The sequence below is a fragment of the Phascolarctos cinereus genome, unplaced genomic scaffold (assembly GCF_003287225.1).
Source record: "Phascolarctos cinereus isolate Bilbo 61053 unplaced genomic scaffold, phaCin_HiC Scaffold_9;HRSCAF=440, whole genome shotgun sequence".
Classification (NCBI taxonomy): Eukaryota; Metazoa; Chordata; class Mammalia; order Diprotodontia; family Phascolarctidae; genus Phascolarctos; species Phascolarctos cinereus.
In genome coordinates, this window is record NW_027556402.1 from 19,396,649 (window position 1) to 19,515,408 (window position 118,760).

Sequence of the window (118,760 nt, forward strand, 5' to 3'; positions counted from 1 at the left end):
CATCAAAAGAGCAATACTTGGTCAAATTGAGAATATAAATTATGAGAGGTAAGGATTCCTTTTCTGACCAGCAATGTGCAGAAAACAAGAAAGCAATTTGGTAGAAATTTGAATCAGTCCAGTTTCTGATATCATATATCAAAATAAACAGTGAGTGGATATGCAATGTAAATGTAAAATATCCCATCTTTACATTAAAAAATTTTTTTTGTTATTTTGATGTAATCACTATCCCAAAGCATGTAGAGTCCCATAAAAATGGGTTTTAGAGTAGGAGTTACACCGAGCTTGACAGACACCCAGAAACATAAACAAACCAGTATACAAAGGAAAGAAGACTGTATAGGAAATCGTGAATCTCTTTTACATATAGCTTGTTTTGGTAATGCATATAATAAGTCCAACTCATTAGTTCCAAAACTGTCCTGCTGGCTTGTGTCTCACTCTGATTGTCCGTCTATTCTCTTCTAATTATGTCTTTGTATGCTTCATATCACTAGCCACCTTCCCTTCCCCGTTGCTCTCCTCTTGCCAAAGAGAATAAATTAATTCATTAACCTTTTTTTTTTTGGGGGGGGGTAACAAACAAGCATAGTTAAGCAAAAACAAACTCAAATATTGCACTGACCACGTCTGAAAAATGGATGCCTCATTCTGTACTTTTAATCCATCACTTCTCTGTCAGGCATAAAGATCACATGTTTAAAAAAATTAGAGGAAATACTCCATTGGGAGGAGAAGGTGTGTGTGCATATATAAGAGTTAAAATGTTTACTAAGGAACTTCTGGGTCATGTAACCAATAAGATGAGGAACTAGACATATTCTATGATGGTCACAACCTAATGTTCTATTACTTACTCTTTCATTTCTCACTGACCATTGTAGGAAATGCTACAGAACAAGCAACTCTACAGCAGAGAGTGTAACTCTGATAGGTGGAGATCAGAAAAAATGATACAAGGACACTCTTAAGGTCTCTCTGAAGAGCTTTGGAATTGATTATGAGACATGGGAGACACTGGCACAGGACTACCCAGCATGGCATGCCCTCATTAAAGAAGGTGATGTACTCTGTAAGCAAAGCAGGATCACAGTAGCTCAAAAGAAATATGAAATACACACATTTAGAGACATCTCCACTCCAAACGTTCACGTGAATTACCCGTGCCTGACCTGTGGTAGAGCCTTCCAAGCTTGTACTGGTCTGAGCAATCACAGTCAGATACACCGTACCTTCAACATGTTGTGTCAGACTCCAGGATGGGGATGTCCTTTTGGTCTTCTTTGAGAACGAAGGACAGCAACCGACACAATAAACAAAGATTGTCACATGGAAGGCCTCCTCATCCTTGTGGGCTTTATTGATATGCAATGCACCTCCCTTTTAGACAATGATGGTGAAATCCTTTCTTGGAAACAGGAAGCACTTCCCAGTCACCTCCTGAAAGAAACTCCTAAACAAAAACACTAAATACACCAAAATATTTATAGTAGCACTTTTCATGGTGGTTAAGAATTGGAAACAGAGGAGATGCCCATCAATTGGAGAATGGCTAAACAAATTGCAGTATACGAATGTAATGGAATATTACTATGCTTACGAAATGGTGTGTGTAATAAATACAGAGATGTGTGGGAAGATCTACATGTTTGCAGAGTAAAGTAAGTAGAGCCAAGAAAACAACAACTTAATTCACAACAATGTAAATAGAAAGAACAACACATTAAGAAAAAGTAAATATAGCAAAATTAGAAAGATCAAGCAAGACTTACATGAAGAGATATGAAGAGATACCCCCAACCTACCCCTCCCTGGAGGTGGGAGGTCCACAGGTGTTACATATTGCAACTTTTTCAATGTATTGATCAGTTGTGCTGATTTCCTGCCCCATCTGCCATCTCTAAAAACCACTATATGTTATATGGGATGGCTCACTAGAAGGGGATAGAAGATATCTGGGATAGCTGTGATAATGTAAGAAACAGAAGCTATGAATGGAAACTTATATTAAATATATATATATATATATATATATATATATATATATATATGTATACATATGTATATAATACAACTGAGGCTTTAGTATTATGTGCTTCCTTATCTGAGGGACAATCCAGCCTTCTAATTTTACAGATGAGGAAACTGAAGCCAAGAAGATTAAATCATCTGTCTATGTCCCTAGAAGTAGTAAGTGTCTGAGGCAGGATTCGGAGCTCATCCCTCTCATTCCAGAGCTAGTTCTCTTTCTACTATACCAGTTCTCTTTCTACTATAATCAATTTTATAAATATATAATCTGATTCTCTAATACCTATTTATATTTTAATATTATTCATGTTATTAATACTTAGAAAACACATGATGTATTTTAATATTATTATTCTAATTCCTGTACTTTTATAAGATCATGTGTGTGCCCATGAAAGAAACATAATTCCATAGGAGTTGTCTATATGAAGCTCATGGGAGGCCTTGATAGATATCTCTGGAATCTTGCCTTCCTCTCTCCAAGGGAAACTGAAGTTTATGCCTTAACAGGAGCAGGAGAAGGGCCATAAGACTGAATGTTCTTTTTTCCTATTTGTGGGAAGGGTACAGCTAAGTCCTAATTAGCATGAACATTGTATCCCACGAAGCGGCTGCAGGTGCATTTAAATTCAAAATTAGCGCTATTGGAAGTTATAATTGTGCAAAATGTGGTAATTGGTTTTAGCCCAATGGAAATATGCAATGTGAATTTGAATGAAGTGGCTACTTCATGGGGAATCATTTTGCACACTAATTAGGGTCTATCTAACTATATCAAGCTAGAATTATATCTAACCCTCCAAATATTGCTGGTTTCGGGGGTGTGATTTTTGGGGTTCTAAACAAAAGCTACTCCCCTAGTTGCTAGCCTTTTGATTACACTCACCAACTTGACTCCTTCCTGCCAAATGCAGTTTACACAAAAGAACATTACGAATAGCGATGAATGAGTAAGCCCATTTATTCAAACAAATAACAACAACAACAAAAATGGACGTTATAAAGATTAGAATATACCAGGAAATAGACAAGTAAATGATTTCTTTGGATGGGAGTGAGATAAGATCTTAACTCAACTAAGAGAAAGGCCCTGATTTCACCTAAGGAGAAATTCTCTGAAGTTCCTGAGGAGGAAAGCGGGAAATCACAGACATATTCAAGAACTGGATTCCCCCATATGCCTGTACTTCCAAAGTATTTTTCTTTCTCTCCACATGTCTGAAGAGAATCTAACACCATGTGTGACTCTTGAAGAAAAGAATCTCTCTTCTCCAAACTTTTGCACCAACTTTATCCTTCCCCCAGCTTTATGTCAGCATTCTTTCCGTAAATCCAGAGTCACATCAAAGTGGTAGCACCTAAAACTCCCCAGGCTTGAATACCTGGGCCATACTTGGAAGGATTTCTTTTTTCCATTCTTTTATTCTAATATCTCAGTATGGCAAAAAAATACACTAACAAACAAACCCAAGATTTAATATAGCTTTAGAGCTATGCAATCTTTCCAAATTGCAGTCTTCAGTTTTGATTACTACTCTATAAAAGCCAGCAGTGTCATGTCTAAAATAAAAAATTACCCTGTTTGTTTTGGTTTCTAGTAAATAAAAGTAAAATGCCTAAATATAAGGAAATATGGTTCAAATTCTTGCTTCCTACTTGAGGACTCACTTTTCTGTGATTAATAGGATTATTCAGCAAGAGACTGACTCTTCAAAGCTGTCACTTTTTAAACAAGCAGATGAATATACCTAAGAGACAATTTGAAGAATATTGATAAATTGTAATGAAGAAAGAGACTAGGTCCTAGAATCTATATTCGAGTCCTAATGCCAATACTAGTTGTATAACCTTTAGCCAATCAGTTAAGCCATTTTGAGTCTCAGTTTTCTCATTGGTAAAATAAGGATAATATTTATACCATTAAATGGTGAATTATTATTATCATATAGCTGAGAGAAAATTGGAAACTTCAAAGTAAAACAAACAAAATAATAAAAAGGCCATAGGCTCAAAGCCAAAACATCAACTTGCTTATTAATCCAGTAAATGCAGTTCTGAAAAGTTGGGAGGAGTGGAACCAGGTTTCCAAAAGAAATTATATCTTACCACCAGATGGCATTGGCAAGCAAGCAAAGCTGAGCAGTCCATCATGCCCTGAGCTAGATGACCTGTCTGAAGATGCTTTCAAACTCATTTCCCCTGCCCACAGGAGGTGTGGCTTCCCTTTCAAACCCCTCAGGACAACATCACTGCCCCTGCCATTCTTGTTTCCATTTTTTTTAAATCAACTCAAATATAACTAGGATTGCATTGGTCTAAATTATTTAAAGTATTATTGGACCTCCCCACTTGGCCCTGACAGGTCTGACTCAGCTTCAAGCACCCAGATCAGCTTCACTTGACCAGATTGTTTCTTACCTCTGAATAAGGAATCATCTCTTTCTAGAGATGGGAATGTGTCTGTTCTTTTTCTTTCTTCATTTATACTAATATCTGAGTAATAAATAAACTAAGGTAAACAATACATATTTATGTTGGCCAATATTAGCAGTTTAGAAATATTAGAAATTAAAGCAAAATGTGAAAGAGGAATGGAGAGTAGAATCGGGGAAATTAAGTAGCAACAGGGAGATTTGCTCTCCCCAGAGGAGGAAAATGCAGACAGAGGAAGGAGATGGAAGTGAAAAGGCTTCACCATCTTCCTCCATGGTTGCTGGGGTCAGCAATAGATTGGTCTGTCACATTTCTTGGTCTTGATTCTCACCAAACAATCTGAATGCTAATCTATTATCTTCTCTAACCAAGAATGGTATCTCTTATGCTATCCAAAAGTAGCACTTTCCGACACTGTCTTTCTGTTTCCTTTACCTGTAAGTCCCATTACCAAAGGTTGGAAGAAGGAAGTGAAAATCTGAATACTGCCTGACCATCTGGTCAAGTCCCTCCTCCAAGTATGTCTGCCATCTTTGTGGGCATGGTGAAGTTAGGGCTATATTCTACCCTAGGGCCACACAATTTTGTAGTTCCTTGCAAAGTCAGTCACACTTTACTTGACATCTGTAAATACATATCAAAAGCAACAAAACAAATATCATCATTAAAAAGAACAATGATGGTTATACCAGCCCTAGGAAATAATCTCAAGGTTCCATTCACAGCAAATATACATTAACAGTACATGCAGTTATTTTTAGAGGAAGAAATCCGAATCAAAAGTCATTTGAAAAAACATTCTAAACCACTAATACTTAGAGGAATACAAATCAAAGCAACTCTGAGGTTGTGTCCCCAGCATATGGTTGACTGCTTCTCTTTTCAGTGTTCTAGGGGTAACTCTGAGAGACTGGGAGGGTTTCTAATACTATCATTCATGAGTCTACAACAATGTAATCATTATTAATTATCCCGTTAATATAAATTATTCAGCCAGAGTAATTAGCTTTTAGCTAGAAGTATTTGCTAAGATGGTATAAGAACAGTTAATTAAAAAATATCTCCCCCTCAAAAATCTGTGACATACGATCCCTTAAGTATATACAGAGTCATGGACAAAGTGGGCTTAAGCTTAGACAGTACATTTGGCAAAAGGGTAACTCATGACTTCTCCTGGAATTCCTTTTCTCTCCTTTGTGGGGTATTCATGAAGTTTGCCTGAGGTGTGTGTAACTTTCTGCTGGGCTCTGAGAGTTGGAGGCCCTTGTACATTCCTAAAGCTGCCATTAATGCTGTCCAGAAGAGGCTCTTCCTGAAGCTTCCTTTCCTTAGTGTATATAAGTCTGGCCTATCTCAGCTCCTAATTGGCTGCATCGTTTGTTACTGGACTAGTGTCTCTAGTGACACGATTAGTGGGTTTGGAGGAGGAAGACGGGACATGGAGTGTAACACTCCCTCCTGTGGGCTCCCTCCCTCCACTCCCTCTTCTTGCCCTCTGGTGGGCAAGATTGGATGGACTAGAGCCAAGGTTCTGGCTTTTCAAAGTGCTTCCAGAGCTTAACTCTTTTTTTTTTAATTTTTAGTATACATGTTGTTTATTTTTATTTTTTCTCAATTAAATGTAAACAAAAAATTTTAATATTTGGTTTTTTATTTTGATTTTCAAATTCTTTCCCTGTCTCTTCCCTTCCTCCTTGAGAAGATAAGCAATCTAATATAGATTATAAATGTGTAGTCATGTAAAACATTTTCACATTAACCACATTACAAAAGAAAACACAGACCAACCCTACACCAGCCCAAAACCAAGAATAATAAAGAAAGTAAAAACAAAAAAAGATTCTTCAATCTACATTCAGCCTGGAGATGGATAGCATTTTTCATCATAAGTCCTTCAGAGTTGTCTTGGATCATTGTATTTCTGAGAATAGCTAAGTCATTCACAGTTGATCATCTTTACAATATTGCTGTTACTGTCTACAATGTTCTCCTGGGTCTGCTTATTTCACTTTGCACCAGGTCATGTAAGTTTTTCTAGGTTTTTCTGAAATTATCCTGCTCATCATTTCCTACAGCACAATAGTATTCCATTACAATCATATACCACAACTTGTTCAGCCATTCCCCAATTGATGGGCATCCCTTCAATTTCCAATTCTTTGCCACCACAAAAAGAACTGTTATAAGTATTTTTGTACAAATAGGTTCTTTTCCCCTTTTTAAAAATTTCTTTGGGATACAAACCTAGTAGTGGTATTGCTCGATCAAAGAGTTATGCACAGTTTTATAGCCCTTTGGGCATAGTTCCAAATTGCTCTCCAGAATGGTTAGATCAGTTCACAATAGGAGGGTTCTTTTTTGAGAATAGTAGTTACCCCAAGAAAAAATACTTCGAGAAGAAGACAATATTTCATCTTTTATAGGAATAGCCAATATAGGAGGAATTTTATTTGCCTGGCCACAATGGGCTTCTTTTAATTATTTGGCAGAATGTAAGTGCCTAGCAAATTAAAAGCAAAGTCACCTAAAAGGAATCAGAATACATCATATAGCTGCAAGATCTTAGATAAGAAATAAATCACATGGTAAAAAGAGAAACTTTTTCAACCTGAAAGTTGTATCTCCGATCAAATGTTATGCAATGCATTTGTAAGAAAGTTGTACTCATTTGGAAAAGAGATATTCACTGGAGAAAAAGGAAACTAGATCTGAAAATACAATTGGAAACATAATTTGAAAGTAGAGAAATAGAAAGGTAAGGAAACAATAGTATTTTTAAAAGTGAAATACTGAATCAATATGAAAAGAAATTCAGTGTTGTGATTAGCAACAAATGTTCGAAGTTGATCAATTAGTAACTAAAAAAGGAACAAATCAGAAATATACATTTACGTGATACAGACTTGAAGCTCAAATATTTTTTTTATTAATTTATTTTGATTTATCAACAGTTACTTCCTTAAGTTTTTGAGTTTTAAATTTTTCTCCCCCTCCCCCACCTCCCTCTCCAAGATGGCGCACAATCTGATATGGAAATATTTCTTTCTTTATTTTTAACATTATTTTGTACAATTTTGAGTTCCAAATTCTCTCCCTCCCTGCAGCCTTTCCCCTACCCATCGAGAAGGCAAGAAATATGATATCAAGTATACATGTAAAGGGTCAGCTAAGTGGCACAGTGGATAAAAGGTAGGGCTTGGAACAGGAAAACATGAGTTCAATTTCAGCGTCACACACTAGCTGTGTGATCCTGGGCAACCCCGTTTGCTTCAATTGTCTCATCTATAAAAAAAAGAAGGAAATGGTAAACCACTACAGTATCTCTGCCAAGAAAACCCCAAATGGGGTCAAGAAGAGTTGGACACAACTGACATGATGGAACAACAACATATATGTAAAGTGATGCAAAACATATGTCCATGTTAGTCACGTTGCCAAACAAAACAAAAGCAAAGAAAAATAAAGATTGAAAAGAGCATGCTTCAGTCTTCACTCAGATTGGTCTGTTCTCTCTCTGGAAGTGGATAGCATTTTTCACCATAGTCCTTTGGAATTGTCTTGGATCATTGTCCTAATTAGGGGAGCGAAGTAGCAGTTGATCGTTGTTACAATATTGCTGCTGCTGTTCAGTCATTTCTCATTCCCAACTTTTCCTGACCTCATTTGGGGTTTTACCAGCAAAGATAACTGGAGTGACTTGCCATTTCCTTCTCCAGCTCATTTGACAGATGAGGAAATTGAGACAAACAGGGTTAAGTTACCTACCCAGGGTAACACAGCTAGTAAGTATCTGAGGCTGGATTTGAACTCACAAAGATCAGCCTTCTTGATTCGAAACCCAGTGCTTTATCCACTGTGCCACCTAGCTGCCCTATATTACTGTTACTGTGTACTGTGTTGTCCTGGTTCTGCTTGCTTTATTTTGCATTATCTCATACAAGTCTGAAGTTCAATTAAAGGACAATGAGAAATGTATAAAGATCCTATTGATAGTAGAAAATTTTTTAAAAATCAACTTGGTATACAGTAGTGTTATCTAGAACTCAAATCAGTGGCTTCCATTTCCAATTTCCCATCTGCAAGAAGAGAGATTTTGTGACTTTTTTTACTTAAACAAGGCTCAATACAAGTGTCTTACCTTTGCCCTTATCTTTACCAACTTGTTAGGATTTCCAGTAAAGACCAGTAAAGAAAGAGAAAAAGCCCCAGATGATAGAAAGCAGCAAAACAAATTTAAGAAAGGTGTTTTAGACTTCATTGAGAGTACCATACCTGCAAACCAGCAAACCACTTGAAGAAATGTTTTCTTCCTGAGGGAGTCAGGGTTACTTTTGAGATTTCTAATAATTTCCAAGCTTAATTTCACAGATACTAGCATTCTTGTGGATTTGGGAAAGTACTTGAAATCAGGTAACAACCTTTAGAAGTGAGCATTTGGATTTATTTGGGTTGGATCAATTAATTGGGCACAATTATTATCCATGTCATATTTGATCTATGTTCTAAATAGTAATTGTTGGTGCTGCATTTTTGTAGCTGTGAGATTAAAAGTGTCAACTATTCTAGACTGGCTTCTGAATGTGATTACCATAGAAATGCCAAAAATCCTACCTTCTACAGGAAATCTTTCCCAATCCCTCTTAATGTTTTCTAGTGTGTTCCCTCTGCTCATTATTTCCTGTTTCTCTTGTATATGGCTTGTTTCTATTTTTTGTTTGCATGTTGTCTTCCCCACTAGACTGAGCTCCTCAAGAGCAGGGAATGTCTTTTGCCTCTTTTTCTTTTTCCTGCTTTTAGTGAGGCAATTAGGGTTAATTGACTTGCCCAGGATCACATAGCTAGTAAATGTCATGTGTCTGAGGCTGGATTTGAACTCAGGTCTTCCTGACTCCAAGGCCTGACTGCACCACCTAGCTGCCTCCCTTTTTTTTTTTTTTGGTGAAGCAATGAATGGGGTAAAGTGACTTGCCCAGGGTCACACAGCTAGTAAGTGTCAAGTGTCTGAGGCCAGATTTCAACTCAGGTCTTCCTGAATCCAGGGCTGTGCCACCTAGCTGCCCCCTACCGGCCCCTTTGGCCTCTTTTTGTATTCTCAGCACTTAGTACTTAATGGTGCTTCATGAATTCTTATTGAGTGATTGAAAATTGAAAGATAAATGAATGGAAATTTTTCCATGATTTGGAGATGTAATAAACTAGATTTTTGTTATTAGAATTGTAATAAGCTTTGTTTTATGTTTGTGTTTTCAATTCATGAGATTGTTTTCACATTAGTGCTGTGTCTATATGTTCCTTACACTGACATTTTACAAAGTGTTATACGGTAGTGCTAGGTTGGGTTTGTTTTGTTTTGTTTTGTTTTTTGAGTTTTGGAATAATACCTAGATATGATGTTTCTATAACATTAGCAAGTTATATATTCTTTAGCCTGAGTCCTTTGATAGTTTTATGAATTAGAATTATTACACTATACAGACAATTGTCTGGAAGACACAGTCCTCTTCTGGTTAATTGTATTTGAAAGTACATACTCTGGGGGACAGCTAGGTGGCACAGTGAATAGAGCTCCAGCCTTGGAGTCAGGAGGACCTTAGTTCAAATGTGACCTCAGACACTTAACACTTACTAGCTGTGTGACCCTGGGCAAGTGACTTAATCCTGATTGTCTCACCTAAAAAAAAAAGAAAAAGAAAGCAAGCATATATTCTGGTTCTTCAATGAGTTGATTTGGGCGTGGCAAACAGTACTGCAAACATTGGGAAGCCAGAAATCTCATCAGAAAGCATAATTTGGAAACAGTTAAGTTCAAGAAGGAATAGAAGACTGTCCCTATGGTATTTAAATGATAACTTTGGTGATTGTTCCATAAAAATCTAAACCCTAAGGTGGTAGCCACTCTAAGTGACTCCATCTTTAAGGCTGTTCAATTTATAGCATTGAGTTTTGTAGTAGGGTCTAGTAAAACCCCTACACGATTGTCCACAGATTCCTCTGTGAGGTGAGCCAAGACGTCTATCCAAGTGAATAGGAGATGAATTTAGGAGAGAAAAAAAACTGAAATGAACAATTTAGGCCTTGAACAAACTTCACCATCTCTGTTTTTGTAAATTACAGAAAGCCTGTGAAGAGGAATGTTTCAGAAATACAATCCAAGGCCATCCTCCTCTAAGTCTCCAGGAAATTTAGAAACTGAAGGTTGAATCCATAACTAAGGCTATATAGCCTTTTCTCTTTCACCCCTCCCTCAAGCAAAACAATTATTACTTTATCTTATTTCTTCCTCAGCTTCTTATTAGTCATTCTAGAAGACCTTGCTTTTCTAAAAGTCCAGCTAGCTCATTTGTGCCTAAGGTCATTCTTAACTTGTTCCTGTGTTTGGCATAATAAACTCAAGCAAAGGGGGAAATTGGTGCTAATTAGTGCTACTACAATCCACAGCTTTTTTTTTTAATAGCCCAGCAATATTATTACACCAGCCTTATCTGTCTGGCACAATACTGGAAAATCAAACCAAGACCAAGAAAAGTAGCCTATATGATGGGTCTATTTCTTTTGTTAGAATACACATTGATTTTATTCAAACAACCAAATGCTATAATGCTATCCTTGTTATAGTATATATGCTTTTAGGATTAATTAAAGTTTGCCCTACTGTCAAAGTCAACTCCAAGGGAACCTCTGAAAGACTTTTGTAACCAGATTACTGTTATTCACCGAAATAGCTGCTTAAGCCAGGATCATCGATACTGAGTTCATGTATTCCACTGTAAAGAAATTTTTGCGCCTATGGAGTCTGATGCCAAAGGACAGGGTGACTGTCTTAATAACCTTTCCACTATCCAAAGAGCAGGAGGGGCTATTCTAGAGCAAAGAGTTTGTGTTTTGGGGCAGGATGTCTTCCATTCCCAAGATACATTATTACCTAAATATTGGAATGTTTAATTGTCCTTATTTCTCTGTATCTTTGCTTTCCACTTCCTACCTCAGTGACTATCAATGGATCCTCTAAGAAGTGTCAGACTCAGAAAATCAATGCCCAAAGAGCCACAGAGGTTATTCAACAACTGTTAACTCTGAAAATACCAAAGAACTCACTAAGATTATAAACCAACTCTTAAGCTCTGAAAAATAAAGTAAAACAAAACCAAATAGCTAACACTAGTTATAAGCAAAAAGCATTCTTTATTCCATTGGAGGAGGAAAATCAGAGTCAAATGCTGGGGTCGAAAAGCAGACCCCAAGGCAGTGAAACTAAGCCTTGCTACCATAGTTGTGGCTAGACACAGAGCAACTTAATGAGGTGTAGACATAGAAATGATGGGCTAAGAGCAACAATGAGACAAATTTGCTTAGTGGAAAAAAGTCTACTCATAGCAGGTCTTTGTAACCAGAACATGGTTCCTGCAGATTCTTGTCCAAGCTCAGGGTTTACCTGGGGCTAACGAATCAATTCTGTAATTTAGCTGCAGGGAGTTCAACCAGAGGGTGAGCCAAAGGACTGTTAGTACGCCAAGCTCAAGGCACAGTTTGCTTGCTGGGCCTTAGCTCTGGAAAACAGAGTATCTCCTAATAGTAAAAAGTGGTCTTGGCATGGAGATCCTGGCAGAAGGTGTTTGCTAAGAGCATATACTTATGCAATATCTATAATGTTGTTGTTAAGCTGTGTTTGACTCTGTGACCTCATTTGGGATTTTGTTGGCAGGTACTGGAGAGATTTATTATTTCCTTCTCCAGCTCATTCTACAGATGAGAGACTGAGGCAAATAGGGTTAAGTGACTTGCCCACGGTCACACAGCTAATAATTGCCTGAGGCTGGATTTGAACTCATGAAGATGAGTCTTCCTGATTCCAAGCTAATGCTCTATCTACTGCACCACCTAGCTGCCTTGTCTGTAGTGACTGAGGTATTAATCGATGACCATACTACTGTGTATACATTGATACTATGTCATTCTTTATAATTCTATCACTGCATTTTGTAAGGTAATAAAAATAGCCATTGGTTCTAGTACTGTTGATCTGAGTAAGGTGGGACCACTGGTGTGCTGGTAAACCTTTAACAACTGGCTCTCTGGAAAAATGTATTTATGGTACATTTTAAGTTTGATCTTCATTATGAATGTTTTCTCCATCACTTTCTTAAATCTAGACAATGAATAAAACAATAACTCAAATCCTGATTTGTGGTGTTTGCTGATTTCTGAGGTGTAAATACTCTGAAAACTTAATAATCAACTCCTTGGAGAGTCCACATGAACTGTTTCTAGCATACCCCTGGATGGGACTGTTATATCTATTTCTAAAATTGGGAGAGAAGGTAGTCTGTTATAAATGTTATGCCAGGGATTTTTTAATGACCCTTTTCTTTACAATTTTTTGCTTCCTAAGAGGATAGCTATCTGATTGACACAGGTTAGACTGGTACCTGAGTGTCCATTCTGCCTAGGAGAAGCAAGCCAAATTAAACCGGATACCTCTGTGATTGATGGAATAGGAGCTGCCTTGTACATGCCCAGATCTCCTAACATGGAGGAACCCTGCTTAACTGTGTTCCCCTACCAAGTGGACAGGGAGGAGACTTTTCGAATTGGTTTCATTGACTGCATCTTTAAAAACTGCCAGACTAGGACAATCTGTCCTCTTCCTGCTATACCCTAAGGGAGAGTAAATAACAGACAGTTCACCCACCATGGGGTCACCCCCATTGAACTGAGGGGGTGGTGGCAAAATGGCCTGAGGATATTTGTTTCTCTTCTGGGGTCGTTTGTCCTCAGCATTAGCTGCTGGTGCAATCCCACTGGACCCAGGAATTTGAGCCATGGATATTCTTGGCGTAGGGAGTGAGCCCCACATGTATAGTGAGGCTCCATGTCAGAATAGACCTCTCCAGCCTCTTCTTCCCTCACCCTCCTCCAAAGAAGAGTAATTTCTGCCAAGAGGAAGAGTAGGAAGCCACTCTATCTTCCTCAGAAAGAGTACTCCTACGCTAAAATTATATCTATCTGCTTCCTTAAATGTTGTTAGTCTGGAGGATATGATGAGGTTCATTCTAACCTCTGACCACTGTTTTTAATTATCAGGGTCCCCAGTTCTATGTCCAAGGCTTGACCCTTTTCCCACCTAATACCAGTTTCACAGTGAACACATAGTAAGTAGCAAAGAAACCCAATCTTAGCAAAACAGAAATCAGAGAAGGTGTACGTAGAAGAATATATACCAGATGACACAAAATGAAGGAGCTCTCCCATTGGGAGCAAGATGACAGCTCAACCAAGAGAAGGTCCTGGATCTCACCCAAGCGAAAACTCCCTGAAGTCTCTAGAATAGCAAACTGGGAACAGGGACATGATGGAGACTGCTGGGTCCTCTCTTTTCTTCCCAGAGACTTTTCCTTTAGCAACTTGAAGTGAGATTGGCCTCTTCCACCCATCCGTCTTAAAGCTGGAAGCCAGGAGTGCCCAAAGCAACTTTCTGCTTGACGAGTCCCAAAGGGGACTGGCCTTGAAGGGTCCAGAAGGGGGACTGGTGAAGGCTGGAGCTCTCTGGCTTCTCACCAACTCCACCCCATCCCTCACACAGCACAGGGCATTCATCTCAATCAATAATGAGAGAATCCCATAGAAGTGGGCTTTGGGACAGAGGTTACACAGGCAAGATGTTGCAACCAGTCAGCCCTGAGAAGCCAAAAACTGAGCCCAAAGAGAGTTTGGGATTTGGTACTTGGGCCTATATTCTATAGGAACTGAGCTAAGCTATCAACCTAATTCACAGAGACTGAGGTGGTAAGGGGGTGGGTGGAATTATACCTCCTACATGTTGGGGGAGTAAATTTGTGTATTTGTGATTAAAACTTTTTGAAGTAAATAACTCCTTTGCAAAAACTAATCCAACTGTTACAGGCTGAATGGAACTGAGATGCAGAGCATCATCCCCTACTCTTGGTAGGAAACCATTACTGGGGGTCAGGGAAGTCAGTGTTACATAAAGTCAGTACTGCAGTTTCAGTCTGGAATAGACATAAAGGTCAAGGAAAAGACTATTAGTCCATATAATTAGAAAAAATCACTGTCCTTAAGACTGGAGCCTAATTGAATCAGCTCCAAGTAGATTCTTCCAGAGGTAACCACAGACCTCTCCTCTCCTCTCCTCATTAAGGAGTGAGATTGTTTAACAGGCTGAGACATTCCAGTAGAGCAGAGGTCCAGAATTTCTGGAATTACCAGCTGTGAGCCATTCATGATGACTTCACGGATCAAAGCTAGTTTGGAAGTTCAAAGAGTCAAGAATTCTTTCTGACATATGGCCTGGAGGTTCTCGGGTTGGGAGTGTGGCTACTCAATGCACCTTCCACACCTATCTAATGGCCCTGTTAAGGGAATCCGCCCCCTGACTCAAGGTTCTTGAGTGAAATAGAGAAGACCATTCTGATGTGTGAGTGAGCCTAATCTATTCATATACAAGTGCTCCCGGAATAATGCAAAATATTTTGGTGTGGAATAGGGGATTAGTGGACTTCCTCACCTGAAAACCCATCCAGTTTCAGTGTGTACAAAAAAAAAATTAGAAATGAGGTCATAACTGAGGTTCATGATAAGATTTGTTGGGTCAGACAAAGAATAGGAAGTACACTTTGCAGATGAATGTCATGGCTATATTAGGATGATGAATACATAAGATTCAGAATATTTATTTTGTGGTTGCTATGGCTAAGGGGATCAGATCTACTTGGCCAGCAGAGCAGCAGAATGACATTGCTTTTAAATTCCCACTGCCTTTAAATTAGACTGCCTTGATCCCATTCAGCTCTGCTAAGCTGCAGAACTGTCTGGGTTCTGTTCAGGAGATTAAAGGGCTAGAGATTCAAGTATGTTTGAATGCTGAATTTTATCTCAACCTGCTTTATTGCTGCCTTCTGTACTTTAATTCAAGGCAATTCCCTCAACTCTATTATCTCATTTGGCATAATGCTATAGAACCTGTAATTTTTGTTGTTGTTAAGTTGTGTCCAACTCTCCATGACCCCATTTGAGGGTTTTCTTGGCAAAGATACTGGAGTGGTTGCCATTTCCTTCTCCAGCTCATTTTATAGATAAGGACACTGAGGCAAACAGAATTATTACATGACTTGCCCAGGATCACACAGCTAGTAAGTGTCTGAGGTCACATTTGAACTCAGGTCTTCCTGATTCCTTGCTCTGCCCACAATGCCACCTAGCAGCCTGAGCACCTATAATAGTCCTTGCCATTTCACTGTTTTGCTGCATCTCCTATATTAAATTAAAACACTAAGAGCCGTGTATTTTGGACCAACTACAATAATTAGATTGTGAGCTCCTTGAGGGCAGGGACAATCTTTTGCTTCTTTTTGCATCCCCAGTGCTTAGCCTAGTGCCTGACACATTGCAGATGCTTAATGAGTGTTTGTTGACTGACTAATGAGTCTAGCAGGTACAAAATGAGATCCTAGAAATTAACGAAAGTAGATTACTCTTACATTTGTGCTCAGTCCAAAAAATGGGAAGAATGGAAGGAGATGTAGCCATATGCTCTATGAACTATGGGCTCTCATTGGCCAATCCTCTCCTTAGATACTTGGATGACTTTATACAGAGTAAAAGAAGAATCAGAACAACTTACATAATGACAACAACATTGTGAAGAAAAACAACTTTAAAAGACAAGAACTCTTTCATCGCAATTATCAATCATCCTGAGGGTCTATTGTGTTACCTCCGCGCTTCACCGTGCTTATTTGTTACGACATTTTTTGTTTAGTTAAATGATTAATGACCAAGTAAGAGGCACATCGAAACTTGTAGTGTTTAACGCATGGAAGAGAACTGAGGGGAACACAAAAGGAAGTGGACAAGCAGGACAGCTTTGAAAGTGTCTTGTTGAATTTCTCACATACTTTATTTTTTAAAAAACAAGCTATGTGACATAGAGGTTTCATGTACAGTCCCTTTTCCTATTATGTTCTACTTTGCATATGGAAATGCTCATTTGGGGCATTTTCCGAATTAAAAAACAAAACCAAACCCAGCCTCTATGAAGCTGCTTCTCCCCTCTGCAGTACAGCGAGTGGGATGTTGCATGCGTCGTCCGGGTCTGTTGTTTGGTTTAGCTAAACTGCTTTTACTCTTTCCCCCCACCCCCATTCTTATAAAAGACAGTGCTACCCGGGTAGTGGATGGGACGGTAAAAACAAGCAAAAAGATGGGCAATTTAAGAAAAACAGCCCAGCACGTGTGCGGGAGTCACGACTTTCTCTAGGACTGGCGGGGGGGGGGGCAGTCAGGGGACTAGCATTTATGAAGCCCCTACTAGGAGCCAGGAGCTGTGCAGTCACCGGGGCTGCTTCATCTTGGTGCCTTCCCTCTTAGATGATCTCCAGTTCATTGTGCATGTTTTCTGGCTGTGCATCATCCTTCGCTTGTCTCTCCCAGAGTTTGTTTTGCCTTTCTCTGCATCCTCAGCCCTAGCGCAGTACCTGGCATCTAGCAGATGTCTAATTAGTGTTTGACTGACAGTGCCTGGCACATAGTAAGGTGCTTAATGAAAACTTGGAAAAAACAGTCACTACCCTTCGAAAGAAGGAGACAAACTGCAAACTGCTGCGTACGAATACGGTGTACACAGGAGGATAAAGTGGAAATCCCCGGCTAGGAAATTCAGGAATAGCTGGAAAGGCACCTCCGAGAGGGGGCGGAGTCAGGGGCGGGGCCTCCGGCGGAGAGGGGCGGGGCTCCGAGGGCAACGCGCGAGCTCGAGAGCCGTTGCCGGGCCCCTCCTCCCTCCCTCCCGGCCGCCACGTCAGGCCACGTCCCCGCGCATGCGCAGGCCGGCCCGCACGGCGGCGGTTTCCGGGCTGTGCGACTGCGGGCGGGCGGACGGAGTGGTTGGGGGCTGGGTCCGGAGTTCAAGGGCTAGGCCTGGGAGTTGGGGGGCAGGTCGGGGGTAGGGGTTCTGGGGAAGGCCTGGGAGGGACCTCGTCCTCCCGGAGCGAGCGGCAAGATGAATTTCTTTCGCGGGGTGATGGGGGGTCAGAGCACCGGACCCCAGCCCTCGGGGGCCGAGACGGTGAGAGAGAGAGAGAGGAGCAGCCGGGGAGGGGGACGGGCCGCGGGGGGAGGGAGGAAGGGGAGGGGATGCGGCCCCCAGCTGCGCCGGCGGCCCACGGCTGCGCCGACCGCCCCGCGGGCCCCAGGAGGAGGGCGGAAGGCAGGGGCAGGGGTGGGGGCGGGGCGGGGGTCGGAGCCCAGCTGTCCAGCCGAGCGCCCCGGGGGGGTCCGCTCTGGGGGGCGGGGAGGGTCGGTGCCTCGGGAGCCTGTCCCCTTGTGCCGGGTATCCCTCGGGCTGGCGCCGCCAGTCTCTGGTCCGGCCTCCCTGCCCTGCCTCTCCCCTCCCTCCCCCTGGGGTCTGGGGGCGCCCGGCGGCCCTTCTCTACCGTGTCTAAAATAGGTGTGCATGGAGATGTAGAAGTGTGATATTTATATACACGCGTTCATGTTATCCACTCTGAATCCTTTCAGAGTCATGTGAAGTGCAGAAAATACACCAGAAACCAAGTGTATGCTGTCTGTGCGCTTATGCCCGTGCAATCTATGACACATGTATGTGGTCACATATATACGTATGGTTTTATGTATGTGTGTACATATATAGCATGCATTTTATGTATTACATGTCTATACAGCTTATATGCAGTTAACACAATGTGTAACGGACCTATGTGCATAGATACCTATGTACATGCAGTTTATGTGATTTATATGTACTATCTAATATGTATTATCTATTCAGCCTATATGTAACACATATTTAACTTGCATACACACAATATGGGGTTTATAGCATAGGTTATATATAATGTGTATGTGTAATACATATAATATGTATTATGTATATGTGTGTATTATATATGTACATATATATGTATACACAAAGTTATCTCCTCCTTGTGTGACCCATTTGGGCAAGTCACTTAATCTCTGCTTCAGTTTTCTCATCTGTAAAGTGGGGATAATAGTATCAGTTATCTTTCAGTGGTGTTGTGAGGATCTCAATATAATATTTGTAAACTTTGCAAACCTTAAGCCACCCTCTATGTAGTAACTTATCAAAATATGACAAGTTCTGGGATTGGAGAGGGAGGCATGATGTGCACTCTTGGTTAAGAAATCCTGGTCTACAGGCTTGCTCTCTGTTTAATTTCAAGCCCTTCATATCCTGGCCCAATGTACTTCTCTTGCCTTGGCTTCCAAGAGTAGCATGGCAAACTCTACTGGCCTTCTTGCTTTCTTGTTTTGTTTTTTAATGAACTTGATGGAACATCTACAAATTATTCAGTAAGCATTTATTAATTGCCTACTATGTGTCAGTCACAGTGCTAAGTAATCATTGGGGATATAAAGGCAAAAGACAAGTCCCTCCTCTCCAAGTGCTTGCAGTTTCGTGGCACAGACACAAGACAAACGCATAGGAAAATTTTAGTATACGAAAGAAGATAATGTGGATTTTGATTCTGTATCACTTTTTTCTCTATTCTTTTTTTATAAAATTTTACTTTTTTCAGTTAATGAGCATTTAAAAATGTTTCTAATTGATGTTTTTGTTTTTTTAATCTCATCATAGTTTGGCCCATTATCTTTACCCCTCTCCTCATAGAACTATCCCGTATAACAGATGGTATTTTTTTGAAAACAGAAAAAGAAGAGGAAGAAATCTGTACAGTTTATCAATACTTTGAAAAAGTCCAAAAACATGCTCAGTGTATGATAACCTGTGGACACCCTTCCCCTCTCACACACCTCCACACAGGGGTGGGTTTGGAGGGTTCTCTCATTTCTTCTTTCGAGTCCTGCTTGATCTTCATTTTGAAATCTGCTAATCACTTTTTAGAGAAATAGGATTATATTTCTCTGTCTCTTTTTGAAATTCCTTCTGCTTTCCAATGTTTTAGAATGTTTCATTGCTGCTCTTTTTTTTTTTACTTTGCTATCCTGTCTTCTTTCATGACTTCACACACACACACACACCCCCCCTCCTCTCTTATAAAGATAAAAGCCTCCACTTTAGTAAGTATAATCAAGGGAAACAATTTCGTAATCTTATTCTTCAGCCCATCACCTCTCTGCTAAGAGGTGGGAAGCATGTTTTGCTCTTAAACTTGGGGAGTTGTGATTGGTTGGAGTTCTGAAGTCTTTCCAAGTTGTTTTTCTTCACCGTGTTGTCATTGTATAAATGGTTCTGGTGCTGTTCTGTTCTTTGCTGCACCCATTCACACAAGCCTTAGAGGTTTCCCTGAATCTGGCCCTTCTGTAATTTCTTAGAGTAAAATAATATTCCATTATATTAAAATAGTTTGTTCATCCGTTCCCCAGTTTATGAGCTTCCGCTTTGTTTCCATTTCTTTACTACAACAAAAGAGTGCTGGTGCTAATAAATTTGTGCAGAGAGGTGTCAGAATTTAAGGGAAAAAATGCTGCTATTAATATATTTGTATGTACGGATGGCAGAGTTTAAGAGTTGGGAGGACTTGAATGGGCATCTAGTCTAGGCCAACCACTACACCAAGGAATTCCCATCAGTCCCAACTCAGAGTCTTCTAGCTGTGTGTGACCCTGGGCAAGTCACTTTACTTGTCTGCCTCAGTTTTCTTAACTGTAAAATGGAGATCATAATGACACCTGTCTCACAGGGTTATCGTGAGGATCAAGTGAGATAATATTTGTCAGCCCTCAGTGCAGTGCCTGGAGCTTATAGCTGCTCATTCCCTTCCTTTCCCCTGTAAAATACAGGGGGCCATGCAGCCTCTGCTTCCATCCCTCCAAGGAGGCAGAGCTTACTGTGTCTCATGATCCACTTTTGGATCATGAACATTATTTTCTGACATCAAGCCTAATTTTGTCTTTTTGTAACTTACACCTAGTGGTCCCTTTTTTTCCCCTGGTGCCAGACACAGCAAATTTAATCCCTCTTCCCCGTGATAGCCCTTCAGATACTTGAAGACAGCTAGCCTCTGCACTGAGTCTTCTCCAAGATAAGGATGTGCTTTTCCATCCTCGTATGATAGAGACTCACGATCCTTCCCTGGTCACTCTCGTTTGTCAGTGTCCTTAAACTGGCACGCAGAAGTGACCACAGTCCTGCAGATGAGATCTGACGAGCACAGTATAGTGAGATTGTTACTTCCCTGTGCTGGGAAGCTCTGCCTCTCTTAATGCAGCCCAAGATCACATCATCCTTTTTGGCTACCACATCGTGTCATACACTCGTGTTGAGCTTGTAGTTCAGAAAACCCTCAACTTTTCCTGAACAGCTGCTTTCTATCCAGGCCTCCCCGATTTGTGATTGTGAAGTTGTTCTTTTGGTACCCGAGTGGGAGACTTTACATTTGTAAATCTCTGTTGAATTTCTTGTAATGAGAATGGGCTCTGTGTTCTAGCAAGGGTTGTCCATCCACAGCCTGAGGGCCAGCCCCTGTTTTTGCGCACCCTAAGATAGGTTAAATAAATTTCTATTGTATTTAAAAATGTAAAAAACATTCTCTCCAGGCTGCAACTGGAGGACAATTAGCTGATCCTTTTGGATCCTGACTCTTCATCTGGGTATTGGCTATTCCTCCCACTTTTTGTCACATAGACCTTTATCCAAGTCATTGATGAAAGGTCAGACAGAGCTAAATGGATCCCTGTGGTACTACACTGGAGACCTGGTATGTTGCTGTTTGAAACATTCGCAGACACTTTTTGAGTCTGGCCATCCAATCAGTTCTGAATCCATCTTGTATTATTTACTAACCCTAAGCCATGTCTGTACATATTTTCTAAAGAAAAATAGGAAATACTTCATTAAGACCTTTGTTTAAGCCTAGATAAGCTCTATTTACAGCATTCCTGTAATCTGTTAGTTTAGTAATCCTGTGAAAAACTGGAAATGAGGTTCACCTGGCATAACCTGTTCTTTTTTTTTTCTTTCTTTCTGATTATCCTTTTTATTTCCAGTTCTGGTTTTGCTGTGATTTCTTTTTAAAAAAAATATTTTTTCCGATTCCATGTAAAAACAATTTTTAACATTTTGAAAAAAATTCTGAGAAATTTTCTCTCTCCCCTTCCCCCTTATTGAGAAGACAAGCAGTTTTATATGTTATACATGTGTAATAATGCAAAACATTTCCGTATTAGTCATGTTGTGAAATAAAACAGACCAAAAAAATCCCAGGAAAAATAAAATTTAAAAAATCGTTCAGTCTGCAGTCAGAATTCATGAGTTCCTTCTCTGGAGGTGGATCACGAGTGCCCCTGGTTGTTGTAAATGATCGTGTTGCTGAGTAGCTCGCTTATCCCAGTTGATCATACAACATTGCTGTTGCTGTGCGCAGTGATCTCTTGGTTCTCACTTCACTTCACCTCGGTTCTGGCCGTATTTTTCTGAAACCCTTCCCCCTCATCATTATTTTAGCACGGTATTTTTCCATCACAGTCCTCTGCCACAGCTTCTTCAGCCAGTTGATGGGCCTCCCCTCGATTTCCAATTCTTTGCCACCACTGAGAGAGCTGCCATCAGCAGTTTTGTACATACAGGTTCTTTCCCTTTTTCTTTGATCTCTTTGGGATACAGACCTAGTAGTGGTATTGCTGGGTCAAAGGGTGTGGTGTAACCTGTTGTCGGTGAAGCCAGGCCTGGGTCTTTGTAATCCCTCCTCTTTCTAGATGTTAGCCAATCGTTTCTTTTTAATGATGAGTTCTAGAATTGAGCTAGGCATTGCAGTTAAACTCAGTCTTGTAGGGTTATTTTTTCTTTTTAAAAAAATTCTGTACTTAACCAGCACCAAATAAGATGAACATTTCCATATGTAAAGCAGAAAAGAAAAAGAGAATGAACAGTACCTGAAACTATGAACCTGTATTGTGAATGGCTTGCTTTTCTTTTTGCCACATGCCTTTCTCTAAGCATATCCAGCATATCTCCAAACGGGTTCAGTTTGTACTTCTCACTGACCCTCAGTTCCATTCTGAAATAAATGTTTTTAAATGCTTCAGGCCCTCTTTTACCAAGTGTTTTGGTGTTCTCATTGTTGCCCGCTGGGGCACCTTCCCCCTCCCCTAGCCCCCATCTGAAAGAAAGAAAAATAAAATCCTTGTGTCAGATATACGCGGTCAAGCAAAACCAATCTCCACTTTGGCCGTGTCTGAGAAGAGTCACCTTCTGTCAGTTGGTGCTCGGGGTTTCATCCCTGGGCCTTTGGAATCCCGGTAGATCATTCCATCGGCCAGAGGTTTTGCACCTTTCCAAGTTCTTGTTATTTACAGTATGTTACGGTGTCCGTTGTGCTTTGGTTTCTGCTCCCTTCATTTCCCTCCAGTTCGTACAAATCTTTCTAGGTTTCTCTGAAACGGTCCCTTTCCCCATTTCTTAGTTCTCAGCATTTCGTTACGTTTATATGCCATGATCTGATCAGCCATTCCCCAGGGTCTGGGCATCGCCTTTGTTTCCAGTTCTTTGCTGCTTCAGAAAGAACTGCTGTAAACATTTTTGTACATGTAAGTCCCTTTCCTCTTTCTTGAATCCTTTTGGAATGTAGGTCTAGCTGGTAGTGTATGTAAGGGTATGCCTTAGTGACTTAGGCTGTAGTCCTAAAGTCTACCAATTCATAGCTCTGATAACTGTGTATTAATGTGACTGTCTTTCTGTGTCCTCTCCAAAAACTGTTACTTTCCTTTTTTTTGTCATTTTTGGCAATCCAGTAGGTATGTGGTAGATTCTCAGAGTTGTAATTTGCAAGTGATTTGGAACATTTCTTCATATGACCATTTATAGCTTAAATCTTTTTGCGAACTATTTGTTCATATCTTAGCCTATAGTTTGTAAACCCTGTTTTCTTCCCTTTTTCAAAAATCAGGACGTGTGTCCATCTCCAGTCTTAACAGATCATCTGTTTTCTATGTTCTTTCAGAAATCACTGTTAGTAGCTCAGCAATTAAATGCACCAGTTCTTTCAGGACCCAAGAAGGGTTTTTGGGCCAGGTGGTTTGTATTAATCAAGGGCAGCTAGGAGCCCTTTTACTATCTCCTTACTTATCTCGTGTATCAACATCTGTTAGTAATTTTTGTCTGTCATTTTTAGTGTACAGGTCATTCTCTTTTCACAGAAAAACCTCAACAGTTTAGTAGCTCTGCCTTCTCCACTATAAGCAAGTTTTTTTCATCTTTGCTCCTTTTTCTCCCAATATAGCTTACCCCTGTTTTATTGTCTTTATTTCTGTCACAAACCTCCATTCATTCTGAGCTTTAGATTTCAGAACTCTTTTTGCAGGACTGTCACACTCATGTTCATCGTTTGTTATTTTGACATTGTGTCCTTCTGTACATTTCTTTTTAATATTGTAAGTTGCTTTATGAGTTCCTTGTGTATACATATCAGTCTCTTCAAACAAATTCTGTCCTTCCTCAGTGTTGAAATTGTTTATCTTTGTGTCATCATTTCCCATCCATCCATGAGCTTACTTCCTTTGAAGCATTTTAATTAGCACATGGAATCCTATCTGTATTTCTTCTGAAGCAAAAATATGCTTTCCTAGAATCTCTGGTACAAATCAAATTCTGCCTACTGTAGCTTCCTTTTCCTCTTGCTTTGATTACTTTGGGTGAACAGACATACCTAGTAGTGGAATTGCTAACTCAAAGGATCACAGTTTAGTGATGTTTTGGGGGTGGTTTCAGATTGCTTTTCAGAATGGTTGGATCACTTAACAGCTCCACCAGCAATGTATTAATGTGCTTCTCCTCTCACAACTCTTCAGCAATTGGCATTTTCCTTTTTATGTCATCTTTGCCGTTCTAATAGGGTGCAATGGAATTTTAGAGTTGTTTTACTCGGTTTCTCTTATTCATTGGTTATTCATAGCTTGATAGCTCTCTTTTGAGAACTTCCTGTTATCTTTTGACTTTTTAATCTTTTGTGAAAAAATGGTTCTTACGTATTATGTTAATTTCCTATGTGTTTTGGATAGCTGACCTTTATCAGAGAAATTTTGCTGCAAAGATTTTTCCAACCCAGTTAACTGTGAACCTTCTAATTTTATTTTACTGCATTGTATCTGTTTGTGCAAAGGGTTTTTAATTTTATGTGATCAGAGTTGTCCATTTTATCTTCTGTGATCCTCTGTCTTTTATTTGGTTAAGAACTCTTTTTCTAGATATTTATGAAAGGTATTTCTTTCCCTGCTCCTTTGATTATGATATTTATTGTGGTCTGTGGTGTGAGTTACTGGCCTAAAACTCTAAATCTAAATTTGCCCTGTTGCCATTTTCTCAGCAATTTCTAGTGAATCCTTAGGTCCCTATTTAGAGTCTTTGATTTTATCGAACACTACTTTAGTAATCTTTCTTCCAGGTCTAGGGTTCTGCTGATGAACTTTGCTTCTCTTTATCCAGTACCAAATAGTTTTGATCATTTCTGTCTTGTAGTATAACTTGAGATCTCTTGATACCATGTCCTTTTCCCATCTTTTCCCTTAGATTCTTAACGTTTTGTTACTTAAGAGTTTGATTAATATGGGATTTCATCCATACATTAATTTAGGTAACAGTGTCATTTTTATTATGTTGGTGTAACCCATTTCAGAGTAATTGATAAAAATCTAATTACTTAAGTCTTTTATTTCTCCAGCTGCTTTTATAGTTGATTTCATTTAATTTCTTTGTTGATGTTTATAAGGTAGGTTCCAAGTATTTTATACTTTCTGTAGTTATTTTGAATGGTATTTCTTTTGTCCCTTCCTTATATTGCTATGGTTAGCATTTCTAGGTCTGCATCAAATAATAGTGGTTACAGTGACTATTCTTTCTTTATCCCTCATCTTAGGGACAGATAAGGCTAGCACTGCTTTTTAGATAGATACTGTTTACCATGTTAAGAAAGTAATGGTGTAGGGAGCGGACCTGTGATTTCATTGCTCTGGGGAATCCTAGTTAAGTCGTCTCCCTCTACCAATGTAAGGCAGTTCCTTCTCTGTAATTTTTCATTTTAATTAGAGAATTGCCTAGAGTACTGAGAGGTTGTGACTTGCCCAGGCCTACAGTCAGGAATGCCCTTTCCCTAGGCTTCTGATAGGCTTTTCATGCAGTCCTGGACTGGATGTAAGAGTTTCTTTTTGTTTTTCTTCAGTTATTTTTTTGTTGTTGTATCTATTACCTTTTTTTGCATATTGGCTAGGACATATGTGGGCAAGCCTGGTTCTGCCATGTCTTTTCATATCACTGTCTTAGCTGGAAGCCCACTTTTTGTGTTCTTCACACAAACCGTTCCGTCCCTCATCTCTGTGCCTTTGCACAAGCATGGAATGAATGCACTTTCTGCTCTTCCTTTCCTCTCAAAATCTCTAATTATCTTCAAAACTTAGTTCAGACACCATGATTCCTTCCTCCCCTAACCTTGTGCTGGCTCCACATGCCAATTACCTTTCATTTACTCTTTAGTAGATATTTATTTCGTGCATACTTATCTCCTGTGTTAGAATGTAAGGTTCTTGAGGACAGGGTCTATTTGTATTTGTCACAGTGATATTCATGCAGTAAGTACGTAATCAATGTTTGGTTTCTTGATTTGAGAGGTCCCTATCTTCTGGTGTCTCCAGAATTTTGTATTGTGACTTTTTTTTTGTTTATCTGTGCCAAACTAGTGGCACAGATTCAGATCATACTAGCTGTGCAAACCTGGATCTGTTTCGTCACCTGTAAAATGACGGTGTGGAATTTGGTCTCCTCCAAAGAACCTTCCAGCTCTTAGTCTGTGATCCTGTGATGAAATTTCAGATAAAGGTCAGCTGATTCAAGTTGTTGCCACAGAATGTTAGCAACATATCAAAGACAAGAGTTCCTGGTCATATTGACACATATGAAATCCGAGGTCTAGACCAGAAAAATAAAAGGGCAAAGTAGCAGTACAATCCTTAGGCTTGGTTTTGTCACGAATCTAGATTTGGACCAGGCAGTTTTACACATCTCTTGATGCCTTAATTGATTTTATATGATTGTATTGACATTACATCTGAGAAGCAGACTTAAGTTTGTTGTTGTTGTTGTTGTTTTAATGTTTTGGCTTTAAAATAGATATCCCCATCACAGCTAGTGTAGATAGGATGGAGAGTGGTGAACTTTACCTCAGAGTTTGATTTTGTTCAGTCACATTAGGTAAGTCACTGAACCTCTCTCAGCCTCAGTTTCTTCATCTGTAAAATAGGGAAGATAATAGCACCGGCTTTATTATAAAGCTCTTGGTGTAAACCTTAAATGCTATGTAAATGCTATTAATAATAATTGTAAAAAAAATTGTGTGTGCCTTGTGTAGCTGTAGTGGATTCAGTTCACCCATTGTTATGTAAGCACCTGCTGTGCAGTAGGCCCTGTGCCAAAGCTCTAGGCAGCACTGTCCTAATGGAGCTTAAGGACCCAGGATGTAGAAAGCTGCACAGATTAGTTGTGTTCCAGGCGTTCTGTTCAGCACTGGCTTTTCATTGGAAGTGCTTGAAAGTCCAGTAGTTCACTAAAGGCCCTCTCGCAGGTTATAGTACGTTTTGCAGGATGAGTTCCTCATGATTGTAAGCCTGTGGTTTTTTGTTATTTGGAGTGTATTATCCCGAGATCTCTTATCTCTAGTGGCAGCCACCAGCTCTTGTAGGACCCCAAGGTTCTTGGTTCTTTAACTGGTTTCTGGACAGAGCTCAGTTTGGCCTGTGACCTTCCTGAGATACTTCCTTTTGGGATTCTTTCTGTCTTTGCCCTTTTATCTTAATAGATTTGAAAAGCTTTAATTTATTTCTTGAAGTGGGTGGATGGGTGTGTTTCTAATTATGTTTTTCAGGAAGTCCTATGATTTTTAAGTGACCTTTCCTTTTGACCTGTTTTCCAGGTCAGTTATTTTTGATATCAGATACCTTTACTTTTCCTACATTTCCAGGCTTTAGATTTTCTTTCATGTTATCTGCTGTCTCATGGAATCATTGGTTTCTGTTTGGTCTTCTAGTCTTCAGGGAGCCCATTTCTTGGGTAAGGTTCACTACTTTGTCTGCTAAGCAACATGCAGTTCTTTCTGCCAGAACTTTTATTTTTATCTCTTGCTTCATTTCTTCTAGGTGTTCATGCTGTCCTTGTGGAAAATCCCTTTTTCCCCCTTTGAGCCTCAGTAATTTTTGCTACTGGTCAGTGTTTGCTTTGATTTACTTGGCTTTGTGCCAGGGCCAGGCTCTGCCCCCTGCTGTGCTTTTGAAGGGGTGGTTGGCCCTGCTTTTGGTCTTGCCTTGGTTTGCCTCCTGGGTTCTTGCACTGACCTCCATCTCCTGGGGGGAGGGTGCCCCTGGATCTGAGGCTCAGAATGTCAGCACTTTAGGTTCCTTCCTGGCACATCAGGACCTTAGAACCCCTGGGCCTGGTTCTCCCAGTCTTAGCGTGATGGTCACTACTCCTGTTGCCCCCAGGGCTTCCAAGGGCCCCACCCTGGAGATTTACCCCTTTCCTACCATTGTGAGGATTTGGACTGACTTCTTCTGTAGTTCTGGGGTGGAAGAAGTCACAGGAATTTCTCATTGATTTCCTCATCAATTCTTCTGGTGTGAACTTTAGGGTTTGCTGGAGTATGTGTGAGGGGCCTAAGGCAGCCACCTCCCATTCTACCAGTTATTTTGTCTGGAAACTACCCTCAGCAGCAGCCCAATTTCTTCATTTCCCCATTGGTTTGCTAGCTTTTCTCAACCACACACTAGTTAGTGGGCCCACATTTAATAGACTGTCCACAACATGGCAGATGGGCTCACTTTCCCTTGCCTCATCCAGCAGCAGCCTCTTTATCTTTTGCCCAGTGGAGCCCCTGTGTTATTAGAAGGTAACTCCTGCTGTACACAGGAGGGATTTTATAAATAGTTGTTAAATGATTGAATAAATAATGCTCGTGGATCCCTGTCTGAAAGTGGCTGTAGAATGCAGGGCCAGTCTCCTCCTGTTGTGTCATTGATATAAAAAGGAGAGACAATAGTGAGATGTCTTCACGAAAAAAATAGGCTGTAGGAAGTAAAGAAGGAAATTGGGGAAGACAAAGAAGCTGAAGATCATGAAGTTATTATCCCTTCTCTCACACAGCTTACAGAGATCGGCAGGCACATGTGGGCTTGGCCAGAAATTGGGGGGCACTGAAATTCTGGAGCCAAAGAAGTTTCCTTTTGACTCTTTACCATGAGGGAGCCAAGGATAAGACAAGGGTTAACAATGTAAGATGCACATCTACCCCAGAAAGATTACATTAGGCTGGTAATGAATTCACTGGCTTTTTGCTTCATGAGAGGAAGAGGAGATGGAGAAGGGAAAGCTCTAGGAAAAAAAAATAAGGTGGGGGAAACCAAGTTGGTGTTTGATGCCTTATCAGTTCTTTCCCAGTGCCCCTTTCCTAAATTCCTTTGTTTCTTTATTTTGTTTAGTTGCCAAAGACTCCCAGGTGTTGGTCTCTAGGCCTGATATCTGCTGGACTGCTTTCTAGTTTTCATCAAATAGGGAGTTAACTTTTCTCATTTTATGTTTTCTGGTGTATTGGACACTGGGCTGCTGAATTCCATTGTTTCTGATTCTGCCTTGATAGACCTCTCTATTTTTGATCCTGTGTCTTGTAATGTTAAAGTAAAGTAAGTACTATGTTGTCCCTGGTCTGAATTGTTTTACTGGATCTGGAACTAGAAGTTTTTTCACCTTGAGTAAAAAGAATTGGAAAGGGACACGGGGGAGGGGCAGGGAAGGAGGAGAAAGACTCAGTGCTATCCTACCAGAAGAGGATTTATTCTGTCCCTGACCCTGCAGAGGTTACCAGTGAGATTTCCGAAAGTCTAGTCCTGAACTTTTCCATTTGCAGATTAAACAGTCATTTTTTTTTAAAATCATAATTTGTATCTGACCTTTTAACTAGTTTAATGCTGTGCCTTTTCCTTCATGACAGATACAGAAACTTTGTGACCGAGTAGCTTCGTCGACTCTTTTGGATGATCGAAGGGATGCTGTCCGTGCTCTCAAATCATTATCTAAGGTTTGTGACAGTTTGTTTTAAGGTATAACATTTAGGCTAATTATTCATTCTTTCTAATAATATCTTTATTTTATGGACAGAAATATCGTTTGGAAGTAGGCATCCAAGCTATGGAACATCTGATCCATGTTTTGCAGACAGACCGGTAAGTTTCTGTATCTTATAACTTTTACATTAATCAATAGAAATTGAAACATATACGTATATGTGTATGTGTAATTACAATTCCAGAAATTATTACTGTAAAATATCTACTTAATTTCTACTTTGTTAACAAATTAAAAGTTTAAAATTTTTTATAAGTTGTTAATGAAGTTGCATTTTAATGAACACAAAGTACTTCAATATAATTCTTCCAGTTTTCTTTTTATGTATTGCACTGGATACTCTTTGTAATAAAAATGTAAACTGTATTAGTGAAAAATAAGGTGTAAATTTGATTATCTCAGTAGTAGGGCAATGGGCTTATTTTCAATTTGTATAACCTAAACACAGGGTTTAATTATTTTTCTATACCTTTGATGTTGGAACATAGTAAGGTTTAGAACCTAAAACTTGTAAAAATTTCAATGTGATGTTTGCATTTTCTTATTTTCTTATGGACATTTATATAAAATTTTTCACTAAATCTGACATAGTTAATGAAGAAGAAAATTTAACATTTCAGTATGTGTAGAAAGCCTTTAGGAAAAGTAGTGTTTAACATAAGTTAATACTCTTATGTTCTGTGCACACCAAAACCTACAGAATCTTTGGTTTCAGCGAGGATCTTTTAGTAAGAAATAGTAGTTTACTCCTCACTTCTCAGTTTCAGATGTTGACAAATGTAAATCTCAAGAAATCTAAAGACATTATGGAATTAATCAAATCAAATTAGATATATGTAAAGTCTGTATTGAAAATAGATTTTATCTCATCAAAATTATCTGCATAAAATCCATAGAATGTTTATATAGTAAAACTTCATGAATTTATTTTTATTAACAAGATTCCTATAGGAACACACTAGATTTTTACTTAGATTAAAAGCTGAGCTGCTGCCTTATCTCAGTCTTTACTCAAGCTGGCCAATTTTAGGTACTGGACTGAGATAGAAGTAGGACTAAATTGGAAATGGAGCTGGTGAAGGGACTGTTGGCATCCTGGACTTTGGGGAAAGCAGAGCTGTAAACCCCAATGGTAGCTGCAGATAAGGGCCAGGTATTGAAAGGGTGGCAATAGAGTAACAAATATGTACATATACATACGTACCTACGTACGTGCATACATACATACATGCATACATACATACATATAAAATTTATGGTCTACATGAACACTTTCTTCACAGTAACCTTCTGAGATAGGTTTCTGCAATATTATGACCATTTTATAGACGTGGAAACTGAGCCTCAGATGCACGTGCCTACAGTCAGTCAGTCACACATGCCTGTTAAGGCTTAGAATCCCAGGACTGCACTTTAGGATTTGACTGCTAAGTGCAAGAGCTGTTTGAATTTTCATATATCTGAATTTACCCAGATTCAAAAAGGTACAGATTTTGCTAAATTAGTTAGAATTGTATTTAGCCTTTCCTCTGAAGAATTTGGAATTAAGAAGTTGAATGATACAGCAGTTTGGCCAGGAAAGCTGGTGTTTGCATTGTGTGTTCAGTGTCTGTGAGAAAATTTGTGTGTCAAGGATACTTTTCTTCTTAGTGTACATATTACAAATATATCAGGCCTTTCCTGGTTTCCTCAGTTGTTATTCCTCTAGCATCACACCTGTATCTTATATCCATCTTGTGTTTCTTCACCTGTGGACGTGTTGGGTCCGCCTTAGTAGTTCTTTGAGGGTGAGGATTGTCTTAACTTTTATATTAGTATCCTTGGCTTATAATAAGCATTAAAATAAATGCTATCTATTTGATGGGTGCATTTTGGGGGTATGAAAATAGTATTGTTTTCCTCTCTTTTGCTCCAAAATTGCCCTATTTTATCCCTGGGGTATTAGGACCACCATTGAGTCCAGAGTGTCCTGTTACCCAACTGGTTTGGAAGATAATGCTCTGTAGAAATTCTTAATTATTTGTAAGAGCTTTGGTCAAAACAAGTATTAGCCTTAAGCATTTAATAATTTTTTTTTTGCAGTTCAGATTCTGAAATAATAGGTTATGCTTTGGACACACTCTACAATATAATGTCTAATGATGTAGAAGAAGAAGAGCAAGGTAAGTTTCCAGTGATTTCTGTCTTATTAGGAGCAAGTTAATCATTTTAAAAGTTTGTTACAGATATACACAAGCATTTAAATTTGGGGGGGAGGTTCCCAACTACAAACTGCACAATGCATTTTAGCACAACTTTGGCCTGTAGGGTTAGTAAGTAGAGTTGTTCCAAAATGAGTTGTTAATGTTGATAGTGCAAATACTACTAGAGATTTTATTTGCTGACTTGTTTTTGGTAAAATTGTATTAAAGTTGTAATTTAATTTAGATTAATTTAATTTTGAAATGCCTGACTTTGTGGAAGAATTCAAGTGCACTGCACATTTTGTTATTTGCTTTTGTCTCTCTGACTGATGAAACTCAAATTTGCAGACAGAAAAGACAGTTGCCACTTGGAAACATATTTTGGAATCATATAAGTGTTACAGGCTTCAAGTATATGAGAAATTTGTTAGATTAGAACAAGATCAGTTTCTATATCAGTTCTTGGAGGGAAATGTGGAAAATGGTTACTGGGGGAAAGTGTTTGTCATGTTTATTATAAAATGGAATTGGATTATCATTCATTGGTTCTTTTGTCCTCTAAGAAAATATCTTTATCATTAGTGTATTTGGTTTTTAGAAGGTCAAGCTTAAATGAATATATAGCAAATTCTAAGTATGTAATCATTCTTTACTGCTGATTGAAAAACCAGAGTTTTGTGTCTCTGCAGTAACATCTAGGAATTGAAGTTCCTTTTAGGGAATCTTTACTTTCTCAATTATGTTATATCAAATTATTTTAAGAATATACACTATAAAGAAGTTGATATATAAAATAGTTTAGTTATAATTGAATACATTAATTTTGCTCTACCTAATATTCAATATCAGTCTTTGAATTCTCAGGTTTTGTCTTATATTATTTTTCCATCTAGGTAGCTGTCCACATTTTCAACTATTTTTGTTAATACCATAGTTATTAAGAGTAAAAAACTATCCTCTTTGAATTGAAAAAGCAAAGAGATGTATCTAACAAGGAATTCTAAACCTGTTAATGATTTCCAGAGTCAAATTTCATATCTTGAAGCTAGATCACATCTTAGTTTATCTTTTAAAAGTAGGTATTTATCTTATTTTAAAAAGACTACCCAGTTGCTTATATTAATAGGCTATCCAGTATGAATATATTATAAACTTGGATTTATTCAGTGAAATAAATTTGCATTTCCCATACTCCTATGATACTCTGCAATAAAAATTATTTGGTGCTTAGTGATTCTGAAGCACACTGCAACTCAGATATATTTTGGGGGGAGGAGAAGAGATATTCTTTAAATAGCTTTTCCTTTTTGATTCAGATTACTTAATGTTCTTAAGCCAAGGTTGTTTTCCTGTGATGGATTCCTTTTTACTTGGTGCAGTTCAGTAGGATTGATACTTTGTCCCCTTGTAGAGAGAGAAGCCTCTAAGAGTTCATTACTTTGTGTAGTTGAGTTCTAAGTATGCTATCTCTCCTCATTTCTTGATGGTGGGAGTGTATTTCTTAGAAGAGTTTGCATTGTTCTCAGAAAATTAGAAATATCTGTTAACTGCGTCTCATTGTTATTCGGGTTTTAGAATTAAGCAATTAGCAAAATGTCCAATCTTTTGTAATACAAAATAGGGAAATCTTGACAGAAGGTAGATGTATTTTGACAATGTATAATATTAATTTAAAAACAACAAAAAGTGGTATTATTGCGGTGTAAAAGGTTGAGAGGTTGTTACCCCTCAAAGACTGGAGTACAAGACGGGTCGTCTGGAATGAATTCACAGACTCAAGCATTCTTTAAGCCAAGGTGGCAAAGTTTATTGTTACACTTTTCAGCGGGCAAGGATTCTTAAAGGATCCTGCGAGAGACTGAGAATGCAGCTAGGGTTTATATGGAAAAGAGCATGGGAAAGAAATGCCAGGAACACTGATGAGGTAATCCATAGGTGCAGGAGTCTTTGGGGGCTATGGATGGGAAAATACAGGGAGTATACTGGACAGGGAGGGGGATGACAGAGGTATGGATCTTTGGAGTCTGGCAGGAGAAGTCCTTGGGCTGGCCAAGGACAAAACTCCTTGGCTGGGCAAGGCACCCCTCTCCCTCTGTCTTGATGAGAGAATGCTCTGTAACAAGGGAAAGCTTTCTCACAACACAGGAACTTACTGAGGAATTGGGAGGCTTCCAGAGACATGATCTGAGGGCTGGGGCCTGAGCAGCCCAGCTCTGTGTAGCTGTACCAGGGAGAGAGATAAGGGTCATGCTGAGGCCCATGCATGAATGACTGCTAGGCACAGTGTCCTTGGGCTGGGGAGTGGTTGTCAGAGACAGGGTTTCTGAGACTAGGGAGGAATTGGGGTACAAGCACAAGCACCCGAGCACCCCATCAGTATGAGTGTGTTAGCAATTCTAATGCATTACAGCAATACAGCTTACTGGCACGCCAAAGGATTTTGGGTGGTCTGTGAAAAATGTAGAGGATGTTTTCCTCTACATTTTTTGTGGAATATCTGAAATCCTTTGGCGTGCTACAGGCCTGCATTACAGTGTTGAACACCAGTGGAAGAAATTCTTTAAAATGTTTATAGTAAGGTTTATTTACAATTCCATTTTTTTCTTAATACCCAGACTGTCTTACTCCCAGCTATTTTACCCACATCTCAATACTGGTGACCTTTCCTAGATGAGGAGTCTCTAGTTAGTATTACTTGGTATTCTTGGGTTGATCTAGATTCTAATGTTAGATCTATCACTAACGTGTTGTGAAACCTCCGGTAGGGCATTTTGCTGAGCTGTGAAGTCCACAGTTTAACTAGACTAGGTGATTTGTAGGTTTTCTTCTAGCTCTAAATTTCTTGTTAGTCTCAGGGATTGTGTTGTGAGACATTTTATGGTTTCTGTTTTCTGGACTGCAAGAGATAATCAAGTTTATAATACATGTGAAGAATTGAGAAGTTTATTTGGGAAAAGTATTTATCAATTGCCTAATTTTAAATAAGTAGTTGACTAATTTCTAACTGGATGTAAAATCCAGCTTCCACACTAATGACTAGAGGGTATTTGTAAAGTAAGAAAATGAGAATCCCTATCGGAAAATGAGACATTGGTGTTGTTAATAGTATCTTTCCTTTATTTTTTTTAAGGACTAAAGGGTAAACAGGTCCAGAGGCTTGGGCTTTCCTTTGTGTGTTTGGTTTTTCATTTTCTTTGTTTAAAATGTATTGTCTGGGAGGTTTCCCCTCTAGAAACTGGAGGGAGAATGCTACAGTACCAACAGGCTCTCCAGGCAGGTAGGAGTCACTATGAGGACTTGTGCATTCATATATTCATTCAGCTGGCATGTCTTTATGGTCCACTAAATGCCGAACTCAGTGCTGGGCACTGGGAGATACACAAAGATTATGTAAGACTTGGGCTGGAGCTTCTTGTTTATTTGGAGGCCATAGAACATGCACCATTACCTGGAATGCAGAATAAATCTTGATTGCTTTAGGGGAAGGGAAGATAAGGAATAAGCATTTATGATAGACCCCACTTGCTGTGTGCCAAGCAAAGTGCTGAGTGCTTTTGATCCTTGTAACAACCCTGAGGGGTGGATGCTGTTATTGTCATCCCCATGTGGTGTTTAAAAAGGTTCGAGAGACATGATTTTTAATTTTATACTTTTATTAGTAATGCCAGCATTTTAATAAAAATATGGTCATTTGGCTGTCTCTCTCAGACCAAAGACCTCTCATGGCAGTGGGCTCACAGTTTATATGCCCTTGGAAGAGCAGATGTTCCTGAGGGTGGCAGTGAGCTCTGAGGTTAACAATTAGTGAGAAAATGAACATTACAGTGAGAGGGTGGACTATATTACAGTGAGGATCTTGGGGTTCGTGAGTTGAATTGCCCAAATTTTAATCAAAGAAACTTATCAGTTTCCATGTCACCTCTCTGACAGAAGGGAGAATCAACACTTTGCCAGACCTGTCTGAGTAAACACAGCAAGCAGGAATGCACCCATTCGCCCAAACTTGGAATTTCTTTTACCGACTTTGATTAGATCTCAGCCATTCTGGTTAGATAAGTGTTTTGGGAAGATTTCCCATACTGGTTGTTTCTGGATGAGGAAGTAAAAAAGGGGGAAAACCCTGGTCCTAATACAATAATTAGTTATTAATACAAGAGAGAAATAATAATTTCTCGCACCCATTTTGCAGTTGAGGAAACTGAGGCAAGCAGAGGTTAAGTGACTTGCCCATGGTCACAGAGCTAGTGTTTGAAGCTGGATTTGAACTCAGATCTTCCTGATTCCAGGCCCCATGCTCTGTGTGCTGTGCCACCAGCTGCCTCTTTTTAAGCTATTAAAGCTTAAATCTACACAAAGAGAGTTGTGAACAAAGTGCTGTCTAAGGTCTGAAGGAAGAGAGTTCCTTGCCACCTGCACAAGAAACCTTCCATGATATTCATGATCTCGGTCCTTTAGGTATTTGCAAAATATCAATGGAAAAGTGAACTCGAAATTTAAGTGTAAGGAGAGAAACAAAACCTCAGAGATAAAACAGCATTTGTTGGAGCACTGTGACGTAAGATTAGAGAATACCTCATTAAAAAAGGAAAAAGGCGTGATCAGAGGAATGGTAGAATGGCATTCTGTAGGAAGAGTTAACCTTCTAGGAGCAGATGCGTGTGCATGTAAAAGCATGGCGGAGGACCTGTGGATGACGTTCAGTGGAAGGAGAAAGAAAGAAACGGGCCTGGGATGGGAATATAGTACAGACTGCCTGAATGGAGGGTGGAATTGGGTTATGAGTCCAGATCACAAAGGTTGTGAGGGTCACTCATCTACCTGGGCACCTGCTGTATGTCTCTGAGAAGATCGTGATCTGCCTTAATAATAATTTCATCCTTCAGAGCTGTTCCGAATCTATCCCTCATGAGCAAGGAGGAATTGGTTGTTTAAATAGAAAGAATGGAAACCTAGGGAGGAAGTGGCCATGCCATCCTGAAGTTCGTGATAGAAAAGAAGGACAGGTGTGGTTTTTTTCATTCCGTAGGCTTTGGAAGACTCATGTGAAAGCATTCAGGAAAGGGCTTGGTAGGATGCAGTGACCCTGAGATACTATAGAAGAGGATCATATGTTATTGGAGATGAAACTCTTTTAATGAGACAGACAATGAATACTGTCAGTGAAGAGATGATGTAAAAGGTATCCAGAGAGAAAAACCAACTCAGATTTTTAAAAGATAAGTCCAGGAAGTATCAGTGAGAACAGGTAACTGAGAATGAATATCAAAATGTCACAGTTCAAGTCAGAAGCTCTGAAGCCCAGAATGAGCTAAGCTTCTGAAAAATGTTAAGGACAACAAAAGGATTTGAAAGGGTATGTAGAGGATGAGAGGAGAAAGATCAACAAAGGATTAGGACTGCTTGGGGTGGATGGGACTGAGGAAGAAAAGAAGGTAGAATTACTAAAGTCTTATTTTGCTTCTGTTTTCTCTAGCTAGGAGACTGGGAAGCATAGAACAGAACAAAAATGGTTAACAGGGAATTGAAACCCAGGATAAGTGAGGAGATTCTAAGGGTAGCTGCCTTCCATGTGTCGAAATCATCAGTCCTGGACCGAGTGTACTACACACGGTACTGGAAGAACCTATGGGTTCGATTGCTTAGTTGGTGGGAGTGATTTGTGAAAAGTCCTGAAACCTGGGGAAGGTGCCAGAGGACTGGTGATGGACAGATGTGGACCTCATTCTGAGAAAGAAGTAAAAGATTCTTTTAGTCAGAGGCTTGACTTTGACTCCTGGCAAAATTTGAGAAAGATGATTTATGAGCAGTTAGAAAGGGAAGTGGTGATCACTAAAGAGTCAACGAGGGTTCATCAAGAAGAAATCAGGCCAGAATTACTAGAGTAGGAATAGGTTAGGGAAGTTGCATATGTCACCATAGATATCATGTATTTCTATAGATTATATCCATGGTTTTCAAGAAGGAATTTGTTTTTAACTGTGGATGAGATGGAGACAGGTAAATATTTAAACTGGTTGAACAGTCAACCTCCTCACCCCCCAAAAGTGGTGATAGATGGGTCAGTTTAAACGTGAAGAACAGTCTGTAGTTTCTGTTTTTGATTCTGTTGTAGTCATCCTTTTTCTGAGTAACTTGGATGAAGGCATATATGTTATTACGCCTATTTGTGGATTCCATAAAGCAGGAAAGAATAGTTAAAATTTTGCATGACAGAATTGGGATACAAAAAGGTAGTGTAAGTAAGAAATAGGGTCTGAACTTAATAAATTGAAAAATAGTAAAGATAATTATGAAATCCTATATTTGAGTGAAAAATCTCAAATTCTTAAGTACAAATTGGGGAAGGCATGTGCTAGATAAAGATCTGGGTGTCTTAGAGCACTGCAGGCTTGATATAAATCTACAGATAGCAAAAACTAATATAATCAATCATAGGCTGCGTTAGAAGAAGGCATAGTGGAATATATGGGAGGACTCTACTGTATGTCTGGTCGGACCATATATAGAATACTGGTTGCAGTTCTGATTTGTGCATGTCAGAAAGGACTTTGATAGGCTAGAGATCATCCAGAGGCTAGCAACTAGAATGGTGGAGGAACTGGAAGCCATGCCATTCAAATAATAGTTGACAGCGTCAAGCAAGCATTTATGAAGTACCCCCAGCATATTTAGGCATCGTGCTGGGTGTTAGGAGTGCAAATAGGAAAGTAATAAAGTCCCTGACCTCAAGGCGCTGATGTTCTACTATATGGGACACTGCATGTTCACACGTAAGTAAATACAAGTTATATAGAACTCGTGTGTGTGTGTGTGTGTGTGTGTGTGTGTGTGTGAAGAGCAACACTAACAATTTGAGAAAAGCCTGTTTTGGATCTTTGAGACTCTCTCACCTAGACTGGGAATGCAACAGCCATTCGTGGGGCTGATCCCAGTCCTCACGGGCGTGGAAACAGAAGCCTGCTCTCCATTTTTCCATCCCGGGCTGGTTTGTCCTTCCACAAGTGGTGGTCCTTTGCTGTCAGGGACCTGCCGTATTGGTGCTGGGCTTAGTGAGGACAGCTAATCCATACTTTAGCCAGACTGTAGCTCAGAGCTAGAAAACTCAAGGGAGGGATCCATTAGCCTCAGCCTTCCCAGAAGCAGGGACTGGAGGTATGTATGCCACGACACCAAAGGCTTTTGGAAGGAGGTAACGCTTGGGTTGAGCCTTGTAGGAGGTAGTGATACCAAGAGGAGCCACGGATGCCTAATTTAGCCTGGGGAAGATGAGAAGACTGGGAGCGTAGGGACATGGTAGCAGATTTTCAGGGTTTGAAGGACTTTTGTGTGGAAGGGAAGGAGAAGTTACATATAAGATGTCAAGAGAGATTTTGCATCAGTGAAAGGAAAAACTTTTTGTTACAGTTAAAGCTGATTGAAAGTGAAATGGGTTGGCTTACAAGGCAGTGAATTCCTCATCTGTGGCAGTCCTTGAGCAGAGTCTGAATTAAAGGGGTGGAGGGGATTCTTGCTCTGGTACAGAGATGTATGTGGTGGGTTGAGCCAGGGACCAGATTAAATTGTAATTGAGAAATGTTTAATAAAGTAAAGAAAAATACAGTACAACATAGTGTTAATTTGAGGTTTTCTGAGCCCATAAGCGGTCTGCTGGAGTTTGACACCATAATACTGGATGACCTCGGAGTTTGATTTAAACTGGAGCTGCTCTGGTTCTGTGATTTGGCCGCATGTGGACTGGACCTTAAAGGATGGGGAGGGTTTGAGCCAGAGACAGCATCATGAGTCCAGGCACAGAAGTTAGTCACATGTGGTGGAGTGACCCTGTCTGTCATGACCACAGCGTAGTATGAAATAAGGCAGAAAAGGTAGGCTGGACTGGATTGAAGGCTTGAGACAAAGGAGTTCACCTTAATAAAGCCTTTTGAAAGCTAAGTCATTAGAAAGCAAAGAGCTGTTAAAATGTTGTGTTAAGAATTTGTGGGAGAGTGTGGTCCTCAGCTTGATCATTGCCCTGTGGTGCTTTGTCAGAAAGCCAGTGTCTGCCCACTACTTCCTGGGCCCCAAGGTGAAGAGCGTACTGAGGCCGCTTGGAAATCTTTCATCCTTCGGACTTCCAAGTTTGGAAGATATGCCTAGTGGGGCACTGGCCCAGAATCTCAAAAGAATTATTTTAATATCATGTATGGCAGTTGACTAAATGAATTTGATTTATTTCTTACAACCAACTAATATCCTAATGTCATAGCTTGTGAGAAAAATCTGGTTTTTTGGAAGTATTTTAGAAGCTTTTGTTTATTGTTCTATGTATGGTGCTGTGTAGGTAATGTTTATCTTTTTCAACCATTCTCTCTTTTTTCTTTTATGTCTACCTTTGCAGATGACATGGAAGGTAAAGGAGATTGCATTTATATATGCATGATGCTTTTAGGCATAATTTTTGATAATATGAAAACATTGTTATGTGATTTTTTTTTCCCTTCAGCTTGTCGTAATGATCTTCATATTGAAAGTTGCTTTATTGCTTAAGAATTCTTTGTTGAAGATAGGTCTTTCACAAAGTCATTGTTTGTTGATTGCATTTGTAATTCCCACATTCTGTATGTAGATGTTTTTGCTCTCTTAGACACAGGAAGTGTTTCCAGGGCAGTTTTAGAATGAAGATAATGTGACTCTTGATGTTATGACAGTGCATATGTCACAAATTAGTTTGCGTGTTTTTTGCCTGGAAAAAGATTGCCTTAATTCATCTTATTGGTTTGTATATTTTTAAATCTTTTGACACATTTTGCTTTGCCAAAACACACGGAACCTAGCAAACCCTTGAATAGCAACTGACTCCAGCCCCTACCAAGTATAACCAGAATATAGTTTATTTTTACAGAAAAGTGAGACGTTCCTTTAACATCTTTTTTATTGGTACATCATAGTCATCTCCTGATGTGCCCTCCTGCTCCACTTTTTACCAAAGATGGTTAAGCAAAATCAACTGCTGTGGTGATGCTGATTCTGACAGAGTATATTCCATCCCGTACTTGGAATTCTAAGAAGGAGGGAGTCATGTTCATCATCTGGGAGGGGTCCACGTGTCCTTTAGCTTGAACCATATCATATTAACACTGACCACTTAAAAAATAGTTTCCTGAAAGCATAAAAAGTCCCTTTCCGTAGGTACTACAAATTCATTAAATGTAGTTGTGGCTTTTATTTTCATGTGGATTAAATGATTTGTTTGTTAAATGAGGAAGGAAATGCTTCAGTCATATACTGGTTGAGATGATAGTTGAACAAGTACCCAATCCAACATAGGCTTATAGGTGAAAAAATGACAAAGGAAATCGCTTGCTTAATATATGTTTAATAATATGTTTAATAATGTTTAGCATTATCTTTGATGTCACTTTGATGTCACTTTTATCTTTTTATCTGATGTCACTTTTAAATTAAATGGGAAGTCTCTGTGTCTTTAGGAGTAACTGGGACAGTGTTTCTGGAATTGGTGGTGACAGTTGCAAGGAGCTGCCACTGGATTTTTCTCTAATTTTTTAATATGAAGTACTAGCCACAATTGAATTTTTCCCTAAATTACAGTAGAATCTTGATTAAATTATACCCTAATAATATGCAGCCATTTTATTGAAAAATGGGCAATTTGGAAGCCTGAATTATTTTGATGAAATTTTTACTTAAGAAAAAAAGTTTTAAAACGATGATGCATTGTGTTTTTACATAACACTTTTCAGCAGTGCCATGTTCTGTGATAACCTTCATTTACTCCCCAAAACAAAAGCAGAGCAGTCTAACAGAGGGTGTAAAATTCTGCAGTTGTGAGAAGAAACATGTAAACTTAAAAAATTCTGAGTAATGCCCCTGATGAACAAAAACATAGGGCCTTAGAGATTGTCTAGTGCAGGAGCTGTCATTTTACAGATAGGGAAACTGGGACCCAGAGAGTCCCCTTTGTGAGTGGTAGAGACGGGATTTCAGCCTTTGCTCCCTTATCTCCAATCCAGGACTCTTTCCACTGCACTAGAATGGCTTTATTTGATTCTATTTTCATAGGCACTTTTCTCATTTAAATATGAGATGAAGCATGCCATGTCAGCTGGCCTTAGTTTCTAGAAGACCTGGCTTCAAGTTCTGTAGCTGTAAATTTGGACATTTAACCTTTCAGTGTCTCAGGCAGTTCCCAAAGAGTCTCTGTTACAGATCTGGTGCTCGTCTGCGTTGGTAGAGGGAGTTTTTTCCTCAGGGAGTTCCCTATGTTTGAGAAATCACAGGTATAGTTTTCCCTGTTTACTCTCCTCTCCCTTCTCTCAGACCCCAGGTTATATGAATGTGTGTCTATCTTATGACTGCTTTGTAAATATTTACTGCATTTGCCATCTTGTGTGTGTGTGTGTGTGTGTGTGTGTGTGTGTGTGTGTGTGTGTGTGTGTGTGTGTGAGGCAGTTGGGGTTAACTGACTTTCCCAGAGCCACATAGCTAAGTAAGTGTTATGTGTCTGAGGCTGGATTTGAACTCAAGTCCTCCTGACTCCAGGGCCAGTGCCCTATCCACTGAGCCACCTAGCTGCTCCTGCATTTGTCATCTTAGTATTTCTTGACTCAACTTTTGGCCTTTTCCTATTACTGTTACAGTGTCTGTGATTGACTTGTTCTACCCTTTGTCCCATTACTATCACAAATATTTTAAACTAGAAAGTCACCTAACTTGTCAGCTTATCAATATTCACTTTATCAATATTTAGCCACCTAAAAATTGGAAGTTTTCTCATGATAAATCTTTCAGGAGCATTTACTCTGTCCAGCAACTCCTTCTTTCAGATGTTTTTGTTTAGTTAAACTGCTGTGCTTAACTTATCAGCTTGAGAGTGTCAAGATTGGTTAGGGCACTGGACTTAAAATTAGGAAGATGTGTTCAAAGCCTGTGCTTCAGACTCCTATTAGCTATGTCATTCTGGACCAATTAATCACCTAACCTTTCTGTGTCAGTATGTTCATCAGTGAAATGAGAGGATCCGACCATGATCGCCCTCCTACCTCTAAATCTTTGATTCTGTGATCCTGTCGGTAGAACCATCTCACATCTTCATCGCTTTAAAGCCAAACATTTCACTGAGCCCATCTCCCACTTGAATCCTGACTAACTGACTAGCAAGACAAGGGTGTGATGGTTTACCAGCCACATCTTGGTATTGGTAATTGGATTTTGCCCATTCAAGGGGAACTTATTAGAACATTCTAGTATTGATCTGTGGTTTGCCAGCTGTGTGACTGAGAACAAATTGCTTAACTTCTCTGTGCCGTTGTTTTTTCATATGCAAAAATGATAGTTGGGTCAGACAACGATTTTAAGTCTCTTCTAGCTTTCTGATTCTCTTTTAAAAAGTTATAACATATTGTGAACAAAACAACCAATTTTTTTAATCTTTATAATATTTTATTCTTTTCAGTAGCAGCAAAAGAAATAAATTGTCAAACTTTGAGACTTACCTTCATTGTTAGTATAAATATAGTCAAGTCCAAATCACTAATATTTGAAGTAATTATCAAAATTGATTATATTTGTATACTAGTAAAATTTGTGAATGAGTGATGGAATCAATTATTCAGGAATTTTAATTTTCTTCTGAAGCATTTGTCTAGAATGAATGGTCATGTGGCCTAGTGGATAGAAAGCTGACCCAGGAATTAGGAAACCTTTGATATGTGACCCTGAGCAAGTTGCTGTATTGCTCAATGGCCCCATGCAGCTGTCCAAGGCAACAAAGTTGCAGAACATCTGACAACCTGCATTTGTGTAGGGCATTTCCTCACTGGGAATTCTCTGAACTAATAATATCAGAAGTCCTGACCAAAAATAAATCTATAATACATTACTGTACGTCTTCATTATTATAGCTAAATATTCAGCAATCCTTGTTACTGGAATATAACATTAGCAGACTTTTTTTTCATAAAATAATGCATTTTGAAAATATCACAAAATCATAGAATTTGTTGGAAAGAACATCAGCATCCAACTTCCCTGACCAGTTAAGGAAAAGAGTGCTTTCTATGACATACCAGACAGATGGCCATCCACGCTCTGCTTGAAGACCTCCAAGGAGAGAAAACCCACAGCTTCTTTGGGCAGCCTGGTTACTTTTGGTACTTATACCCACTTTTCCTGGTTCTTCCTTCTGGGACCAAAGAAAACAAGTCTAATACCTCTTACTGACGACATTTAACACTTGAATGTGGTGTCATGTCCCTCCTGAATCTTCTCTTCTCTCATTCCTTTTCTCCCTTTCCCTTCCACTCGCCTTTCCATTTCCTCCTTTCTCTCTCCTTTACTCCCTTAATTTAATTTAGTATTTTATTTTCCCCCAGTTACATGTAAAAACAATTTTTAACATTCGTCTTTGAAACTTTGAATTACAAATTTTTTTCAGTCCCCCCCCCCACCAGCAAGCAGGGCAATACAGGCCACTCGTTTGTAGTCTTACAAAACATTTCCACAGTAGTTATGTCGAAAACAACCAGTTTTTAAACAAACTATATCAGCACAGTTTGTTATTCCTTCCATTTTAAATCTATGAGCAGAGAAGATAGAATGTAAATTTACTGTGCCTCCCTTTTCTTTTTTGTGTTTTTAAGAAGATCACAGAATTGATGTCTCTATCTCCACCCAAGGGATGGAGTACACATGCACACCATTTACAAAGATACTGTGCACCATTGGACTGTGGGTTGACCATAAACATGTTTGTTATCGAGCAATATTCGTGCTTCAGCCTTTCAGTTTTTCCTGTGTGGAGTGCTAGACTGATTTCAGGTAGGGGGCCATGGATCACACTGAAAGGCTCTACAGTATTTTAGGGACTGGTGCAGTCAACGCATTACCAAGTAAAACCGGGAGCATTTTGAGAACCTCACCATGTAAAAGGAACTCCCTCTAAATTTAGTCTTTGTGTGAGATACCCTTTATGGAACATGGTGGATGCCTTTGGTGCGCATATGACTCCCTGTTCTGTTCTTTCCTTGATGTTGGTTATTAGAGGATTGATCATTAAACACATACCTCTGTGGCTGCATCTGTTGAGGAGTCTTTATGGTCTTATATATGCATAAGAGGTAGCTTGGAGGAGAGTCTTTGAGACTGAAGTTTGCTGTATTAAATGAAAATGTTCTTTTGAGGGGGGGTGCTTTTAGGCAATTGGGGTAAGTGACTTGCCCAGGGTCACGCAGCTAGTAAGTGTCAAGTGTTTGGCCTGAGGCCGGATTTGAACTGAGATCCTCCTGACTTCAGGGCCGGTGCTCTACCCACTGCGTCACCTAGCTGCCCCAAAATGTTCTTTCTTAATCCACAATTCAGTACACCTTTCGGTCATTTGTGTAATTGTACCGATGTGTTATGCTGTAGAAAATCGTCTGTGGAAGCCTTCTCATACTTTCCTGAAAAATGCTCTCTGTGTTCTGATCATTCTCATAAAGGTGATTAAGTAGGTATATAGGGTTGCAGTTGAATAATACCATCTGTTATCATTTCTATTCTTTAAAAATCTTTCGCTAGTTGAGATCTTGGAAATAGTTCCCTGAGCCATTTCCATTTCCTCATTTAGCACATAGGTAGTTCCACTGTCACTAATGATAAAATAGGATGCTAAGGAAATACAAGCACATCTTTTATTTTGCATCTTTATTTTCCTTTTTAAAATTTCATTTATATATGCCCTTGGGATGAAATGGATTTTCATAGCACAGCTCTTCTGCTTCTGCCACTCATATTCTGTTTCTTTGCCCCAACTCCTAACTGTAGGTGTACCCCGAATGCTTTGTCCTGGATCCTCTTTTTTTTCCACTGTCTATACTCAATTCCTGTGGGTTCAACTGTTATCTCTGTGGGGATCACTCCAACTCATGTTTCCCTCCTCTCTAGTCCAGCCTTCACATAGCTGACAAAGTGATCTCCTAATGTACAGGTTTAACCATTTTAATCTCTATACACACACCGTGTCACACACAAAGTAATTTGTAGGTGTTTCTTGGAAAAAAATATAAACTCCCGTTTGGCATTTTAAAGTTTTTCACAATTTGTCTTCAGCTGACCTTCCCAGACATCATGCACTCTGTGGTCTAGCCACACTGGCCTTATTGCTATTTCTCATGCTTGATATATTCTGTTTTCTTTATTCTAATAGAATATTTCTATTCTATTTTCCACCCGTAAATTGCCTTGTATTTTATTTTGTATTCATTTTGTTTGCTTAGATTTACATGTTGTTTCCCCTGATAGAATGTAAGCTCTTTGAGGGCAAGGAAGGACTGTTTCTTTTTCTGTTTGTATCTCCAGCACCAAGAAAACTACCTGGCCCAGAGAACCCAAGAGCACCTGTTGCTTCATAAGGAATAATATAAAGTTCTGCCTTCTATATATCTGGCAACAGTTGTTAATCACCTTGACAAAGATCTTGGCATGAGAGCATGTAGGGTAGAAACTTGTTATGGTGGTAGAGGTATTGCTAAGAAAGATAAGCAGCAAACAGGTTACTTAAACTCAAGGATTTTTAATGTACACACTGCTCTCTACTTGATAACGGTGAGTAGGTGACTTAAATGACTTGTTCAGGGGCATTTTGCATTTTACATAATTAATGTATACATAGTATACTTTAATGTCTTTGTTTTGAGCCTTAGAGCAGCCCTATTCAATAGGCAGGGTGCAGGATATTACTTTCCCATTTTCATAGGAGAGGAAAATGAGCCTCAGAGAAGTAAGTGTCTTGTCTGAGGACATCCAGTTAGCTCAGGCTCAAACCTATTCAACTCTGACCCTTATCAAGGCATGAAATCAGAAGATGAATGCTTGCCAAAGGTGTTTGCCACTGCATGGATAGGGTCCCTTACAGAGTTAAAGTGGAAGAGAGATTGCTTATAGAGTGTGAGGTTTCCCAAATCTCCTGTTTGTGGATGACATTGTACTTATTCCATCAGTCAAGCCGTGGAACGTGGCATAGCCCAAATGAGATCCATAATCATTACAAGTAGTTCAGCCTGACTATTTTCACAGAAGAAACCCAAGTGATTGAAGAATGCCTGTTGTCCAGATTATGTTATGTTATATATCTTGAACAAACTCTTTATCTAGATTGCATTTGGAAAATTGGTTGGTGTTTTTAATGATTGCAGTATCTCCTTGAAACAAAGCCTATCTTTTTAACTTAACGATTTTTTCCTGGTAATGCTCTGTGGTTCTCAATCGTGGAATACTAAAGAATTAAAGTTCTAGGTTGCTCGAAGGTCAGGGCAGGCACAGATTACTTCATATTACCAGTGAAGAATTGTTTGCCTCACAGAAGAGGAATTGAACCAATCAGATAGCAGAAGAAAAGGCTAGCTGCTGGGTGGACTGCATGCCTCATTGGTATCTATACAGTGCTAAAGTCTAGAAGAAAACCTCTCTTAAGATAGTTGGACCCTCTATGAAGGCAGATTTATGGGACAGCATAAAGAAGAGACAGCAGAGGATGAAAAGGCACGCAGAGATTGCCATCTGTATTGTTGGAGGGAGTGCTTAGTCAAGATCACATTCACTGAAATATCAGTCAAAACAGTTATTATTCCTCACAGGAGCTTTGTGTCGTTTGTAACTTTTAGATGTTATTGCGGTAGTAAGTTTGGGTCTGTGTGGGCCTCCTGATGAGGGAAAATGCAGTGTGAGAACTAAGTAGTTATTGTGATTCATGTCAACCCATGTGAAAATAGGTAGAAAGTGACTGGCTAAGAATAAAAGAAAATTGTCCTCAGACCTTCACTCAGTCAGTCAGCAAATATTTATCAAATACTTACTTTAAGCCTCAGGATACAAATATATTTTAAAAAATGAAACTATCTACTCTCAATAAAAGGACTCTGGTGGCTTCACTAGGGAGGAGGAATGAGAACTTATTCTTGGATGACCAATTCCCATGGCAGATAGATGGCCTATGGGAAGCTTTTGCTAGGGAGAGATTGATCTGTGATATGTTTTAATGATCATCAGAAGGATAAAAGGACCTCCTGGTTCAGAATATGCTTTTTCTTTAATATTTGTCTCTAGTTCTGATTTCTATCTGTGATATGTAGAGTTAAACTTTTAGAGCTAAAAGAGAAATTATGTATCTCATAATCTATCCCTCTCATTTTACAGCTGAGACCTAGAGAGGTAAAGTGATTTGCCTAACATGACACACCTTTCCCTGACCCCTTTCTTTCTCTACCTTTAATTTTTTCCCTCATTTTCTCTTTTTCTTTCTGAGGTCATTGGAGCAATGATATAAGACATTAATCACAGAATAAAAGGCTTGCAGAGCAGCAGTAAAGGTCTTGCTAAGATTATGATTATTTATTTTGGTATCATTTCAGAGTTTGAAATAAACATTTCAAAGGTTATCTAATATAAATCAACAGCAAGACCATGGAAACTGATGATGAGTGGTACCTAGAGTTTGGAATTCATTGGATGACTAGGCCACAGAGAAAGGGCGTCCTTCTAGGATGTTTGCTGAAGTAGCTAGCGATGGAGTCAGTGTCAGACAGAGTCAGCAGGTGAGACCAGAATAGAGGAGCCAGAGCCAGGAAGAGTCAGGAGGAGTTATCCAAGATACTTAACGGGGTTGATGCAAAACTGTAAGAATGAGGAGCCATTCCTCAAGAAATAAAGGAGTTGAATGATATAATTAGATAGCATTTCAAATGAAGAAATGTAAACTATCAACAGCTGTATTCAAAAATGCTCCAAATCATGAGTATTATAAATGCAAATGAAAATTACTCTGAGATTCCATCATACTCATCAGATGGGCAAAAATGACGAAAAAAGGAAAATGACAGTTTTTAGAGGGGCTGTGGAAGAAGAGGCACATTAATGTATTGTTGATGGGACTGTGATTTAATTCAGCCATTCTGGAAAAATATTTGGCATTATACGTGAGTATTGCTAAATTCTACGGACCCTTTTATTCAATATATGACTGTACTGTCTTTGAGCCCAAAGAGGATGGATGCATAATTATAACAGCACTTTTTGATGTAGCAAACAAGTAGACACAGCAGGTACCCATTAGTTGAGGAGTGACTGGACAGATTATGGGATATGAATGTAATGAAATATTTTTCTACTGGGAGAATTATGGATTCAGAAAGCTTGGAAGGGCATACACGAACTGATACAGATGAAAATGAACTGAACCAGAGGAATAATTTGCACAATGACCACAATAGTAAGAGGAAAATAATGTTGTATGATTTCAGAACCCTGACCAGAATATGAAAGGAATGAAAGGAGTACTATAGAACTATAGAATGGAAAATACTGCCCCAGTTATTCAAAAAGGAAAAGAATGTAGGCTGCAAACCTTAGTGCAATGACCTTAACTCTGACTTTTGGGAAAACTTCATTATGCATAATTAAGAGACAACCCTTGAGTATCTTCATCAAGACTAGGTCATACATGGGGCAGCTAAGTGGCACCATAGATAGAGCACTGGACTTGGAGTCAGTAGGACCTGCGTTCAAGTCCAGCCTCAGACACTTGACACTAGCTGTATAATGCTGGGCAAGTCACTTAACCCTGATTGTCTCACCAAAAAAAAAAAAAAGACTAGATCATACACAACTAACCGTATTTCCTTTTTTGACAGGATTACTAAATTGGTTGAATAGCTAGACTAAAAATTTAATAATTAATGATTTGTGTCATCTTGGAAAGGGTGAAGTGGGGAACTTTGCTTGGCTTTGTTTGGAATAAAGTTATAGGTGGTATGCTTATCAGATTTTTGAATGACACAAAGCCGAAATGAATAGCTCAGACAGATGACAGTTGGGATCCAAAAAAAAAAAAAGATTTTGACAAGCTAAGGCAGTGGTCTTCACACTGAGATCTCTGCACTTCCAAGGGACAGGAGACAGAGGCAGAGCCAAGAGGGAAAAAAGCTAGCATTTTTACTGAGCTCTCCCAGCAAGCCCTCTCTATAACAACTTAAAAAGTGCACCAGACTGAATTCTGAGCAGAAAAGCCAACCGGAAGTCTCCATGAGTCATTTTTCCAGCTCAGGCCAAGCTGCTACCCAGGGATAATAAGAGGCTTTAACCCTACTGAAAGAGATTGCAGCATACCTCTGGACTGGCACTGGACGCAAAAAGCAGGTACCATTTGGCAGCTCAGAGAAGGAGTAGTTACAGTTGTGAGGGAGGCAGGGCCCTGCCTGCATAAGGACCATAGTGCAGACAAAGAGGGCAATGGTTAGACCTCTGCCGCTGAGTTGTAAAAACAGAAGAATTTAAAAGCCTAGAAATTAGACCAGTCATCTCTTCCAGAGATGAGCAAGGCCCAACTCTAACATAATGTCCAGAGTCAAGAAATAGGCTGGAAAAATGAGCAACAACAAAAAGAAGAACCCGACAATAAAAGCTGAGAAAAAGAAAATGACCTGAAAACATCTACAAGCAAAACCTCAAAGAAACATGCAGACTGGGCACAAGCCCAGCGAGAAGTCTTAGAAGAACTAAAGAAAGCTATTTTAAAAAGAGGACAAAAAAAGATTTTAAAAATCAAATAAGAGAAGTAGAGGAAAAATTGGGAAATGAAATGAAAGCTGTGCAAGAAAATTATGAAAAGAGAATTAGCGGCTTGGTAGAAGAAGCACAAAAATAGTGAGGAAAATAACTACCTAAAAATCAGAATTGGCCAAATGGTGTGAGAAGTGCAAAAAAGGTGCTGAAGCAAAAAGCCCCAAAGGGAAGTGGAATGATTTATGAGGAACAGTTAGTTTAAGACTGTAAAATGGAGATGTATCTCTTTCCACAGTAGGCAGTTGCAGCGATTTTCACCAACAAAACCCTGCTGTTCCTTTCCCTCACTCTCTCCCAACTATACTTCACTCTAGCCCTTCCTGCTGCTTTCTTCCTGCCCTTTTGCCTTGGTTGCAAACTCCTGACTTTTGCTCTTCTGTTCTAGTTGTCTGCTTAGAGTAGCTAAGTGAATGGCCTTGGGGACATCTGTCTCCTCTGATGTACCTCCTCTTCCTTCTCCTTTCTCAATCATGTCTCTCCTGCTAACTGAGGGTATCATCCAGGGGTGTGTCCTGGACCTTCTTTTTTCTGTGCATTCTCTCTTGGTAATCTTTCATGGGTTCACTTATTATCTCTGGATAACTCTCAGATGTATCCAGCCCCAATCTTGCCCAAGTTATGAATTGCCTGTCATACATTTTAAATTGAGTTCTGTAGGCTTCTCAAATTCATCTTGGCTAAAACAGAACTCATTATCTTTTCCTCCTAAGCACACCCTTCTTCCCACCTTTCCTATATACTCTGAAGGGTGTCATCATCTGGCCACCCAGATCCATAACCTGGGTCATCCTTGACTTCTTATTCCCATTCATCCCATATATCCTATCCGCTGCCAAATGTTTTCTATGTCTGTGTCTGTGTCTATGTAACATTTCTTTCATATACTTCCTCCATTCTACTCACATAGCTGCCTCCCTGGTATTATCACCTCTCACTTGGACTATTGCAATAGCTTCCTAATTGGTCTGCAGTTCCCCATTCTAATTCATCCTCCCCATAACTGCCAAAGCAGTTTTTCTCCAGTGTGGGTCTAACCATGTGTCAACCCTCTTGGTCAGTGAACTCCCAACAGCTCCCTATTGTCTCCAGCATCAAATATAATCTTCTCTATTTAACATTTACATGAACAACCTTCCTACATTTCCAGGCTTTCTATACAGTATTTCCTTCCCTGTACTTTGTGATCCAGCCACATTGGCCTGTTTCCTGTTCTGCTCACCCAATCATCCCTCTGTCATCTTTACCACTGGCTTAGCTCCATGCCTGAAATGTCTGCCCTCCTCTCTTCCACCTTTTAGATTCCCTTGGTTTCCTTCAGGACCCAGGTTGAGTGCTGCTTTCAACACACAATGAAGCTTTTCCTTATCCACCAGCTCTTACTGCCCTTCCTCTCAAACTATCCTTTACTTAATTGCTTTATATTTATTTTCCAACTCAGTGGATCTAGCACTTGGACTTGGAATCAGGAAGATTCATCCTCCTGAGTTCAAATCTTGCCTCAGACTTGGTAGCTGTGTGACCCTAGGCAAGTCGCTTAATCCTGTTTGCCTCAGTTTCCTCACCTGTAAAATGAGCTGGAGAAGGAGATGGCAAACCACTCCGCTATTCTTGCTGAGAAAACCTCAAATGGGGTCATGGAGAGTTGGACGTGAATGAAATGACTGAGTAAGAATCCCTTTTCAGAATTGACAAACTCCATACACATGCACACACGCACTGTACACTGCTTGTCTTCTTCATTAGAATATGAGCTCCTTGAAGGAAAGGACTCTTGAACTTCTTCTCTTTTTTTGGTCTGTTCAGGCCTGGCACATAATAGGTACTTAGTAAATGCTCGTTGATTCATTGGAGTATTATGTTCAGTTTTGGACACCCCAATCTTTTTATGGTAACTTTTTGTTGGTCTATTTTTACATCATCTACACTTCCCATTGGATCTTTTTTTCCTTTATCAGAGAGTAGTGCTTCACAACTAAAAATAAAAAAAGACAAAGAATACAGTAAAACCAACCAGCGAGTCATAATTCCTTATCTCTTTTGATAAGATCTATTTTTGCTTTCACTTTGTCTGAGATTAGGATTGCTACCCTTGCTTTTTTTACTTCAGATAAAGCATAATCTGCTCCAGCCTTTTACCTTTACCCTGTGTGTGTCCCTCTGTTTCAAATGTGTTTCCTGTAAACAACATATTATAGGATGATGGTTTTTAATCCATTCTGCCATCAGCTTCCATTTTATGGGAGAGTTTCCCATTCCCATTCACAATTATGATTTCTGTCTGTTTCTTTCTCTCTATTTTATTTCCCCTCCCTCCCCTTGTTTATGCTTTTCTTTCTCCTTTCTCCCTTTCCCTCCTCAGTAGGTTTTGCTTTTTTACCACAGCTTTCTCAGTCCCACCTCCCTTCTATTAGCCCCCTCCCTCTTCTTTCCCCTTTTCCCTCCTACTGCCTATAGGCAATTTAGATTGCTATACCTAACTGATTATGTTATTCCCTCCTTGAGCCAAATCTGATGAGAGTAAGGTTCAGACAGTGTTCATCTTCCTCCCTTCTTTCCCTCTACGGTAATAGGTTTTTGTGCCTTTTTCTGTAAATGTAATTTACCCTTGTCTGCCTCCTCCTTTCCTTTTCCTTAGATCAGATTAATCCACTTGCTTAGATCCATTTAACTCACTTGATTAGATTTTTTTTTATCATTATATCAAAGTCAACTTATACCTGCCCCCTCTATGTATACCCCTTTAAAATGATGTAATAACAATACAGTTCTCATCATCCTGTAGGGATGTAAAGAGTTTGCTCTTATTAATGACATATTGTTTTTTTCATTTACCTTTTTATGTCTCTTTTGAGTCTTATATTTGAAGATCAGATTTTCTGTTGAGCTCTGGTCTTTTTATCAGGAAGGTTTGGAAGTTCCCTATTTCATTGAATGTCCATCTCCTTCAGTGGAGGTCTTGAAGCAGCCTAGATAGCCAGCTGTTGGTGTAGGAAATCCCTTTCGTTTGGATTGCCCACAGTGACTGATGAAGTGGCCCCTTGTGGAAGCAGCATGATTAGTAATAGTGCTGGGGCCTCCCCATCCCCAGAGCTCTAGTTTCAGGCCTCAGTAGGTAGCCTGTTGATGGGCCAGAGCCTAGACCCTCCACGGAGCTGCTGTCCAGGGCCAGTGGGCCCTCTCTGATGGTAGTATCCTATGTGGAATTTCATTAAGCGTACAAGGGCAGATTGCAGGCGTTGTTTTCATCCTTTTATTTCTTTCTCCACTTCACATTTTTTTCTTTCAATGAAGTTGAAAGTGGTAGTTCTTTCTGCAGCCATCCAACAATCTCAGTATGCCCAACTTCTATTCTAAAGAAAAGTAACTACATCATCCTGTGATAAATGAGATAATAATGCAGAATACAGGAATCTCACTCCCCAAATCTTTTCAGACCACCTCGCCCACATTTTCCATCAAAGTATCTTAAAATAGAGAGCATTCCATCACAAGCTCCTTTCTTCCCTAGTTGACGTTTGAAATTACCTCAGCATCTTGTCCCATTCTCCTCATTTGCTGCAGGAGCAGAGCATGAAGTAGCCCTCTTTGCCAGCTCAGCCATTCTGTCTGTGTACTTAGTCACGTCCCCTCCTGTCTCCTATAAGAGTTTGCCCCTCTGGTCAGTTTTCTCTAATTTTCATCCTTTTCTTAGTCACCAGGTCCTTACCTGCCACATACAAACATACTCAGATTTCTCAGCATTTATTAAGCAACCACCATGTGCCAGGCCCTGTGCTGAGCAGTAGAGATACAAAGAAAGACAAAAGACATCCTTGCCCTCCAGAAGTTCCCAGTGTAATGAGGGAGACAGACAGGATAAATTAAGAGTAATAGCCAAGGGAGGGTGCTAAGATTGCTCACCTTGACCTGATTCTACCATCCCTTCCCTCAAGCCGTCATCATCTCCCCTTTTGCAGCCAGACTCTGAAATCTATCTGGCTTCTAACTTTGAACGTTCTCTCTAAGGTCTTTATTATTAAGTTGGATGGCCTTTTCTCAGCTGATTGGGTTTTAGACCTGGCCTGCTGACCATGCCCCCCTCCCCTTCCAGAAATTCCATTCTTAGACTTTTGTGATACCAGTCACTCTGGGCTCTTGTCATTTCATTTGTGCCAGAAGCTTCTTGATATGGAAATGTCATTGATTTGGGTCATTAGCTAAGGGAAGGCAAGTCTAAGGGCACTGATAGGACTAGCACATGGCTGTGTGGGTAGTTTGTGTTAGGCACTGCTTGAAGCTAGGTCTTCATGAATCCAGCCAGCAGTCTGGCTTCCTTCCTCTCTGTCTCTATCATGTCACACACGTTTAAGCCTTCACATTGAACTTCTGTACCCCACCTGGACATTTATTATTTATAGCATTTAATCTTCTTACTAATAACTTTAGCTACATCTTACCTCTTAATTCTTGCTTTGCATGTTGTAGAGCATTTTGAAATCTGAACAATTCTCTATCCTGCTGTGTGAAAGATTTAAGTGACTGCAAACTCTAAATCACTGTTATAAGTGTCATAGAACAAGCAGATGAGTAAACTGGGCAATTTCCCAGCCATTCAGAAGATATATCAAACCACCAGTATTCAAAAACAAATTTTTAAAAATACATCATAATCAAAAATAGGGGCAGCCAGATGGCTCAGTAGATAAAGCACCAGCCCTGGAGTCAGGAGGACCTGAGTTCAAAATAGGATTCAGACACTTACCAGCTGTGTGACCCTGGACAAGTCACTTCACCCCAATTGCCCCCCTCCTCAAATAGACATTGTTGAATTACCCACTCTTGGATCCTATAATTCTCAGACCCCTTGTATTTATCTAAACATTGGAGTGTATAGTAGTATTGTGTTTTTTTAAACCTTTCCAGTGTTCAGAAGAAAAGTTAATGTATTGTTTTTGAGGAGTTTTTTAAGGTTGAGAAAGTTGACCTTGGTAGAGGGTCCCATTTATGATGGTGGGTTGTTTTATTTCATTTTGGTACTTAGGTTTTTAAGGTTCTAGAAAACAAAGATAAGCATTGTATTTATTTAGATACTAATTGAACAATACAAGGCAAGACTCAGCTAATACTGTTTTTTGTGTTTTTTCCCTCTTGCCTATTCTTTTTTTTTAACTTGTTTTGTCATCAGTATATGTGATTATTTTCTCTAAGCATGTCTGCTCATTTTTACACCAAGCTAATATTAAATGTCCACATGGGGGAAAACCCCCAGTATAATCTTAGTCGAAATAGCAGATTGAAAAATGGGATTAAGTGGGTTTTGATGTTTATTTTTTATTCTCAGTCTAAGGCTTTTAGTCAGCTGAATTAAAACGACCATTATTTTCAGTGATTATAAGAATTTTTTACATGTTTGGAGAAACAGTTGCTCAAAGAAAGCAAAGAATTAAATGTAGTATTCTTAAATAATAATGGTAGAGGATGAATACTATAATATTCTTTTGAGGAGTTAATAAATTGATAGATAACTTTTATTTCTCGAATTGAAGTCAACAAGAATTCAAGTGCTTACTATATTCCAGGTAGTATAATAAGTCTTGGGAATACAAAGAAAAGCAAAATGACAGTCCTGGTCCCTTGAAGGAGAGAGACATGTCGACAGCTAAGATTATCTCTAGAGTATGTGGGATGACCTCTGAAGGGGAAGATTAACTTTTGGGGGCACCTAGAAAGGTCTCCTAGAGGGTGAGATTTGAGTGTCTCTCGAAGGAAATCAGAGAAATCGGAGGTAGAAGTGAGGGGGACATATTTGCTCTTAACACTTGGACATGTAACGACTGAGCTGTTAGGAGGCATATCCAATCATTAACCATGGTCTTAACTTTAAAAATAGGTATTTTTATTTTAAAATGTTTATTGATTTCTTTTGTTTTTATATCACACTTATTTCCAAATATGTCTCCCCTTTCCCCTGGCCCCTACTGCACTTAACCTTGTGAAGAAGAATAAGAAACCAAGGGAAAAAGCACCAACCCAGTCTGACACCAATGCACTGTTCTGTAACTGTGGTCCTCCATCTCTGCACACGAGGGCAGAGGTCTTCCTTTCGTCTTTGGGCTCAGACTTGATTATAATTACATAGCATTCAGCTTCAAGGTTTTTTTTAATTAAATTTTTATAGTGTTATAATCTATGCATATATTCTTTTCCTGGATCTGTTTGCTTTTTTCTGCATCGGTTCATATAATTCTTCCCTTGTTTCTTTGAGGTCTTCATATTAGTTTCTTACAGCATAGTGATATCCCATTCATATTCACGTTTGTATAGTCATTCCTTAGTGAGTGGGTATCTCAACTTTGCTACTATAGACTGTTGGCTATAAATATTTTGATGTGTATAGAGCCTTTCTTTGTGATTTTTGTCTCTTTGGGATATATGCTTAGTAGTAGTAGAGTGTCTGGGTTGAAGAATATGGACCTAAATGTTTTCTTAGAAGAGGGAAATGTTGATTTAAGGAGACCTGAAGATTGAATATTGAATGAAAAATAAATCTTATAAATAAAGTTTAAATAAAAAACAAAATAAAAATAAATTTAAAAAGTTATTGATGATTATGGAAACCATTGAAAGACTAGACTCTTATTGGTAGGATTCTGTCTTACATAATATCAAATGTATTACTCTAGTTGCTGAGTTAAAAGGAAGCTTCAAAATAATTTAGCACCGTACTGAAGTGTTTTATATTTGAATGTTACAGAAGACAATTCTTCAAAACAAAGTGATGATTTGGGAGGCCAATTTACAGAAATTTTCATTAAACAGCAAGAGAATGTCACACTTCTTTTATCCCTCTTGGAGGTGAGTAGAATACCTTATCTATTTTGGTTTTGTGAATTTAGAAGCAATGTCATTTGGTAGGTTTAACATTTTTTCATTGTCTGTGATGCCACTAAACATGATACAGTTCTTCTGTTTGTCTCTCTTGTCCGTCAGTTTTTGTTATTGCGTTACTTGGGGTCATTGTTGCCAGCCATACTTCTGGCACTCTCAGTGTGATCATGGTCAAGCATTTCACCTTTCTTGAACTTCACTTTCTTCAGCTGTGAAAACGAGGGCGTTAGTCTAGATGGTCGCCAAGGCCCCTTCCAGCCATAGCTGTGATCTTCTTGTCTTAATCTTGATCCATCCTTTCATTTCCAAGTATTTTAAATGTGTTTCTTGATAACAGCGAATTGTGATATTTTGTTTTCTTCTCCTTTCTTCTGTTCTTTGTCTTTCATTGGGAAATTGAATCCATTGACATTTAAAGTTAGAATTGTTTGTGTCTTCTGTCAACTGCTTTAATGAATGTGTATGAATGTTCAGTGTACCTCTTCTCTAAGTTAGCGCTTTTGTTCTGCTTGCATAAATCTGACTCGGACCCTTGTCTCCCCGTCTCTTCTTGTTGCCTCTGATGCCAGGCTGTCTGAGTGTACGTGCGTTGTTCTTCACCTCTTGTGTCTGTAGTGCCAGCTGTGTGCCATGCGCTGTGCTAAGGGCTTTCCTGATGTTATTTCCTTTGGTCCTCACAACAGGCCTGGGAGTTAGGTGATATTGTTATCCCCACTGTACAGTTGAGGAAACTGAGGCAAAGAGAGGCTAAAGTGACTTGCTCAGGGTCTCACAGTTGGTAAGTGTCTGAAGCAGGACAGAGTACCATACCCAATCATCCCTGCTTTCCCCTGGGCGCCCCACACCCTCTCTATTCTTCCACTCCTTTTCTTATTTCTTATACCTAGTTTTCTTTAGGATTTATTCCCGGATGTGATAGTTCTAGGTAGAGAAATCAAGGTACAGTGGAAAGTATTTCATAAACCTAGTCTCAGCGTCCAGTCCGGTTCTTCTGACGCGTCCAGCCCCCTCCACAGGGCTGGCAGTTGTGAGGGTCCATGCTGTCGCTCCCTCTGCTGTCTTAGTTCTCTCTCTGTGGTCTGCTTCTCAGTGTTTTCTCATTTTCTTAAACCCCCAGAGTCAGAGGAGAAACTGAGAGTTTCTTGTTCACCCACTGGCATTATCCGGGATTCCCCTTTCACTGCTTTCTCTCCCCATCTGAGAAGTGTTCCCCTGCACTGTCGCAGTCCTACAATGTTGAATTATTAAGGAGATTTCTCTCCCTGCAATAATCCTCACTTATCTCTACTCTGCTATTGACTGTTCCTTCTACTCCTTAAAAAACAAAAAAATGAAAAACCAAGATAGACCCGTCAGTTTTGTGGTTTCATCTGTAGCTAATTTTTGTTTGTGTTTGTCATGTCCCAAATAACAGAATTTAAAACAAAAACAACCTTCAGATTCTTTAGCCCGTTGATGTTCTTTCTTACTGTCCTTCATTGTGAAGGAGAAGGACCAGGTGTGTTAAATGATGCATAAAATATAATTTTACTTTGAAATAAAGATTTTTATCCTATTGTCTCTGTTTTCTTTGCTTTATGGATTTTTAAAAATTACACTTTGTCAGTTAACACAGTTTGATCCTTTGAGATATTCTATTCATAAATTCTGTTCCCTCTTGTATTAAAATAGAAAATCAAATAGCAAATAGAAATATTGTACTCCTTGGTCTCACATGCATTCAAGTCTCTATCTTTCCCTAGCCAAATCGAACAAATATTTCATTCCTTAGTCTTACATTATTTGAAAATAATAACTTTTTTTGGTCTGATCAGTGTGCACGGTGAATACCTTGCTGAACAGAATAGGGTAAAGCCACAAAACCATGCTGATTGGATCCACTACAGATTAATGTTACATAATCTCACCTGGCCCTCAGCCCAGCAGTGCACTTCCCCAACAATTCATTATCCCTCTCAACCCAGCAGCTCTTCCTTACCTTTTTAATCCTTCCTCCAGTCTCCCGTTTTACCTTCACCCCAGCCCCCGACTTTCTCTCTGCTGAGAAGTTTGTCTCAGACTTCCGGAAAACACTGCAGCTCCCTTCTGTCCCTCCTTGCTCACCTTACAGCACTCAGACGTGTTCCTTCGTCATGTCCTCTTTCACCCCCGTCTAGCCTGACTGTGCGGCCTTCTCGCTTAGGCTGGCACCTCTTCATACGCCCTTGATACCATCTGTCACCATCACCCCGTCACACTGCTCCCCTACAGCCTACAACCGTGTCTGTGTATCCCCCATCTTCAGAAAGGCCTGTCCTGATCTACCCTTCCCTGTTGGCTCTCATTCTTCTTCCTTGTTGGCTTCTCATTTCTTCTTTCACATCTTAATGCTGAAGTCTGGCTTCTAACCTCCTCATTCAGTGGAAACCGCTCTCTCTAGAGTTATCAGTGATCTCTTAATTGTTTCACGAATGAAATTCAACAAAAGGTAGACCAAGACACATTTCTCTGAGCAGTATGCTAGCTAATTAGCAGGGACACTGCTTGTTAATAAAGCAGGTCTGAAGACTTGGCTCAGTTTAGCCAAAGGCAAGGAATTGAAGATGGGGCTTCTTTTTCTAAGCATAGGACAAAGAGCAGACATCATGGGTGTGAGGAATCATGATTGGTTACATTAAGGAAAGGGGCATACGCACGCATGTGCACACACAATTAGGACCACCCTTCTCTGTCTTAGAAAAATGCTTAATGGATTTATGGAACCTAGCTGCATCTCCAGGCCATTGATAGTGGACCAGGGGATAGCAGACTCACTGGTGCCTGAGAATGAAATCAGACCACTTTTCATTGGACAAGGATGAGACAAAGATGGGGCGAGGTCAGCTTGTCCGCTTTCAGGGATAGCACAGATGACATGGCGATTCTCAGGAGCTGAAGTTATGAAGGCTAACAAGCTTCCTTGGCACAAAGTGATTTGCAGGTGGTGCCAGGATAACAGTTCCCTTAGAGTCAGTGTTTTATCAGAGTTTTGAACTTCTAAACTAAGCTCAGAGTTTTTCTTTAACTAAAAGTAATCAATAGGGAGAATAAACTTTGGCATCTAACTGGAGAAAGGAAGACTGACCTTTTGAACTCGTGAGCTTCTACACTCAGGCAAAGAATACAGAATGTGGTTACAGAAGTGAATCAATTACAGAGTGAAATAAACACATAAAATACAGGATCAGTGTTTAATTATCCGTTTCCACATCTAATGGCCTTTTCTCATTCCCCATCCTTCTTGACTTGTCAAGCCTTTGACACTGTCACTTTTCTTTGTGTATGTTCTCTCCTCATTAGGTTTTTGTGATACTTAGGTTGTTACTCAGTCGTTTCAGTCGTGTCCGACTCTTCGTGACCCCATTTGGGGATGAGGAAACTGAAGCAAACAGGCTTAAGTGACTTGCCCAGGGTCACACAGCTAGTTAGTGTCTGAGGACAGGTTTGGACTCAGGAAGATGAGTCTTCTGACTTCAGGCTTGGCACTCTGTGCCCTGCACCACTGATTCTTCTGCTATAAATTCAGCCATGTTCTCTCTCCTGAGTTCTAGTCCCACATCACCAGCTGTCCTTTGGACATTTCAAGTTGTGTATGCCTCTCCTCAAATCTTCATCTCTTTCCAATTTCCGTATCACTCCTGAGGGCACTACAGTCTTCCCAGTTACCCAGGTTTTCAGTCTCTTTGTCATCCTTGACTTCTTACTTTTACTTATTCCATGTATTCAATCCAGGGCTTTATTTTATCCTGTCTACCTTCACAGCATCTATTGTATATGTCTGTTTCTCCTCATTTGCACAAACCGTCACCGTAGGATAGGCTTTCATCATTTTATCTCTCCTGGTCTGTTACTTTGGCCTCTTGGTTGGTATCCCTGCTCTAAGGCTCTCCCTACTCAAATCCATCCTCCACTCAGCTGCCAGTTATTTTCCTAAAGCCTCAAATACTCCAATGACTTTTCCCTGTTCCTCCAAGATCAAATAAGAAATCCTTTGTTTGACATATAAAACCTTTGGTATCTTTCTAGTATTCTGGCCCTTGCTCCCCTCCACGTACTCTGTGACTCAGCTACACTGGCCTGCCATGCATTTGAACTAGCTGCATCTCCACAGACTCCATGCCTAGAATTTCTTACCATTCACTTACTAGCTTCCCTGGCTTTCTTCAAGACTCAGCTCAGAGCTGATCTTCTGTAAGCAATCTCCCCTCCGGCCCCCTTTTCCTACCTTCTAGTAACTTTCATCTGACGTTAATTTTTTTTTTTGTGAGGCAATTGGGGTTAAGTGACTTGCTCAAAGTCATACAGCTAATGAGTTGGGGTTTTTTTGTTGGTTTTTTTTTTAATGTGTCTGAGGCCAGATTTGAACTCAGGTCTTCCTGACTCCAGAGCCAGTGCTCTATCCACTGTGTCACCTAGCTGCCCCCGTTACCTTCTTTTTATGTCTTTTGGATCATATTTGTACATAATTATGTTATCTCCTCCATCAGACTGTGATTTGCTTTAGAGCAGGAGCTATGTGTTTGCTTTTCTTTGTATCCCCAGCACTTAGCATGTAGTGGTTAATAAAGCATCATTGACATACTGATTGATTTGGGGGTTCTTTGGAAGGAATCCTTTAAATTCTTCTCATTGCCTGAATGTCTTAATTTTTTAAAAAATATTTAGGCTCAGCATTTCAAGCTGTGGTATGGGAAGTAAAATGCATAATTTTGATTACATGAAATTAAAAAGCTTTTGCACAAACAAAACCAGTGCAGCCAAAATTAGAAGGAAAGCAGGAACTCAAGAGGAAATTTTACATGTTTCTTTGATAGAGGTCCTGTTTCTCAAATATGTAGGGAACTGAACCAAATGTGTAAAAATAAGACCCAATCCCTAATTGATAAATGGTCAAAGGAAGTGAACAGGCAGTTTTTAGAAAAAATCTAAGCTGTCAGTCATTATGAAAAAATGCTCTAGATCACTACTGATTAGAGAAATGGAAATAAAAGCTTTTCTGAAGTACCATGTCATACTCATCAGATTGGCTAACATACCAAAAAGGAAAAATGACATGTGCTAGAGAGGATGTGGAAAAACAGAGATATTGATGTGCTGTTGGTCAAGCTGTAAACTAGTTCAGCCATTCTGGAGAACAATTTGGAATTATGCCCAAAGAGCTTTAAACTGTGTGTGCCCTTTGACCCAGCAAATCAGTACTGGGTCTGTATCACAAAGAGAACAAAGTTAAAATGAAAGGACCTATATGTACAGAAATTTTTATAGCAGCTCTTTCTGGGGTGACAAAGAATTGGAAATTGAGGGGATGCCCATCAAGTGGGAAATGATAGCACAAGTTGGGGTACGTAATTGTGATGGAATATTATTGTACCATAAGAAATAACGAGGGGCGATGGTTTCAGAAAATCGTGGAAAGATACGTGTGAACTGATGGCAAAGTGAAGTGAGCAGAACCAGAACATTGTACACAGTAAAAGCAACATTGTAAGGATGATCAACAAAATTTTTCACAGATGTAGCTATTCTGATCAATACAGTGATCCAAGACAATTCCAAGACTCATGATGAAGAAGGCTACCTTCCTCTGCAGAGGGAACTGATGAACTCGATAAGTACAGATTGAAGCCTAATTTTTTTACTTCATTGTTTTTCTTGGTTTACATATTTTTTGCAACATGGCTAATAGGGAAGTAGGTTTCGCATGACTTCACATATGTAATTGATGCATTGTTTGGCTGCAGAATGGGTGAGAGAAGGGCTGGAAGGAGGGAGAGAATTTGGAATTCAAAGAAGAATGCCATAAATAAATGAAGGCTTTTAGAAGGCAAAAAAAAGAATTTGTTGTGACTTCATCTTCCTCAGGGGTTTAAATTTGTTTTCTTTTGTGAGAAAGTCTTTAAAGGACTTTTGCACTGTGATGAATCTTTTCTTTAAATGCTTCTTCACATCATTTCTGTAGTAAGCTGTTGTCTCGGTCACTGCTGATTTTTCTTTTAAAAAGTGTATTGATATCTTTTACATCATCTCCATTTCCCAGTATGTCCCTACTCCCTGACTCATAAAGCCATCCCTTAATAACAGAATAAAAAAAGGCCGTGTTGGAGAGGGGAATGAAGCAGCTCAGCAGAGCTAATGAGCACGTCGGCCAAGAGGATCTGTGGTGTTCCAGGACTGTAGTTTGCCATCTTGGCAAAGAAGGGAAGGAATTGTGTTTAAATACTGATCTTCCTGGTCCATGTAATTAATTACTTGCAGCCCTTACTTTCACTTTGCCCTTATTCGTTCCATTTACTTTGTTGGCATACATTTTGTTATTCTTGTTTTGTTTTGTTTTGTTTTTAAAGCAAGACAGAATAATTTGCTTTTTTTAAGGGTTAAAAATAAACATGATTAATAACTTTCTGGATATTGGCTCACTAAACTTTATTAAATATTTTACATCAAAGAAATGCGGAATTAAACTAACATTTTTGTATACAAAGTAGAGTAGATAATGAGGATTGTACGTGAAACCATGAATAGTTTGAATTTCCTTTTAAGGACAATAAGTTCAGTGTTACTTGCAAAGCTGTCCTACTCCCGTTTCCTTCCAAGAGTACTGCTGTTCACTTCGGTGCATTTTTTCTTGGTTCTTCCTGTTTAGCTTTGCATCAGTTCATGTGAATTGTTTTTCTCTTGTCTTTGTATTCCTAGTTTCTTAAAGGACAATAATATTCCATTACATGGAGTAACACAGTAAGCTTAACCATTCCTCAATCAATGGGTGTCTGCTTTGTTCTGATTCTTTGCTACTACCCAAAAAAATGCTATTTATTTATTTATTTATTGACTTATTTTTGCTGTGTATTTGACTATTCTTTTTGTTTGACTTCCTTGGTTTGGTTTTGGGTTTTTTTTTTTTAAAGGCAATTGGGGTTAAGTGACTTGCCCAGGGTCACACAGCTAGTGAGTGTCAAGTGTTTGGTCTGACGCTGAATTTGAATTCAGGTCCGCCTGACTTCAAGGCCGGTGTGCTATCCACTGCCCCTGTTTGACTTCCTTGTAATGATCACTTGGGATCTCAGAAAGAGTATGGACATCTTAATCACTGTCTTAGCATACTTGCTTTCCAGAATGGATAGACTAGTTCATATTTGCTAGTTTTTCTTTTGTGTTTTTACTGAAAATATATTTATTACCAGTTTCTGCCCTTCAGAAAATCTGACACTTAGTGGTGCACCTCCCACAGCACTTGCTGCCCGTTCAGTCAGTGGCCAGTGGGGACATTGTTTGCAGGGAGACTGGTCTGTTGATCACCTTCACTAGTCTCTTTCCCATCACACTTCCTGTCTGCACACCCTCAGGTCACTTACTGGAGGGACCCCTCCCTACTACACTGTTAATTGAGAAGGCTTTGCACAGGAGTTTCTTTCCCTGTCTTCCTTTTGGCTATCGATTGTTTAATAATTTGTTATTAGCAATACTTTTTGGTCTTTTGCCTACTGCATGGATACCACCCTCATCCATAGCTATCCCTTTTCCTTCTTCTTAAGACTCAGAGTAGTCTTGATTGATTCCTGAGCTTCAAGTTGACATGACTTATGGCAGGTTTCTCCCTACCCTTTCCTGGATTTAGCTCTAGAAGTCAGGAGCCAGGTATAACAATCACCTGGTTTACCAGACTGCCTGGTAGGCTGGGGGAGCTGGGTAAAAAGCTGGAAGCAATGGGGTGCCTTAAAGTTGGGAAACCTCCCCGGGAACCTAAAAAGAAAACATACCCCAGAGTGCAACAGGATACTCCCACCCTTCTTATTGTCAGTGAGCTCTCTGAATTGAGGTTTTGTTTTTCTTACACTTCTTATTTCCATCTTATTCTACCATCTTCCCAGAATTTTGGTATCTTAAAGAGCAGTGCTTTGTTAGGGAAGACTTTTCACCCATTACTCCCTCAGGGGAAACATTTGGCAGAGATCAGGAAGGAGAATCAGGTAAAGGAAAGATCAGATGGGGAAATAGGGGATGTGGAAGACTGACTCCTTTCCCTACTCCCTATCCAAAAATTCCCCTCTGGATGCTGGAAATGAAAGTTTTCCTCAATAAATTACCAGACATTATAACCTACTTTGGAAAAGGAAGTAAAACATTGAGAGAAGAAATGTTGATGTATTAGACTTTGTGAGATGTTTTCTGTGTAAATTTAAGCATTAGATGAAAGGAAGTTAATTAATCAATTAATTTCAATTAATGCTTTGTGTTCCTTTACCAATTTCCATTGTTTCTCAAATTTGTTTTTAAAAATTTGTTTAAAGACATTTTAAGTACTATATTTTTATATACTATGATCAATTTAAAACATTTTTTCTTGTCTAAAAGTATACATAAATACTTGACATTCTGTATTGCAGGAGTTTGATTTCCATGTTCGCTGGCCTGGGGTGAAGCTTCTTACCACCCTTTTAAAACAGCAGGGGCCACAAGTGCAGCAGATTATTCTCGTCAGTCCTATGGGTAAGATTACGACTTGGCATAATTTCAGATTATAAAAATGTTTGAAAATGGAACTGTAGTGGTGGGTTTCCTCTTGACACTTTGATTCACTTTTTAAGACGTATTTTTTGGACTGCAAATGTTCATGTCATGCGATTTGCTTATTCTAGGTGTTTCAAGATTGATGGATTTGCTTGCCGACTCCAGGGAAGTTATACGGAATGATGTAAGTAAACAGGGACCCAGAGGACTGCGGTTGTTCTGTTTTTACTTTAAATGTTTTCTTCTTGACATCTTTTTAAAAACAACAGAAGGCTGAAACTGCTTCAGTCCTTGATTTATATATGAATTCAATAAAAGAAAATGATCATCTGGTTCTGTTTTTTAGTTCCATAAAGGATTATATAGGACAGCATTGTTTCTTTGGTTCCTTTTTATACAGATCATTATTTTAACCAAAATATTTGTTGCCATATAGTTTTGTATGGCACTTCAGCCCCTCTCTGAGAAATAGTGCCAGCTCAGTACTGTGCCATTCCTTTCTCCACAAATATAGAGGAAGGCTCTTTAGACACTGAACTGTATGAGCTAATGTCAGTAACATGTCAGGTGAGATTTAGAGAGCCCTTAGGGTTATACGGATTTTGGTGTGCCCTAGGCCTAGGCCACTGGCACATGTAATGTTGAACTTTTTTATTAAGAGTAAGTATTTTACTGATCTGTTTTTGAAAAAATACAGAGGATAATTTGCTTAAAAGAATATTCACTTTCTATTATACCTTTGAAGATTTGCATATAAGATTTGTTGTCTTTTACTATGTACATTAAAGTAAAGGCTCTTGAATGGTTTTCCTTGTCATCATTTGGTATCGCCAGATAATGTACATGTTCTTTTGTGTGTGTGTGTGTGTGTGTGTGTGTGTGTGTGTGTGTGTGTGAGAGAGAGAGAGAGAGAGACAGGGAGAGAGAAAATTTTTTAAACCCGAAGGGACTTTAGACCATCTGGTCCCCACCTGTTTATTTTACAGATGAAAAAACTGAGGTCTAGAGAGAGTCAATGATTCAGCTAGTTAATGACCATGGAGGGATTGTGACAGATTTTCAGGGTTGACCTGAGGGATTTCAGTGGCCACCTACAACTTACTTGACAGTGGCCTTTGCTTAAAGTGAAAGGCATCTTCATGATTCCTGAGGCAGCCCATTTTTCTTTTCAGTGTTGATAACTGTTAAATCAGGCTTAAATTGTGTTATTTGCAACTTTCACCCCTTGCTCCTATCTGTGCCCCCTGTGACTAAGGAGAACTTATTTGATGCCTCTTCTATGTGAAAACCCTTAAAATACTTAAAGACAGTTATGTTGCCCCTAAATTTTCTCCTCTTTGGCTCAAACAATCCCAGTTCCTTCCCTTGCTAGGGCATGAACTTGAGCCCTTTTAGTACCCGGGTTCCCCTCCTCTGGAGCTGTTCCAGCTTATTAACGTCCTTCCCAGACTGTGGTGAAAACAGCAGTCCAGCCCTTCACCAGGGCCAAGTGTAGTGAGCCCGGCGCTTCCTGGTTCTTGGATGTTACTTATTCCCTAAGAACAGTCCGTTGAAAGTTGCATTAATGAACTTTGCTGCCAGGAGTCCCTTGACTCATTGAGGTTTAAATCCACTAGAACTGTCACATCTCTTACAAATAAAATGCTGCCTACCACTTCTCCCATCTTTTACTTGTAAAGTTGATAAGTGTAAGCCTTTATAAGGATCCCAAATAAATTTCATGTCATTAGATGCAGTCTGGTGGCCTAACTAGGGGTGGGAAACCTGCGGCCTCGAGGCCACATGTGTCCGTCTAGGTCCTCAAGTGTACCCTTTTGACCTAGTCCAAGTGTTACAGAACAAATCCTTTTATTAAGGGGATTTGTTCTGTGAAGTTCGGATTCAGTCAAAGGGCCGCACTTGAGGACCTAGAGGGCCACATGTGGCCTCGAGGCCGCAGGTTTCCCACCCCTACTCTAGCCTATCATGATCTTTTTGAAATCCTGTCATCTAGCTTATCATCTACCCAAGCTTTGCCATCCACCTGCTTTATGAGCCTGCCCTCTCTGCCTGTATCCAAGTCATTGACAAAAATGTTACACATATGCATAGCAACATACACAGATCACTGGGTCACTGCAGGCATTCCACATTGATATGCAGTCTCATGACTTTGCTTATCTAATAACCATCTGGGCAGCTCCTTAATTTTCACGTGTAAACTCTTTTCTGTTAATACATAGATATAGTTTCAAATATAATATGGCTTTTCATGAAATTAGTCTTTATCACCTTCTAAGTAGCTGTATAAACTAAAAAAAAGTGTAATAATCTTTCTGTGCCTCAGTTTCCTTGTCTGTTAAATGAGGACTTTAGACTAAATGATTTCTGAGAGCCCTTGTAGCTCTAAAATTGTATGATGCCATGATTTTGAATAGCTCTCATTTCCTGTGAATATTTTAAGCAACTGAGCATTCTTTCTTTTCCCATTCCCTGCTAGGGCGTCTTGTTACTGCAGGCGTTGACGAGAAGTAATGCAGCAATCCAGAAGATAGTTGCTTTTGAAAATGCTTTTGAGAGGTTACTGGATGTCATTACAGAGGAGGGGAACAGTGATGGAGGTGTGGTATGAATGAGTCTGGTCACCTTTTTAGATTTAGTACAGAATGTGAGGAGTTTTCGAAATATTGAACATGAAAAAATAATAGCCATGGAAGGTGAGTGCATGTACTTCTAAGTCCTGCCAGAAGCCAAGTTCTGTGCTTCCTTTTTCTCTTTTAACATAAAATGCTATCCCCTGCAGAAAAGTGTGTTATCTGTTTCACTAGGGACTGGTGGACAGAGGCTAGAAAAGTAAAAGGCAAAGAGGGGGTATGTTAATAAATAAAGTGCACGAGGCAATAACAGCAGCCAGGTAACTTAGTGGGAGTCAGGAAGACCTGAGTTCACATGTGGCCTCAGACACTTAACTAGCTGTGTGACCCTGGGCAAGTCACTTAACTCTGATCCACTGGAGAAGGAGATGGCGTATGACTCCAGTATTTGCCAAGAAAACCCCATGGAAAGTATTGGCAGAAGGTCATGAAGAGTCAGGCACAACTGAAGAACAAATATAATAACCCCAGACAGGATAATGTCATAGTAGCTTAGCATTGGAAGAGAGATTCAGAATAACTGAATACTATGACACAAGTATTTGACTAGTTATTGTTTTAGATATAACATTGAGAAAAAAATAGTCCGTTTTGAGAGCAGTGTACATTAAAAAGATGGAAGTGTTTCTGTCCGATTTTAGTTCCCCATAATGTAGAAATTCTGGTTGTATTTCAGATCTGAAGTGTGGATACCCTTTGCTTGCCACTTTTTTGTCCTTTTAATTTGGTTTTATGATGCCAGCCACCTCTTTCCCATAGCTACAAATGCAAGAGAAAAAACTTTGAGATTTTATTGTGACATCACAGGTTTATTTTGGTAGAATTTAGTAAATAGTAATAGATCCTGTTGTATCTTGCTGGTACACTACTACTTGGTATTTGGTTTCAAAAATGAGATTACTCGTAGCTAGGGGAAATCAGGCAAAATGACAAGAACAGGTGAAATTTGCCCTGAGCCTCCAAGGATCTATCGAATGGGAAGGGAGGAACATTCCAAACATGGGAGACCACATGAACAGTGATCTAGAAGTACCCAAGTGGAGGATGTGTCATGAGAATGATTAGTTCATTTTGGCTGAAACATGGGCTTCATACATGGAGCCCTATCATAAAATGCCTTCAATGCTGTCCGAAGACTTGATGCTTTAGACAGTGTAGGATTAGTAAGGGTTTTGAGTAGTGGGGGTTACGTGATCAGACTCTGGCAGCACTGTGTATGTTTCATTGCTATGTGCAAGACTATGGCAGTAATCCAGGGTGGAGATAATGAGGGCCCGAACCAGAGCTGTGGCTGTAGGAATGGCACGTTTTGTGAAATGTCACCGAGTTAGAGCTGATGACAGGTTCAATGGATGGGGAGAGGAAAGAGAAGATTTGGAAGGTGTTGCAAGCAGAATGATAGTGCAGATCAATATCTGCCTGACTTTTTAATGTTTAATCAGGCAGTGACACTTTAGGATTTTTTTTTCCAGTCTTAACATCAACAAGTTTGTCTTTTCAGGTATAGTAGTTGAAGATTGTCTCCTCCTGCTTCAAAATTTGTTGAAGAACAATAATTCCAATCAGAATTTTTTTAAAGAAGGTTCATACATTCAGCGTATGAAACCTTGGTTTGAGGTTGGTGATGACAATTCTGGCTGGTCTGCACAGAAAGTGACTAATCTTCATCTGATGCTTCAGGTAAAATGTTCTTTGATACAAATATAGTAGGAACTTTTGACAATTCTTTCAGGATAAAGTACATAACATAGCTTGCTTATTGATTCCAGATAGAATTTTTACAGTGAAGAGTATATTAATCTTGTGTTTTAATTGTATAGACAGGATTTCTTGACTTTGAGAAATATGACATTGTAAGCTAAAAGCCTTTCAAATCCTAGAGTCCAGTGAAGGATTTTCAGCTCCAGCTTTCATCTGTTCATGATATTTTATAACTTTATGCAAACTTACGACATAACATAGTGAAAACCATGAATCTAGAATAATGTAAGAAGTTTCTCTCACAAGTGTTTGTCATACTACTCTGATGCTGGCTCTAGAGATAACAATGGTAGAGCTAGTATTAGAACCTGAGTTTCCTGATTTCTCTGTCAAGTCAACAAGCATTTATTGAGCACTTGTCCAGATATTCTGCCAAAGTCCATTGTTGTTGTTTGTGAGAAGAGCATATAATTACAAATGGATGATTTTCTAATTTGAACCATTCAGTTAAATTCCCTAAAAACGCTTATTATATGCAATGCGCTGTGCTAGGCACTGCAGGTACAGAGATGATGAATGGCATGATGCTTTTGATTGATCTCTATGCCTCAAGTTTCTCCTCACTTCAGTCTCTCTGCCATTCAGCTGTCCAGTAGGTCTTCCAGAAGGGCAAATCCAGCCTTATTCGCCTACTTTCTGGTAAACTCCAGGGGCATCCTGTTACCTCCAGGATCAAATATAAATCCTGTTTGGCTTTTAAAACCCTTCATAATCTGACCCTTTCCTCCTTTTCTATTTTTTTTTTCATCTTATTTCCTTCTACGTACTCTGATCTCCTTGCCATTCCTCACACGAGATGCTCAGTCTCCCAATTCTGTGTATTTTCACTGACTTTACTAGGTGTAATCATGACGTGTACATAAATAGCTTTAATACAGTAAGAATGTCTCAAGTAAGTTGGAGAACAGAGACAGGTGGGAAAACAAGAGATTGTTTTTGACCAGGTATATCATATGAATTAAGTCTTGAAGAAAGAAAATTATTTCAGCAGGTGGAGATGTGGAAGGAGAGGGGGATGTGCCAGGCATAATAGGAAGGGCTGAGCACATACACAAAAGCAAGACAGAGTTGAGGGTAAGGAATCTATAGTGGTCCAGTTGTTAGTGCAACACTCCAATGGAGATGTCTTCCAGGCATTAGAAAACAAGGTACTGGATGGAGCTCAGAGGCCGATCAGTTATTTCCATGTCCTATCCATCAGAGGCAAACAGAGATTTAGATTTGTGAACCCTCTGACTAGAGGTGGCAACTGGAGCCATGCATGTTGGTAAGATCACCAGCAAAGTAAAGAAAGAGACGACGGCCAAATACTGAGATCTGGAGATTAGCCACCTGTGTTCGTGGCTTGGGAAGAAGAGGCACAGTCAGTGAAGGAGATGGAAAAGGGGCAGTTCCAGAAGCAGGAAGAAAATTCAGAGACAGCAGTGTCAGAGGAACCAAAGGAGGCCAGTGTCCAAAATTACCATCATGATCTTCATTGTCAACTGTAGATATGTCAAGAAGGGTGAAGGCTAAGAACACACCATTGGATTTGTCAGTGAAGAATCTTGAGTGACACTGAGGACAAGGGTTTCTAGAGTGATGAAGGTGAGCTAGATTTTGAATGGCATTGGGAAAGAAGTATGGGCTACCAAGTGGTCATGCCAGGTGAGCCGCATGAGTCCACTCAGGTGTAGAAGTCTTGTGAAGTGCTTCAGAGCTTTTAGAGCTTGTCTTGCTTGTCCCTTTAGTCTTAGCTTCCTTTTCAGAAGAGGCACCAAGCCTCTGGACCGATCATGATACTTGTGACTCTCTTAACTCTCTAAAAGTTACAGAACATTTCCTCATCACTGAATGGTTAAGTACATGAGAAAGGGTCTGATGACTGTGGGGATTGTCAGAGTAAAATTTTATATTATTTTATTTTTTACAAAATTTAAAATGCCTCTGAAAACTTTATGAAGCATTTTGCAGGTGACTGTGGCAATGGGAGACTTCTTTATAGTCCTAATCTTTTAAAAATTTAAAACAGCCAGTATTATAATTTTTATACTTTAGATAATTTTTTTTTGTTTTGTATAACTAGCACCAGCAAGTGGTAAACTTGATATAAAAGTCAGCATTCCTTTTTTTTTTTACTGTCTTTTAAAAAAAAATTCCATTTTATTTAACATCACTGCTTTTTAAGGGTGAAAATTCCTCCAAAAGATTTTTTTCAGTTGTATAGATATGCATGTAAACTTGAAATCTCAACCAAAGTACCATGTAATTACTTTATTTGTTAGATTTCATTTAGGGGGGGCGGGGGGAGATTCTTTTTTTTTTTTTGAATTAAATAAACTGTACACTGCTGGGCCTAAAGTTGGAAAAATCTTTCTTCATGTCGTTATCAAGTCATATACTCTCCAAAGAATCATGACCCAATTAAGTTTCATATTAATTTCTTTACTGTAGCTCCTGTGTTAAGTGCTTGATACATTTAGTACCTCATTACCCATCCTCTCCAGCCTCAGGAATGATTTTGCATTTTAGCATTATTTTGTGATACCTTTTATTTCAGGTTACTTTCCTGCTTTATTTTGACTGAGCACTTGAAATCTTTTTGTAACGACCTGGTGTTTCCCAGGGCACTTTGAGTAATTCATGAGTATTATTAATATGATCACAGTGGTGCCATTAAAATTGAGGTCTTCTTCCTTAGTGTGCATATGGAGGTTAAATTTTAGGAAACATTACAGAGTTCTCTGACAATTCAAGGTTTCATAAACTCGTTGAGGTTTTGAGTTAGAAGAGATCTTAAGAGTTCATCTAGTCTAATCTTTCATCCATGTAGGAATTACTTCTCTAATTGTTACCTACGAAAGATCATCCTCTGGCCTTTGCTTGAAGAAGCCCAGTTCTTCTACCAACTCATTGGAGTTTTCATAAAATTTAACCTGAAAAGGAATCTTAGAGATAGATGAGGGAGCTGAGGCTGGGGAAGTTGGGCCTGCCTAAGCTCCCGCAGTAGCAGAATAGTCATTCAAACCCAGGTTCTTTAACTGCAAGTTCATTGGCTTTTCTTATTACACCTCTGTTGTTTCCTGATGTCAGGAGAAAGTGAAGAAGGCTTCTGATGTGTTGGGGGAATTTGCTGTTGTGAACTAATGGACACTTCGTGGACATGGACGTGGTTGAAGTATGAATGGTTGGTGATCCATGTTATTTGAAGAAACTTCCAAATTGAGATCACGGATCCATCTGAATATTTGGTAGAAGCTGAGCTTAGATTCAGCTTCTGGTTTGACCATCTCTCTGGAATTCTCATTGGACATCTCCAGAAGTTCTCTTCTTGTCAAGTTGATATCTGCCTCACTGTAACTCCCATCCACTGGCTTTGGTCCTGCCTAGTGTCTGCTCCTTCTGTGTGAGAGCCCTTCAGATATTTGAAGAAAACCATGATAGATGTCTTCCTTTAGCTCTCATCAGTCTGAATCTCTGGTGGCTTTGACCCTTTCAAGTTCACTAACCCCCTAAAATCTATCCACAGAACCCCATAGAGGAGAAATGCAGACCTCCAGCTAAGAACCCCCTTCTCCAGACAGAGGGCTTCACTTGCTCCAGGGCACATTGCTTCTATAATTCAGCCTAAGCTGGCTTTTGTGTTTCCTTTTTATATTTATGCACGCATACCTAAGTATAGAAGCATGCATATGTGTGATCACAATGTCTGTTTTGTTCACGATGCACCTACAAAGTTTGTAGAGGTCCCAGGATTCTTGAAGATGATGTCTGTAGCACATAGATCATTTCTACCAAGCTGGAAAGGTTCTGAAGGAGGACCTGGTTGATAGTTGATGGAGTGTTTATTGTTAAATATCAGCCATCTAGCTAAGGTGTGAGAGACTTATCAGTAGAAGGCTAGCCATCAGTCTATCAGTCTTTTTCTAGCAGCCAGAGAGGTTGTGATGTGCCTGGGTGACAGCACAGATGTTGATGAAATTGTGGGTTCTCAGAGTGGTGAAACAAGTGTGCATGTACCCACACACATCTTTGTACAGTTTTCATGTTGTGTTATTTCCTCTAGACAGCTCTGTTTTTATGCATTTCTGGTATTTGTCAGTTTGGAGGACAATGTAGTAATTTCCCCAAATATTGGACGTTAATAAAAGTTGTCTCCAGTTTTTTACCATCACATAGACCATGGTTATAAATATGACATAACTTGTTCTTTTTGCATTCTTTTTATTTTTTTTATTGATGTCATTAATGGGTCAAAGGGTATGACCTGCTTTTTGGCTCTTCCACATTACCAGATTGCTTTCCAGAAAGACTGCACCAATTTTCATGGCTACCAACATTATTTTGTAGGTACCTGCTTCCCTGCAGTCTCACTGATGTTTAGTGAGGCTGCCATTTTTAGTTTTGCCAGTTTAATGGATGGATATGAAATAATATTTCATAGTAGTTTGATTCTTAGTGAATTTGAAAACATTTTTGAGTTTTTGTTTCTTCATACATTATTTTTCTGATTGTCCTTTGACTATTGAATACCATCCTTAGAGATTTATATCAGTCTACTACTCTGGAAATCAAGCTGTTGTCTTATATTTTTTGCTATTTTTCTTCATTCAGTTGCTCTTCTTTTTGCCTTATGTGTTTTATTTCTAGTTGTGCAAAAATCATTTCATTTTTATGTAATCAAACCCCTCCACGTTACTCCAAATAATTCCTTCCGTTACTTTGATAGTTAAGTATTTATCTCTTCCCTTCTTTTTGGATTAATAGCCTTATCTTTCTTCAGATATTTAAATAATTTGTTAATATTTTGAAGTATGGGGGAATGAGGATGGAAGATAATACTTACCTCACTTGTAGTTTATTTTAGATCAAAAGAAATTTATTTTGCTCCTTGTTACCCAGTTTTCCCAGTGGTAATTTTTTATTGAATAGACATAGATTTGTCGATGTGTTACAATAGAAAGGGTACTGTATCTGGAGACAGGAGGCCTGAGTTCAGATTCTCCTGCTTGCCTTAGTGACCCCAGGCAGGTCTTTTTACCTCTCTAGGATTCAAATTTCTCCTCCTAAAATGAGGAGATTGGTATAGATGAGGTCTAAGGTCCCTTCAGCTCTAAATCTGATCCTTTTATTTTAATTTTGAATCCTTACTGGTCTTTTCCATTGGTCTATTTTTCTGACTTTTTGGCCAGTACTAGGCAGCTTCAGTATTGTCACATTTTGTTTAAGGTCTGGAGTGCAAATATTCTTTTATTGACTTCTTTTCTCTAATATACAGTTTCATTTCCTTCCCAGTCTATTTTGCTAAATCAATTTTGTTTTCTTTTTATACTAAAACTTTGTAAAGTGACTCTGCTAGCTTTTAAAATTCATGGTAATTTATGTAATATACTTAATAAATGCTTGTTGGTTGATTCATAATATTAAATAAATTAATTTGGCATAATACAGATACTTGTTAATGTTATATTTAATATTTCTGATTATCAGCAAGAAGTAGCTCTCTGTTTAGGCTTTGTTTTATACTTTCCTTCTATTTAAAAAACAATTTTTTTTTCTCCTTTTCTCAACTTAGCTTGTTCGTGTTCTGGTATCACCTACAAATCCTCCAGGTGCTACCAGCACCTGCCAGAAGGCGATGTATCTCTGCGGATTGTTGCATCAGCTTTGTATTATCTTAATGGCTACTGGTGTTCCTGCTGATATTCTGACTGAGGTACATAAATGACAAACTTTTATCAAACCGTCTCCCAGGCTGGGAGGAAGCTGTGGTTTTAAAGATTTTTATGAGCTTTGCTTATTGTGTCCATATAGGATTACTTAAATGGTTTCTTAGCTATCATTTCATTCTATGGCAAAGGTTTTTGGTTTTTTTTGTTTGGGTTTTTTTTTTTTGAGTCTTCCCTAAAGTAGAATAGATTTTGAGGAATCTGTTTTAAAAAGTTATTTCTAGGATGTTAGTGGAAGTGTTTTTATTTTTTTTTTCTCAATTACATGTAGAGACAATTTTTAGCATTTTTTTTTACAAGATTTTGAGTTCCACTTTTTTCTCCCTCCCTTCCCTTCCTTCTTCTGAAAGTGATAGGCAATTTGATATAGGTTATACATGTGCAGTCATGTAAAAAAAAAACTGTCATGTCATATTAGTCACATTTGTGAAAAAAGAAACAGATCAAAGGGGGAAAAAACACAAAAAAGAATAAAGTAAATGAACAAAATATGCCTAACTCTGTATTCAGTGTCCATCAGTTCTTTATCCCAATGTGGACAGCATTTTCCTTCGTGAGTCCTTTGTGCTTGTCTTGGTCATTCTGTTGCGAAGAAGAGCTGAGTCATTCATAGTTGGCCATCACACAGTGTTGCTGATACTGTGTACAATGTTTTCTTGGTTCTGCTCATTTCGCTTTGCATCAGTTCATACAAGTCTTTCCAGGTTTTTCTAAAAACTGTCTATTCTTCATTTCTTATAGCACAATAGTATTCCGTTACATTCATATACCACAACTTGTTCAGCCATTCCCCAATTAATGGGCCTCCCCTCAATTTCCAATTCTTTGCCACCACAGAAAGAGCTGCTGTAAATATTTTTGTATATATAGGTCCTTTTCCCTTTTTTATGATCTTTTTGAGATACAGACCTAGAAGTGGTATTATTGGATCAAAGAGTATGCACAGTTTTATAGCCCTTTGGGCATAGTTCCAAATCGCTGTCCAGAATGGTTGGATCATTTCACAACACCACTAACAGTGCACTAGTGTCCCAGTTTTCCCACATCATCTCCAACATTTATCATTTTCCTGTTTTGTCATATCAGCCAGTCTGATAGGTGTCAGATAGTAGCTCAGAGTTGTTTTAATTTGCGTTTCTCTAATCAGAAGTGATTTAGAGCACTTCTTCATATGATAGCTTTTGATATCTTCATCTGAAAACTGCCTGTTCATACCTTTGGCCATTTATCAATTGGGGAAGAGAAGTGTTTTTAAAGGGAGATTTGTGAGTGTATTTTTAAGAAATGTATATGCAGTATATGTGATTTTAATTGCTACAAATTATTTCCTAATGATCTTTGCAGTTTTTCAAGCTGACTTTGGAGATTAAGTTGAAAGAGAAGCAGTTAAATTTTTTCCTATTCTGAAATCAGCATTAGCCCATCTTTGTTTATTTTCTGATGAATATTTAAATTCTTCTCAACAGACCATTAACACTGTATCAGAAGTTATTCGAGGCTGCCAAGTAAACCAAGACTACTTTGCATCTGTCAATGCACCTTCAAACCCACCACGGTAGGAGAAAGGGATATATTTATGCTTCTAAAAGCTTCCTGTGGAAACTACAAATATACTTCATTAACTGATTTGGTAGTAAAACTTGTGTGTGTGTCTTTGGCTTCTAAAATCTTGCTGTGCTCCTTTGAGATGGCAAAAGATTAATCTTCCTGCAAATCAGATAGACTGGGGTTTTTTTTCTGTATTTGGAGCTTTGGGTGCTAGGTTTCTTTTTGCAGTTTTTTAGCAGTTACCAGAAATATCTACTCTATGACTTAAAAGTTACATTTAAAATAATTAGCCCTTGACAAAACATGTTGCTTTTTTCTTCCAGAATATACCTTCCCCCACAGTTCACCTTTCACTGTGTCTTGACTCTTTTAAGTGGAGCCTGTCAGCAAATGCTGGCATATAGTGGGCACTCAGTAAAGAGTTGTTGAACTGAATTAACTCTTTGGCTGAGTTGAATCTTTACTGCCTCCAGCTTTTGTCCATGATTCCTAACCATGAGGTAGATAGGTGAAAACAGATTAAGTTTTTTTTTTTAATCTTGTTTTTGGAAATATTTGGATAGAATTTTAGTGGTAGACGCTGGATAGATATTTCCAGAAATGTCTAGTGTTGCTATCCCCATTTTTATAGATAAGGAAACCCAGTCGTCAGAGAGGTGCTTCGCCGAAGATTACCCACATAGTAAATAGGCGTAAGAAGACTTGTCATGTCCCAGGGCCTCTGCCTCAAGTATAGTGTCCTTTCCACTCCTACATATGAATGAGGTGCTTTGTCTCTAGGAATAAATTATGAATGAATAGGCAAATCCATTTTTCTTTATTTTTCTTTTTTAAATTTTTTAAATTAATTTTAAATATAAATACAAAGACAAAAAAACATTTCCACGTACATAGCACAACATAAAAAGAGGATTCAATATAAAACCATGAATTTCATTTCACACTTTTACTTTTTTTAAAAAACTATGTACCGAATACTATACATCTTTTTCAAAGCTACCCTGCTTTTGTGTGCTTCCTTCTAAGTTTTCCTTTATTCTCTGCTGTACATTTACTGACCTACTTCTATTAGCTCTTTGGATGTGGATAACATCTTCCTTCATAGGTCTTTTGCAGTTAATTTGATTATTTGTAATACTCAAAATGACTGTCACTCAAAATTGTTCTGAGAACAATATTGCTGTTGCTGTCTACAGTGTTCTTTTGGTTCTCTCGTTTCACTCTTCATTATTTCATGCAAGTCTTTCCATGTTTTTCTAAAAGCAGCCTGCTCATCGTTTCTTACAACAGAGTAGTATTCTACCACAATCATATAACACAGCTTATTTAGCCACTCTCCAGTTAATGGGCATCCCCTCATTTTCCGGTTCTTTGCCACCACAAAGAGAGCTGCTATAAATATTTTAGACCGTATAAATTCCTTACTTTTTTCCCTAGGAAACAGAGCTAACTATGGTATGTATTACTATCAAAGGGGATGGGTAGTTTTGATACCTCTTTGACCATAATTCCAGATTGCCCTCCAGAATGGTTGGATCAGTTCATAGTTCCACCAGCAGTGAATTAGCATCCCAGTTTTTCCACATCTCCTCAAACATTTGTCGCGTTACCCTTTGATCATTTTAGCCAATCTGATAGGTGTGATGTGTTATTTTAAAGTTGTTTTAATTTTCACTTCTCTAATCAATAGTAATTTAGAGTGTTTTTTCATGACCGTATGTAGTTTTGATTTCTTTATCAAAAAACTGCCTGTTCATATCCTTTGACCATTTATCATTTGGGGAATGACTTGTATTCTTATAGATTTGACAAAGTTCTTTATATGTTTGAGATAGGAAACATTTATCTGAGAAACTTTCTGTAGAATTTTTTCCCCAATTTTCTGCTTTCCTTCTTATCTTGGATACATTAATTTTATTTGTATAAAACCTTTTTAATTTAATGTAATTTAAATTATCCATTTTACACCTCACTATGCTGTCTCTTGTTTATTCATAAATTGTCCTCCTATCTGTAAGTCCCATAAGTAATATGTTCCATGTTCTTCTAATTTGCCTATGATATGTCCCTTTATATCTAGGTCTTGTGTCCATTTTGACTTTATCTTGGTTAAATGGCACAAAATATCGGTCTACATCCAATTTCCTTTCCAACTTTCCCGATAATTTTTACCAAGTGATGAATTCTTTTCCCCAGAGCTTAAATCTTTACATTTGTCAAACACAAGGTTACTATGGTCATTTGCTACTGTGTATGGTATGTCTATCCTGTTCCACTGATCTGCCTTTGTACTATTTCTTAGTCAGTACCAGATAGTTTTGATAATTACAGCCTTATAGTTTTAAGATCTGGTACTGCTAAACCTCCTTCCTCTACATTTTTTCCATTAATTCGCTTAATATTCTCGACCTTTTGTTCTTCCAAATGAATTTTGTTATTATTTTTTCTAGCTCAGTAAAAAAAATAAAAAGGGATGGCATTGAATAAATAGATTGGTTTAGGTAAAATTGTAAATTTTGTTAAATTAGCTCTGCCTATCCATGAACAGTTAATATTTCTCCAGTTATTTAAATCTGACTTTATTTGTATAGAAAGGGTTTTATAGTTATGTTCATGTAGTTCCTGATTTTGTTTTGTTAGGTATATTCTCAGGTACCTTATGCTGCCTGCAGTTATTTTAAGTGGGGTATCTCTTACTGTCTCTTCTTGCAGAGTTTTGTTGGTGATATATAGAAATTCAGATGACTTATGTAAATTTATTTTACATCCTGCTACTTTGCTAACATCATTAATTGTTGAAGCTTTAGGATTTTCCAAGTATATCATCATATTGTCTGCAAAAGGAGATAGTTTTATTAGGCAAATCCATTTCTCAGGTGTTCCTCATTGAGTGGGTGTGGCCTTAGAAACATAAGATAGCCCTGGGTCTCACATGACTGAGTCTTAGGCTTTGTGTGCTTTGGTTCTGATGTCCATTTTTCTTTTAATAATGAAACAGGCCTGCAATTGTTGTGCTTCTGATGTCCATGGTTAACGAAAGGCAGCCATTTGTGTTGCGCTGTGCTGTTCTCTACTGTTTCCAGTGTTTCTTGTATAAAAACCAGAAAGGACAAGGGGAAATTGTGGCCACGCTTCTGCCTTCTACCATTGATGGTAATGATTTGTTTTCTTAAGCATTTCTACATTGAATCCAATCTTATGCTTTTATCTAAAATAGTGTATTTACATCCTCAGTCTGTCTTCCTATATCTGAAGATTAATCTTCATGTTAAGTAAAAGGTAAATGTTTTGGTTTGAGCAGTTCTTTACTGGTAATGATGTTGTGGCTTTTATTATCATGTGAGTGACCCACAGCTTTAATTATTTGGGGCCTAGTATTCAATTACTTGCAGCCGCTGTATCACCACTGGAAAGATTACATAAGGAGGACAGAGATAAAAAAGTTACCAGTTGATTTTATCTTGTGCTTTAAAAAGAAAAGCCAACTCTGTATAATAGATAGTCACAGTTTGTCATATATTCCTTCCTTTATGTTTTGTAGTGTGTATGGAAATGCCCATTCAGTTTTGTTAGGTTCAAAATAAAAATGAGGAAGTGAACATTAAACAGCAAAAAGAATATTTCTGGACCTTCATTTCAGGGAAAAGCGTGGTTTTATTAAAAGCACTGTAGAGTTTTCCAAAGGTCACCCAGTTCTGTCTCCTTCTCCTGCTCTGGTCTCAGTTCATTAGGCATTCACAGCTTCTGTCATAAATCTAGGCAAAGATTCTTTTTATTATCAGATGTTTTTCAATTAAACTTTTTCATGATAAAATCTTGAGGTCAACTATATAGATAAAAATTCATGGCAAAGTAAAAGTATGAATCCTAAATAAACACTTCTCATCAGTTTGACTTTCTGGAAATTGAGCTGTGTGCTCTACTACTGTAAATCCCATCACCCCATTTTATTTTCTCTTCCATAATCTCTGGTTTTTTCATTCTTCATTCATTCCTTCTATCCTTCTGCAGGCATTTATTATCCATCCTTACCATTCATTTTTCTCCCACCGAACAGTTTGAAAAACCCAAAAACTAAAATCTTCATAACATGTGCAGAGTCCAGCAAAATTAATTTCCATATTGACCATTTCCAAAAGTCTGTGTCTCGTTCTGCACTTTTAGTTCATTACCTCTCTGGAAGGAGATGGGAGTAGGCTGGGGTAGGAGGAGGAATTCATATTTAGGCCTCAAGGCTCATGGTTTATTAATGCATATCTGTCTTTCTCTGTATTGTTTTCATCTAATTCTGCTCATTTCACTCTACATTATTGCATGTGGAAGTCTTTGTGCTTTGCTCTGAAACTGACCGTTTCATCATTCCTTACGGCACACAGGAATATTTCCATTATATTCATGTACCATAATTTATTTCACCGTTCCCCAGAAGGTAGACACCCACTTAGTTTCTGCTTTTGGCTACTATGACAAACGTAAGGGTTCTTAATCTGGAGGCCTTGTACTTTAGATAAGTCGATAGATCAATTGGTTGATCAGTAAATCTGTCACTTAATAATATCATTCTGAGGAGTCTGTAGGTGGCATAAGGCTGTCAGACAGACCAGGACACACAAATGGTTAAGAAAGCCTGGGAGCAATCTGACCCAACCCTCTGGTTTCACAAGAGAGGAGATTAAGTCTCACCAGGATTAACTGACTTCCCAGGTCGTGCTTGGTAGTAAGTTGTCAAGTTCTCTGACTGCATACACTCAGGTGCATACCATGGCATGGATAACAGTCTTTCTTAGTCTGCTTGACTTTTCTTGTGCCAACAAGGCCAGATTCTGAAGTGATGATTGATTTCACTTAGAAGACTTTTCAGGGTTTTGTTGGGAAAAATTCATGCAATTAAAAAAAATTGTCACCCCTCTCTACTGTTGTTGAAGTCAAGGTCCATTGTACCTGAATTGATGGGCTTTATAGAAATGTAAACCTTCTAAACTTTAGCTGAACCTTAATAATTTGGAGTTGCTATTTGAAAATACTGAGCTAATCCAGTTTCTTTACATCAATCGGATACATATAATAAGGCTACCATTTTCTTGAAGTTAACAAAAAAATTCATTTCTGCTTGGCTCTTTATTTCAACTAAGAATCTATTTTATTTTATTAATTTATTTTGATTTATCAACAATCTCTTCCATAAGCTTTTGAGTTTAAAATTTTTCTCCCCCCTCTCTCCCTAAGACAGCATGCAGTCTGATATAGGCTCTACATATACATTCCTATTAAACATATTTTCACATTAATGATGTTGTAAGGAAGAATTGGAACCAATAGGAGGAACCACAAGAAAGAGGAAACAAAACAGAAGAAAAAAATGGCAAATAGTATACTTCATTCTCAAACTCCATAGTTCTTTCTTTGGATGTGGCTAGCATTTTCCATCACAAGGCCTTTGGAGATGTCTTGGATCCTTGTATTGCTGGGAAGGGTTAAGTTTATTAATATTAGTCATCGCACAATGTGGCTGTTAACTGTGTACAATATTCTCCTGGTTCTGCTCACTTCACTCAGCATCAGACCATATAAGTCTTTCCAGGTTTTTCTGAAGTCTGCCTGCTCATCATTTCTTATAGCACAGTAGTATTCCATTGCATTCATATACCACAGCTTGTTCAGCCATTCCACAGTGGATGGGCATCCCCTCAATTTCCAGTTCTTTGTCACCACAAAAAGAGCTGCTGTACATATTTTTATACATGTGGGTCCTTTTCCCATTTGTGTGATCTCTTTGGGATACAGCCCTAGAAGTGCTATTGCTGGGTCAAAGGTTATGCACATTTTTATAGCCCTTTGGGCATAGTTAAGAATCTATTTTAAAAGCAAATCTAAGAAAGTTGAGACAAAATTCTCCCTTCCTGATGATGTGGTCTGTTGACCATTCTTTTGTCATTCCCGTCACCTACTAAGAGCATACTTTGTAGAAATGGAAAAGGAAAACTGGAAGGCGTTCTCTTATAGGTCTACCCAGTATCCACTTTGATTGTGGAATGTCTAAACAAATTGTGATTCATGAATGTAATAGAATATTAATTTGCTGTAAGAAATGAGGGAATATTTACAAAAAACAGAGGCATAGAAAAGTAAGCCAAGCCAGGAAAACAGTCTGCCCTGTGCTTAGAGCCACGTGAAAGGTAGGGGGCTGTTATGGGATCGTACTGTCGAGGCATCTCCTCCTCAGAGCAGCCCAGCGTGTGCCCCCGGCCCCCTTCCCTGTGGAGGTGTACTGCTGGGGCGTGAAGTGCCGGCTCAGCTGGTGTGCTGCAGCTGCCCTTCCTCCTCTCGCGCCCAGTGCCCTCTGGGCAAGGGAGGGATAGGTGAAAATGAAGGTGATGACAAAACAAAAGATCAATAAAAATGAAAAAAGAGAAAAGAAGAAAAGACAAAGGAAAGAAAAAGCCCTAAAGTTTCATTGAATCCTTTCAATGGATTTTACCTTTCCTTGAATTTGTTTTAGGATCAGTTTCATCAGCCCCAGTCTGGTGCCTATCATTGATTTTCTTTGGAGATCTGATTCCTGCTGGGTGAATCTTCTATAACTTCTTTCTTTAGACACTGCTTCTTCTTGGCTTCTTCATATTTCTGAGTTGTCCTTTACTCGTCCACTACGGTTTAGGAGCAAAGAGAAATGAAGAACATCCTGTGGTGTTTCATGACGTTATTGGGTGGTAATTTGACCTAATATGTAAAATATACCCCCAGTTCATTTTGAGTTTAGTTTGATCAGATGTAGAGCTCTGACATTATCTTCTGCCTGCCAATTTTGTAGCTACAGGTATTTCCATCTCTGCCGGTCAGCTGTTATGTGGAGGCCTCTTTTCTACGGATTCCCATTCAAACTGGTGTGCTGCCGTGGCCCTGGCCCACGCTTTACAAGAAAATTCTACTCAGAAGGAGCAGCTGCTGCGGGTCCAGCTGGCCACGAGTATCGGCAACCCGCCGGTGTCTCTGCTGCAGCAGTGCACTAACATCCTCTCTCAGGTGCAGTATGTGGCCATCCTTACATCCAGAGGGAAGGGGAGCGTGCGCTACAGAAACATTTGATTTCAGCAGAAAAGCCCTACAGGATTTATGAAGCATCAGAAAAGTTTGCAGAGAAAGGAGAAAAGAGCAGGGCTCACACACTCATTTTCTTTTAGGAAGAGAAAGTAGCTGACGGTACTTGGCCTCTGGCCTGAGTTTGTACACCATGGGATTAATGAGCCTTGTCCTGCCCTGGTTCTTCTTGGAAGAGCTGGCCCCAATTTCCTAATCAGCACCATGATGGAGACGGACTGGATGGCATCTGAAGTCACTTTTGCCTCTAAGTCTGTGATCCTGTGGCTTGATCAGGGCTGACCTCAGGAATTAATGATTGAGCTTATTAAGAACGGAAGGTGGTTGTTAGCAAGCCGAATATTGTATGAAAGCTGTTGTCACTATGAAAAACCACACCTTTATCCCTATTTCTAGGACTTTTTCATCTCAGAAATAATTTTTAAAAACATAAAAGCCCCACATATTTGGAAGTAGGCAAACCCTCATCCTAAGAAGCCATGTATAGTCACTTCACATTTGTCACCTTGAGCGTTTGCTGTGTCATAGCCTATCAGAGATCCTCCCTTGATCCAGATAGTTGTTGACTGGCTAGTCATGGCCACCGTGCACTGAGCAGTAAGTAGTTATAAGTGTTTGCAGATAATGAGATAGCTTCAAGATGACTTAATTTCACACACCCCCCGAATGGTACCTTGACTCCAAAATAGGAATGTACACTTTAGTAAAATAGAGGCAACCTCAAAGTAGAATCAGCCATAAATGATTAATGCTGGGATAGTTAAAGATGGGGGGTGGGAGGGAAGAATTTTGGTAGGATTTTTCCAGATTTAATTTTCCTAAATAGTAATACGTGTGAATTTTTTTAACATATAATTTACAGGGTGATAAAATCGACAGACGGGTATGTATTATCTGGTGGAGTTTAGGTATTTCCCTCTTAAAAATAGGGCCTTTTCTGTGTCTTGGGTTCTGCTGATTGGTTTTTTTAACCGCTTGTTGAAGTAATACTGTACTTACTCTTTCATATGTCAGCCAAGATAGCACTCTCAGGGGCTTTTCAGTGGGATGCTGCGGTGGTGTCCTCGGAGCTACGCCAGTGACGATCCTAAGCTGGCCTTGGCCTTTCTTTTGGGATGCTTGCACTTTGCAGAATTCAAAGGGGTTTAGTTCAAACTTTCTTCTTTTCTCGCTAATGTTTTTTAAAGAAGGTAAAATTTAGTTTTAAGGTACTTATACCCTTGCTTAATCATGATTTAAAGTAGGAATCATTTCAGTGTATTGCTAAGACCATGCTAAGTCTTGACATTTCAGGTGTTTACAATTAAAACACCATGGTCTATTTGGTATGTAATCTCTCCCTTCAAACATTTGGGAATGCTTTTATTTACCTTTTCTGAGTGATTGGCAGAAAGGTGTATAGTTCAAACTAGTAAGCATAGGCATGCTTGGGTATATGTTATCACTTTAAAATCTGGATAACAGCAACTGAGCTGCTGAATTGAGATGTTTGCTTTATTTATGTAAGTTAATGATATTGAGCATTATGTCTGTGTTCAGAGCATGAACTAATATTTTATTGACATGAAACTTCCCATCTCGGTGGTCTGTGTGGTATTTGAAAAGGGCAAGTATGTCATAAGTATTAGACTTAGTAATACACAACTATGGGGGGAAATGATCATCAAAGAATTGAAAGCCCATAGATATGCAAAACAAATTTTGCCAGACCTAAAATTCCTGAGCATGTTTGTCCTCATAACTAAAATCGATCAAAATATTAGATACGTTTTAATATTTTACCAAAAATTGAGTCGAGATAAATTATCTTGAAAAGGCCAGTTGAAAATTTCCCAGAAATTGTTTGGGCTGATTGCTAAGAGCAATTCTCCAGCGTTTAAAATCCTCAAAAAATGAGGGGACAGCTAGGTGGTGCAGTGGATAGATTTACTAGCTGTGTGACCCTGGCCAAGTCACTTAACCCCAATTGCCTTAAAAAAAAAACCCTCAAAAAATGAAATTACATTTACCTTGTTGATGTAATTTAAAGTATTTTCAAATAAATGTTTAATGAATTCCTACAACATTCAAACCTTTGATATCAAGAACTGTGACAAATACATAAAATGATCATCATTAAAAAACATTTAGCTCTCACTAAAACTTACCCATATATGCAACAAAGCAACTTGATTTTCTCTTTTTCTGTTCCAATGTTTTTTCCGTTGTAAGGGATATACTCGCTTTTAATTAACTGAGGTGCAGACTGTATTAAGCTCCTTGAGGCAGAGACTGTCTTTCTTCATCATTTTTTAGTGCCTTGCACATGCTAAATCACTGAACTAAGAAATCATTTGACCTCCTCTGTGATCGTAGCACTAATTTGTACCTCTCGTATTTGTCTTGCAAATGAAAATCCTTATATTCTTATTAGGTTAGCTCATGTAAGACCAAGTCATGAATCACTGGTTATTCATGTATGTGCCATAATCCCTTGCAGATTATGTGCTCTGTTGAAAGCAGATTTTGTACCTGAGTTTGTCTTGCTGCGTGCCTAGTGCATGCTCTTCAGGTGCTAAGTGAGTGTTGGCTGGGCTGGTTTTGTGGAACTTAATCCCAGGCCAGATTTTTCAGTTTGCCAGCTGTGTGTATACTTTGGGCAAGTTACATGGCAGCTGTACCGTAGTGTCCTCATAAGGAAAATGGGGGTACAGAGACCTATTCAGTCTCCCTCCCGGATTGGTTGTGCTGAGCAAATAAGACTGTGCTAGTGTGGAGATATTCTTTGTGGTTCTAATGATCGTGGGGGGAAATCGGAAGCCAGGGGGAAGTGGGAGGAAAAAACAAGAAAGACACTGAGTCGTTGCCTAATGACGGCCGACTGACTGGCATCTGCTGTGTAAGTAGCCTCAGTGGTACAACGTCTAAGTGGAGAAGGAGGCATGCTAGAAAGGACAGGGCCTGTGCTGCTCCCCTCCTGGAACCACTTCCTCGCCTGAGGGGAAGAGTGTGGTGCTTTTAATCTTCCTGAATTAAAAAAAAAATAGTTTTGAGTCTTCATTTTGGAGAGGAAACAGAAAAGTATTTGATCAGGGAGATGTTGGAAAGAGAGCTGGAGACTCTTTTGGCTGAACAGAAGCACTAGAAAATCAACCTCATGCTTCCCTTTGATTAACTTGGAAAGAGTCATTCAGCTTCTTTTAAAAAGCAAGGAAGTTGTGCAAGGGCTTGCCACCAAGTATGTGATCAGTCATACTGTGCATTTGCACGTATGTCTGGCCACACACACACACACACACACAGAGTTCCATGGGAAGAGCCCTACACCAAAAATGAGGAAGGAGGCCTGGCTGCTAGGCCGCTTCTGTCTCTTTGTAGGCAGGGGAGCATGGGCTGGTCACTTCGTTTCTTGGTTACCTCAGATTCTTCATCTATAAATTGAAATTGTACTAGATGGTTTCTCAGGGTACTTCATCTCTAAGATTTTATAACTGACGGTGAAGCTGAAAAAATGGTTATCAGTAGCCTCTTCAAAGGTGAGAAATTTCACTTTGTGCTGGTGGGAGGAGGGAGTGTAAGACCAGAGATTCCTTCAAATGCCTTGTTAAAGCTGTGTCTTTTAAACCTCAGTCACAATGTTTTCATAATCATCACAATATGGTGCATGTATGTGTTTTACTTCTTCAGGGAGGTGGTCTATATTCATTCCATGCTGTTGTTCTCATTTAATGCCTCTTTTTTTAAGAGACAGAGAGTGAGCCCAGAGTATTGGTTTATTTTGATATTTAAAAAGTAGATGTTTTTAATCCTGGAGACTTTTAAGACCGTACTGCCCTGTCCTGTATAATAAAAGTGATAATTCTATAAAAGTGCAGTCATTTTAAATAGTACAATTTACTGCTTAACTATTCTGCTGTGATTCAAAATGTTTTGCCAATCCAAAAAAATCTTTTTTTGTCCTTCTGAGAAATAATGAAATGAGAATTAACCAAGATTTTCTTGTATATTATAATTAAGCTTGTTGAAAATGGTTTCTACTTTTTCATGATGGGGAATGAAGAAGTATTGAGAGGCATCAAAGAAAGCATGGTAGAGTAGCTAGGAAGTCAGTCTTGAGGCCCAGAGGACCTAGATTTTTGTCCCCCCTTCTGACACATACTGAGCAAGTCACTTAAGCTCTCATCGACCATGGCAGCTCTCCGGCCTAGAGGTTATAACCAGTTACTGAACTACATTGGTTAAGGGTGTTTCCCCACTAAGAATTCCTCTGCCGTTGCAATCTCCTTCACTCCCACCCCTCCGTGAGAGAATATTATTAAATGATCCGTGATATTATTCAGTTCTGTATTTTTGTTTACATTTCCATTGTTTGAACAAAAAAAATCATACTGCTGAAATGACATTTTTAAAATTAGGGGTGAAACAACACTCAAGCTAGTGATAAATTTTGGTGTTGAGATAGACTCAAACATATGAAATCACATCTTCCTCCAGTGCCTGATTGTGGCTTAAAGGTGACGTTGGGTTCTCACAGCTTGTGCTGACGCAGTGGGCCCTCTGGGAAGTTAGATCAAGCAGGCCAGATTAGGGGGACAGGCTCAGTGCCCTGGGGATGGACTTGGCTGAGTCTGGATATAGGCCTGTCACCAGGGAGGCTGCCCGGGGACCGGGTTTTCAGCCTCACCAGGCTCTCTGAGACAGTCTGCCCATGGGGGAGAAGCTGCAGCATGCCTGGGGATGGGGACAGTCCCCCACTGATGATGTTCTGGATTTGGGCAGGAGAGAAAGGGAGCCTAGACTGGAGCAGGAGGGCGGTGCTCTTTTCTGAGTTTGTACTTTGTACATATTTGAACTGTTTTAAGGGAAACAGTGTTTTTCCTGTTAATATTTTAGGTAGGCCAATTTATGCTTATGAACATAAATTAATTTTTACTAATTCTTATTGAGGCCTCTTCATCTTATTTATTTGAGCTTGCTCTTGATTGCATTTGGAAGTGCTGTGTTTGGATGGTAGAGGAATGTATTCTCTTACTGAATATTAACAGCATGCCCGAAAGCTAGAACGTGGACCCACGTGTTCTTCCTCCCGTTGAAGAGAGGAAAGGGTTAGAGGGGAGGGAGGGTGGAACGGTAGCAGGAACTAAGTGTTAACAGCTCTTGTCTAATGAGAGAGAGGGAGAGAGGAAAACTTCGGTAAAAATATATAACTTACAGGAAGAAATTCATGCCGACTTTTTTATTTCAGGGGAGCAAAGTACAAACACGAGTTGGGTTATTAATGTTGCTTTGTACCTGGTTAAGCAACTGTCCTATTGCTGTCACACACTTTCTCCACAATTCCGCCAATATTCCATTTGTATCCTTTGTTTGTTTTAGATAGCTAAGAATGGTAGTTTCACTTTCATTGTTTTCTTTTAGAAGTAGTGCTAGGCTCTAAATTTGTCTATGTTACCTCAGCTGTGCTGAGACTCACGTAAGTATTAGGGGAGTATTTTCTGGATAGGCAATACCATGAAGCATTTCTGAAGAAATATCACTAAATTCTGATGCAGAAGATAGTAGTATTCGTTTGTACGACTCATCCAAACTTACTTAGTACACATGCCATTTATAAAGAGTTTTCAAGAGGAGATTCCTCCGAGGAGTGTATAATGATTTTGTAAATAGCAAAACAACATACGTCGGGCATATGATGAAGTTTGTCGTCCTCCTTAACAAGAGTTTCAGCTTACAGCACAAATAGCAGAAAATCTTGGAGAAGAGGAGCAGTTGGTTCAAGGCTTATGTGCCCTCTTGTTGGGCATTTGCATGTATTTCAATGATAATTCACTTGAGAACTATGTGAAGTAAGTAGGGGGGAGAGTCACACTTCTCAGTGCTGGGCACAGAAGCAGTTGTCTGAGCTCTCATGCTTAACGAAAACAAGCATAGCTGATGAGTTTGGTACATGCAGTCCTCAGACTAACAAAGTCCCACATCACTTAAGTGTGTAGCCTCTGTCATGCGGTGGCAGAGACCTTGTCTCATTTAAAGTTTGTCCCCTCAGCACCTAACAGAGTACTCTGCACATAGCTGGAGCTGAATAAAAGTTTGTTGAACCAAAACTGCTATGAATTAGCACATGTTTATTAAGTGCCTACTGTGTGCCATGTACTCTGCTAAGTGCTAGGGATACACAGAAAGTCAAGACAGCCCCTGCCTTCAGGGAGCTCGCAGCATGCAAACAGCCTGTCTACACAGGAGATGTGTACAGGATAAGTAGGAAATGATCAGCGGAAGGAAGGTCCCAGCATTCAGGGGGAACGGTGTGCAGAGGCAGAGAGTTGGGGTGTGGAGTATTGTGTATAAGAAACCAGGAAAAACTTTTTGGGCAGTAGAGTACAAAAAGAGAGGTAATATCTAATAAGGTTGGAAAGATAAGTTGGGACCAGATTGTGAAAGATTTTAAAAGCTAGGGGACTCAGCATTTTATCTTAGAGGCAGTAAAGAGCTGCAGGAGTTATGGCAGAGCGGAGTGACAAGGACACAGCTAGCCTGAAGGATAACCAGTTGGGCAGGTGTGTGGAGGAGGGACTGGAGCAAGAAGAAACTCAAGGCAGGGGGACCAAATAGCAGGCCATTGCCTTGGTCTGGCCGTAGAGATGAATGCCTCAGCCTATCAGGGGTTGGTTATGTGTGTAGAGAGAAAAGTTCAGTGTGAGAGGTGGTGTAGAGGTAGTGATCTAGTCAGGAAGTGGAGATATACCTAGGTTACAAGTCTAGAAATTGGTAGGGTGGTGGTTCTCAGCACAGATAGACACCATCCGGACAGAAATAGGGGTATTTGGGAGAAGGGAGAGATAAGAGAGTTCTGTTTTGGATATGTTGAGTTGGAGATGTCTCTAGGCCATCTACTTTGAAGATCTGATAAGAGGTTGGTGATGCTGCATAGACAATCCGCAGGCATTTCTGAAGTGTTTACTGCATTAGGTAGTGGGATACAGATATAAAGGAGGAAAGTATTCTCCAGGAAATGCTATTCTAAAATTAGGGTTGGATATATGGAGTCATCTGCCTAGACATGATATGAGAGCTGATGAATTCAGCAAGAGAGTTTAGAGAGGGAAGAGAAAAAGCCTAAGAGCTTTGGGAAAAGCGGAAGATAGAGCTTAGGGGAACAGTTAGGTCAGGCAGGTAGGAGAATGAGGAGAGGATCCAGGAGGCCAGAGTGGTCTTCAGTGTCCGCTGTAATGGAAAGGTTGGGAATGACAAAAACTGAGAAAAGGCCATCAGACCATGCAGTTTAGAGATCATTGGCAGCTTTGGAGAAAACAGTTTCGGTTGAGTGATGAGCTCAGAAGCCACATTGCAAAAGGACTGAATAGTGAGAGAAGAAAGAAAAAAGTAGAGGCCTTGGATGTATTAGCTTCCACAAATTTAGATAAGAAAGGAAAGAGAAAGAATGATAGCTGGAGGTGCTAGTAGGATCCAGTGAAAATTTTTTAAGGATTAGGGAGACTTGAACATGTCTGAGCTCATTAAGGGGAAGCCATTAGGTAGGCAGAGATTGAAGGGGAAATCTGCTGAAGAAAATGGGAGGAAAATGGGGTCACAGGCACGTGTAGAGAGGAAAGGTTTCATTAGAGGCTAGAAGAAAGGAAGAGACAGACGATAATGTCCAGGGCTTTTGAGATGAAGAAGGGGACAACAGAGAGGTCATGGCTGAACCCCATTTTCTCGTGATGTAAGAGCTCAAGACCGTAAGTGAGAGGGTGAGGCACAAGGAAAGGAGCGGCAGCTTCGGTAAGGCTGGGATCAGTGAAGAGTGCTGCCTTGCTGCAGGGAGGGCCCCCTTGAGATTGAGTCCCATAATAAAGAAGTCATTGGGAAGTGAAAATATTGTTTACACTGAAGTCTAATTTAAGCATTTAGTGTTTGAACTGCCAAGTATTTTTTTAATACATCTGTATACGTCTGCCTTTTTTCTTTTTTTTTTCTTTTTAGAGAGAAACTGAAACAACTCATCGAGAAGAGAATTGGCAAAGAGAACTTCATAGAGAAGCTGGGTTTCATTAGCAAGCATGAATTGTACTCCAGAGCTGCCCAGAAACCACAGCCCAGCTTTTCTAGCCCAGACCACATGATGTTTGATCATGAGTTTACAAAGCTAGTGAAAGAGCTTGAAGGTGAGACACATTGAATGGAGACAGTGTATTTGAAAAGTAATTAGAATACAGAAGTACCCGCCAAAGCTGTTCAAAAGACATAAGGAACACCAAAAGGGCATCATTCTAGTTTAGTCTGGCTAGTGCAGAGGGTACTATCGGGCAGGAATGTGTTTGAGCTTTTCACTGATAGAGGATGCATGGCTATTGAAATCTTATTTACACAGTTTGAAAGATTTAACTATGAGTCATTTTTTGCAGGTGTCATAACAAAGTCCATTTATAAGTCTAGTGAAGAAGATAAAAAGGAGGAAGAGGTGAAGAAAACTTTGGAGCAACATGACAGCATTGTCACTCACTACAAAAATATGATCCGAGAGCAGGTAAATGCCAGGACAGAGGTCCTCCAGCCTGCTAGCCCCATGGGTGTAGGGCAGAGGTCTTTCAGAAGGAGTCAGGTGGAATTTTGTAAATTATCTGGTGTGGTAAAATGCAAACTCACCTTAGTTCTAATTCACCAAAACCCCTTAGGATTTGGACAGATAGGCTCAGAATTGACATTTCTTTTATAGGCTCCTAGTAAAAAATGTCGTTTAAAAAGCATTAATTGCAACTTATTATTGAGCATTTAAACCAGGGAGTTCTTAATGTTTTTTGTGTCTTGGACCCCTTTGGCAGTCCTATGGAGTCTATGGGCCCCTTCCTTCTCAGAATTATGGTTTCTAAGTACACAAAATAATACACACGATTAAAACCCAATTATATTGAAACAGCTATCAAAATACTAAAAAGACAAGTTCATGGACCCTAAGTTAAGAGCCTGATTTAGATGAACATTTTCCTTAAAATTACATGAACGATTTTTCATTTCCCCCTTCTTTTACTTTTAAACTCAAGGGTTACACATTTGAAGAAATCATAGAATTGATGTGTGGTAGATAGCGGTAGGGTATAGGCAGGACCTTTCCAATGGGACAGCTCGTGGTCTTGGAAGAGGTGCTGTAATGTGAAAGGATGTATGTTAAATCTTGCTTTTTCTTGTTGAAACAGCCTTAAGAGCATCCCTGTGCTCCATTTTTAATCGAAATTATTCAAACAGACTACAGTTTAACAGATACCTGTTATCAAGCGCCTGCCATATTCAGAACACTGTACTAGGTATTTGGGGGTGATAGAAAATCTGAATTAGACATACCTCTGTCATGAAAACTACCTCCAAATTCCTGGCCTAGTCGATAGGCTCTTAAATCTGGGTCTAAGAGGGATGTGAGGCTTATTTAGTCAAACCTTCTCCCTTGCATGTGAGCAGATGGGCACAGGAGAAGGTGAGGCTGTTTTCCCAACGTCCCACTCACAGAGTAGGCACCCGAGGTGGGAGCTGAAGCCTCATTCTGCTGTTTCTAGCTGTTGTTCATCCCACTGCTGCTCTGGCAGGAAGTAAAAGGGCATCTTCATTGTGGTTGCAGATCAGAAGGGCTGGGGCGTGGGGGGATTGGGGGAGCAGATTTATATTAAAGCCATGTCGAGATTTCTTATAACCCGCTGAGGAGTTGCTGAGTCGTTGAGAAGCTGAGTGTTCTTTGGGGCAGCGAGGTGGCGCCCATTAGATAGAGCACTGGCACTGAAGTCAGGAGGACCTGAGTTCAAATCCAGACTCAGACATTTGGCACTTACTAGCTGTGTGACCCTGAGCAAGTCACTTAACCCCAAATGCCTTGCAAAAAAAAGAGAGGGAAGCTGATCTAGGGAGGTTTGGCAAGCTCTGGTTCGTCATGTGTATTCCCTGTAACAGGATCTATTCCTCCCCATCAGCTGGGTTGTGTGCTGGTTGCCATAAATACCACCTCAAAACAGAGGCAGACAGAGCTCTCTAGCAGTTTGAATTCCTACAAGTCAGATCATTGTATGTTTAAGACTATTTGCATATGACTTTTTTTTTTCACTTTTGACACCCTGCTCTCCACACCCCCATGAATGAAATCAAAGTATGAATATAATGTTTCAGGTTCAGACTTTACATTTTCAGTAGTTTTCCATAAATCAAATTAACTAGAATTTTCTTTAGATCATGCTGATTTGGAAACAACTTTTGTCCAGCAATCTTCAGACAATGAGATTATAGAAGTGGAAAAATATTTCTCCCTTTATTGCACATCATGAAGTATTCTTTGGTGCCAGATAACTACCTTAGGACAGGGGAGAAAAGATTCGTGGACTGTAATGTATAACCTATACTTAGAGCTAATAAGTAATCGATTAGAGAGCACAAAATGACATTTTATATATTTCTAATCAGTAAAAAAATTTGAAAAAATTATAAATTATTCATTTTAATAATTTGTTGGGTGTTAAAATATTAGCTTTATTTTTTAAAGTTGTAGTGAAATTAGAATCACACTGGACACCGTACACATAGGGATTGTTAATCAGCATTGTGTCATGCTTTGAAGTGTCGTTTCTTAGTTATTAAATGTTTGTGAATATTGAGCCATTCACTCTCCTGAATGAGGGGCTGGTGCTGCACTGATGGCCTGCATCAACGTCTCACACACGTAGTCTAGTGAAGACATGTTATGAAATAGCTAGTTTTTCATGGGACTAGGGTGAAACTATGACCTATAACTGTAAAGGAGTGAGTGATTTGTCACATGGCTTAGAGTCATAAATGTCAAAATTGGAAATTGAGATCTTTTGGTCTAGCCCTTTTGAAACAGCAATCCCCTCTGCATAATCCCCAGACAAATGGTGATCTGCTTTCACTCCTGGGATGGGCAGAAAAGACCTCTTGGGGCCACTCAGTTATTTATATATGACTATTTTTCTCGTTCCAAAAGGGGAAATTTTTCCTTCTATCAAACTGAAATCACATCCCTAAAACTTCCTCTTAATTGTATTCCCTAGAGGCTAAGCTAAGCAAGCATAATTTCTCTTTTGCGTTTTCTCACAGAATCCAAAGGCTTGAGTTAAATTTGACCCAACAATGCTTTTCTTAAACACCTCTTATGTGGAAAGTATTGAGTCATGTTACAGCACTGACCTGTAAGGAGCTATAACTGGTAGGGAGGAGAGTCAGGGAGGGATACTACTGGTGTGGACATACATGTGTGCAAATGAGCATCCCCATACAATACACTGTGGGCTTCCATCAAGGGGATCCACAGTTGTAATTCCAGCTTCACGCCACCTTGTAGAAACGGTTGGCTTGAGGACTGGATGCATCGATACATACATTCTCTTGACAGACGTGCTTTTTATTTTTGTTCCATAGGATTGCCAGCTTAAGGAATTAAGACAACAGGTTTCTACCCTAAAATGTCAAAATGAGCAGCTGCAGACAGCTGTCACACAGCAGGTGTCTCAGATCCAGCAGCACAAGGACCAGTATAATCTCCTCAAAGTACAGCTAGGTACCATAATCCTACTTATGTGCGTTGTATGTACGGGATGCTTTCTGTGTCGGTATCCACGCCTGTCGATTTCAGTCACCAGCTGAGTCACAGAACAGGGGACCAGCCTTCTTTAAAACGAAAGTCTTGGGAATGAGGAGATCGTGTCTTGCGTTCTCATCGGAGCACGGAATTCCCCGTGAGCAAATGCCCTCCTTGGAGTTTGGCAGCATTTTAGAACTTCACATTTCCAAGAGTTGCTTGGAGCAACCATAAATATTTATCAAGTACTAGCCATTTGTAAGGTACTGTCCAGCTGCTGAGGATATGTGAAGATCAAAGAAGACATAGTCTGTGTCTCTAGCCTCAAACCCTGTGATTCTGTAATATGATGAAGTACAGAGAAGTTTTAGAAGAGAAATGGGAAAGATTTGAGGAGAGGGAGGCAGTTTTTGCCATGGAATCAAGGAAATGTGGAAACATGAGAGTGGTGTTAGTTGGAAATATGAAGGAAATCTTGTAGATACGTGAGAAAAGATGCTCCAAGCTGAGAGAAAATAGGGCACCATAAAGGAAGAGTGAATAGGCCAATGTGGCAGGCATATACAAGGCACAGGATAAGCCAGAAAGGGTAGGTTGGAGCCTGCTATGGAAAGCCGTCAGTGCTGGCTCAAAGAGTTTGCATTTCACTTTGTAGAGAGTAGCTGCTGAAGGTATTTAAGTAGAGTGATGTGATCAGACCTGTCCACCAGGATGAGTATTTTGGTAGCATTGTTAAGGCTGTCTTCAGAGACCCACTGTCCAGAAAGTGGAGGCGGGGAGATTGGCTAGGAGGCGACTCCAGTAGTCAGAGGAAGAGGGAATGAGCTCCTGAGCTGGCACAGTAGAAGTAGTAGTAGAAATCTATAAGGACACAGACACAAGAGGTGTGTTAGAGGTGGAATCTATAGGACTCAGCAGCTAATTGGATTGGGGAGAGATGGGAGGGAGAGGGAAGAGCCAGAAATGACTTCAGAGAGGAATCGGCTTGGGGGAAGGGAGCAGTAGAGATTATATAAGAGTCCTGCTTTCTGTATGTTGAATGTAACTTGTAGGTGGGATGTCTGTTGAAATGTCCATCAGACAATTTGGAAATGAAGAATGGGGGGTCGTACAGGAACAATTAGAGCTGGAGGTGATCATTGGAGTGGATGAGTTTTTAGGCCACTATTTTCTTTGCCAAGAATAGAACAAAAATGGTTACGGGGAGATGAAACCCAGAGATTTAAGATTATAAGAGAGTAACCAGCTGCCACGCTGCAATTGTAGAAACACTTAGTAAGTTACTATCAGTGACCTTTGAAAAATCATCAAGATTGCTAAAGGTTCAGCTGGCAAATAATTGCCCCTGTCATCCAAAACTATAGGCTAGTGAACCTGACTGTAATTCCAACCAGATTTCTAGAATGTGTTATTAAAGAGATTGTTTAAAATGGGTCATGCTAAATTAATGTCATTTCTTAATTTGATAGAATTATTAGTCAGGAAATGTCATCAATATAGTGTACATTTGGCAAAGTATTATATTGTGGAGAGGATAGATTATTATGGTTGAGGTAATGATTTGGTAATGGACTGACCAGAGACAAGAAGTAGTGATCAGTCATGTAAATGTTTATTTTGTGATTAAATTATCATGTTACATACAGTAGAATCTCCGATAGTTGGTACCGTACAGGAGACGCAAGCCCTGGTGGAACACACACAGGCTTTTACCTTTGTTTTGATGTACATGATTTGATGTAACTGAAGTGTTATATAACTTTATCAAATTTCATGTTTGTCTAATAGGAAAAGACAATCAGCATCATGGTTCTCACAGTGATGGAGCTCAGGTGAACGGCATTCAGCCAGAAGAAATTAGCAGGTTGAAAGAAGAGATAAAAGAATTAAAAAATAAGCAAGAACTTTTACAAGGCCAATTGACTGAAAAGGATTCCTTGATTGAAAATCTGGTAAGATACGAACGTTCAGAGTACTAAATTACAAAAACAAAGTTTGCTAGTTCTTTTGATTTTCCTGTGACTGTCTTTATCCTTCTCATGTGACCTTACATGTCACTTTAATAAACTTAATAAAAAGCTTGTTCCTTCCAAGATATGTCTATATATGATCTATATTAGTCTCACATGAGTTGCAGGTCATGTGTGCTAAAATGAGAGGAATAGCTGGTCTTGATGTTTTTTAAAATAATCATTTATAGAGTGATTTTCCATATCATTTAAATGACATATATCTGATGTGTCTAGCTTTGTATTTCCAAATATTCCAGTGCTTTTTAGAGTAGGACAAAATATAATGTTATACATAGAAGTGATTTATTCAGAGACCAGAATCATCCATTCTTTCTGGACGCTCGTGGCCCAGAGTGATTCCATAGTGAAACAGCTAATTACAGAGTTGGGCCTAGAATCCAGGTCTTCTTAGGGCTAAAAGAATATCCAGACTCCTTTGTACCTTACTTAGTGTCGCTGTGGTTTAGTTTCCTAGTGTATTTCTTTGTTATTGTAGAAGGCTGCACAGTTAGTGCCTGGGAAAACAGAACAGTCTCCAGAGGCTTCTCTGGATGGGGATCCTGAGCAGAACACCAAATTGCAGTGGGTAAGTGTGTGCTTTCTCTCCTTTGTTCATAATTAGAATGATTGAATAATCATCAATCTGATCTAATTTCTTTAGATGGCTATCAAAACTTGTGGCCAAATATTTGTCTTTAATTATTGACACTTTTTAGATTTCCTTATAAGTATTATTACTGTTCTTTAGTTTCCTTTGCTAAAAAAAAAGATGCTAATCTCTATCCAGATTGATTCCCAGACAGTGAAATAGCAATTAAAAGAAAATTTTAAAAGTAACCACGTACTTGGCATGTATTGTGTTAAGATGTAAACTTTGCCTAATTTTCATGACCAATTTTTCATTACAATTACTTGGTGGGGGAAAAAAAATCTTGGTAAACAATTTATTTGTGCCACACGTTTCATCTTGCCTCAAAAAAAAAAGGCTTCTTGAGCACATGCAAGGGAGAAGTAAGTAAAAAGACAGACTTGTCAATATTTCAGACATATGCCTTTTTGAAATAATAAATATTTTTTTTTAATGTATTTTATAAAAAATAAAATTTTTTCTTTTTCGACTTGGAAATTCCTATCAAAATGGATAATTCTGCTTCAGAGTTTTAGTTATTAAGTATATTGTTTTTCTGATTCTTCTTATTTCACTTCCATGTAGTTATGTGCTTCTGTGAATTCTTAATGCCCATTGTATCTTATGAAGCCGTTATCCATTACTTTCACGTACCACAGTTATTTTAACCGTTCCCTAAGTGATGAGCAGCTACTTCCTTTCCATTTCTTTGCTATCACAAAAAATGCTGCTGTAAGTATTTTCATGTATATAGGATATTCCTTTTTGTCTTTGGCTTCCTTTTAAAATGTCCAGCATTCAGATCTCTTTGTCCGAGTATGGACAGTTTACTTTTTAAAGTATAATTCCAGATTTCTCTCCAGAATGGTTGGATCATTTCACATCTCCACTGAAACGTTAATGTGCCTGTCTTCCTCAGCTCCCATTTCTGTGTTTTGTCCTCATAGTTAATTAGCTGGGAAGCCACAGTTACATTAATTCACATTTTTCTTTTTATTAGTGATTTAGAACAAGATTTCACATGGTTGTTAATAGTTTGTAGTTCTTTTAGGATATTTATTCATGTGCTTTGATGATCAAATTATCCATAAGGGAATAGCTTTTTGTCTACTTATTTGTGTTATTTCCCTAGGTATCTTAGCTGTCAGACCCCTACCAAAGAGTCTTTGATGCAAAGATTTTTTTTCCACCTGACATTTGCTTCTTATCCCACCTAGATGCCTTGGTGGTTTTGTTTCATTCAACAGCCTTTTAATATTATGTGAATGAAATTATCTATTTTGTCATTTGTGATCTTTTCTATCTCTTGTTTGGTTAAAAGGCATCCTCTTAATTTATTTTATGGTGTCACCTTTTATACTCCGGTTTCTTATCCATTTTGGCCTCATTGTGCTATATGTTATAAGTATATTTGCTTAAATATAATTTCTGTTAAACTACTTTTCTGTTTTCTTAGCATTTCTTGTCACATAGGAAGTCCTTCCCTGGGTCATCTGTGTTACCAGGTTTATCAAATTTACCAGGCTATTGAATTTTATTGTTTCTGATTCGTACCCATCTAGTCTGTTGCACTGATTACTTTTCTGTTTTTCAACTAATATTAAGTGGTTTGGCTTACTGTAATTTGTATTTTGGTAGTATATTTTGAGGTCTGGAATTCCTCTGTCATTCCTTCCTATTCCTTCTTCATTCTCACTTTTTTCATTATTTCTCTGAGTATTCTACCCTGTATTCCACCAAACTGATTTTGTCTAGCCCTGTCAAGAGCTTTCTCATGTGGTTGGTATAGCATTAGTTCTGTAAGTTAATTCAGGTAGTATGGTTATTTTCATTACAGTTGTGTGGGTCAGCCTAGAGCAGTGAATGTCCCTCCAGTTATTTGTCAAGTCTTGTTGTGATGAGTGTTCTGCAGTGACATTTGTGTAGCTTCGATGTGTCTTGGTAGGTTAACTCCCAGTTATTTTTATTAATATAATACATTGTTAGTATAATTGTCACATATAGAAATTCTGGTGGTTTTGTGGATTTCATTTTTAAGCTGATATTTGACCAAAGCTTTTAATTGTCTCAGTTTCTTTGCTGGTTCTCTGTAGTTTTCTAAATAAATATAAAATGGTTTTTGCCGCTTTTAGTCTCTGAAGGAAGTTGAAACACTCAGGGCTCAGTTAAACTCACAGTCCATGGAGATTTCTAAACTACAGATGGAAAAGCAAGAGCTGTTACAGAAAACTGAAACGTTTCTAAGTTTCTTTTGTTCTCTTTTTCCAGAAATAGCAAAGCTAGGGCCCAAATGACTGGGCAGCTTTAGGATGGTCAGCCTATCTGTTCTCTTTCCTTGAAGTAAAGCTCACAGTGACCTGGTAGAATCTTGGTATTAATTCGTCAGTTGGAGTCCCTCCCCACACTATCCTTACTGACCTGGGGTGCTATGGTACAGCAGAAAGACCCCAGGTTATAGACAAAGGCCCTGATCTGTCAGTCTCTGAGCCCCACTGGACCCTCACATCCCTGTCTCTCAAAAGAAGGTCCCTGAGAGCCCTTGTAGCTCAGCATCTGTGATCTGGTGTTTCGGATTCTGTTAGAGCACACTTCTAACCCAGAAGAACTTGGATCCTTCATTTTCTTAGGCTGTCTGCACTGTCCTGTTCCCTGGTTTGTGATACTCTGGGCTTTAGGCTCTTCCCCAAGGGTCCTCCTTTCATAAAACAGTATTTGGTTTGCAGAGGAGTCCATCGGAGAGCTGTTTTATCCAATCTTGGAAACTAAATTTCAAGTCCCGAATGAAATAGAAACTATATGTCTAGGAGTCTGTGCTTTTATGTTGCTAGCTTGACTTTTACCACTTTTTTTTTAACTCAATTTCTACTTCTTAGGCTAAATCCGTTCTGGTATCAGGAGACAATGGCACCGTAACAGCAGCAAAACCCACTGACATAGAGGGCAGGCTGTCTGCACTGGTGCAGGAAACTAAGGAGTTAAAGGTTGGTAGTGTCCCATCCATGCCTCATACACAGTGTTTTAAAAAGATAGCGTGGAGTGTGTTCAGAACTTTATTTCATGTGGATGAGAAAGTAAACCCTGAAAAGTAGGAAGAAGCCACATAGTTGTTGTTAGTATTTCTGGTGGAATGAACGGTTTGCCTTTTGGCCTGCTTTTTATTTTATGTTAATTATCTGTTTATTTATGTATTTATTAGGTGATTGGGGTTAATTGACTTGCCCAGAGTCACGCAGCTAGTAAGTGTCAAGTGTTTGGTCTGAGGCCGGATTTGAACTCAGGTCTTCCTGACTTCAGGGCCGGTGCTGTATCCACTGTGCCACCTAGCTGCCCCCTGGCCTGCTTTTTAATGTAATCTCTAGCTCTGTTTCTAGTTTGAATGGAGATATTGCAATTCAAGCTTTTAAAAATTATTTTCTTGATGATGGCATATAAATGCTTTACATGTGAAAGATACATTTTTTTTAAAAATGTTTATTTTTTGCTTTTTGGTGAGGCAGTTGGGGTTAAGTGATTTGCCCAAGGTCACACAGCTAAGAATGTTAAGTGTCTGAAGCTGGATTTGAACTCAGGTCCTCCTGACTCCAAGGCCAGAGCTCTGTTCACTGCACCACCTCGCTGCCCCCACATTTTTTTTAAGTCATTTTGTGTGTTGAAGAACCAATCTGCAAGGCTGAACTGGACGCAGTGGGTTTGAATGAAAAGACTCTTTAATCACATGCTACCCCGTTTGAGTATTCTCTTCAGGTTAGTAACTTGAACGTTTCTGTTGTCAGAATGAAGTTAAAGCCCTGTCTGAGGAAAAAGCGTCCATAAAGCAGCAGTTGGATTCATCAAACAGCACCATTGCAATCTTACAGAATGAGAAAAGCAAGCTGCAGCTAGGACTTGCAAAATCTAGCAAAGAACAGGATGACCTGTTGGTGCTGCTGGCTGATCAGGATCAGAAAATAATTTCACTAAAAAGCAAACTCAAGGAACTCGGTCACCCGGTAAGGCCACAGATTTTTGCGGAGTTTATCCTCACAAAGATTTTGCTCTACAATTTGTATTTCACTGCACGCTTGGTTTCACATTTCTTCCTAAGGTGCTTAGCAATATTTTACCTTGAAGGTGCTGACTATATCATGAATAGATGGGCCTGGAATATAATTTCTTTGATATTTTTATTAGTTTTAGAAATTTGAACCTTCTGTAGGAATGCTTATATCCCTGCATTAAAAGTATTGTTTTTGTTAAGGATTTGTTTAACTCTCTTGCATGCACTCAGACTTTGATATTTTATTTCTAGTAACATGAATTGGTTTGGCTACTCTTATGTTAGCAGGAACCACTCATTGGAGAATAAGAAGATGCCACCATTTTTTAGTTTCTGTTCAGATTTTCTCATGCTCGTTTCTATTATGTGAGAGTAGCTGTGTGTTAGATTATCCCACAGATTATTTTCTACAAGTTGCAAAAGTCATTAGAACAAAGAAGTAAGGAGCTTTATCTGTATTCTAAAGTTCCAAATTTCAAGATAAGCAAGGCATTTGGAATGGCATTATTTGGCCAAGAAATGAAGTTTTTCTTGTGATTTGGTCAAGCTGAAAGTTCTTTTTTCCATGTAGGTTGAAGATGAAGATGAAGATGAACTTGGATCCGGAGACCAGACTGGAAACGATGACATCGACGATGATGTTGATGACGACGACGATGACGATGATGATGATGATGACAACAGTGACGATGAAGATGATTGTCATGACGCTAATGAAGTAGTGGAGGGATCAGCCTAAGCATTACAGTGTCTCTAGAAATGATAGAGATGACCGTGTAACTTTTAAGACGGAGCCTCAAAGACAATGCTTTGGTCTTTCTCCATACATAATAAAAATTTTTAGGAAGCCAATGGAAAGCATTCACTGAAAGACTATTGCCATGTTTCTGAGATGAAGCCACCCATGGGTTTTTTGTTGTTTTTTGTTTTTTTAAGGAAAAAGGCCTAGCTATGGGTAAAACACACAGCTCTGTTTTATTTAAGTTCTTTTGAACTCTTTTAGAAGACGACCGTCTCTTAGTTTTAGACATCAAAACTGTACCGTTCAAAGCATGAGGTAGCCGTACAATTTGCCTTAGTTCCTTGGTCATTTACAGAAGTCTCTGCATCTATCTTTTTATTTTGAAACTTGTGATTTTAAGTGCTTATGTATTTGATTTAACATGTTGAATTGGGCTCTTTGCCTTCGTAGTTGGCATTGGTAATGCTCTAAACCCATGGGTTCTTTTAAGAGATGCGGAGGTTTAAGAGCAGGAGCAGGGTAATATTGGGGAAATGGCCGGTTCGTTCGCAGTGACTCCCCAAATAGATACGTTGAACAGGGTAGAGGGAGGGCCTTTGCAGCTAGAGTGGTTGCGAAGAGACAGGGAGCCTGACACATGAGGATGCAGAGGCATATCTGCAGAAGCCGCAGGGCTGGGAGGCAGAACACCTCAGTTAAAAACAACCCCTCATAATTCCCACGGTGCAAGTTTAACATGTTAGCTGGTTGTCAGGACCAGCTCCGTGTTCATAAGAGCCCACCTCTCTGATTAATGTAGTTTATTGGCTTTTATACAAGGAAGCACCTTGGGGCAGGGACTGGGTCTGATTCTTCTGGCTGTCTCCTAGCACCTCACCCAGTGCCTTGTACTCAAAAGGCGGTCAAGGGATGCTTGTTGAATTGAATTAATGTTGAAGTAGGTTTGACCAGTATAAAAGTTTTGAAAGAGTGCAATAAAAAGATGTCAATCTCATGTTTTGGTAATAAAAATAGATATTATGTTCACTTAAATCCATAGTCATTTGTTTTATCATTGGTTCCCTTTAGATTTTGAGCAACAGTGTATTTATTTTTCATGATTGAATCAAAATTCCTACCTACGTTTTTTTATGAAATCATGACAAAAGGCATTAAGCGTTCTTCCAGCTCCTGGGTGCCTTCAGGAAGCTTTTCCTGATTCCCTCCTGGTTGTTAATGCTTGCCACCTCCTCGGATAGTCTTGATTTCCTTAGCTCTTTACAAGTCGTAACTCTTCAGAGAGGGGAGTGATCGCTCCTTGTGTTCCTAGGGGTTAGGCCGCTGCTTTGCATGTGGGTGGTACTTAACAAGTGCTGACTGAACTAATCTGATGTTAAACTTGTGGGGCAGGAGCACGTGCACATCTCTGTCTCTTTTTTCTCTTCCTTCCTTTTTTTCTTCCCAGTGGGAAGGGAAGAAAGGCTGGTGATGAATTTGGAGATCCTGACCTCTATTAGAGGGATCAGGGGAACTGGAGTCTTAAGACCTTTCCATCAGAATCTGATAGTTTAATTCTCACCAGTTGCTGCCAGGACCCTCAGTAAAATTGGGAAAGTTTATGGTTTTTCCCTTTCCAGCCATCCTTTCTCACCTCCTCTTTTACTTCCTGCCTGTGCTTACCAGATGACCAATTCCCTCATGCCAGCCGACAAATGCAAGAAGCTCCCCACCTCATCCAGGTCTGCCTTCTCACTTCATAGTGCATGCTCCTTCCATCCCTAGTCAGAATTCCCATTTTTGAGTGCCATTGGCATTTAGACGTTGGTTTTATGATGGCATTAAAGGTAATTTACTCTTATAATGGAACGAGAAACCAGCAAGACTTTGACATCTTAGAACACTGAATGGAACCAACTAAGATGAAAGTCATCAGGGATCCGTGTCAAGTTTTGTGCTTGATTTCTAAAATTAGCCATCCAGAAGCAAGTGGGGAGGTGTGGTTAGACACGCCTTTGTCTGAAAAGGTCTGGAGGGAGGTTTCGGTGGACTTTGGGCCCAGTGTGAGTCAGCAGGGTAATGTGGCAGTCTCCGGGCTGCGCTAAGGAAGAAGGAATGGCTGCTTCCATGCACTTGATCCTGGTCAGAACACATCTAGAATGTTAGGATTAGTTTGAGAAAGTACAGCACCATTCAAGAAAGATGGCAGCTAGGACAGGAAAGGGCCTTGAGTCTGTGCTACGTGAACATCCATTGAAGGACTAGGTATGTTTGGTCTGACAAAGAGGAACCTCTGGAGGAAAATGTTAGTGACTGTCATGTCCTCACCACGTCTAGCTAAGGAAGAGGGATGAGGCTTATTTTACTTGGCCATAGTGGGCAGATCCAGGAGCAAATAGGAGGAAGTTAAAAGAGGCAATGTTATTGGACTTGCTAGGGGGGGAGGACTATTAATTATAGCTATTCAGAAGTGGAATGGGTTATTTTAAGAAATTGTGGGCCATTCAGTTATGATCATCAAATAGAGATTGGGTGGGTTGATGGAGGGAAGGCCAATTTTTATGTGGTAATGGCAATTCTTTTCAGGTGTCAGCTGTGCAATGGTGTGCAAATTAACTGGACAAAGTAAACTTGATAGAGGTAACAAAAAACATTTTTAATGTGCAGTATGCCCTTTTGCCACAATTACTCGTTTTACACAAGTTGGCATTGAGTTCTCAAGATTTTGACATATCTTTGAATCATCATGAACCTACATTTTTATCACGTTAGTTATTTAACACACAGCCCATTTTTTACAAGTGTACCCTTGATTATAGAGCCTAAATTTTCAATAGAATTTAAATCAGTTTTAGTTCTCAGGCACTACAGTTAGATTTATCTACATTTCTTAGAAAAATTGCGCTTTTTTTGGTGATGTGTGATGCACATGCAAATTTGGGTTTCAATAGTGCATTTGCACTTGGGAATTTCTGTAATCTTTGGATAATTCTGTTCCCCAGTATGCCGGTATACCAGAGTTCATTTCATCTGAGTTCACTCTTCTCTTGACTGAGACAGGACTGCCAGGTCCATTGGAAGTAGAAAAAATTCCCAGAATATTTTAGGTGGTTGTTTCATGGTCTGATGAAGATATCCGGATCTTGCAGGTCCACTGTGACTTTTTCTGACAATAATATTGATAAAACCTTGAATGAGAAAGTGAATTTCCTCAGTGATGGTTGCCTTTGTCTAATCTTCCCTGCTCCACTCAAAGTGTCATCTTGCTTTTGATGGTCATTTTTCCTTTATCACAATGGTTACCAGCTGTTTTTTCCTAGTCATTCTTAATAACTGTTTTCCCAGCTTTCTGAAGGTCTTTACTTTTTTTTCCCCTGAGGATTGATTAGTCTGTTTTGCAGGAATAATTTGTTAGTTTGGGGCATTGTTTATTGGTTTCAACCACATTTTCATTTCCACTTTGATGATCCAGCTTTATTGTGGGTTTGAATGATCCTTGAACCAATTACCTTCCCCGTGGCAATATCTCTTAATCATTGAAGTTTGTTCTCTAAGAACTACTTGTCCTCAAATACTATCTCTTCCTTAATAAGCACAGCAGAAGATAAGGAGGAAACATGCATATATGCTATGTCAGGAGAGGGATTAACTAAAGGTGAGGAAACCAGCTCAAACTGGTTTCCTGTTCTCAAGATTGCACATTCAGTCGGGTGCCAATAGAAGTTTACAAACGACCAGTGTCAGAAAATTAAACCCTATCAACATTTTTTCTTGTCCCAAGTGCTTCTCGCAACATCGTTAGAAGGCAGCAGAGGACTCCTACCTATATAATTGTCACTACATCATAAAATTTGAACTTACTACCACTAGCAAGTTCTTTAGCTGTTTACAATAGCCCACCCTCAGCCTCTTAACTAGGATGCCCAGTGAGTCAAATGTGTGGCGTTGGCCTTGCGGTATAATAATACCTACTTCCTCCCACACTGCTGCTCTGTTTTGGCAATTCATTGATACCGACAGGGAGCGCTGAGAAAAATAGAGTCATCTTTTGGTGGAAGAGCATAGATTGGCACAGGGAACTCTAATTGGAAACTTGAACTTCTACAATTTGGTGAGCTGATTTTCTTAGCTATTTGTTTTCCTTAGTTGTAAAATCTGCTATTTAGCAGAACAGAATTTATGTGAGCAAGTGTTAGTTGTTTTTAAAAACTCATTAGCTTTCTGTCATTGCTTGATCAGATGCCCAAATCACGATTTTATAAAAATGTCCGATCTGGCTAACGATCCCTTTTTCTGGTCTGTAGAGAAGGAATACACTTAAAAGGATCAGCTCATTCTCTGCTGTGCCCAATCATAATTTTTGTCTTGTTTTTATTGATAGGGCTTGAAGAGTCAGCGTGGCAGTGTAGAAAGCTGCTCTTGAAGTCAGGATGACCTCTTCCTTCTAACACATACTAGGTCACTGACCCTGGTCAAGTCAACCTAATCTCTCATTGCTCTCACCAAATCCAAGACAAGGGTTCTTAAGCTATTTTATATCATCGACCCTTTCTGACAGGTTTGTGAAGCTTGGGGGTTCCTTAGAACCTTTAAATGCGTAATGAACTTTCTTAAATGCATAAAACAAAGTGCATGGGATTGTCAAGGAAATCAGTTACATAGAAATTAACGATCCCTTTAGATATTTGTGAACCCCAGGTCAGGAATCCCTGCTCCTAGAATTCAGATTGCAGAGCAAGATGCCAGTCTGAATCAGGAGAGGGCCTTCTTTCACCAGGCATTCCTTTTACCAGTGAAATCAGAAGTCTGGGTCCCCTTCCCTTGCATCCTCACGAAAAAGCATATCGTCTTCATCCTTTTCCTGACATAATGGGCCAACTCTTAACAAAGAGGAAAAAGAAGGGGGAGAGCAGTGTGGTAGAGCCAAATGCCACAGTATTAGTGCAGATTGGAACTCATTCATGCCTCACCTGGTATGATTCTTGTCCATGTCTTTTCATAAAGAAAGAAGCTATTTTACGTCCTGAAGACCTTCATCAGCCGATATCGAATGGGATATAGAGTGTCCCACTTCAGGCCCCTGACCTCTGCAGAGAAGAGAGATGCATTTTCTTATCCTTTTTCTGGGTTCTTTTATTGTTGTTTACATCCATATTATATTTTGGTTTTCTGAATTCTGCTTATTTCATTCTGCATTCATGTATAAGTTTTCCCATGTGAGTTCCTTATTTTCTTTTTTTCTCACCATAATGCTATTCTTTTATGTTTATTTTTTCTGTCATTGTTAGATATTTCTTGATAACTCCCATAATTACCGTAACGAGAGGTCAAAATCAAAACATCTTGCATTTGCATTTTGTACTGCTGTTACATACTAAAACCTGCTATGATGTTACTCAACATTCAGGTGTAAGCTATTTCTAGGAAGGAGGGAAAAACATTGGAAACGAGACTGAAGGACATTTTTTCCTCCTGAAATGAGACTTCCATGTAGCAAGAGCAAGGGAGAACTGATAACAGCCTGTATATTTCATTAGTGTCCACTCATGTCAAGACATCCAGAGGAAGGACATTGGATCCCCTGTGTAGGATTTTTGGCAGGGTATAGACGAGGTGAGAAGTAAGACTTCCTGAAATGCTTCACACACTGCTAGCATCTCCCTAGAAGGGACTGCTTTGCCGGGTTTGTTAGCATGAAAGTTAAGGGGGCTGTCTGTCATCCCGTATTGCTGTAGAACAACCTACCTTTACTGCTTTTCTACACCGATCAAGCCATCATTGGTCTGTTTTCCAAGAAGTTCCTATCTTACTCAAAAATAAGATGTATTGTCACTTTCCAGGCCTTGGTAACTTAGGCAGGATCATAATTAGCAAGTGACTGATAAAGTCCTGCTTGAGTGCCTTCTGAATTAGCATGAAGGGAGATCACCTTGCCTATGCCAGTGCAGTGGAAGCTCAGGCAGATTCTACCAAGCTAAGAAAAGTTTGATGAAGTACAGTCCTGGTGACTTTACACATCTAACATCCAAGGATCAGACTGGCTAAGTTTAAAGGGTTTATATCCAGAGCTAGCCCCCAGGAGATGGCTTTTTTTTTTCCTTATTTAAACACAGCAACTCATAGCCTCCTAAGGAGTGGAAGAGATGATGAACTTTGGTAGGATTGGTACCCAAGCTTGAAGCATAATACTATGATGAAGCCTTCGGGCCATTATAGCATGGACCCTTTCTCTCATTAGTACAGCTTGCAACTCGTTCGTGCCTCATTTTGATGATTCTTGTCTGTGCTGTTCCATAAAAAGAAGCTATTTTCTGTCCTGGAAACCTTCATTAATATTGCAGATGCCAATGCAGTGCTCAGGGTGGTTCATTCTCTCTTGTTGCTGTAGAACAATCCTCCTTTCTGACTTGCTGTGCTATTTAGTATAATCAAGCCTTCGTTGGTTTATCTTCCAACTTATTTAAAATCAGTATGTGTCTTTCTGTAGCACTTTGGGTCCCCAATTTTGATTCTGAGAATTTGGCAGACTCTGATTCAGAGCCATGAGAAGCAACTATGGTGTAGCAGATAGAGATTTGGCCCCAGAGGCAAGACTTTGGGACCCCGGCAAGGTTATGGAACCTCTCAGAGGCAACTCTAAGTTACAGACAAAGTGCCACGCTTCAATGCAGCATTTGCTCAAAAGATGTTCCCTTCTGATGACGCTATATGCTAAGCCAAGCTGATAGCAGCTGTTGTTTCTGGGGCCATGCTCAAAACCTTTCCCACTTGGTAGAGCCCGCTGGAGCGTACATTCACTGGCATAGTTCTCAAGCACTACCAGTCAACCCTACCCCGTTATGAGGTAGCAGAGCAAGTTAATATATAAAGAGATGAACCACATTTCTGTTGGCCTCTATAGGTTCCATGTATTTTAGTGCCACGAAAAGAATTGGAACAAGCCTTCAAATGCAGACAATTCCTTGCTGTTGTAGTGAGGGTCAGAATGTTGATTATGCTGCAAAAATGACAGTGATCTTCCCACCACTAACAGGCCTTCTGCCGAGATTTCAGCAGCACAAATCTTCCTACAGCCTCTCGAGCCTCTGAAACCTAGATTTTATTGGAGTAAATGACATACGGTAATGAAGTGGGAATCGCTGTAAATATCAGCGTTAGAGAAAATAATGATCTTCAACTATGGCACAGATTTGTTATTTGTGGGCATTTTTAGTGCATTTGAGCATTTTGAAATGAATTGATCGCTTGGGGCACTTCATGCCCCTGCGAAGGAAATCTACATGTGAGACAGTCTTGAAATAGCCATTTTGAAATGCTAGGAATTGTTACAACGTTGTCTTTTTTTTTAAAAAAAGCTGTGTGGGAGTGGAAGGGGGTGGGTAGGAATTAAGCTGCAATAAAACATTGGGTGACACATTGTCATAAAGATTAATATGTGGTTTCCTTTCCTGACAAATAATCTTGTATCTAGACGTGGGTTTTTGTATAACAACCCTAAACTAAGCAGGTGTCATTGACTAAGTTTTAGATGGTGAAAGCTCTAGGTATTATCTCTCTTGCTATATCTATTACCCATAATTGAGCTGATTTAGTGAAAACATAAAGTTCCTTGGTGATTGTACCTTTCCACATCAGAAACTAAGCTACCCTCTGGTTGCCTTTCCCTCTCCCCCTAGACTGGACTTTTAATTTGGACTAATTTAAATAACTTTAATTTAGCTTAATTTCAATTCAACAAGCATCTAAGTGCCTTCTCCATGCCTGACACTGTAAGACACTTTGGGGAAACAGAGTCAGAAATCAAAATATCCTCATCTTCAAAGAGTTTACTTTGTATTGGGTCAAGAACAATATGCACATAGGAGAAAATGTTATATAAATGTGAATATATACATATCTATACACACATATATGTACGTGTGTATGTGTGCATATGTGTGTATGTATATATAAATGAAATTAAAGTTATTTTGATGGTGGAGGGAAAGACTACCAACTGGAGGAATCAGAAAAGGTGGCACTGGAGATAAGCCTGGAGTGGAGCCAGAGATCCAAGAGACGAAAGTGGGGAGAGAGAACATGCCAGGTGGGGGGAGGGGAAGAGGGGGTAAAGCCTTGTAAAAGGAATGATGCAAAGGATACCTGTCACATATGGGGAACAGCTGGTCCTGTTTGCTTTCCACCTCATGTACGAGGAGGAAGAGGGTTGGGAAATAAATGTGGAAAGAAAGGTTGGAGCATTGAAGTAAATTATTTTTAATATAACTAAAATGTTAAGTTAATTTTTAAATTTCATACTTGAGTAAAATTAGGTATTTTGGATTGACAAAATAACGAGCATATTTTATCAGAAATATAACATGATATATTCCGTGCTTATACATACATACATACATATATATACATATATATATATATATATATATATATATATATATATATATATCGAATGGCCATACTCAAAGAGTGGCTGTTAATGGTTCGTTATCAACATAGCAGGTCCTTGGTGGAGTGTCACTTGGGGTTGGCAGTGTTTAGCATTTTTATGAAAAACAAAACTGTGAGGTATAGCTAACATCCTAGATGACAGTCAAGGTGCAAAAGAATTTGGAACTTTACCCCCAAAGGTCACTGATCTGTGCATATCCTTTGCCTGGCAATTTAACTGCTAGGTGTATTTTCCAAAGAGAAAAAAGAAGAAAAGGACTTCACATACAAAAATATTTGTAGCAAGTTTTTTTTTGTTTGTTTGTTTTTTGGTGACACTGCCTCTTTACTCCTCTGAGTCCCGTCTCCCATTGGTGAGTTTTTCCGGGAACCTCCATTTTGGGAAGGATCCTAGACCAGCCATCCCTGCCTCACCACGTTAGGAGCTATGCCTCAGGTGCCTGGGTGAGTTCATTACAGAAGAAAAACCAACCCGCCTTCCATCATTTTCCTGACTTATCTACGATGCCCCCTTTTGGGTACTTCTTTCTATTTTCTCCCCTGCCCCAGTTTTTCAGTTCCCCATTTATGTGTTGTCTTCTCCCGTTAAAGGTCAAGAGCTGTTTTTGCTTTTGCTCACATCCCCAGCACTTAGCATGGTGGCTGACACATAGTAAGCACTGGGTAAGTGTTAGTTGACTGACCGTTGATTGGCTATTTTCCATTGTTGTGACAAAGAATTAGCAACAAGGGGGCTACCTATTAATTGAAGAATGAATAAACTCTGGTATGTGAATGTAATGGAATATTACTGCATCATAAGCAATGATGGTGGGGATGGTTTCAGAGAAACCTGGGCAGACTTACATGAAATGATGCAGAGTGAAGTGAGCAGAACCAGGAAAAGAAGTTATACGATGACAACGACATTATAAAGGGGAAACTGACTTTGGAAGACCTAACATTTCGGGTCAATGTAACGACAAAACGTGATTGCAAAGGACCATGCTACCCACCTCCTGACAAAGAGGTGATGGACTTAAGATGGAGGAGGAAATAGACACACATATATACATAAACATATACGAGTGTATTATGTATATATATGTATATATTCCTCCCTATTCGGTTCCTGATCTTGCCAGCCACAAAAGCGATTCCAAATTCCCTTTTTCCTCCCAAATCCCTTTGCACCCCTTCTCCCTCCCCCAGCCCAACTGAGGACCTTGCTGCTCCCTTGGCTTTTCCTAGGAATTCCCTCTTTTTCCCTTCTCTTCACTTCAGATCCCCTTAATAATAACAGCTAACATTTACATAGCACCTGCTATGTGCCAGGCACTGTGTTGAGCACCTTACGCATATCTCATCTGATCCTGTCAACGACCCCGTTTTACAGATGAGAAAACCGGCAAACAGGTTAAGTGACTTACTGGGAAGTGTCTGAGGCTGAATTTGAACTCAGGTCCTTCTGACTTTAGACCCAGCACTCTATCCACTGTGCCATCCGCCATCTTTTTTCTCCGCCTTTCCCCTAGTCTCTAACACTGAGAATGGCCTTTCTCCTTGCCCAACCCACCCATCTTCAGATCTTCTCCACTATCTCACTCTTTCTGTCTCTAATCTTCAGTCTCTTCCTATCAACTGATTCCTTCCCTACCACCTTCAAACACCTTAAAAAAAAATCTTTATTAGACTCTACCATCCAATACCAATAACTATCATCCTATATCTTTCATGTTTCTCAGCCACACTCTGAAAAATGTTGTCCACACTCACTGCCTCTCCTCTCATTCATCCCACAAATCCTTGCATTCTGGCTCTTCACCCAGAATTACTCTCTGAAGTTTCCAATGATTTCTTCATTGTCAGATGCAATAGTCTTTTCTCAATTGTCATCCTTCCTGATCTCTCTGCTGCACTGGACCACCCTATCCTCCAGGGTGCTCTTCCTTCTCTGGGTATGCGTGACACTACTTGCTTCCGATTTGCCAGTCCAGCTGTTCCACACACACAATGTGCCATCTCCTAGAGAAATGGCAAAGCTGCCTTTATGTAGATCCTTTCCCATGCCTGAAACAATACCTGTTCCCCATGTCTTGGCCCTCACCTCATAGACGTTTGAAGCTCAGGCCTTTCTCCATTTCCCCATTGCCTCATCCCTCTCCTCCCATAGGACTGTGTATTTAACCATTACATATAAATATATGTTTATATTTATGCTGTATATTTAATAATAATAGTATCTAGTGCTTATATAGTGTAAGAGTCACAAAGCACTTTATAATTATCTCATTTTGTCCTCACCATAACCCTGAGATATAGGTGCTATTATTGTCCCCATTTTACAGATGAGGAAACTGAGGCAGGCAGCATTTAAATGCCTGGGGTCACAGGGTCACATCCGAGGCAGCCTTTGAACTCAAGTCTTCATGACTCCAAGCCTAGCACTCTATCCCCTGAACCACCCAGCTGCCTCTACATTTATACACACACACACACACACACACACACACACACACACACACACACATATACATATACATATATATATACACACAATGTAAGCTTATTGTGAGAAGGGACTGTCCCATTCTTGGTATATATAATAGGTGCTTAATAAATACTTGTTGAATAATTGACTTCACTGAGGACAGTTTATAGTGTTCTGGTGCTGTATACAGTTAGCACAATGGCACAGGCAAGTGACCTTGCCATCAATAGGGTATCCTTTGGATTCCATTTAGGGCATCCTCTATGACACTAGCAAACACCCTCATTATGTCTGTCTCCCTGTGGTCTTCCTCATTTGTCTTTCCTTACTTATCAGACCACTGAACAAAGTTCAATGTCGTCTGCCTTAGGCTCCCATATAATTTTCATATGTACACTGTGGGGTGGGGGATGTCTTGAGGAGAAACCTCAGAGACTACATTTGTTGTACCAAGTCAAATATTTTTTAAAAAAATAAACAATAGACATATCACAAATCTTTCAGGTATGATTCTGAAGCCTTGTTTGTTAAAGTATCTCCAGAAACTTGCCTGCTCCTTTTGTGACAAATGAAAAGCCCAAGAGATGTAATTTCTGGTTGAGCAATCATTTTTATTAATTATGACTAATGAATAATTAATAAAAGGATGGTCATTTGGTTTTCTTTGGTAAAGCAAAGACACCTCATGGAGACCTCTTGGCACATACCCTTAGATGAAGTGTTCCCAACAGGCAGGAATCGACTCTGATTGGTTAGCAAATAATGAGAGAATGAATGTTATAATGAGAAATTGGTCTGTTCTAATAAGGGGCTGGGCCCATGACTGATCATGTCACTCATGGACAGAGACTCATTTCAAGCCAGACTGCCCCCCATGGGCAATCTATAAGAAAGGATCTATCATCCACCCAGTCAGTGAACAGTGAAAGATGGTGGGTTAAGAATTCCGCTATTGAGGGGATGCTCATCAAATTACAGAATGGCTGAACAAGCTGTGGTGTATGAGTGTAATGGAATGCTGTCGTACAAGAAGAAAGGATGAACAGAAAATTTCAGAAAAACCTAGAAAGACATGTGAACTGAGGTAGAGTGAAATGAGAAGAAACCAGGAAAACGTGGCATGCAAAATCAGCAACATTGTGTGATTATCAACTATGAATGACTCAGCTCTTCTCAGCAACACAATGATCCAAGACAAGTACAAAGGATGCATGAAGGAAAATGCTCTCCTCATCCAGATAAAGAACTGATGGACTCAATGCAGATCAAAGCTGATTTTTTCAATTTATTTTGTGTGTGTGTGTGTGTGTTTTCTTTTGATCTGTTTCTTCTTTCACAACTGCGGAAATTTGTTTTACATATATCTTGCCTACCATTTTCAGAAGAGGGAGGAGAGGGAAGGAGGGAGAAAAATTTGGAACTCAAAATCTTGTAAAAATGAATGCTAAAAATCATCTTGTCATGTAATTGGGGAAAAAATAAAATACCATTTCAAAAAGAGAGAGAATTCCATCTAGATTTGATTTTCCTTGTAAGGTCTTCTAGTTTGATGGAGTCCTACCCAAGATTGGAAAGCATGTACCCCCAGGATTTGGGCAATCTCATCTATCAGCAATGTCCTTCAGATGCTGGCTGAAAAACCTACAAGGGGTTGATTTCTGAATGGAAAAATAGAAAAGGGAAAAATCTTAATCTCAATAATTGGTTATTGATGTAAGAAGGAAATAATTATTTCTCTCACTTTCTAATGTTCTTTTTACTGATTTGTTGTCCTTTTTCCAATGTCTTAAGCATGGGTGCTCTCCAAGGCTCTGTCCTGGGCCCTCACCTTTTCTCTCTCTACACCTGGTAGTTGGCAATCCTTTCTACTAAACATCCCTTCTATTCAGAGGATTCACACATCTTTATATCCAGACCTGGTCTCTCCACTGACTTCCCAACTTACTTGTTGGATATCTGCACCCAGCTGTCTTATAGACACTTCCCACTCCACATCTCCAAAACAAAATACTCCATCTTCCTCAACTGGCCCCTTCTACCAAATTCCTTGTGGTGCTACCCCCACTTCCAGTCACCCATGCACAAAACTTTGAAGTCATCATCAATTCTGATCTCTTCTCTCCTTCCTACATCTAATTAGTTAAGACCTGTTAATTCTGCCTATACAATCTCTGTCTCCACTTCTACATCCATACATACCCTTTCCATTCTCTCAAGCTTAATTGTTTCTAATTTGGAAAATTAATAATAATCATTGGTAATAATCATTTCTGTAATGCTTTGGGATTTACAAATTACTTTTCTTACAACAGCTAACCAGTAGCCACTCATAGAACAATCAAAGAAGCTGTTGGGCACCCTGAACAAAAAATTATTGGAAGGACTCGACCAAGTCCCACTTACAGGTAGGTAGGCAAGAGAGCCCTAGGGATGGCAGCAGCCACAAGATCAGCACTCCTGCTGCCAGCCTGGCCTTCACTGACTTCATCTCCTGTGGAGAAGGGACCAGCCATCCCCATCAACTAGCAGTTAGCTGCCACTCAGAGCAAGCCAGCCTACCTGAAGCATCACGGCATCCTGAGGGAAAGACAGAAGGCAGCATATTCCAGGCAAATCAAACCACCACCATCTCTCCCCAGACACCAACAAAGACAGCCCAGGACCTAACCCCAGAAACCTTGGGATGAGCATTGGTTCCAGCCCAGTGCCCTCCTCCATGGAGCAATCCCTGTCAGTTGCTCCGGCAGGTGCTACAACCACAGCTACTGAAGACCCAGGAAAGGAAGTTCTTGCCAACACAGTCCTTGGCACTGAAATCAAACAATTCATCATCAGAAAGTGATGTGATTCTATCAAGGGATATAATGTAAAAAAAGAGACAGTAACACATCCTTTGCCATTGTACCCCAAGGACCACGGGACCTTTCCTTCAGATTTGTAGCTAAAGCCATCTCCATGTGTTGATTCTTCCATTAGAATAGGAACTCCTTAAAAGCAGGGTCTGTCTTACTTATTTGTATGCCTGGTGTTTAACAGTGTTTTGTAAATAGCAAGCACTTAATAAATGCTTTATTCATTCGTGTATACCTATTTCACAGATGAGGAAACAGGGTCAGGGTGGTAAAGGTATTTGCCCAGGGTCACCAAGCTTAGTGGAAAGAAGATTTGAATTCAGGTACTTTGACTCCAGTCCCAGCAATAGCAATTACATCATATCCTTGCTTCTAGCATTCTCCCTGTCCAAAGCGTCCTTCACGCAGCTACCAAATCAATCTTCCTAATATTCAGGTCAGCCCCTGTCACTCCCTTGTGTAAAAGCCTACAATAACTCCCTATCGCCTCTACAATGAAATAAATACCCACTCCTCAGCCTGACTTTTAAGGCTCAGCACAATTTGGCTGCCACCAGACTTATCTCCCACCACTGCACTTTGCTCACTCATCATTCTAGCCAAATGGAAATGCTAGTGGTTTCACGATCTTGTCTTATCATTTCCTGCTTCATTATTCACACCGGCTGTTCTCCATGCCAGGAAGCTACTCTCTCCACATCTCTCTGCCTGTGGAGATCATTCTCCTTCCTTTCCAGGCCCATAGGAGCCATCTCCTCTTCCCTCCTCTGAAGATCAATTTGGATTGTGGAGCAGCTATTAGCAATTCATTAATTACGATCACGTTGGCTTGCCAGTTGTCTACTTTGAATTTTTTAAATGTCTGTGATTGCAATTCCGCTTGAAATGTGTCCTCTAGCCATTTTAAGTAAAAGGAGAAATTTGAGAAGCAACAGATGTTCTGTAATTCTGATCTGAGGAGGAAATCTCCTACAAGAAGTTTGTAACAGGACCAATCTTCTCTTGTTTTGGTTTTTTGCACACGCTAAAAGAAATAGCAAGTTGTGCATAGTAGATTTGGAGTTTCATATGCAATCATCTTTTTAATTGTACTATGTTATGGAAATACTTGTTCTATTCCATAAACTAAAAATAAAATTAATTTTTTAAAAAACGTATTGCAGCAGCATTTCCCTCCATGGGCCAACTAGAGTCTGTTGGGGATATTTCTTCATTCCTTCATTGTTGAGGAGAAATATAACATAGAAGCCCCAAAAAGATGTGTTTGGGATGGTCTTCTGGATGATTGACAGCTGAGATAGGGGATGTGGAATCTGGCTCAGGTTCAACATTTTCCAGGAGATGTGTCTGCCTTTTGGGGACCAGGTCAACCTGCAGTATATTCAAGAAGCTTTCCAGAGGATTCTCTTCAGGAACAAACAAGAAATTTAGAGGGTGGGTTTAAACTGTACCCATTACATGGAGCTAATGGGAAGTCCTGTTACTTTAATAAAAGTTGTTTAGCCAATGGAGGCTCTGGTGTTAGAGGGACGTAGAGAACTGA

At 39.4% G+C, this 118,760-nt stretch overlaps 1 protein-coding gene across 3 annotated transcripts; it reads left to right on the forward strand.

Annotated features, from left to right (window-relative positions):
* The first annotated feature begins 17,389 nt into the window (after window positions 1-17,389).
* On the forward strand, window positions 17,390-104,503 carry USO1 (USO1 vesicle transport factor). 3 transcript variants are annotated; one of them, XM_078148454.1, is made up of 25 exons: window positions 17,390-17,548; window positions 29,451-29,537; window positions 29,618-29,682; window positions 31,667-31,746; window positions 57,095-57,195; window positions 65,631-65,733; window positions 65,883-65,938; window positions 68,234-68,354; window positions 69,889-70,067; window positions 75,703-75,843; window positions 77,323-77,411; window positions 80,403-80,557; window positions 84,216-84,427; window positions 85,365-85,385; window positions 89,727-89,837; window positions 90,209-90,327; window positions 92,465-92,646; window positions 92,887-93,008; window positions 95,894-96,032; window positions 97,842-98,005; window positions 98,562-98,651; window positions 100,835-100,933; window positions 101,567-101,674; window positions 102,467-102,682; window positions 103,301-104,503. In XM_078148454.1, the coding sequence occupies exons 1-25, from the start codon at window positions 17,483-17,485 to the stop codon at window positions 103,466-103,468; spliced, it is 2,994 nt and encodes a 997-aa protein (XP_078004580.1). In that variant the 5' UTR covers window positions 17,390-17,482; the 3' UTR covers window positions 103,469-104,503. The 3 variants fall into 3 exon arrangements, with proteins under 3 accessions (XP_078004580.1, XP_020844119.1, XP_020844120.1); XM_020988460.2 differs by lacking the exon at window positions 100,835-100,933 and having other exon boundaries at window positions 17,395-17,548; XM_020988461.2 differs by lacking the exons at window positions 85,365-85,385; window positions 100,835-100,933 and having other exon boundaries at window positions 17,398-17,548.
* The last annotated feature ends 14,257 nt before the right edge of the window (window positions 104,504-118,760 follow it).

Coding starts and splice junctions, on each gene's coding strand:
- USO1 (XM_078148454.1), top strand. CDS start 17,483: ATGAATTTCTTTCGCGGGGTGATGGGGGGTCAGAGCACCGGACCCCAG. Junction 68,355..69,888: donor GGAGGGGAACAGTGATGGAG/GTGTGGTATGAA, acceptor TTGTCTTTTCAG/GTATAGTAGTTGAAGATTGT. Junction 96,033..97,841: donor TCTCCTCAAAGTACAGCTAG/GTACCATAATCC, acceptor TTTGTCTAATAG/GAAAAGACAATCAGCATCAT.